Here is a 144179-nt window from a genome sequence, read left to right as displayed (position 1 = left end):
TATGTGTTCATTTTTTTAATTGTATCCTTTGGTATATATGGTTGTGACAATTTTCTTCCACTATTTGATCTGAGGAAGTGGGTCTGGCCCATGAAAGCTCGTCACCTAATAAACCATCTTGTTAGTCTTTAAAGTGCTACACAGTCCTGTTTTTTTAATTCAGCTACACCAGACTAACACAGCTACATTTCTATCCCTATTAACTAAGTGATTGTCTATGGCACAAAATGCTTTCTGTGGTTAGCACAGAAAATTAAGTACTTCACATTTCAGAGCTACTATCATTTACAAACTATAAGTAAAGATAAGACTTACCATATGTTCTCATCTTACAAGCAAGTATATATGGTAAGTCTTTTATCTTACCATAAAAGATAAAAATCCCACTGTGAAGGGGTGGGAGTGGGGGTGTCTGTTTATGAACAGGTTCTTCCGAAGCAGCATAGAGCTATGAGTACTGAAGCTGCTAAGAAAAGTCTCTCATCTGAGACTCTTAACTGATAACACGTAGCACCAGACTAACACGGCTACATTTCTATCACTATCCTTCCTGGAGTTCTGTGAGTGGCTCGCCCCTGCTATGCAGCGATGAGACACGCATGTGAGACCTGCCATTCCCCTCCAGAAGCATGTGGCCATTGCCCTAAGGAAGCTCTCCACACCGGATAGCTACTGATCTGTGGCAAACCAGTTCGGTGTGGGAAGATCAGTGCAGTGATCATGCATGTATGGCAGTCTCCGGCCACTGTGCCAGGAGGAGGGGTGCAAGGAGGGAATGGACTGCCCTAGGGAAAAGGGGGGGAGGTGGTGAAAGTCCCCTCCCCGGGGGGGTTTGTTCTGTCCCGCCCGCACTAAGGACTGCCCGCGGTGGCCAGGATTACAGGGGGGGTTGCTCCTGGGGAATGGGGGCGTGGCGTGGCAGTGGCGGGGAGGGAGCACTCTCAGCCATCTTGGCACCCCAGTGACTCTTGGTTTTGTGTGTCCCTCTGCAGGTGGTCAAAGCCATCAACAGAGTGCTGCTCTACAGAGTCATCTGCCTCACTGATGTCGACACGGTCATTGAAGGATTTGGCGCCCTGGGCTTCCCCAACTGCGGGGGAGGAGGTGGGAGGGCACTATCGACGGGACGCACGTTCCCATCTGAGCCCCGGACCACCAGGCCTCCCTGTACATCAACCGCAAGGGATACTTTTCCGTAATCCTGCAGACTGTGCCTAACTGCTGGGGCCACTTTGTGGACATCAATGTGGGCTGGTCCGGCAGAGCACATGACACGCGTGTGTACCGCAACTCCTTCATGTGCCAGAGGCTGTACGCTGGGACTTCCTTCCCCGACCGCACATCAGGGTAAGAGATATGGACATGCCTGTCTGCCTGGTGGGGGATGCGGCCTATCCCCTACAACCCTGGCTCATGAAGCCCTACACGAGACACCTCAACCCTTCCCGACTGGCATTTAATGCCAGGCTGAGCAGGGCCCACATAGTAGTGAAGGGTGCTTTTGGCTGGCTGAAGGACCAGATGCCTCCTCACCTGCCTGGATCTCTGAGTGGAATATTCCGCACGTGGTGGTGGCGTGCTGTGTGCTGCACAACATGTGTGAGCAGAAGGGGGAGGCTTTCCTGCCAGGCTGAATGGCAGAGGCCGACCATTTGGCTGGCCTGTACACGCAGCACCTCATAGCTGCCATCCAGGAGGTCCATCGGGGGGCTGTCCATATCAGGGAGACCCTGTGGGAGAGCTTCCACCCAGAGGAGCAGTAAGAGCCTCCCTGGTGTGCCCTACTGGGGGCTTGTGCCTCATTCCTCCCTCACGTCCTTCCACTTACCCCTCCCTAACGTAAAATAAAAGACACATGTTCATGAAAACAAAGTCTCTTTATTGAACAAAACTGGGGTGGGGGGAAGGAATGAAACTCAAGTGGGGAAAGAAGGCGGGAGAGGGGAAGAGGAAGGGGAGGGAAAACCTGGGAGAAGGGAGCTAGGAGGTGGGAGGAGAAGCTCAGGGTTGGAAGTCTCACCGGCCCACCTGTCTCCCAGCACCATGGCTGTGGGTGCCTTGGCGTCCCCAGGGGTGTGGAGGGAGAAGCAGGAGGGGGTGAAGGAGCAGTAGCTGGGGAGGCAGCAGGGACTGGAGCAGCAGCAGGCAGCAATCTCTGCACCAGGGTCTGCAGGTGCTTCCACCAGCTCTCCCGCTGGACCTGCAGGTCTTCTTGCACCCAGTGGTTGAGGGTGCGGTGCAGGACTCGCAGTGCCCCCAAGTGCTGCCGCTGGTAGTATTCTTGTGCATGAGTCACCCTGCAGCGGGCTCTGGTGTGGGAGACTGTCCTGGGTGGGAGATGTCTCCTACCTCTATGTAGAGAGAGCTTGTGGAGGGAGGGTGTCCTGCTGTGTCTCACCCCAGCTTCAGGAGAATGTCATGTCTCTTCACACATGCGTGTGGCTAACAGGCTAAGGCCCCTGTGTGGCAGCCAGTTGGGGCCACATGCCTGGGAGTGGGACGGCACATGCTCGCACATACACAGGTTGCTGCATGATCTGTGGTCAGCAAGGCCCACGCGCACAGTCCCTGGTTCCCTCCCCCCCCCATAAGGGGACAGTGATGGCACTCACATGTTGTTGCCTCACCGGCCTCGGACGACACCAGCTGTTGGGACGGCTCGAGGGTCCTTGCTGTGCGGCGCTCTCCTGAGGCTCCTCCCCCTCCTCCTCCTCCTCCTCGATGCCCTAGTCAGGGCCCTCTGCCCCAGGGTCGATGACCACCTGGGGGGACACAAACCATCCTGCCCCCTAGGGTGTCCAAATAGGGGCAGCTCTCTGGGTCTGCCCCCGGTTGGGAGCTGCCCCCTGTGGCCCTGGCATACGCCTGCCACAGCTCCTTTATTTTCATGCAAACCTGCTCCTGGGTTCGCATGTGGCCTTTGGTGGCAGCCATCCACCTGTAGACGGTTGTGTTCCTCCGTTTCGTGCTGAGATCGTGGACATTGAAGGCCTCCACCCAAACCTCAATCAGGTCCCTGATCTCCACACTGGACCAGGAAGGTGCCTGCCTCCTCTGGCCCCTGGCAGGCTCCTGGGAGCTGGCAGACTGGTCCTGGGGAGCGTTGGAGGGCTGGCTGCCAGTGGTTGGCTGGCTCATGCTGCGGCCTGGGTCAGGGGCAGCAGCAGAGTGGCTCTGGGCTGACAGGCCTGGTGCTAGCCACAAAAGACTGTGGCCAGACTCTGCCCCTTTAAGGGCTCCGGGAGCAGGAGGGAGGAGAGGAGTTTTCCTGTTTGTGCCCAGAGTGGCCAACAGGGCACCCTGGGAAGGGCTGGAGGCCCCCTATTTCGAAATAGCCCCTATTCCTTGTCTCCACAGTGCCTAGTGCTCATAGAATGAAGTTTATCAATTTTGAAATAAGCCCTCCGCTGTTTCGAAATAATAAGTAGATGCTAGGAAAGTTATTTCGAAATAACGGCTGTTATTTTGAAATAACTTTGCTGTGTAGACATACTGAGAGTTATGAAAGAGAAAAAGAAATTAGTAAACTCAGACATTATTTCCAAACTCCCAAAAAAGGCAAACAATAAACCCTGATGGACTATCTAAACTTTTCCCTATTTACACATTTTAAGAAGTCTGATTTTGGAGAGAGAAGCATTTCTTATCTTTCTTAATAACTCAGAGAAACTGCTCTAAATCTCAAACAAAGAAAGAGAGAGAGAAAAACCCCTCTTTTCCAGTTTGAATTTCCTACCTGCATTATTATTGGCTGACCGCCCAACACCTTGGCTAGGTACAGGAGTTAATCCCTTAGTCACCGGGTGCTGGTCAGCACTCCTGATTATGACAGTCACCCTCGAGATATTTTGTAGCAAATGCTACGTGTTTTGTAATGAAATTTGGTGTGTGTGTTTGATTGTTTGTTTGAGAACAGTCTCTCACTACAAATGACAGTGTAGAGATCCAGACCTATCCACAAATGCATACAAGTCTGTCCACTCCTTTTGAAAACTTTGATGCTCATCATCTCTCTTTCTCTCCACCATTTTTACTGTGAGGGGGTTACAGAGTTCACCTTCATGTATGATGATGGAAAAATTCCTCGACCAAGCAAATAAAAAGAGAATATACATGACACCCTTAATGAGTGGAGAAGATAGATGGTTGTTAAAATGAAGTTAAAGGTGAAATAGACAAAAAAAAATCGTCTTGACACGAGTAACTATGAGTTTGTAAAATGTTTAATTTTTTATTTTAATGTAAAAAGTTGGGTGTATTTTGGGAATGATAAAAGAGCCATATTTGGTTCCATACTGAACCATAGGTTGCAGATCCCTGCACTATATTGATCCTACTGTCCCTAGAAGTATCTTACCTCTACATTAGTCCTGGGTCCCAGAATACATTCTTTGCCAGCAGTGCTCTGTTCTCTCAAGCTTTTCCAACAGTAAATGTGCAAATGGGTCTGTCGTGTGAATCTTGGGGCCACTATGTGAAATTATGAACTCTTTCCAAAAAATTTTAAACAAAAGTCATTACCTATTAACACAACAGGGTAGTATTAGTCCCAGAGTAAGCCAGATATAATTGGTGTGGGGACATGATTCTTGGAAGCAATCCTTGTTTTCTTCTCTTGGAAGAAAACACTTTGTAGGAGAACTTAATTTCTTGCTGACCACAACACTGCACTGGGCTGAGAAGTCCCAGGAGATAGAATGAGGACATGGTCCTCTCTGCAGGGCCCAGTGGATCTGTTTGCCCTGCAGATCCTGCATAGCATCCTTGTACAGGATCAACAGCAAATTTGTAAGTCTACTGAACCTGTATCAGCAGCCTGAGCCTTTCACTCACCTACCCCAAGGCAAATTGGGTTAGTATTCCACTTTCTGAGGAAGGACTTAAGATGAGATTGTTGTGCAGTGGTTGTATGGAGCTTGGGTAAGCCTTGTAATTACATAGGCCTGCAAAACCTTGGATGTAAACAGGATAGTTAGACTTGGGGGCTACATCTAGATTGCATCCCTTTTTCATAAAAGGGATGCAAATTAGATGTATCGCAATTGCTAAGGAAGTGGGGATTTAAATCTCCACCGCTTCATTAGCATAAAAATGGCTGCCGCTTTTTTTCCGCACGGAGCTTTGCTGGAAAAAAGCGCTAGTCTAGACGCGTATCTTTCGGAAAATAAAGCCTTTTCTGAAAGATCCCTTATCCTTTATTTTAAGAGGGATAATGGATCTTTTGGAAAAGGCTTTATTTTCCGAAAGATACGCGTCTAGACTGGCGCTTTTTTCCGGCAAAGCTCTATGCCGAATAAAAGCGGCAGCCATTTTTATGCTAATGAAGCGGGGGAGATTTAAATCCCTGCTTCGTTAGCAATTGAGATACATCTAATTTGCATCCCTTTTACGAAAAAGGGATGTAGTCTAGACGTCGCAGGGAAGTATGAAAGATAGGCTGCTTGTGTCTTAAGCTTAAAAAGGAGGTGGGGTAACTGTTGATACTTCCCTATTTTTACTATTACCAAGCCATGTTGCTTTATCTGTGGATTAAAATTTTTGAGGTGCAGTAAATTGGGATGGTCCTCCCGTAAATAGAGTGTTTTGGACTTCTGTGCAAACTGCTGGCTATTAATATTGATTGTGCATTGAGGATACCAGATGTTCAGCCATATTCATGTTTTAGAAATTAAACTTGAACACTGTGTTTTTCTAAATGGCTCTCTGTTTTCCAATCTCCTTATATCTGAGTGTATTTTTGTCCTTCAGTATCCTCACTATGACATGCTCTTCACTTAATATATCTTCTCTAAATAGCTTGCTTCCTGCAGTTCAGCAGGAATAGACAGAGAATAATTTATTAAGGAAGTAATTGGGATTAGAAATTTTTTTAAACTCTCTTCACTGAAAAATATATGAAAGAGATCAAATCTATACTCTAGAATTAGGAAGCTGGTCACAGAGAGTCCTACTTTTAAGATAAGGAAACTCATGCCAAGATGTTTCAGTTAAAGGATCTGCCTCATTCAATTCTGAAGTTTTTTACTTGCTTTCCATTCTGTTTATTGTAGGCAGTGTTCTCTGTAGGATGGGCACTTGTGTGGCTACTCGCGAGAAATTAAAATGCCATGCAGCTGATTAGCAGAATGCTTACAACTAGGTTTTTTGTTTCTATTGGTGGTGCATATGCACTTGCCTTGGTGCACATAACATTTATTCTGCAATGAACAAAAATAATCTGTATGTGGATAGAAACGAGGGAACATCAATTGTAGGATTAAATAGGTATATAAAGGATTAAATTATTTTGGCTAACGAAAATATATAGTTTGCAGTCAGAAGGCCTTTGAAAGATGATATGCTTGCTTAAAATACTGGGTTGGGAATATGGCTTACTTGGAGAAACTGGACCAGAAATATAACTGATAAGGTAGGAGGAAAAGTTTTTGGCCAGGGGGAGGGGAGAAGAGGGAAGGTTCCAATTATCAGGGACTATTCTAACTTGTTTAAACAATAAGAAGGATAATGCATGTTGTGCCAACAGTGACCCTCCCAAACCTGTTTTTTAGCTAAAATAATAACAGTCAATCTTGCCTCTAACAAGCTTGGTTCTTTTTACACAATGCAACAAGCATTTCTCAGACCCTAACATATCATGTCTGGTTGAGGCTTATCCCTCAGACTGAACATTTTGATTAAATTTTCATCTCTTCTTCTAGACATTTTCCATCTGTATGTCCCCACTGTCCAACAGACTAGGGTTGTGTCTACATTGCACGGTTCTTGCGCGAGAACAGCCGTTCTTGTGCAAAAACTTGCCGCCTGTCTACACTGCACACGTGTTCTTGTGCAAGTAAATCTACAGTACAGCGTCGGAAAACAGGGCTTCTTGCGCAAGAGCTCTGATGCTCCCTCTCAGGAAGAAGCCCACTTGTGCAAGTGCTCTTGCGCAAGAGGTCAATGTAGACATGCAGCCAAGAGTTTTTGCGCAAGAACTGGCCTCCCAGGAAAAAAGTCAAGTGGCCATTTGGACGCTCCGTACTCACCAAGAGGTCAGGACACAGACCTTCCTTCAGAGACTGGCAACCCCAGAGCCCCCTCTCCCCCAACTAAATCCCCTTCCTGCGGAGACTGGCAACCCTAGAGTCCCCCCAACCAAATCCCCTTCCTTCAGAGACACGCAACCCCTGAGCCCTCCACCAAATCTTCCTCCTTCAGTGCTAAGCAACCCAGCGCCTCCCCCTTCCCCTCCCACAGAGGCAGACAAGTTAATTTTACTTTTAAAAGAGGGTGCTCCTGCCGGCTGCCTCTGCTCAGTGCGTTCCCGGATGTGGCCCAGCTGCCGGCTCACTGATCTAAGTGTCAGGTGAGCCTGCGCAGCATGTGATTGCTCCCACGCTGGCCCGGCGTCCCCCTAGCGTAGCACATGGGGACAATTGCCCCCCGCCCCCGCTTCACTACACCTCTGCAGATGTGACACAGAAATTGGCACCAATAGGGCAGCACAGTACACACAAGTAATCGTGATTCCTGATTTAAACAATAACATTAACACATTTATGCACATTCACATTATGAGTGACCGTGTCACAATGTGACACAATATTTTTCACGTCATGCTCCTATTGCTCTACTGGAGATTTTTTTGATCTTCATGTTTTGTTTTGTTTTTTGGTACATTGGTGGATTTTTTTGAAAAAAAAAAAAAAAGATGGCCGGAATGCCGCCCCTGGCACTGTGCCGCCCCAAGCACATGCTTGCTTTGCTGGTGCCTAGAGCTGGCCTTGGGTGTACTAGCAAATTACTGAACTCTACGTCACTGTTGCAACTTTCAGTGAATTTCTTCAGATTGTTGAACTGATCAAAACACTTCACATCATCATTTGGCACCCCCTTATCTATGCTGTATTTGTCACAAGATTGTACATCATTCCACTTCATTGTCTCACTCAGAGTAATCCACATGAAACGAGAATTCTTTCAGGGGTTTCATCCACTTCTCCAAATATTCTAAGCATGTGCTGTACAGGCAATTTACTTCAGCACAGAATTTGTCACACTTCTTGCTCTTTTGTGCCAGTAGTCCCTTAACTTTCAGGGACATGAAGTTGTGAGTCTTACGTTCAAGAAGGATGGTGTGAACTTGGGTTCACGCTTTTCAGCACTTTCACAACAGAGTTGTTTTCCCTTTCAGTTTCTTGAATGTGTGATTGGAATACATTCATGAGTGAATGCATATGCCAGAGGTAAATCTCACTGAACTCATGTTTGAAAAATGTCTTAATCACAATGGGTGGTTTGTCCTGTGACAGAGAGAACGACTTGAAGGCTGGAAACATCTGTATCAGCCTTGTATCTCCTGGAAATAACAACAGCCATCATGCCTTGCTGTGAGAGAGCAGCTTTCTGAATTCAGTATCAACAAACTCACAGTTCTCCTTCAGTTCACACAGTGTAGATATGAAAGTATGGGTACATTTTAAAAATAATGTTCTCTATCAATATCCATTGTTTCCATTGCATGATGAACACAGTTCAAAACAGGGCCGGCCTGAGGCATTCTGGCCGGCCTGAGGCATTCTGGCGCCCTGGGCACGGGCGTGCGGCGCCACCCCCAGGCACACGCCACCCCCAGCTACGGCCACTGACACGCAGCCTGGGGCTCGCCCCCGGGGCACACAGCGCAAGCACGACCCAGTCCGGCCCGGCTGTCGCTGCTGGTGCGCGTGCCGGGCCATGTAGTGTGCCGTGGCTGTGGGGGGAAGGGCATTGCTGGCCAGCGCCGCAGGAATGTGGGTGGGCCGGGCTCTGCGGGAGTTGGGCGTGCAGCGTCCCTTACAGCTGCCATCAGGTGCCCCCCATCGCCCTGGGCAGCTGCTCGGCTCACCCATCCCTCTGTCCGGCCCTGGTTCAAAATGAATGCTGGGCAACCCACACCGATTAAAGTCCTCTTCTGCAACAACTTCTTTAAGTTTGCAAACACATCCTTTCCTTCTTCATCATGCCAGACTCCTCCAAACACTGCATTGCAGTTGTCACTCGTAAACACGATGCACTTCTCAAGCAAACCATTCTTTTCGAGAGTTTTCTTTATGTATTGAGCAATTGTATCGGCAGTCTCATTAGGTGTGTTCTAGACCTTGATTAATTTTGTTTGCAAATTGCTGTTCTTCCAGTTGAAATACTGAATTATTACTGGAAATGCTTTCACTGCACCGTGATTGCTTCCATCTGTAGCAACTGCACAGTAAGCTATGTAATTTTCTTCAAACTTTTTCAGAGCAGCGTCAACAGAATGTGGTGCAAGTACAGACTTAACAATCGCTTGTCTTGGTGTGAGCACTTTAAAATTTTTGGGCTACCTCAGAATCAGGGACTGTCTTTTTCAACAAGGCAGATATGCAATCCATTAACTTTCAACTATTGTGATGCTTACCAGTATGAAATGCAAAAGCACCTTCTGTTGCAGTAACAGCATCTGAGTCTAATTTGCTGCCTGGTTTTACAAAATAATCTGTCAATTTTGTTGATGAGGTCTCTCCTCGAACTGCTTTCGTGTGCTGATCCGAGTCTACATGAGATTGTAAATCAATACACCTTTGTTTGCCACAGAGACCTACGTAGAAGGTTTACATACCAAGCACTCAGCTTCCCATTCTTCCCCACCATTTCAAAAACACAAGCATTTTGTCTTTAGTTCTTCAGTGAATTTACATTTTCATTTTGGCATTGTGTTTGGGCGTAGTACAATAAAATATCAAACAAAGAGCTCTGGAAGAAAATCAAAAAAGTGTATGGCACACACTCAGAAAAGACACTGAATCACAGACTTGCTGACTGACTGTATTAACCCTTCTGTTCTTACCCTGTTGCCACATTGTACTGGCCCACAGTATTGCCATATGTAGCCAGACATGAACCCCCTGTAACATCCATCTTTGCTTGCCTGGAAGCATACAGGGCACACAGAGCAGTAAAATCAGCAAAGTCTTTGAAAGCCTTGACAGGAGGCCCAGATATGCCAGCTCACCCAGTGACCCTGGACAACTGTAAGCAGAGATAAGAAGGTGGTTGAACTAATTGCTGACCAAGAGGCTGCCGAGGCATGCCCTTGACTGAAACCCATATTGATACGAACACACACTCGTCCGGGGAGGAGGAATCTCCCTCCCAATAAAGAATGTCCAGTACTCACAATTTAGTTATCTCTCTTGCAAGTGTAAATTAAGTTGAAACTCCCTTGAAAGAACTGGCGTCACAAAGACGGACCAACACAATTTGGCATCTTAGATAAGAAAGAGGATACGGCCCCCTATGGGTATAAAGATGGGTCCAGCAGCACACTTACTCTGAGTGTCAATCTACCATCTATCTGCTGGTCGGGTTAGGTGAATGGGCCTCCTGAGGTTACACGGGGACGCCCACCTCATATTCGTCTTTCCTAGGAATTGAGGGACCGGCCCTGGCCTGATAAGCTGGAGTCGAGAGGCACAGAAGGGGGTAAAAATTGTACCTGTATGTGTCCTTTGTCTTAAGTGTACACATAGACTTAGAGCTCTTTAAAGATTAAGCTGACACTTGGTACCATTATTTCTATTTTCTATCTTTATTTTCTTTGTAACCATTTTTAAGATCTATATTTGCTAGTAGTTAAGAAATAGAGCAATAGCCATTGTAACCATATGGTTTATAAGCTTCTTTAATAAACCTGTAACTGTTTAAGCTTTAACCTGACTCCTTCAGTTGCTGTAACAGAACCAAGCACTATTTAAAAGAACTTCAGCCGGTCATAAGGGACAGATACAGGCAGAGCTGGGCATTTGGATCGTGTAGCTTCCAGGGGACAGATCCGTAGGGGCATCTCTCAGCCTCCCTAGGCTGCCCGCTGCGAAGGGATCATGTGTCCTAGCAGTCAAAATCTGAGGTGTAATAAGCGCTCCCTGTAAACTCTGGGGCGTCTGTCAGCCTGTTGGCTGCCCACCGCGAAGGGACCTGGTTCTAGCGGTCAAAGACACGGACGTTAAACTTCTCAGGGCGCCCGTCGGTCTTCCCTAAGGCCTCCCGCTGTGATGGGACCTTGTGTCCCAGCAGTTGAAGACTCGGGTGTAACACACACACTGCCCTGACCATTGGCTGATACCATATTCACATTGAAAACCTTTGAAAATGCAAAACCAAAAAAAAATGTATATAACTGCTCCAAGGTTCTATATAAACATATCTACATTTGTTTGAAAAAGAATGAGCAGGGCAAAATCCTGGACATTTTTAAATATTTAAAAAACCCAGCTGGACAGAGATTTAAAGATTGAAAAAGTATGGGGGGAAAAACATATATAACAGGTCTGTCCCCCAGTGTATTATGAATGCATCCCCTAGGGATTGTGCTCCAATGCCTGCATGTGAACAGTAGCGTGGACACTTCTTGTTGGTACTGATGACAAATAAGTCGATCTGAGGGAAGACCCATTGTGTGAAGATCTGGTGCAAGACAGTGGGGTCCAATTCCCATTCGTGGCCCGCAGGGAAGTTCCTGCTGAGACTGTCTGCGGTTGTGTTGTCTTTTCCAGGGAGATGTGAAGCAATTAATGTTATGTTGTGCTCAATGCACCACGTCCATAACTGGACTGCCTCTCTGCAAAAGGGGTAGGATTTCGCCCCTCCTGCTGGTTTATGTAAAACCAGCTTGGTTGTCCATAAAGATCTGCACTGTGGAGTTGGAGATACAGTCTACAAAATGTTGGCAGGCGTAGCATACTGCTCAGAGTCTGAGCACATTGATGTGCCTTGTGCTCTCTGTGTGGTTCCACCATGCTTGTGTGGTAAGTGTGACCAGGTGGGCTCCCCAGCCCTGACGTGATGCGCCTGTGGTGATAATGAACGACGGGGCTTGTCTGTGGAAGGGGACCCCAATGCATTTGTTTTGTTCCTGAGACCACCGCTGAAGTGCACTCCTTACTGCATTTGTTGGTGAGACCAGTTTGTGCAGACTATGTATGCAAGGTCTGCACACCGATCTTAGCCAGTGTTGAAGAGGTCTCAAGTGTAGTCTGGCATGCAGGATGACTATAGTTGCTGCTGCCATGTGGCCTAGTAGTTGGAGACATGCCCTGGCTGGTAGTTGTGGTGCAGTGGTGTAAAATTGTACGAGTTGTGTGATAGCAAGGAACTTCTGGTGAGGCAAAGATGCAGGGGCGGCCTGTACATATAGGCAAACTAGGCGGTTGCCTAGGGCGCCAAGTTAAATGGGGCGCCAAATGGTGGCGCAATATAGTTTGAAGGAGTTTGAAGGTGGGGGTACTGATTGCATGGTTCACCTAGGGCGCCAGTTGCTGGCAGCTAGTCTAGGGCCGCTCCTGCAAAGATGCAATCACACATCTGCAATCGAGGTGAGCTCCTATGAACTCTAGTACTTGGGTTGGATGGAGCTGACATTTGGAAAGGTTGATTTGAAGGCCAAGTGACTTGAACAGTGGGAAGGAGAGGGTGTGGAGGGAGAAGCGGGAGGTAGAGAAGGAGTGGGAGGAGGAGTGGTAGCTGGGGAGGCAGAAGGTGCTGGAGCGGCAGGAGGCAGCACGCTTTGCACCAGGGCCTGCAGGTCCTGGCAGATGGCACGACCCTGGGCAAGCTGCTCCCATCAGAGCTGCAGGTCTTCTTGCACCCACTGCTGGAGGGTGCAGTGCAGGGCTTGCAGTGCTCCCACGTGCTGCAGTTGGTACCCCTCCACTGCACGGGTGGGTCTGCAGAGCCCTCGGGTGTGGGAGCATGTCCCAGGCAGGGTGGTGCGCCCTGCATGCGCAGCTGGTGCAGCTGTGGAGAAACAAGAGAAGTGGTCAGTTATCCCTGGGGACACCGTGGGTGAAGCCCAGCAGTCCTCTGGAAGGTGAGGATGACCATTCCCTGCACCATCAGAGCCGATGTGCTTGCACAGAGGCCATGTTTGGAATGTCCTGCTATCCCCAGGAGTGGAAGCTGCCCTGAGACCACACCCATGCCCTTGTGCCATGGGCCATCGATAGGTTGGTGACAAATAGGTTTACTATGGGAGTTGTGCTTCAGGTTATTCTGTGCACATCTTAGACAGTTTTGAATGAAGTGCTCCACGTCAGAGTTGATTTGGGGCCACCATGCTACTGCAGAGAGTCTGTCCAAGGTCTTTTCAATTCTGTAGTGCCCTTGTGCATGTGATAAGGATATAAACTCTTGTCTGAGTACTGTTGGCATTATTAAGACTGGAGTGTCTTCTTCATTCTGTGAATCAATTTGTTTTTGTGCCATGATTATACCCGTTTGATGTTTAAAAATCTGATGATTTTTGAAGTTTCCCTGTTTCAATAACTTCGATATTTCTTGATCCAAGCCTTGTAATTTTACAATGTCTATTATTCCTTTATCATCCGTTGATTCTATTGAGTTAATCATTTCTGGGATTATTTGCCGTGATAGATCAGGATTCAATGAGGCTGCCTTTTTAGTCGGTTGATCTACTTGATGATTTAAAATAGAAATTTCAGTTTGGTTCTTTCGATGTGCCCTGACCTTAAACAGGTAGGTCTTCCCCTTGAGGGATGATGCCAGATTCCAGGCATGGTTTAGTAGATTGGCATGTGCCATGGGTTTGTTGTCGGTCGTGCACATGCCTCTCCCTCTCCAAACCAGCATCCAATCTATTAGTGCTCGAAGAACCCAGTCCGAGTCTGTACAGATTGTGATGTTATCATCTGGTGGGCTGTTTTCTAGGGTCAGGATCACAGCAACAATTTCAGCAGCTTGGGCAGAGGCAACATTGATGGGTCTTAGTACTTCTGTTTTTGAAGCAACATGCAAGGCTGTCGCTGCCAATGGGCCGTTATATCTGTGGCAGCTCCCGTCTACTGCCCATATACCATCTGGTGTACATTCTTTGACTAACTCATAGTTGGTTATTAGTTCTAACGGTGATGATTCTTCAGGGGTTTTAATTTCAGGACACTCATGATTATCGGTGTTATTAGAGGTAACAGGTTGACAAAATAGAGCTGAAGCAATATTATAGCATTTGGAGGGCTCGACCTTAATTTGGTGGTTCATTAGGGCTAACGTCCACTGGGCTATCTTGGGGTGGCTTACCCGCCCATTATTTGCTCTGCCAGATATAATGTCTTACTGGTGTATGGCAAGTCTTCAGTATTATGGGAGCCATTCCTAAGTACTCCCAGTGTTGTAACGCCCAGACGAGTGCTAGTACCTCCTTTTCACAGCTGCTATATTGCTGTTCTACCTCAGATGAGGTCCTGGATCCATATGCTACTGGTTTAATTGTACTCCCTCGCATCTACATCAGCACTGCTCCGTTGTCCTCCTTCCCCGTTGACAACTGCAGATTGAATTCTTTAGTGGGGTCCGGATATGCCAAAGCTGTTGCTTGCATCAAGGCGGTCTTCAGCTGTACAAAGGCTTCCTGTTCTACATCACCCCACTGCCACGGTTGTGATTTCTTAAGCAGCTTACACAGAGGCTTTGCCTTTAAACCATTTTTTTTATAAAGTCTCTGCTAAAACCTAGTAGTCCAAGAAACATTCTCAATGTGTGGATGTCAATAGGAACAGGTAGGCTAGATATCATTTTTTACCCTTTCCTAATCAGGCTTCCTACCTTCCTGCCCCAATTCTACCCCTAAGTACTGTATGTGACCTTTTTTTGGACAGGCTGGGCCTTCAGTAAATTAATTACAAATCCTGCCTTCTTTAATGTCTCCAGTACTTCATTGAGAGCTTTTAAATGGGTGCTTCGGTCTTCTGTGGCAATTAAAATATCATCTACATAGCTCACCACGTGTTTTACGTATTTCAGATTTTTCCAAAGGTTGGAAACTATCCGATGACATATTGTGGGTGCATTATGGAACCCCTGTGGCACACAGGTACAGGTAAACCATTGGTTTAAATAAGTAAAAGCAAATTTGTACCATGATTCTTGCTGGAGGGGAATGGAGAATCTTCAAATGCATGTTCGTAAACATCTAAGATTTGAAGTATAGTCTTTCTTGAGGGGTGAAATTCTGTAGAGCCACAGGAAAGAATTTGCAGTTTCCTTTGTTAGATGAATCAGTGGCAACCGAAAACAGTGTGCAATTCTTTAAATCATTTAAAAGCAGCTCTATTGGGAGAGGATATAAAAAGTTATTAACAACAGCAGAACCTTTTGTGCATCCAGCTGACTTTTTTTTTTGACAGTTTCAGAATCTTGAAGTACTTGTTTCATAACTTTGACGCTTCAGTCTTGAGCAAGAAAAGAATCATGATGCTTCACTCCACAGTACATGTGAGTCAGCTCAGCAACAGTTACTTGTTCACTTTGTGAACTGTGTTTAATGATGAAAGAGCTCATTCTTTGGGAAGCAGCAGCAGCTTGCACAGTTTTCACATGTGTACAAGAGTCAGCGTGTTGTGTTAATGCCTTAATGTCATCATGTGATACAATAAAGGATGAATTGCACATTTTACATCTGGCTTTAGCTTTGTTGTTATGATCCATGACAACCCAGGAAAATTGGTTTTCCCAGTTTGAATTGTACTGGCCTATTCTTCTTTTCTTAGGAAGTGTTGCACTTGAGGTTAAAGGTGTCGGTGTCTCTTGTTTATTTTCCTGTTGGTAAGTTTTATTTTCATCTTCTTTAACCCTCATTATGGATATCAAGATCCTAAATTAAATTTAAAAATTCTTGATCTAAGGCGGCCAGCCTTTTTTGATAAAGCTGCCAAATATTCCTTACCTTAAAAGAGCATTGCAATATACGAGAAAGATGAAAGCTAGACAAAGGACAACATTGTCATGAATCGTGTGTTTATAAAAGGAAAATATTCAGCACTACTGTGTAATTTCGTACTGCCTGGCTGGTAGACACACTCACACAGTGTTAGAGTGTCTACCAGCCAGGCAGCACGCAACTACGTACTAATACTCATATCTAAGCGGCGAATCGGCATAGTAGCACATATGGCCAAGAAAGTGAGCGAGAATACTCATGTACAAGTCATGTCATAACATGATAATAATAAAACTTATTTAATTAGAAAATACCAGACATTTATATGTCCGGTATTTTCTCAATTTGTTTCCTGGACAGAAAGTTCAAATACTGGACTGTCTGGTTCAACACCTGACACCTGATAACCCTCGTTGGGAGAGGAAGATGAGGAAACCTTTGGTCCCATCTCTACAAGGGCCTCGACCTGCAAGAGGACCTGCGAGGCCACTGGTGAGGGCCCTGTGGGTGGCCGGACCACCTGGTCCTCGGGCTCTGAGGGAAGTGGGGAGATTTGTCCCGGGAGAAGCGATTGTCCTGATGTGGGCAAACAGTTCAGAGAGGGCGCTGAAGGGGGCGCCCGGGACCTAGAGCAGACTGACTCTGGTCTAGAGGGACCCATGCCCTGGCTCTGATGATAGGCCCATGGGGTCCAAAAGGACCATTGAAATGGGCCTGGAGCCTGTGGGGGCCAGGACTGCTGCAACTCCAGTACTGGGACTGGCTGCACCCACTGGTGCTGCTGATGAGAAGAGATGCTGTGGTGCTGCAACCGGTGTGAGAGGGAACGGTGCCGGGATCTGGACCTGGAGCCCCTGGATGACCATGTGGACTCCGCCTCTGAGTTGGTGGAGTACTCCAACGCTGACCATGGCAGGGCAGAGGAGAGGCAGTTGATGCGGCATGCTGAGCCATCGACTCTGGTTTACCCCCGTGCCGGCAGGGAGGAGGAGAAGGCACGGGCAGGCCTAGGCCTGGAAGGTCTTGAACTGACAGTCACAGTAGGTGGTGCCGCGCTCGGTGGCAGTCAAGACCCTTGTCCTCATGCCGGGTTTGGTTCTGGAGTGTAGGCAGGGGTTGCGGTCACCGTTGGTGCTGGCCCTGCAGGTGGCGCCACACTCGGGTCCGGAGCAGCATGGGAGGCCGGAGCAGAGTGGTGTTTCTTAGGCTCCGGTGCCCTAGGCTCCAACCAGTGCCAGCCAGGGTCTCGATCCTTTTCCACAGATGGTGCCAGGGTAAGAAATGGAGGCAACTTGATCAAATCCCTGGCTACCTCGAAAGCCTCTGTGGTCGATGGATCCGGGAAGTCCCCCATCAGGCTAGTATCCCAGTGCGGACTTGATCGCTTGTCCGACGGGGAAGGCCCGGGCTCGGCACCTGATGGTGCTGTGTGCCATGCTTGAGGGTGCACAGAGGGCACGCGTTGTGGGAATGACCTGCTCCGCTAGACCTCCCATCTTCTGAGGCACCGGGGACTGGCAGTGGTGCTGAGATCTGCGTGGTGCCGGGGAGGCGCGCGAAGGGGCTGACACCTGGGGCCAGTGCACTCTGTGTTACCAGTGCCGGTTCTGACCCCAGTGCCAGTTGTAAATGAGGCGTGACTCTCTCCCCCACTTTGTCCACGGTTTAAACGCCTACAAATTTTGTAGGCCTCAGATAAATGAGCCTGTCCTAGGCACTTAAGGCAAACAGAGCCTGTGGCAGCTTTCACAGGGTTTGAAGCCCTGAGGGCCGAGCATGCCCTGCATGCAGACCAAGGACCCCGGGAGGTCCTTAGCACTAGAAAACAGTACTTAGCAACTACGTAGAAAACAGATAAGAAACGTTACTGTTGAAAGTGTCGTATAAAGTAAAATGTTTGAGAATGTGGCTAGTCCCAGGGGGGTGCAGAAATAGAAAAGCTTTCACTAGATATTGTTTAAACTTTTATTGAAAGGCTTCCACGTGTAACTTATTATTTTATCAATTTCTTACATACGTGGGCACCAAATAACTACTAGCATGAGCAATAAGCAAAATGCAATACAGTACAGAAAAATTCCCTGAGGTTTTTCTAAATCCCAATAGTTGTTAACAAGGGACCAGGGATTATTAATGGTTAAATTTACATCAATATTACTGTCACAAGTTCACCCCCACTTTCCGTGGGGTTTGGGGCCCGGTGGTGCCGGGACTCCAAGCGTCCTTACGCACCTCGGCTTAGCCCCGCCGGGCTAAGCCCCGATCAATGGGTGATCTGTCGTTTTCTCTTCTGCCTGTACGCAAGTGAAAGAGGAAGGGGGTCTGGGGTCTGGGCCCACCCTCGCTCCGGACCCCGACCCAGGGCCCTAAGGTGAGGTCAGCGTCCTCACTCAACGGAGGGGGTAACTAACCCCAAACCCTCTGTTCTCGGGTTCCGCGGCCCCGCCCTGGGCCACTTCTCACCCCGCCCTTGGACAGCACATGCTCTCTCCAGGTCCCTGTCCAGCGGGGTACCTTACCCTCCTAGGTCCCCCTGTCCGTCGCTGGCCGCCTCCGTCCTTCCTCCTCGAGGGCCTCCCTTGCCCCCTTTTGAATTCTCCGCTGTCTGCCGCTGGCCCCGCCCCTGCGCAACGTTCCCGCCGTCGGGTAGCCCCGCCCCCGGCGCGGGGACGTCAGTGACGTCATCCGCCGGCGCCGGGGGTTGGTCCTCCAGCCTCCCGCCGGCTGTGCCGGCCGCGCCTGCGTCGTCCCTGCCCGGGGCCGCCTCCCGGCCCGCCCGATGGGTTCCGGGGTCGGCCGGAGTGCGGGGCGCGGGCGTGCCGGACGCCGCCCCATCACAATTACTCATAAAGCTAATAATCTATTTAAGACTATTAACACTACTACTTATCAATACCTCTAAATAACTTCAGATAACAATACTTACATTTAACAGACACACAAAGCATAACAGCAACAGCAACATGTTCGTTATATGTTACGCTCTACGGGGAATTCGCTTGGTTTGGTGAGCGGGAGGGGGTCTTCGGGTGATCAGTCCTCAGACCTGGCTTGTATTCTGCCTTCCAATTTTTGTTCGAGAACCCTCAATCTGGTATGGGTGGGGGAGCTGATTTATAGAGAGAGCTTCTGCGCACTTTTTTGTGATAGGCGAGCAAACCCTGTCCGATACATGACAGGGTGTGGGGGAAGGGGAGGGGGTGAGATGGTTTCCTGTTTTTCTCTTTTTGCCTTGTACAATATGGCACATCCAAAGTGAACTTTCATAGTACTGGCAGGGGGGAGGAGATTTTAGCTAGGGAGGCTATGCACACGAGGCCTGGCCAGCAAAGAGCCTGCTGTTACAGAAAGTAGAACAGAGAACTTTAGAACTAGTGACTGCTAAAGGGCGCTTGCTAGTGAGAGCAAGAGCACATGCCAATGACCGTCATGAGTGGTAAGAAGGAACTGAGGCGGGTGGAGGGTCGGCAGGGGTATCTAATGGCCGGTACATTGGAGTCACTCCAGGCGGCTCCCCTGCTGGCCCAACGGGTACTGCTAAAGGAAACATTTCCGACAACGCATGCACGCTGCGCGCACACACCTAGGTGGAATCGACATGAGCAAGCACTCGAAGAAGAACTGTTTCTTCTGAGTAATTTTTTCAATTATTTGTTTTATTATGTCTTCTGCCATCTCATCAATTCTTCTTACTGTATCGTTCGAATGTGGGATAGTTTTAGTTTTGATGACTTATTTTCACTAAACATAATTTCAGTGATTCCCATAGAAGCTGGAATAACAGGCTTCTCAGCAATGGTATGTGGTTTCTTTGTTTTTGCTATCATTTGTGTGATTTCATAAGAAGCTTGTAAAGCTTAGTGAGAGCTTTCATAGCAGCACTAGATATATTGATACCTTCACGTTTTCTTGTAAAATATTCAATTGATCTATCTTTTAACGTAGGATGCTTTGATTAAAGTGTCATTTCAACAGAGACGGTTTCATATAGTGGTTAGATAAAGTCTCACAGCAAATCATGCAAAGTGGCAAAGGGGGTACACTTCTGTTTGTAGTAAACCCAAATTTAAGATGTTTGGAATTGTAATTGCGTGTTTTTCTTATATCAGAAGAATTTCCACTTCTACCACTTGTACATGTTTTTTTCACTACAGGTTTTTCCACCTCAAATGATTCTGACACAGTTTCCTGTGTACTACCTTCTTCCAAATCTGCAGTTTTATTCTTTGTTTTCACAAGAAATTGGTCCATTTTAAACCCTTCAGTTTATAATCAGTTGTAATTATAAAAAACTAAACTAAAATTGCACTAATAGCAATTTTATCATTTACTTCTGATAGCAACAAGTGTAATATTCGACTGATCACATCTGTCTGCTACTGATGCTGCCAAGTAGCAAGGCATGCCAAAGATGAATGAAGTTTGCTGATAACATACCACTCGTCACCACTCGGCCAATTCTGTACCTCCATCTAATGTAATACAGCCAAAGGATTGAAGGAGTTCACGGATTCGACCGAGGTTTGCCAACTGATATCATGCAAGTAGCCAGGTGGGCGATTAAATTTTTGGAGGTAAAAAGGACAAAAATAATAAAGTTCTGTAAAACTTAAAACAAAAATACAGTTTTTTTTCCAAATGTCAGTTGTATTGACATACACCCTCCCCTCCCCCCAGACTTCTCTCATGTACCCCTAAGGGTATGCGTACCACCGGTTGAGAAACACTGGGCTAGATGGACTGTTCTGAGCTCCAGTATGTTTATATACAATCTGGCTTCCTGTAGTGTCCATGAACCTTGGGCTATGTGATGATCCACGTGGGCACCTCATCCTGCAAGGGAGGAGTTGCATAAAGCCTCTGCCCAAGCTGTTACTTGATTTACACACCAGGGCTGTGTCTACACTGGCATGAATTTCCGGAACTGCTTAAAACGGAATACTATTCCGTTTTCAGTTTTTCAGAAAAGGAGCGTCTACATTGGCAGGCTGCTTTTCCGGAAAAGCCCTTTTTCCAGAAAAGCGTCTGTGGCCAATGTAGACGCGCTTTTCCGGAAAAGAGCCCCGATTGCCATTTTCGCGATCGGGGCTTTTTTCCGGAAAAGACTACTGGGCTGTCTACACTGGCCCTTTTCCGGAACAGTGTTCCGGAATAAGGACTTATGCCCGAGCGGGAGCAGAATAGTTTTTCCAAAATAGCGGCTGATTTTGTACAGTAGAGCGTCGTTGCTTTTCCGGAAATTCAAGGGCCAGTGTAGACAGCTCGCAGCTTATTCCGGAAAAGCGGCTGATTTTCCGGAATAAGTGGCCCAGTGTAGACACAGCCAATGTGTCTAGAAATGCATTAAACTGTAAGGTCCTGCCAACACATGACTTAGAGAATGACAAAAACTGCTGCTGACTGCATTGCTGTGGACACTGCTTAAGCCTTCTCAGACTCAGTCAGATGCTGTGCTCTGGAAGGTATCTTTGTAATTATTGAACTTTGAAACTTTGTACTTGTTTCTTTGTAACTTTCAGCTACCCTGCCTAGAGGAGGTGGCGCGGCTGGACCAGGGTCCCCACGTACCAGAGGCAGTCCTGTGGGGGGAGGAAAGGGGCCACACAGCACAAGGTGATGGGGCAGTGGGTGGTGGAGTGGCCAGAAACCACGCGCCACTGGAAACCGGCCTGGCTGCCTGCTGGCAAAGGTCCAATAGAGCTGCTGATGCACTTTGCATGGTGGGGGCAGGTACAGGAGGCTGTTATTGCAGTGTCGTGCCAGGAGAAAATGGCAGGGCATGGAGCCATTTCTTGGTCACTTCTTCCCCAACAGCCAGTGTGCCCATCAAGTAGTGAAATGTCCAGTGGGGCTTTCCAAGACATTTCACTACTTGATGGGGACAGAGTATTTAAAATTGGGACACTCATTGGTATATATGTTAGCTTGACTTAATCTTGAAAATAATTCTCATTCCTTTTTTCCCAGTTAATAAACCATATTGGTGCACATAAGTCACGTTAGGGGATAGGTTTGGAAGGTGGGAGGGGGCTCAAAGCAGGGTTGGAGTGTAGGGGTGTGAAGGCTCCATCTGGGAGTGCAAACTCTGAGGTGGAGCTGGGATGAGGAGTCTGGGCTACAGGATGCCCCAGCACGCAGAGGCGTAGCGAGGGTGTTATGTGCCCAGGGACAAAAACAAAATTTGCACTCCCCCACGTCCTGCCACCACGTGACAGGGCCTCGAATCTGGTGCACAGCTGAGCCCGACAGGGGTAAGGGAGCTTATACTGCATCTTCCCCCACCCCTTCCAGTTTGGGGTGGGCACTATCCCACTGTTGAAGAGGAAGGAAGATGAGGCTGGTGTGCAGAGGTAGGGAGAAGGCTTCAGTAGGCGGAGGTTGATGGAGGAGGAGCAGGCGAGCAGAGGCATGATAGGGAGAGCAGAAGGGCAATTACTTCCCCACACCGTCTTTCCTACATCAGTGATTGTAAGAGATTAACTTACCTGTTAAAATAACACTCAGAAAAAACTTTTAAATAAAACTAACACACAACACGAGAATCGCCCTCGCTTTCTTGAAGCAATAAGTAGCCTAAGGCTGAGGATACATTGCAAGCGAGGATTTCAGTCTGCCACGAGGACTGTTTCCTTCAGACTGCTGTGAGAGTCTATCCTTAAGTAAAGGAGAGAGGTCTCTCTGAGCTGCTCTTCCAAATTTCACACAAGCCATTCAACTGAAGTCATAAATATCAAGATGCTAGGCCAGCCTTGCCTTTGGCAGACTGCATGGCCAAGTATTCACAATCACAACGTCCAAACATGTATAAGACATTTAGATGAGAGAGCCACATTAATCCCAAGTCTCTGCTATGACTGGGAGATGTGGGTGACCTATAGAAAACACCAGCATTTTCTTTGGAAAATCCACAACAAAACCTGGGGGGGATCTATGACCTCAGTAATGCCAACTTCTTTAGAAGTGAGGCTTTGATTATCCAGCACCAGCTGAGGTAGAGCGGGCACTGTGTGCATGTCTGATATATTTTTTACCAAAACTGATACTTGCCCAACTTGTCAAAGGAGAAATGAAACAGGGAGGCCAAAAGGAATAGTTTAGAGCAGTGTTTCTTAACCTTTTTTTAAATAAAGTATCCCTTTTAAAATATTTATAAGTACCCCCAGTACCTACAGTTTTCAGGCTCACAACATTTTTTCTACAATTGCAACACATTTGTTTAAACAACTTCATCGTATCCCCATCACTCCTTACAAGGTACATTGCCCATGGAGGTCAATGGGACTGGGCTATTTTATATGTAAAGGTACTGAAAAATGTATATGTCAATACCAAGATGGCAAGGTGTATATTATGTAAATAATACCGAATAATAATTGCCAAATGAGACCACTTCCCAACCTGCTTACAAAGGGCCTAATTAAAATTTAAATTTTAATCTAGGATTGAGCCCAAAACAATCTGTTGATATGACCAAAAGGTCCAGGTAACATTTAGTCACCCTTCAAACATATAAGGGAGCAATCAGTAAAAGCCCCACTGCCAGGTAGAGGTGATCTTTGAAGAAAATTGGAGAGACTTTGAATTTTACTTTTTCTGACAGCAGCGCTTTCTCTCACTGAACGTGGGTCTTCAGCACAGGTTTCACTTTATGTGTCAGAATAACAGAAATGCATTGTCACAGCTAACTTCATTCAGGTCAAAGCAACGTGCACCCCAAAGACAGAAGAAAAAATCCCTTGAAACTGGAAATCAAAACATCTCACCTCTTCACAGAGCTCACAAAGGGTCTTGTTCACCCAGAGACACAAGTCATGACAACTCTCTCTGGAAGGAGACAAAACGTCCTACCTCTCGGTGGACGTACCAAATGTTTTCATGTGGCATCTTACCATGCTGTTTAAATCGACTGCTTGGATGAGGAAGACTCACAAAGAGTCTGTCCATCATCCACACTGGAGCAACATGGTGATTTACCACCGTGGTAACAGACCTGATCTCTTTTTGGAGCAGCAGTCTCTTGGGGGGAGAGGCCAAGGGTGTCTCTATTCCAGTGGTTCTCAGGCTTTTTGGCCCGTGGACCACATGACTCAATGTAAACCTTTCCGCAGATGGCCAGTTGCTAATAGAAACCCACCTTTAATTACACAATTATGCCCAAGCCATTTTGCTAGTGCTGCAGCCGGGGAGAATGGTTTAATTGCAATTATTAAACAGATTAAATGTTAACTCTCTCATGTTAGTTTATCAAACTTCATTTTAAATAACGTAAAATATTAATTTATGTCCAATACAAAAGGTTTCAATGTTTTCTTTACTTATGGCAGGGGTAGGCAACCTTTTTTGGATCAGGGGCCACTGATCCACAGAAAAATCAGATGGGAACCACACAAGTGAGAAACAAAAACACTCCTCCCAAAACCCCAACCCTCACTGAGACCCCTCACTCCTCTGGCAGTCCAGCCCCAAGGGGCGAGGGGAAGGGACAGGGAGGACTGAGGTTCAGGGCTTTCCATAGGCTAGATTTGCTTTTCTGATTAATTTTATGGACCCCTTAGGTTCTAAAGTGGGGACAACAATAAGGGGTTCAGTGTGTGTGAAAGGGCTGCCAATGAGTGGGATAGGGATGGGGTGCTGGATCTGGGAGGGAGGTGGGGGCAGAAGGGGGCAAGATTTGGGTGGTAGGTAGGGTGCAGAAGCAGGCTGGATGTAGGGTGTCTGGCGAGGGGGAGGGAGCAGGAGCAGGAGCAGATTGGGGGTAGGGTATATGGCTAGGAGGGAGGGTGCAAGGAGGGGACTTGGGTAGGAGTTGGACCTCCCTGGTCTGGCATCTTCTGGACCTGACTGGTCCCAGATGAGGGATTTTTTGGACCAAGGGAGGTTATTTCAGGGCTCCTAGTTCCCCTCCCCACTAGGCTTCTCTGCACCTCTGTTCCCTGCAACCCAACTGAGCTGCCCACCCCTGCTGGTTCCCTGCACCTCCCCCAAAACTATCCCCCACAATCCAAGGGAGTGCAGCACCAGTTCCCTGCAGCCCCTCACAGCCCAGCTGAGCTGCCCTTCTATTCCCTATGCCTTCCCACATCCACCTTAGCCCAGTTGAGCCCCACATAGGTTCCCTGCATGCCTCCCCCACAGCACAGCTGAGCCCTGTTTCCCTGCACCTCCCCCAAGCCCTGCAGAACTGCTGATCCCAGCCCTGATTCCCTCCCCCTTCCTACCTCCCCTTGAGTCCAGCACCAGGTTCCCAGCACCTCCCTCCTCCTGCAGCCCAGATGAGCCCAGCGCCCCGCACCTTCCCCCCCCCCCCCGCATCCCTCAGCAGAAAGGGCAGGGCTAGAGGTGAGGTTGGGGGCTTGCCTCCCCCAGCACTGCCTTCACTAGCCACCCATGCTTCTTTGGCTTTTTTCAGGATATCTTTCCTTTCACACTGTCCTGCCATGCTATTTTCTCCACGTCCTCATCATTCATACTTTCTATGTGCCCAAATCAGCAAACATGTGGTCCTGGATTTTCTCAGCTATCTTACAGATTTTGAATCCATCCTATTGCTTTCATTTAAAAATCTGATCCATTGTATAACTCTTTATACCTCAAGACATCTCATCTTAAACCGGATTCTGCACTATACAGAACTGTGGGTGTGTGTTGTTTTATTCAGTTGGTCTTTCAGTTTGTGGCATATGCTTTCTGTACACAACAGAGATGTTATTCCATATTTTTCCAGCACTTCCCAGCCTGGACTGCTTCCCATATTCAAGCTTGCTGTCTTCTGTTTATACCAAGTTGCCGAGGTGTTTGTACTGGTTTGTCTCAAAGTACCTTGGCAGCTATCCAACAAAAATACTGCAGCTCTTAAGCCTCCCCTAATGCTGTTAGGCAAGGACTTGATTTGATCAATGCTGGGCTAATTTATCTGGATCAGAAGGGCACAAGCTCAGGCTCTCCGTCTGTATCATGTCTCTATCATTGGTTATCAATCAAGTATGAAGGATACAACTGGGTGGCTGTCCAACCAACAGTTTTATTTAACACAATATCAAACTTAACTAATAGGACACCTTAGATTCAAAACCAAAACCAAATCTGGTTGTCAAAACCAAAATAGTGACATGAAGCCAGAACCCAAAATACATACAACAAAACTGAGCCAATACAATAAAGAGGGGATCATACCACCGTGCTCTCTATGGCCAGAGGTGAGATACGAAGATGTCATGGAAGCAGAAGACACCGCAGGCAGTGAACTCAGGATAGCAGGTCATTGTCGTAGGCCCTCAGGAAGGCAGGAGGTCTTCTCACTTCTTCAGTTCTTCCCTTTTTGACCTGTTGTTGTGTGTCTAGTATGCAAACGAGGAGGCAAGTGATGGGTATGCCTAAAGAATCTGACTGCCTTAAGCCCTACTAGTGTTACCCTGACCTAGATCAAAATATGCTCTGTGCTAGCAATTGCTACTTGGTGTTGGGAAATAGGGTTACTCCACCACTGTGGACTGTACCAGACTCTCTCTGGTTGGAGATTCCCAGTCTCTCAGTGGTAGGCAAGCAGCCAGGCTCCTGCGTCTGGTGGCCTATTGAGCTGACAGCCTGCCTCAGCTGCCTGAAGGGGTTAGAGTTGAGCTGCTGCTCCAGTACCACAGAGTTGCAGAAAGTGCACAGAGAGCTCTGAAGGGTGGGTGGATGTCCCTTATGTGCCCTCCTGTTGCTGAGTAGATTAGGGTCAGGTGACCCTTCTTTTCCCACCTTTCCCTTTCCTGCCTTTTTTGGCCATAGGATAATGACAGGGAGGCTGACAGCAGCCTCGGGGAAAAACAACAAAATGGTGGACATAAAAACAGTGGTGGACCCCACCCCCAACAATGCCACCCGTCTTTCAACAAGGAAACAAGTCACATTAAGCTAATGTAAATAAATCCCCTCTCCTGCCGCAACAAAAATCCCATTCATAACTCACTGTGTTGGAATGCACTCCTATAGTCACACCATACATACTATTGTCATAGTCTTTGTACAAAATATAACTTGCGGTATATCATTTGGAAACTAAGAACTCAATGGTCAAATGCCATGATGAAATGTGTGTAGGAACATTATATATAAAGTTATGAATTCTCTTTGAATGATGTTGATGGCACACCTTCAAACCCATGTAGACCTAATAGGCAGGCCTGATGAAGCAGGTTTTAAACAAAGGAATATGTTTACCTCAGTTTACATATAAGTTTCAAACAGCAGGCTCCTTGGAGAACAAGAAGGGGAAGACAGGAATAAATTAAAATCTGCTTTTCAGAAAACAGGTGAGAAGAAACAACATGAAGCCTCTTTCATGACAAGACTCCGAGTCTCTGTCCTCACAGCAGGGATTACTAGGGGTACGCCTAAATTTCAAACGGTGACTGAACTATAAAAGTGAAGGGCAAAACCTAGTTCTCTCCCTGTCCATCTTTTTATTTTCACCTAATAAGACAAAAGAAACAGCCTTTAGACTTTGGCAGCAGAGTTTGGCCTGGGAGTTTGTTGGAAATATGTGGTACGGTAATTCACCTTGAACCAAGTCTAGTTTGTTAAATTGAAAAAGCATTTTTCTTTATTTTTCTTGTTACTCACTCAATCTCTCTCTTTGTAAGAAAATAAATATGGTTTATTCTTTAACTAGAAGATTTACTTGGCATTGCTCAGGTCATAAACTCCAATCAATTTTGCTTTTCCTTCATTTAAAGAAGTTACTCACCTTCGTGCAGTAACCATGGGGTTTTTTTGCGCAAGAAAGCCTGATGGCTAAAATGGCCATCGGAGCATTCTTGCGCAAAAGCGCGTCTAGATTGGCATGGATGCTTTTGCGCAAAAGCACTTTTTGTGCAAAAGCATCCTTGCCAATCTAGACGCTCTTTTGCAGAAATACTTAACGGAAAAACTTTTCCGTTTAAAGTATTTCCGCAAAATCATGCCAGTCTAGACGTAGCCCTAGTGTTATATTCATTCCAATGTACAACTGAGCATCACCACCAGGATTGCTGATGGGGAGGAGATGCCCTTGGGCCCAGTGACTTAAAAGGGCCCAGGGCTCCCAGCCACAACTGCCTTTACCTCAGCCAGAAGCACCATTTAAATCAGCATCCAAGTCCCCAGCAGCACGTGCCCTGTAGTCCGAGTGGCGCTGAAGGCTAACCCACAGCTCCACCTCTTCTGCCTGAGGTGCCCCCCTTCTGGAGGACCCAGAGCTGGTGCCCTGCAGGGCCTGATGCAGTCTCTCAGTTCCAGTCACCACACTGCCCAGCATATTGCCAACAAGTTAAAAATATAACGTGCCATGGAAAGTTAATTTGGTTGTGATAGACAAAATAGCTAATATGAAAGCTGCTTGAGGCCTGCTGATAAATGAATACCCCTATCTTCTGTGATGCAGATGCGCTGCCCTTACAATGCAGCTTTTCATTGGTGATGTTGAGATCTGACAACTTTCTCATTGCATATGTCAAAAGTGAAAGGCATTGTCAAGTTTTCCCAAAACAAATAAATACCAGCAGCTGTTTCCCAGTGTTTTTTCAATAGTACTACGTTTCATCCATGCTGAGGAAGCCTTATTGCACTTGATGGGCATCTTCTAATAAACGTCTCAAAGTTTTTCAAATATGCAAGAAAGCTCTTCCCTCAACTGCCGATGAAGAAGGGGTTGCCATATATTGCCCCTACGTCAACTGCAATGACATTCTTGATGGCAATGTCTTTTGAATGTGAAACTCAAAATTAATTTCATTGCCTAAACCCATAGCTCAGTCCATTGAGAATATATAAAATGACAATTTGACAATGTCTGATGCCAAGAACAAGCTCCTGAATATTAAGGGTGCGTCTAGATAGCATTCTTTTCTCAGAATAAGTTATGCAACTTGCACTACACAGATTGCGTAGCTTATTTCAAATATATTTTGAAATAACGTGCTATTTCAAGACATCCCTTAACCCTTATGCCAGAATAGCACACCCGTTATTTCAAAATCTATTTCAAAATAACGGGTGCATGTAAAAGACATGGAATAGCTATTGTCTAGACATACCCTAAGAGTTGTCTGTAGAAATACTGAAAACTGTCTCTCAAAAGCTGAAGAGAAAAAGATAATAAATGAAACAATACCACAGAAAATTTGAGTGATTGCTTCCTGTCCCGGGGCGGGACTCATTGCTGCAGCTTCTTCTACTGGTAGCACCAGGGAATTAGTTTTGTGATCATCAGGGCACCTCGTAGCTGGTGCCTCACCCATCCACACTCACTTTCTGGACCCATGTTGCTCCCAGACCACGGTGTCCTCTTCAGGACATTGCCCTCCAGCAGCACCCACTACAGTGGTCTGTCATCCCCCTTCTGGTGGATTAGCAGCAGTCTTCAGTTTCTTCTTCTGCTCTGGTGGCCACCTGTGGACTCAAAGTCTAGCCCCTCTGCCTCAAGGGAAAACCCCTTCCTGGGAGTATCAGTGGTCCTCTGTCTCACTTGCCACTGCAGCCCCAAAACCTAGCCCCTCTGTCTCAGGGGCAAGCCACAGGCTGTATAGGCCTGGTTCTTGGTGGCAAGATGTGGTGTAAAGGGGTGGGGGGGGAAACCTAGGCTCACCCACTACACTGTTTCCCAGCCCAGATACCCTCTGTCAGCAGCCTTGTCCTTCCCTCCTTTACTGTCTCTTTCCCTGGGCCACTTCTTTAGTGACCTCTTGTCCTCTTGGCCCTTACATCAAGGCCACGGCCTGTCAAGTATCAAGCTGCTCCTGCCAGGAAGCAAGGTCAGCTCCCAGGCAGATGCAGTAGGCAACGCAGTATGGGAAGGAGGTGAATAGCCCCCGGTGGAGAAAGAACAAGTTAGGAACTATTTAGAAAAGCTAATCATACACAAATACATGGGCCCAGATTTAATTCATCCGAAGGTACTGAGGGATTTGGCAAGTGTCATTGCGGAGCCTTTGGCCAATATTTTTGAAAACTCATGGAGATCGGGAGAGATCCCACATGATTGGGAAAAGGCAAATGTAGTGCCCATCTTTAAAAAAGGGAAGAAGGACAATCCAGGGAACTATAGACCAGTCAGCCTTACCTCAGTCCCTGGAAAAATCATGGAGAGGATCTTCAAGGAATCAATTTCGAAGCACTTGGAAGAGGGGAAAGTGATCAGGAATAGTTAACATAAATTCATGAAGGGCAAGTCGTGCCTGACCAATCTGATTAGCTTCTATGCTGAGGTAACTGGCTCTGTGGACATGGGAAAGTCAGTGGGATTTGAGTTTGGTTAGTCTGCAGAAGAAAAGAGTGAGGGGGATTTGACAGCAGCTTTCAACTTTGTATGAAGACCTTTTAGTTTTGTAATAAGTCTTTAGTTTATTGTATTATGTCTTTTTATATAAACTTTGTATACTTTTACAGAACATAGAAACTGTGTATTAAGCCTTTTTACATAGAAACCTTGTATCTTGTAGGTAGATTTTTAGCCCCCTCTCCCCTTTGCTAAACTGATTATCCTGTTGAGTGAATGAGGTGTGAATGGATAAGACATGAAAGAAAAGCATCTCTTGCAATGGTTGGAGAAAGGTGAAAGCCAGATTCAAGAACAATGGGACCTGTGAAGTGGGCTCATTGAAAGAAGGCTGGACCTATGGATGCCTTGGGAGTAAGCAGCAAGCACCTGCTTTTGGAAGGTCCCTCTTTGAAGGTGAATGGGGGAGCATTAAAAAAAAACACCCAGAAGAAGGTGCCATAGATGAATAACTACATATGCATATGATGACTCTCTGCTTGAGAGGGAAGACACTTTACATCTCTAAGGCATCTTGCAGTCAACATGGGAGCATTGATCTGGCTCCAACCCTCCCCCACCTAACTAATCTGGCCTGCAGTTAGGTGGAACAGATATTGGTAATAACAAGACATGGTGTGTGTTTGTGTGCTGTATTATATGCATATAAGTATTGACTGCTATATGTGTGTATTACCAATAAATGTGGCATTTTGCCTTTTCCCCCCAAAAGATCCCATGCAGTACTTTTAAGTACAAAACAACCATTCCTGCCCCAGAGACAGCCCCTCCAGTACCCCCATCTCAAAGGCACTCACCCCCTTCCCCTGAGCCAGCCCCCCATAGTGCTCCCCATCCCAATACACTCACCTCACCCCTGCCCCAAAGCCAGCCCCCCCATGCACTCCCCCTTCCTTCCCCCAGAGCAAGGCACCCCCAGTGCAATCAACCCCCTCCCCCCCAGCCAGGCACGAAGGAACCCACCTTTCTTCAGAGCACTGCTCCTCCCGCCCAGCTGGCTGCTTTGGCTTGCACTTTGGAGAGAGCCGGCAGCAGCATTTAACCGGCAGCTCACAAGAGCAGAGTGGCTTGGTCCCACCCCGCCCAGCCCGGCGCCCCCTTGGGGGGGAAGGGGAGCACTCCCCCAATCAAATCCAATCCCGCCCCCCAGCCAGGCAGGGAGGAACTGTACCCTTCTTCAGAGCACTGCTCCTCCCATCCAGCTGGCTGCTTTGGCTTGCACTTTGGAGAGAGTCGGCGCCGGCGCCGGCAGCCGCAGCAGCACTTAGCTGGCAGCTCGCAAGAGCAGCGTGCACGCCGCTTGATCCCACACCAATCCGGCCCCCCTAGCGTGGTGCCTTGGGGCAGTTGCCCCCCCCCGCCTGCCCTTCGCTACGCCTCTGTCTGGACCCAGGAGCAGGTCCAGATGAAAGTTGAAGAGCTACGCCAGGGCAAGGGAGTTCATCTCCTGCTCAGGGGCAGTACCACACTCCTGTCCCTATTACCAATACCTGCACAACATCCTGGGGAGCAGTGCAGCCTTTTCCCCACTCCTGGTGTCAACTCAGGGCTGGAGACACCTGTCATTACTTGCCCACGGGGCCAGAGCCAGTGATGCGGAAGAGGGGGAGGAGGACCCTGACGCAGCCAGCACTGTGACCTCGGTAACCCTGGATCTGGTACCCCATGGCCTGGATGTGTCCCAGGCATCTTCTGAGGCCGAAGAAGGATCATCAGGTGAGGGATCTCAGGCTCATGACACAGATAGGGTGGAGGTGGCGGGCAGCGAGGGGCTGGGGTGTGCTCCTTGCTCGGCGTTCTTGGCTTGGGGAATCACGCTTCAGTCCATGCACATGGATTCACGTGCAACGGCAGTCTGGGCCACTCAGCCCCAGGAAGCTGCATCAGAGCACCCCTGGGCTCCTGCTCACTGGATCTGGGGAGGCTGGCCACACTTCAGACTAGGGATGTAAAGGACTAGTCAACTATCCAATAAGCAAATGCTTATCGGATAGTCGACAGGATAGTCGACTAGTCGCTCCCCCCGCCCCCTTGCTGCCTCTATCAGATAGAGGCAGCAAGAGGGGCACTTAAAAGCAGTAATGCTGCGTGGAGCCGTGGGGTCCATGTGTCACTGCCATTCTGAAATGCTGAGTGGAGCCCGGGATCAGCTGGGGACTCTCCAGCTGACCTCAGGCTCTGTGTGGCATTTCAAAGTGGCAGCACCCCTTGGAGCCCGGGATCAGCAATTGACCAAGTGTTTTGGACAGGTCAAATGCCCGAACTTACTTTATGAAAATAAAGAAAACATTTAAAATTGCCAAAGCAACGAGGAGTCCTGTGGCACCTTATAGACTAACTGAAGTGTAGGAGCATAAGCTTTCGTGGGCAAAGACCCACTTCGTCAGATGCAATTTAAAATTGCCGGCTCCCTCTTTTGACTCAGTATAGAACTTTTGCTTAGGATCTTTCGCAGGCCTGTTTTCTGGCTTCCTAGTTAATAGATTCAAAGAACCGGCGCATATACCCTCACAGGTGTCTTTTTGATTTATATCCTGTGCTTAGGTGCTCAGATTAGCATTTGTGTGCATATGAATGGTGTTATATAGGTCCATGTGGATATATTGACATACTTCCGTGGCGATCCGATGTATGTATCCAAATGCTGGATTTGGACATTCAGTTTAGCTATCACAGTACTGAAAATTAAGCCAGTGAGATTGGGGTTTGCCCCGGGTGCATATGGGTAAAGGGAAGCCATGGGTAACCACACTGTTTGCATGTCTTTGGAACCAGCTGGGAAAATTATTGAAAATATAAGCATATGCATGATTATACAGTATGGACTTGTCTGTTTATGTGCACATATTTAAGCAAAAACCCTGCAATAACTAGTAAGGGTTCTAAATACTGAAGCCATAAAAAGGATTTTTCTCCAATTATTATTATACACGTAATAATTATGTGCAAAATAGGCTAATTATTCTCAATTTGCTGAGCTTACAGCTGTTCTTCTGCGATTCTTCTTGAACTATTGCACCTTATTCTATTTGGCTAACATTCCTTTAGTTCTCTTCCTTTATTGTATTCCATTTCAGAAACTATAAAGTGAACATTACCTTCTTTACTGTACAGATGATTTTAAGCAGAGCATAAATTGGAACAGTGTCCTTTTTTGAAACAACTGAATCTTAACACACTGCAACAAATTCTCTTGAATAGCAAGAAAACTGCCTAATAGGAAAATACCTGTTTTTGTGAGTCAGTTCCCTGTCAATGTGAAACAGCATTGTTGTTCATGATGAAACTTTGGCTATCTAAGCAATTTTCCATCATTTTGAAGTACATTGTCCCCTTTGTGTTTGTAGCTTTTCCCAAGCTAAATTGACATCTGGTTGCTTCCCTGTTTTGTCTTTTCTATTCCATATGTTCATCTGTTTGCCTATAGTGGAGGGATGGCCTTGGAGTTCAGGCACAATAAGGGGAATTTGGAACAGGTCTGATACTAGAGATTGTTGTTTGGAGTGAACTCTCCTTTGGCAGCTTCTAGTGTATACTTTCATGTTATTAATTGTTTGATGGAGATTTAGCAAGCATCTGCTTCTCCCAGATACACTTCTAAAACCTATGCTACAGGCAATTAAATCAGTGGAATAGTGCCTTGGATAACAAGCTGAGACTGTAGCTCCACAAAATGCTGAAATGGAGGTTAAAAGTTTTGGATGAAAGCATAAAAACTGAGTAAACAGTGACGTGCTTCCAGGACTGAGCTCAATAACTGGCTGAATAGAATAGAATTAATTGGGGATCTTTCCTGGTGTCTCAACAGACATTCATAAAGCAGCTAGAAAAGTCGATGCTGGCCACTGCCACCATGGCATGAACTCTAGTAAATTCTATCCTCTGAGGCCCAAGAATAAGAAATTGTGACTATCAGATGAACCCAAAAACAACAAGCAGACCTGTGGCACCTTTGGGTATGTCAAAGTTGCTGCTGTGGATCTTCCAGTGTTTGAATTAGTGGGTCTAGTGAAGACCTGCTCATTCGAACTGAGAGGGGCACTCTGTTTGATGCCGGTAGTCCTGCTTCCATGAGGAGTAAGGGAAGTTAAAGGGAGAGTGTGCTGCCTTCGACTTCCTTCAGTATGGACAGCGCCAAAATTCAAGTTAAGGTATTTTGACTTCAGCTACACAACTAGGCTGTGTCTACACTGGCATGAATTTCCGGAAATGGTTAAAACGGAATACTATTCCGTTTTCAGTTTTTCCAGAAAAGGAGCGTCTACATTGGCAGGCTGCTTTTCCGGAAAAGCCCTTTTTCCGGAAAAGTGTCTGTGGCCAATGTAGACGCGCTTTTCCGGAAAAGACTACTGGGCTGTCTACACTGGCCCTTTTCCGGAACAGTGTTCCGGAATAAGGACTTATGCCCGAGCGGGAGCAGAATAGTTTTTCCAGAATAGCGGCTGATTTTGTACAGTAGAGCGTCGTTGCTTTTCCGGAAATTCAAGGGCCAGTGTAGACAGCTCGCAGCTTATTCCAGAAAAGCGGCTGATTTTCCAGAATAAGTGGCCCAGTGTAGACACAGCCCTAATGTAGCTGAAGTTGCGTATCTTAATGCTATCTCATCCTGTAGTGTACACATACCCTTAGGGTACGTCTACACTACATGCCTCTGTCGGCAGAGGCATGTAGATTTGTTGCTCAGCAAAGGTAAATGAAGCCGCGATTTAAATGATCGCAGCTTCATTTACATTTACATGGCTGCCGCGCTGAGCCGACAAACAGCTGATCAGCTGTTTGTCGGCTTGCCGCTAGTCTGGACGTTCCCCCTGTCGACATCAAAGCCCTTTGTCGGCAGCCCCGGTAAACCTCGTCCCACGAGGAATAACGGGGCTGCCGACAAAGGGCTTTGATGTCGGCAGGGGAGCGTCCAGACTAGCGCACTGAGTGGACAAACAGCTGATCAGCTGTTTGTCGGCTCAGCGCGGCAGCCATGTAAATGTAAATGAAGCCGCGATCATTTAAATCGTGGCTTCATTTACCTTTGCCTATGTGTCTAATCTACATGCCTCTGACGACAGAGGCATGTAGTCTAGACACAGCCCTAGAGGCTACCTTCAAATATATGTTTCTTTCTAAAATGGTGTTAAGGGCTTCTGGAGGCAATCCAGACCAGTGTGGGGTTGTGTCCCTCTTAACCTGAATGCCTTGATTTCTCTCAAAGCTTTGCTACTATAATTCCCTGCTTGGGACATTCAGTCAGCAAACCTGCAGGTCACCCACTGAGTATCTGTGTGTAACTGCAGCTCTGGTCCAGCAACTCTGCCCAGCAGCCTCCCAGCAACACACAAGTCACACTCCCTGATCTCTATCAGTCTTGTTTATAGCCAGCAAAGTGACTCCACTCCTCCCCACACAAAAAACCACCCACCCCCTGCCCTATATTTTCCTCAAACCATGTACTCAGCAATGTTCAGCCCTCCTCTGGACAGTTCAGAAGAATGATAAAGTTTGTTTGTTCCTGTAAAGAGACATCACAGTTTATTAACTGGTGTAAGCACATCCTTTGCTGCAAAGACAGTACTGAGTTGGCTCATAAAAATAAAAATGAATTTATTAATAAGACAGCATAACTTAACCTAAGTAAAAGCTAGAAAGGGTTACAAGCAAATAAATGTGAAAATACACATCTAAATGTCTACAACTGAGGGCTGGTCTACACTGGGAATTTACACTGTCAGCTATAAACGTAAGAAACAACAAATGGTCTGATAGCACTTTATAGATTAACAAATATGAGCTTTCGAGAGCACAACCCACGTCTTCAGATGACTGGAGTTTTGAGTTTAGGGTGTGCAGACCCAAAATAAATAGGGGAGAAGAGAAAAGGGGGAAGGAAAAAAAGAAGGGGGTGGGAAACAAGGAGCGGAGAGTATGAAAATATCACAGGGAAAAATAAGTAGGAAGAGCTGGTAGTCTATAAGCACCTAAAGATTGGATAGTTAAAAGAAGCAGATAAGGATCATAGGATAGCAATTAGATGGAAGGGTACCAACGCAAGAATCTACACAGACAAAGAGCTGTTGGCACCTTCATTGAATGTTAGGGTGATAATGTTCCAACCATCCGTTATCTCGATTGAGGCCATCCATGTGAGAATTGAATTTGTGGATGAATTGTAATTCTAAAGCCTTTCTGTGTATTTGGCTTGTTGAATTGGTTTGTGACAAGACAGCCACCTGAAGATCTTTTAAAGAGTGATTAGATAGATTGAAGTGTTCTCTAACAGGTTTCTGCATGTTCCCTTTCCATGTTTCTGATTTGTGTCCATTGATTCTTTCCCATAGGGACTGTCCACTTTGTCCAATATATATTGCAGCGGGGCATTGCTGGCATTTGATGGCATAGATCAAATTACTGGATGTGCAATTAAATGAGTCTTTGATTTGGTAGCTTATGTTGTTGGCTCCAGTGATGAATGCGCTTGTATAGAATGTGGGCAGAGCTGGCATTGTGGCTGATTTCAGGGCTGGGTTCCTGGATACTTATGATGTGGTTGTGTAGTATGGTTACTGGAAAGAATTTGTTTCAGGTTGGGGGGTTGTCTATAAGCGAGAACAATGTGAAAAACTTATGCTGACTTAACTCCTTTTGTATGCAGTACTAGCTTGATGAAAGACTTCTTTCATTGACATAGCTACTGCCTCTTGAGGAGATGGATTATCCACAAAGGGGGGAGAACTCCTCCATCAATGTAGTGCCTACACTGAAGCACTACAGCAGCACAGTTTCAGTGATCCAAATCTAGCAAGGTACAGACTTTGTTCCAGCTGGTTTCTCTCCCCAGTCATTCTTCTTCCTAACCACAGCTGATTTTACCTCAGTCAGGACCTCCCACAGAAGTACAAGGTGCTGGCTTCCCTTCTTTTCCTAGGTAAAATATATTTGCCTAAGCAGTGTTTCACTTGCATTCAGTTTCCAGAGACTTGAGACCTGTTTCCATCCCGTTAGGTGAAGAACCTATCTTTCTTGGCTCTCAAGAATTCCGTTTCCTTATGTCTAGTAGTGATGGATGCCAAAGAAGGCCTCTGTCATTGTTTGAATCTTCCAAATTTCAGTGCTTTTGTTTTAAGAGGCAAGATAACCTCATGCTGTTCTTCCTTTCCTGTGAACTTTCCAGCCCACTGCTGATTTCTGTGGAAATGAGCCTTCCACTGGTTTTGGTCATGCCTTGCTTAATCTCATTAGAGACAGGTAGATAGTCAGAGGTGACTGCCAGAGAGGGACCAAGGGGGATTCTGACCATTTGATTGCCTTGCCATGTGACTCCTCCTCAAGCTATCCCCTACTCCAGAGGAAGGCCCCACCTCTTCTTGCTCCTGACCCCCCCCCCCTCCACTCAATCCCAGGCCTGGCTTCTTCCCACTCCTGCCCCACCCTCACCCCATCCCTTCCCTCAAGCCTCAGCTCCTCCATGCCTCTTTTCACCCCTGCTCTGCCTCCGTTCCATCCCCACTCCACCCCTTCCTCCAAGCACCCTCCCCTGAGTTATGCAGCCCACGGGATTAGCAGGGGGTCTAGCATCAGAAGTAGGGGTTGCCCCCTTTATGGTGACATGGAGAAGTGGGAATGTCCTGGTCCCACTCTGCTCCCCTGGCTCCCAGCTATGTCACTCTGTTTCGTGCTGCTAGTGAGAGTGGGGGCAATTCCACCCCTTAAAATTAAATTAAATTAAATAAATAAAATTAATGGAGATTGCCTGTCTCCTAGAACTGGAAGGGACCTTGAAAGGTCATTGAGTCCAGTCCCCTGCCTTCACAGCAGGACCAAGTACCATCCCTGACAAATTTTTGCCCCAAATGGCCTCCATAAGGATTAAACTCACAACCCTGGGTTTAGCAGGCCAATGCTCAAACCTCTGAGCTATCCCTTCCCCTCAAGCCTCCTCCCTCGAGTAACATGGCTGGGAGCCGGGGGAGCAAACTGTGCTGGGACCGTGTCACTCTGCTTCCCACCTCTGCCAGTGGGTACCTAGCCCCCTGCTAATCTGCAAGGTTACCCTGGGCTCCACAGGGCCCTCCAAAGTGAGGGGCCCATGGCGGGTGGATGAACCATCTATGGATGGGACAGCTCTGCCCACTGGCTGGCCCCCTTCCCCTCTCTTCCATGGCTTTTGGGGGCATGGTACCCTTCATCCCCCTCCCCCACTTGTCACCCTTGTAGATAGCTGCCTTCTCTCCTGTTTGGGAGGGAACCAGTTTCTCCTATTTGGCCTCAGATTTCAAAGGATAACATCAATAAGAATCCATATTTCCTCATATAGAGATAATATATATATATATATTACACAATGATATTAATCCTCAGTGTCTCATGAGCTTTCAGAAAATATTTCACTCACTACATTTATAAAATACAGTAATATAATATTGTATACAATCAGTTCTTTCGTTTGCTTATCATTTGAGTTTCAGGCCTATCCCCTGCCTTTATAGACTAGTGAACCTTTGCAATGGATTCTTCTGAAGATTACTCCCTCAAAGTAAGGTTTATTACCAGACACACCCAGTGTTGTGAGGAAGGTGACATAGAGTCTGGTAGTGAAGGAAGCTCCATGCTGAGGTTTTTTCCTCTGTTAGTGTTTGCTAAGATGCAGATTATTCTGCTTTCTTCAGTCTCCTCAGCTGCTGTCTTGATGGTCCTGTCACTGCTTATATGTAAAACTGAGGCAAAACTACATTACTTTGTTTAGGACAGACCTGTTTTAAGATTTTATCTAGGCAAGGCCACCTGGTCTTTATATTCTTTTAAAATCATACAGTGGTAGTTCATAACTTTATATATAATGCTTCTACATACATTTTACCATGGTATTATTGACCAGTGAGCTCTTAGTTTTTAAATATCTCATAAGGCATATTTTGTAAAAAAATATGATCACAATACTGTGTAAAGTGTGAATACATAAGTGCTTTGGATCACAGATGGATTATCATTAAAAGGCTTCTTTGTAGTGTTGTAGGAATATTGCACCAAGATATGTGAAAGACAAGTTTGGTAATGTAATACCTTTTTACTGGACCAACTTCTTGTTTCTCTCATTAAAATGCTTCACAGTAGGAGTGTATTTCACGGAGAGGCTTAAATAAACAAGAGGTGGTGGTTATTTGACCTATACATTTGGGACTGTAATTCTGAGGTTGAGGAGCAGCATGGGTGCAGATGCAAAGACAAGAGCAAGATAAGGGTACAAACTGGCATTTGGGAGAAGGGAAGGGGAGTAAGAGTATTTAAACATGTGGTGACTATCAAGTAGCTATGCATAGATTCTAATACTGGTTCAGTTTCTTGGTGTGTCTTTTTAGAAACCAAATACTTCACTGTAGCAAAGGGTATGGCCTTCCACGGAGTGTCACAGCACAGAAAGGCCCAGCACCCTCTGGTGGCAGAAACCGGAAAAGCCTCTGTCGCCGTACTGGAAGCAGGACAGGGCTCTACAGGAACGGAAAGTGTAAGAGGCAGTCCCTTGCACCAGGCAGCAACGAGGAAGCAGCTGAAAAGTCCCAGGTTTTTTAATCTCTCTTCATATGGCACATGTTCCAAACCCTTAGTCATTTTTGTTGCCCTTTTCTGAATCTTTTCCAATGCCGATGTATCTTTTTTTGAGATGAGGTGACCACATCTGTATGCTATTCAAAATGTGGGCATACCATGGTTGTAAGCCAAAGAGGAGTAGCGGAACATCTTAATAATAAGAAATGTCCTGGTACAAAAGACTCCCCAAAAACTAATGTATGTACCGACCTAGGACCGGGTCAAAGTTGACAGCATGAAGGATAGTAAGTTGTTTGTACATGTCTATAAAAGGGCACCGCAAATGGTGAGCACCGACTGACCTTGGCGAGGGGTGCATTAGGCACCTAAAGCAGCAGGTATCATTGCTGAAACTTGTAGAATGCACAGTGGCTTAACATTGGCTAACCACTGTTAATATCTGTCATTTGGCAATAAGCCTGCTACGTGTTGGTACATTGTGAACGCTTGCAGAATGCACAGTGGCTTGGCGTTGAGACTTTCTGCTGACAACTGTTAATGCATAGCATTTGGCAATAAACCTGCTCGACTGATTTCATCCTTGCCTGAATCTGTCATTTCTGGGGGCTCTCAGATCTCCTATGTTGACCCAAGTGCACAGGGTCTAACGCTTTAGATAAAGGGAGCACACATATGCACGCAGCCAAAAGTATATCATCACCAACGGAGTAGAGGATCTGTCAGGAACACACCGGGGAAACCCTGAAAACCCTGATGGATGACACTGATGACACCCCTTCCGGTTAATATGCTCTGATGCCCGGTGGTTGGGGGTCCAGATGGGAATATGGGAGCTGTCAACAGCCCCCTCCCCTCGCAGTTTGGGAAGCCCATGGCGGCAAAGCCGGCGATGAGGGTCCATGTCGCCCAGGTAGATGACCTTGTGCAGCAGGATGGTGTTGATAGCCCTCACCACCTCTAGAAGGAGACAAACAGAGAATCATAGGGATGCCGAGGCCCTCGAGCCTTTCCCCTCTGCCCCTCACCAGGAGCAACCCTGACTTGCCCCATCTGCCCTCAGGGTTTTGGGAAGGTGGGACTGAAAAACCTCCCAGGAAGAGGGCTTCCATCCTCCCATTCCCCCGTTCCCTAGGGAACCCCACTCCAATGTTATACCTTCATGACCACAGCCCCAACTGTCTATCTCCCCAAGCCAAACTGGTTCCCAACGGATGGTTAGCTGTCCAGAGTGGCAAGCTTCCAGATGGTTATGCCTACTTGGAGGGGAATGATGGGTCTCATATGGGTGTCCTGTCACTGGAGGGCAGGGGTGAGCCACTCATACAACTCCAGAAAGGTGTCCTTCCGCATATGGAAATTCTGGGGCCACTGCTGGTCATCCCACTGCTCCAGTACAGTCTGGTCCCACCAGTCAGAGCTGGCGTCCAGTTGCCAGAAGCAGCAATGCATGATGTGCAGGGGAGAGTGGGTGGGGTCGAGCTACATGAGCAGCACTCGGAGAGAGGAGAAGAATTGCCCCACACGAAGCTGGGGGTTCTGTTCCTCCGGGGCCTGGAAGGCAGCCCACAGATACTGTAGCAGAAGGTGCACTAAGACATATAAGCGCCGTCGACTGCTTAGAGGCAGGTCTGACTCCATGGCAGGAGTGCTGAGGTGTCCACAAGGGCAAACATATTGGGTGCGTCTAGACTGGCAAGATTTTGCGCAAAAGCAGCCGCTTTTGTGCAAAAACTTGCCGCCTGTCTACACTGGCCACGAGAATTTGCGCAAGAACACTGACGTTCTACTGTCTGAAATCAGTGCTTCTTGCAAAAATACTCTGACACTCCCGGTCAGGAAAAAGCCCTCTTGCGCAAATGTTTTTGCGCAAGAGGGCGAGTGTAAAAAGCCCTAGTGGCTGCTTGGAGGCTCCATAGCTGCAAGCAGCTCCCAGACTTCCTGGTAACCCGAGACCCCTTAAAGGCAGACCCAGCCTGCTAAGGCCACGAGGCAGAAGCCCTTCTGGAACCTCTGGCCAGAGCTGTGCCAGCCCCTGCTATCCCCAACGACACCCAGAGCAGGATGGCAGCTCCAGGGGAGGAGCAACCACCCGCATCCCCAGCACAGGAGGCCCCAAGGGGCCGAAAAAGAAGGGCCCCATCCTGGTCCTCGGGGGAGCTGGAGGCACTGCTGGACCTGTGGCAGGAGGAGGAGACCCTGCACGACACCCACTCCCGTCGCCACAATGTGGACATTTTTGCCCGCATGGCTCAGGTGCTCGCCCACCAGGGTCATCCAGTCCAGACCCTGGAGCAAGTCTGGGCAAAAGTAAAAGAGCTGTGCCTGGGCTATGTGCGGGCCAGCGAGGGCCAAGGGGCGGGAGCCGACACCTGCCCCCACTACCAGCGGCTCCACTGCATCCTGAGCCAGTCAGCACCGCAGGGACCGGACGTCCCTGTGGACACCAGCGTGTGCCCCCCCCCCCATCACCAGGACCACCGAGGCGGGGGAAGGAGACACCAGCAGTGGGTCCGAGGACGAGGCCAGCACTGCTACCCTGCAGGCCCTCTCCAGCAGCCCTGATGTCTCCCATGCATCCTCGGAGGCCGGGGAAGGATCCACCGGTGAGTGTTGCACTTTGCACTCATAAGGGTGTGGGGGGTGGGGGAGCCAGGCGCCAGGAGGGGGGAGTGGGAGAGCATGTCACTCGGGCCACGTGAGCTGCACAGGCTGTGTAGCATTAGGCAGTATGCAGCACATGCAACCATGTGGCCGTGGCAGGCAGCTCCAGGGCACGCCTGGGACCGTGCTGCTCACACACATCCGGCGGGACGGGTGGATGCCAGCTGGAACCAGCCAGGGCCCCAGGGACTCAGGCCAGAGCCCACAGCTCTGCAAGGGTGCAGCACACAGAATGGCACACTGTCCCATGCCTGGCTGTGAGGCACAGCCAGCTGCTCCTGGTAAAAGTGCAGCGTCACAGCCTGTGAGCGTGGCCCCCACTGAGCCCCTCGCTTGCTCCCAGTGCCTTGGCTGGCCCCCCGAGGGAAGTCCCCACACATGTCCCTGGGCTACGTGTGTGAAGGCTAGCGGGAGGGGGAGAGGAGAAACGCTCGGGCCAGCCCTAGGGCCGCCTGAGTTTTGCTGCAAGGATGGGACACTCCCCAGTCATTCTCCTGGTTCCATCCAGGAGGCATCCCACGTGATGGGGATCTGAGAGCCCAGACCACGTCTGCCAGATGTGCTCCCAGGCACTGTGTGGGGATTCATCTCGCTCTCTGTCAAACACCATTTATTAGCCCAAAGCCTCACAGCCTCCACCGGCAGGGAGTTCCACAGGTTAACACAACACCAGCGCCCTCCCACCCTCTAAGGGGCCAGGACACAGACTAATGGTTACAATACATAGAAGAGGGCCCTACTCCAGGGGCGGTCCTGTGTGCAAACATACAACACGGAGGGGAGGGGGGTAACCGAGTGGGCCCAAGCCACACTACTGTGGTGTCACCTAGGCTCAAGGGTGGAGGTCATGAGGTGTGGGGACAGTGGCCAGGCTGCCTGATTGACTCATCTTTTCTTCTGTTCCCTGCAGTGGGACCAAGCACAAGCCGGGGACCCTCCAGCCCTATGGCAGCGGCAGCAGCAGCACCCCCAGCCGCCCAACCACCAAGGCGGCGGGTCCGCCACCGGGACCAGCTCCTGCGGTGCCACATGCAGGCCGTCGAGCGCGTCGAGGCTGCCATCACTCGGCGTGTGGAGGCGGACCTGCAGTGGTGCCAGGAGGCCTGGGGCTGTTTCCAGGCCAGTGCGTCTGCACGGCAGATTCATTAGCCACCCTCACTGCACACATTGGCCATGCCATCCACTATGGCATGGCCTGGCCCCATGCCCCCGCCATCCCTCCCCTAGCACCGCACCTGCCCCCTCCTGCAATGGCCCCTCCTGCAATGGCCCCTCCTGCCCACCTTCCCTTGCTGCAAGTCCGCCCCTGCAGAAGCAGTCGCAGGGGCCACCCCTCCCAGGAGTAGCTCCTCTCTCCCCAATGTAAATAAAAACTTACAAGTTTGTGTTAAAAAAAAAAACTTGTGTTTGTTGTTTATTGGGAGGTAAGGGGAGGGGAGAGGGAAGGGTCGGGGATGGGAGGGAGTTGTAAAGGGAGACCGAGGCGGCCCTACTATGGGGCCTGGGAGAACATGTCCATCAGGGCCTCCCGGATGCACACCCCATCCTGGTGCGCCTGGCGGATGGCAGCTGTGCGGGGCTGTTTGTAAGCCTGGCCCTTGCCTGCCATCCATGCAGGGAGGAAGGCCTCCCCCCTCCGCTCTTTAAGATTGTGGAGTATGCAGCACGCAGCCACTACCTCCGGGACATTCTGCTCACCCATCTCCAGACGGGTGAGCAAACAACGGAAGCGGGCTTTCAAGTGGCCAAAGGCGCACTCCACTTGGTTGCAGGCCCGGTTGAGGCGGTCGTTGAACCGGGCCCAGTTCTGGTCCGGCTGCCCCGTGTAGGGCCTCATTAGCCAGGGCAGCAGGGAGTAGGCTGCGTCCCCCACGACACAGATGGGCATAGGGACATCCCTGACAGTAAACTCCCGCTGGGGGAAGTAAGTGCCCGCCTCCAGCCTGCGAAACAGTCCAGAGTTCCGTAGGATGTGGGAGTCGTGTGCCCTGCCGGACCAGCCCGCAAAAATGTCCAGGAAGTAGCCACGGTGGTCCACGAGGGCGTGGAGTACAATAGAGAAGTACCCCTTTCTGTTCATAAAATGGGCTGCTTGATGCTCCGGGGCACAGACGGGGATGTGGGTTGCATCCAGGGCTCCCCCGCAGTTGGGGAACTCGAGGGCAGCGAAGCCGGCCACCGTAGCCTCCACGTCGTGCAGGCGGATGACTCTCGGGAGCAGGATGTCATTGATGGCATGGACGACCTGCAGAAGGGTACAGAGAAATACAGGGGAACACATCACATAAGGCAGGGTGAGTATGCGCTCCCTTGGCCCCCCCCATGGTGCCTTCTGTGCTCACGCGCACACACACACACACACACACACACACACACACCAGGCCCCCCACCCCAACCAGCAGGCCTGTGCAAGGGAGAGACGGCCCAAACCCCTGGGTGACCCAGCCTGGAGTCTTGGCTGCCCCTGGGCATGGAGTGCAGCACCCTCCCTCCACCCCACTCCCCCTGGGACTTACCTCCAGTATGACGACACCAACAGTGGATCTGCCCACCCCGAACTGGTGTGCCACCGATCGGTAACTGTCCGGGGTGGCCAGCTTCCATAGTGCGATGGTGACCCTCTTGTCAACTGGGATGGGTGCCTGCAGCCGGGTGGTGGTTCTCTGGAGCGCAGGGGCGAGCCAGGCACACAGCTGCAGAAACGTCTGCTTTCGCATGCAAAAGTTCCGGAGCCGTTGCTGGTCGTCCCATTGCCCCAGGACCAGCCGGTCCCACCAGTCGGTACTGGTGTCCAGTCTCCACAGTGGCCTATCCACGGTGGGATGGGGACGCCACAGGGATGCCATGGCCTCTGTGGTGAGGGAGTCCAGAGCGATCTGCGCCTCCAGGTCCTGGTAGAGGAGGGCAGCAGCCTGGAGCACCAGCTGCAGGCACTCCAAAATGACCAGCAGGGGCCAGAGCAGGCACATGGCCACTCCTGGCTCCATGGCACAAAAAACAAGGCAGATGAAAAAAAAAACAGGCAAAGGCCCTAAAAGGCACAAGGCAGTGGTGTGCAAAAAAGCAGAGGGCAACCATAAGAACCGCTACGGCTGTCAGTCCCTGCAAGAGGTCCCAAAGCTCGCAGCAGGAGCGAAACAGCTGTCCAGGGAGATCCCTTTAAGCACGTGTCTCAAAGGAGCTCCGGCCCCCACCCCCGGAAGGGCTGGTGCCCTTTTGCCCTCTTCAAAATGGTTCCGGGCTTCTGCTTTTGCGCAAAAGCGTCTCACCAATGTAGACATGCTTTTGTGCAAAAGCGCATCGTTGTAACGATAACTCCAGGACCAATCTAGACGCGCTTTTGTGCAAATACTTTTAACGGAAAAACTTTTCCGTTAAAAGTTTTTGCGCAAAATCATGCCAGTCTAGACGCAGCCCTCAGGTGGTGAAAAGGCTTTGCTGTCCCTCAGTGAGGTAGGCAAAAAAGAGCCTGAGACATGACTGTACAGGGCGGTCCCTTTACACTTGAGCCTCACATAGCCTCAAGCAGCAGCTCCAGGAAGTGACTGCTGTCCTGATGCCCTGCCAGAAGTGCTGCTGGGTGGCCTTAAATGAGATTCAGCGTTCAATTAGTGTGGATGCTCTGTTTCAAAATAGCTCAGTGCTATTTCGATGGGCATTTGCTGTGTAGATGCACTATTTCAAAATAAGCTATTTCGGAGTATTTCCTCCAAAATAGCTTATTCCAAAATAAGTGTGCAGTGGAAGATGCTCTAAGAGAGTAATACCAGCCATGGTTTTATATTTATTTCGACATTTGTACTAAAATCTTTTGAAAATATTGCACTGAAATATTTTATAAAGAGATAAAGAGGATGACTACATTCTAGAAGGAACAAAGCAAGGGAATGTGTACGAGGTTTCCTCCTCCCACCCCCCCCACCCCTCAGTCTTAAGCGGGACTCAGAAGAGGGTAATACAGTTGGAAGTGTGAGAGGAGAGTTTAAATTTAAAGTGTTTGTCACCTAAGGATTCCTTGCTAGCCACTCCGCTCTGAGCCTCTGAGTCATATCTGTGTAGACTGGTCACAGAGACAACAAACCAGAAAGGGTGACTGGGTGCCTTACTTTAGGAAATTGCATCCTTATCGTCCACTCCGTTAAATACGTATTCTTCCTTCACACACACCACTTTTTCTGACCACAGGAAAGCATAAAATACATAATGAATTCCTTGCAAAAATAAAATAACACCTCTTGATACACTGTGGTCAAGCTGGGAGCTGTAAAAAAGAAAGATAATCTTCATCTCTTTTTCCACTAAGTCATCCATTTAAATCTGAGATAATAAAAATTTGCAATTAACATTGATATGTCCACCATTTTGTGAGAGCTTTTAACAAGCAATTTTGGTGTGATCTTTGAGTTATTTCCTCTAATAGAAGACTTTCTGTTGTCAGGGCTGCTTCTGTCTCAAAGAGTATTAGTCTAACCCGTATGTGCACTTTAGTTAATTGTGTTTTGGCAGACATTCACAACCGAAATCAAATGCTGAACACAGCAGAGTATTTTTCTAATTGGAGATAAAATTCATAGAGATTTTTTAATCATATGATTACTTGCTATACAGTATTTCCAGTGAGATTTAATGAGCTCATTTTAGGGCACATTGGTCAAACCAATGGTATTGCTAATTTCTAAAGCCTATAAACAAGTCACTTGATGCATCTCTTTGATAAATTATATCTTTGAAAATAAATTATTTTCTTCCTTAACGTATTCATACACAGAAGTGCCAATTTGGGAACAAAAGTGTGCATTATTTTGCAGTAATTGTTTTGCTTCAGCTCATCTACACAGTGTAGTGTTCCTTGCTAGCCACTCTGCACTGAGTAGCTCAGTCATATTATTTTACCAACCCCAAGTCTTTGTAACTGGAAAAAAACTCTCTTGAGCTTTGGATAGAGTAATGAGGCTTTAGTTTAAGACATCAGGCATAAAGGGGTTGTAGCAAACCAGTCTGAAGGAATAGCAGGAGGAAAGTGTCAGGGAGTGTGGAGAACCATCAGGCCCGGCACCCCCATCCGCAGCCAGACATGACTCTCAGCCAGCAGGTAGAACAGCAGGTTTCTTGGTTCACAGGGATACAGCATAGAACAGACTTCTTGTTAACACAGGCACCAGACGTAATCACTGCAATCCATCTTGGGGATGGGGTCCCCAGAACCAGGGCTCTGGGCCCCCTCCCTACTCCCCAAGCAAGCTAGACTCCCTGCATCCTAAGACAGCTGAGACTAACTCACAGAGTCAGCATCCAGCCCCGGCCCTGCAGGCAGCTCTGCCTCCTCCTTTGTCCAGCTTCCGGGGCAAAAGGTGTCACCTGATTGCATCTCCCACCTAGGCTCAGTTTACAAGAGAGTCTGAGCCATTAGGTATATGCTGGGCTGGGCAGCCTGGAGCAGCCTCTCCTCAGGGAAAGTCACACCCAAAACTCCCATCCCCAGCCAGGCACCAGTGCAGTGTCCAGGGAAACTGAGGCAGTACACACACACACAGTTACAACAGAGCAGCATAGGTCAACAAACAGAGTGAACACAATCCCCACTACGTCACATTGAAAAGGGAAATAGCATTAATAAGAGCCAAATGGCATCACTTTCAGTGGCATAGTAGCTTCCTGATACCATGCTGGCACATTGATTTGGAGGAAAGAATGTCGTCTAGCAAATTTTCAAGGTTGTTTTCCTGTGGCACCTGTGCGTTCCTTGGAAGGCTCCCATCTAGTGCAGCGGATCTATCACTGGAGTGAAAGTTGGAAGAGAGGGGTTCTATTTCCTGGGTTTTTTTACTGACTTGAAAAGGCTAGCCACTTAATCTGTATTCCTCACTTTCGCCATCTGCAAAGTGAGGATAATTTGATGCACGTTTTTGTAAAGTGTTTTGAGATCTATGGATATAGAGCTGCACATAAGCATGCAAAGTATTATTATTGAATTATCCAGGGCTCGCCAAGCGGCAGCGAGCCCTGCTCGCCAGCCGCATGATTCTGCGTTCTGCGCATGCGCAGATCATTCTGCGCATGCGCAGATTGCTCGGCACCGGCTCTTCCGGGTTGTAATCTACTCACCACAGGTGAGTAGATTACATTATTTGTCAAGCCCTGGAATTATCACATTCCTACTTAGCTTTGTGAGATCTGACAAGCTCACAGTCCAAGGATGGTTTACCTCTGGTCAATAGCATTTCATAGGTGGCAGATTTTGGGACATGTAGAGATAAATAAAAAGTTATGTTTTTGCTTCTTCGCATAGTTCAGATCTATTAAGGTTTTCAAGCTTGGTATCAGTATTATTCTTGCTTTTTCCTACTAAAAAGTTTCTCATTTATATGCAGAAATAACAAGGCAAATAAGTGTTAAAGATTGACTGACATCTTTAAACCATTTCTAGCAGTAATGATTTACCTGTCTGCCTTTCTGTGTGTATGTGTAGATTTTCTTCTCTCTCCCAATATATAACAGCAAATTATTTAGCTGCCTCAGACTTTTTATTTGCAGCTTGTGGCACCTCTCCTTTGACCTGTGCACAAACCAGCATAGTTGAGGGCATATAAGATTTACACCTTGTAAATTGTAGTGGTAACTTATTATATATGCACTGAGAGGCTCTCCTACTATAGAACACTCTGTTCTCCCTAAATGAAAACGATCATGGGAAAATTTGCCATAGGTGCTATAGTGAAAGCCAATATATAGTAATATGTCTTCAACAAAATGGTTTAAGCATGATTGCCCGCTGTTAACTATTTTTTTCATCCCACACAAGGGCTATGTCTATACTGCTGGTTTTGCTGGTGCTGAGTATGCAAATGAGGCACAGATTAGCATATCGCACACCTCATTTGCATACTTTATGCAAGCCGTTTTTGCGTAAAGGGTCTTTGCAGAAAAAAAATAGTGTGGACGTTTTCTTCTTGCGCAAAAACCCCTTTTCCTGCCAGACTGGTAAAGTTTTTTTGGGGCATAAGGATCTGGTGGGAAAAGGGGGTTTTGCACAAAAAGAAAACGTCCACACTACTTTTTTTTCCACAAAAACCCTTTGCGCAAAAACGGCTTGCATAAAGTATGCAAATTAGGTGCGGCAATATGCTAATCTGCACCTCATCTGCATACTCAAACATAGCCAAGATGTATTTGTTACTAACACATTCCAATTTTAAGTATCTGACAGTACAGAGCCAACGTTAAGTACATTGGAGTCGCAATACTTCCATGAGCTACAAAAGTAAGGCGTAAGCCCTCCCTCAACTCTGGGAGCACTAGGACTCAGATGGTGCATTCTCCAACCCCCACCATGCAGTCTTGGGAGAAAATGTCAGAGAGGAGCCAGTCAGTGACTCTAGCCAGGAAGGGCAGAGTCTAGCCAAAGCAGAGACCTCAGGGTATTCAGAAAATCTTTCACAGTATTGACTTGACTTTCTCTGTCCTGTGCTGATTGGCCGTTTGCTCCATCCTCCTCCCTCACAGCCTCGTCACCTCAGTTTCATTCCATACTTGCCCCTTTTCTTTGAATCCTTGCCCTGTCCTGGCTCCCTCACTCTATTCCCCTTAACAGATCCCCTCCTACCTAAAACCACTGCGAAAAGTATCATAGAACTACCATGCAGTCTTGGTTTGCCCTTTGGCACTACTATAATAAATGTAATTATTAATAATATTAACCTAATTTACAGATGAGTGACAAAGATGAGTCTGACTCTCTTCTTTCTACCAGACATAAATTGTTTTTTAGAGGTGTGATTCTATCGACTTTGGTGTTCTGGATTTACACCGGTGTAAGCAGCATCATTTTCAGAGCAGTTCAATAACTTGTTCAAGGTCATATGATGAATGAGTGGCGGAGCCAGGACTAGAACACAGATTGTAGAATCATAGAACTAGAAGGAACCTTGAGAACTCATCTAGTAAGTCTCTTGCAGTCATGGCTGGACTAAGTATTAGCTAGATCCTGGTTCCCTATTATATAACTATGTAACATACACACACACACACACCCCTCTTTTCTCCCTGGCTTACTCGGGAGCAGGCCACACTCACCTGTGTGTCTGGGCACCTGATGTTTTTAACATAAAAGAAAACCCTGAGTACCCCAGTGGTGATATTATATATAGTTGGGGATTCCCTATTCACCTCCTTTCTGCAGTCCCTTGCTCTTAAAAGAATATACAATGGCAGTACCTCCACCTGGCTGGCCCTGTACACTCTTAATGGCGTGCCTTGGGAACCTCCAGAAATAAAATTATTCCAGTAATAATCTGGATCCAACTCTGAAACAACAATTATAAATAATATACATCTAATTGAGTACATCAGAATTAACCCATCTTTACTTAACAATTTAAAGAAACAGGGTTTAACAGATTAAAAGTGAATAAAATCAGTTAAAGTACACAGAAATAAAGGAAACTTGTCTGGCATTTACACTGCCACCATTTATCCCACCCCAGCGTGTGCACTCTTTTGGATTTACTTGCTTGCATGGGCACGCTTGAAAGTCTGCAGCTGGAGTGGAGACAGCACTGTGCAGGTTTTGTGTGTATCAATCCAAGCTGCATAATCCCTCTGCCACTGGAGCAGGCCCCACCAAATTCCAGCAGCTCTGTTCACTGGGCAGATGGCTCTGCTTCTCTTTGGACCCAGAATCAGTTTGTTTTCTGTGCTCTGTCTCAGGCATTATTTTCCCAAAAGCCATAGTTACATAGAGTACCTTCTATGCAGTATTATGCAAGCCCTTCTCAGACTCAGGCACAGCCAGGAATCACCAACACTCTGAAGCAACCTGCTAGATCCAAGCCCCAGCAGGCTCTCAGTAACAGGCTCTAGCTTCAACCCAATAGCTCCTGGCCTGGAATGGCTCCACACCAGCAATCTGGCTCCTTTCCCCAAAATGGAGCCTCCCCACACTCTCTTCCTCTTCGAAGAGCCACTGTTCCCTCCTTTTTCCCAAGGACTCATGGGAGTTGTAGTCTCTAGGGCTAGACTGCTGCACAAAGGAGCCTTCCATTAAAAGTTGGAGGCTCCTGTAGTACAAGGGAGCCTACAACAATATTTGTATTTAAATAGATCTTCACAACACTAGCTCAGAAAATTTTAACAAAAGGAACAACAGAATCTTGAATTCTCTTCTCAGTTACATCTTGAGATAATTGTCCTCTGTCTAGAAAGGCCAAAGCCCTACGGAAATAAAGAATAAATAAATAAATTACTTTTGGATGAACTTCTACTTGACCAGAAACGTGACTTTTTCTGGGTAAATCTAACAGCAGCAAAGAGATGGGTTTACAAAGACTGCTAATGAGCAAAGAATGGAAATTAAGAGCCTCTTTATATGCAAATGCATTATTTGTTGTTAAATTCTGAAGCGCAGTGGGACATTGGGTAGGTTCATGCACAGGGCTTAATTTGTAATGAAAGAAATGCAGAGGCTCAGCCCTGCAAGCTGCAGCACAAATTAAGTGGGTCAGGGTGCAGGGGTTGCCCTGCTCCACCGACCTACTGTTCCTGCTGGAGAGTGGGGGAAGCCCCCGTGCCCTGACCTTGCTTCTGCACTCTAACCCTGCTCTCTGGCAGGAGCACCAAGCCCCAACTCCATTTCCCTAGCAGTAATACAGGGAGGGGGACAGCTGCAGACAGAAGGGGTGGGGAGAAGCCCTCACTCACTCTGGCCCAGGTCCCACCAAACCGTAACCCCCCTCTGGGTGCAGAGCAGGGCTTGCTAGTGAGGGCACTAGGTTCTCTAGACTGACTGCTTTACAGAAATAGTTTTAAAGATATTTCTGGAAAAATACAAACTGTGCAACATGTATGAAAATTTCTTAGCAGTTGGAGGGATAGCCCTGATGTAAACTAATGTCCCCTGACAGCCCTTCCAGATATCTGCACCTACCATGCACCTATCTAAACTATTAGTAATGTAGCCATTATCAAAGTACCAAGATGTCACTCACAGAGCACCAATTCACTACAAGCCTGGGAACTAGGGCCAAAATTCACCCCGGCTATGTCTACACTGACCCCATTTTGCGCAAAAAATATGCAAATGCGGTGAAGCATGGAATATCGCTATGCCTCATTTGCATAATTAACGAGGCTCCGTTTTTGCGCAAGAGGCTTTTGCACAAAAAGGAGCCGTCTACACAGCTCCTTTTTGCACAAAACCCCCCTCTTGAACAAGAGCTGTTCTTCCACATTTTTTTCAGGAAGCATGGCTCTTGCACAAAAGCCTCTTTCGCAAAAACAGAGCCTCATTAATTATGCAAATGAGGCACAGTGATAGTCCATGCTTTGCCTCATTTGCATATTTCTTGCGCAAAATGGGGGAAGTGTAGACATAGCCCCCTTCGCAGAAGACCAGCAGAAGATATGGGTGGTGTCCAGAACAGGTCCAAGCCATGTCATAGCACAGAACAGGGCAACCACCCTGAGCCATGCACTTTGGGGGTCCCGCACCTCAGAGATACATGGGGTCTAGAGGATTAGGGGGCTTGGTGTTGGCAGCAGTGAGCAACCCAGCCCCAGCCTGCCCCACCAGTGTCACTGGGGGAGGAGTTGTAAGCTGCAAAGAGGGTGGGTTTAGGGACAAGGGTTGAATGGGGGCGAGAAGGGGCCAAAGAAGATGTGGGAAGAGGTAGGGCAGGGTGGATGCTCGGGGAAAGGGGTGGAGGGAGAGGCAGGCTGGGGCTAAGTCACTGGTTAGGGCAGGCTGGGGCTAAGTCACTGACTGCTGCTGTTGCTAGGTCCCTGCTAACATCTGAGACTCCCCTTTCACCCCATGTCTCCCTGAAGTGCAGGGAACAGGGTGATTGTCCCGGTCTGTCCAATGGATGGGATGGCTCTGAAAATATAAACCCAAACTTCAGTGCAGCTGGGCCCATGTTTCTGAATATTGGAGGAGCATGGGCACCATGGGCCCATAACTATGGCACAAGACACTTAAATTCCACTTGAAATAATACTAATTCCTGCTTATTATGGGATATTTGCTTTCTTTTTGAGTCATGCTTTCTATTGCACAGTCACATGCTTGTTTTCTATAGAGGGACACATTTTACTCTAGGGCTATGTCTACACTGCCGGCTTTTGCCGGCAGAGAGTATGTTAATGAAGCACAAGATCCTTATGCCTCAAAAAAGGAGGTATACAGATCTTGCACAAAAGGGAGTTTTTGCACAGAATGGATCCATCTACATTGCTTGTTTTTGTGCAAAAAGCCTTGGGCAGAGAATATGCTAATGACAGTGCAACAAATGCTAATGAGTGCTTCATTAGCATAGTCTCTGCTGGCAAAAGCCAGCAGTGTAGACATAGCTTAGGAGTTTTAATTCATTTTGGAATTCAGGCATCAAGACAACTGCAGCCAAATTCTCAAAATGTAGCAAGTAGTAACATTATAACATATACATTCCCCAAACTCCCTCTTGGTAAGAAATAAATAGAGGGTGAAATTCAGTGAACAAACTCATTAAAATCATTGGGATTGCATTGGTATAAATCAGCATAGAAGTTGGCCTGCATTACTGAGATGTAACTGATATGTCACTGGGTTTGATATTCTTGATATGTTGGAAACACTTGAAAAATTACTAACCCTCTTCCAAAACTTTTGCAATACAATAAACACAACAGAACATCTTAAATGTTGAAGTTACATTTTTAAAAACCCAAATATGAAAATAGTTAAGAAAAATTAAGAACTTTAAAAAATGGAAATTGCCTGTCAGACTTAAGCTCCCTCAAAAGGTAAGATCTACAAGAAAACCAATTATGTAAAATTGATTGCAAGGCATTCTTTGAGTTAGAAAATTAAATCCATTTGGAGTTTAGTAGTACTCTAGAGATTACTCGCCATTTCCAGACACTTCTTTGGATGGAGATAAGAATCAAAAGGCTGGGAACACCTCGATAATCACAAAATCAAAGCGAGCATTTCTTAAAGGTAAACTGCCTTGCTTATAGTATCTTGTCTAACTCAATATTACAGTATAGAAGCCAAACAAATATTAATAATCCATATTCAAAACTCAATTTGGAAAAGGGCTCAGAGGAACATCCGTTCCCGTTTCATTATCTCCAAATCTGTGGTGCTGTTGATGTTTCTCAATGAGAGATGCCTTTTTCCTGATATAGTTCATTATCAGGTGGGATTTTTATGTGTCTCAGATGGCGGCATTTGAATTCATGAGACAGGCAGGCTATTTTCATAGATATTGTGAGATGAATTCTAATTTTAATTTTTTTTATTACTTTAACAACAACCTTGCTGTACAACAAAATAGGAAGTCTCCTACCAAATGCTGAATCGTATTTCCTGGTCTTGGACTGTGTCAGAATGATTAGCTCCTATTTCACTGTTATTTTCTTAAATATAGTAAGAGCCCTGTGTGAGGTAATATGCTTTATGAAAATATGTTTATGATATGAATGTCATAACTCAGATATGCTTGAATCAAGATAACATGTGTAACATATCATTGAAAAGGTTATAATTTACTGAATATGATTATCCCATTTGTATGCATGTGTCATTTTTGTAGATTAAGTTAGGAACATTGACCTGTGTATCTGTTAATTTCATATTTGCTGCTTTGGGGGGAGGGGTCCAGGAGTCTGTGCTTATCTATCTTTGCACTGAAAAAGAGGGTAAATTTTCATGATCTTTCACTGTATGGTATTGGTAGTCCATGCAGTGTAACCCTGGTTCAGCTTCCAGAAGGGCTGCACATCAGTATGATAAAGATTTCTCCTTCACTATATTGTCTGCTGTCTGTATTACAAGCAGAAGTGCATGGCCTTTTCCTGTGTTTGTGCTGGGGAAGTCTGGAGAGCCATTCTCAGTGAGAGAGGATTGCAAGATGCCCTAGCTATTACAGGGTGAGCAAGCTCAGTGGTGTCTCAGCCCATTAGGTAGCAAATCCAAGGGAGAAGGCGACCCATCACGGCCTGAAATACTTTTGTTTAGTCATTTTTAATACTGTGCAATGAAGTGTAGTGACAACAATAGTTGCCCTTTAAAGGCTGAGCTCTATAACAAGCCTCCTATGGGAAACCCAAGAGCAAGCTGGACTGATGTCAGAATATGAGTTTGTACTCTGAGTTGATTATGCAACGTGTGCAAAGATTGAGATTTGCACACCTGTGGAATGTCTCAAGAATCAGTAGTGCATGAAGGTAAGCAAGCAGGTCATGCAGATCTCAAAGGGAGAGGTGAGCCATTAACATAGGGCTTCTCCTTACTACTTCTGAAGCTGCATTCAAGCTGGGCAATTTGGTTCTCTTTTGGGCCGTACTCTCTTGCCTTCTGTTGGGATTTTTGAAAGCATGGAGCAGGAACCAAGGCAAATGTATGCTTCTAGGGTGATTGGTCCCTATGGGTATGTCTACACAGCAACATTATTTCAAAATAACTAATGTTATTTCGAAATAACTTAGTCCTCGTCTACACAGCAGGCAAGTATTTTGAAAATTCCTACTCCAACTCCTGTAACCCTCATTATACGAGTAGTAAGGTAAGTCAGAAGAAGAGTGCTCCTTTTCAAAATAAGTGCTGTGTAGACACTCCCAATTTTGAAATAAGCTATTTCAAAATAAGCTACGCAATTGACATAGCTCAATTTGCATAGCTTATTCCGAGTTAAGCCCTGCTGTGTAGACGCACCCTATGAGTATTTCCTAGGTGAGGAAGCAGAGTGGTCCCTTACCAAATCATGGCTTCCCCAGGAATGCAGATTTCTAAAGACGGGACTGCCACAGATTTGAAATGGGGGAGGGACTGTTGCACAATTACTGCACTCGTGTGCAAACAATTTTACCACATGTGAGCGGGTGTTTATCCTGCACTGGCCCAGAAAGGATTAATACAGAGTGATTAGGAGACTAATTAACCCAATGGGAAACAGTTGAGGGGAATGAGGTGGTCCAGTAATCCGCTGACTAAGTGAGGGAGCCCAGCTAAAGAGGAACAAGCTAGGCTGAGCCTATAAAAACAGGAAATTGGAAGAGGAGACTGCTAAGAAAGTGTTCAGTCATTTCCTGGGATGAGGGAGGTGTGCTTGGGCTAGCAAACCAAGAGAGTAGGGATGTGAGAAAGATGGAATGGGGTGAGTGAAAGGCAGTAAGATCTGGAAAGGAACAGACCATGACTGCTGGCTAGAGGGTCCCTGAGCGGAAACTGGAGTATGGGGGCCCAGGTCCCCTGGCCAGCCACTGAGGCTGTGTCTAGACTACACCTCTGTTGACAGAGAGATATAGATCAGGCACGTCGAAATTGCTAATGAAGCAGGGATTTAAATATCCTGTGCTTCATTAGCATAAACATGGCCGCTGCTTTTTTTCGAAACGGAGCTTGTTCGAAAAAAATGGCAGTCTAGACACGGAACTGTCGAAAATAAACCTTTTCAACAGATCCCGTAAACCTCGTTTTTTGAGGAATACAGGATCCGTCGAAAAAAGGTTTATTTTCAACAGATCTGCATGTAGACTGCTGGGTTTTTTTAAAAAAGCTCCGTTTCGAAAAAAAGCAGTGGCCATGTTTATGCTAATGAAGCACAGGATATTTAAATCCCTGCTTCATTAGCAATTTCGACGTGTTTGATTTGCATCCCTCTGTCGACAGATGGATGTAGTCTAGACGGAGCCTGAGGGGGTGGTACTATGAGGCAGTGAATAGGATGACTGCCTAGGACTATTAGCAAGGACTGACTTTCCAGTCGCAGAAAGGGAAGCCATTTGGTGGCCTCCAGAGGGCTAAGTCATGAAGAGGCAGCAGCAGCTTGTGGAGCAAAAGAGGGGTCACAGTCCCAGAATGAGAGGTGAAGAACAGAAGGTTTGTTGATCTGGCTAGCTATTCTCCAGAGAGTCCAGGAAGAGGGCCCATCCTAGTAGTGAGTAGACCACCTTGTTGCACCACAGATTAGAAAATCTGTTCCTAACTGCCTTAATCTTGCCATTTATAAAGAAACCTTGTGGACAAAGTTTAAGAGAGATGAACCAAAATATCAGACCCATCTTCCAAATTTACAGTTGTTTATAGTCTCATCCTGGATATAGACAGCATTCTCAAAAGGTGTCTATATTATGAAGGTCTTATGACTCAAATAGAGGTGCCAGAACTGAACCTGTATAGAACAGAATAGAATTTATAGGTTCTATTTCTAGCTCTTCCTAACAGGTGTTTTGCTTGAGCTTGGACAAGTTAATCAAGGCCTGATCCTACTCCCACTGCAGTCAGTGGGAAAGACTGCAATTGGCTTCAGTGGGAGTTGGGTCAGGCCATAATCTCTCTGAACACATTTTCATTTTAACAAGCAGTAGACATTGATGTTGGCAGAGAAAAGGAAAATGAGACAATCTCTTTCCAAACAAAAGAGATTCACAGGCAAATTGGAATTCACCATGTTTATTTTCCTTACAGTTAATGAGCTGCACGATCCAATAACTAATTGTATCTTGTGCCTTTCATAAAGCTCTTAAGGCATTTCATTATCAATTAATGGCTCAAGCACGTCATCATTACAGAACATTTTGCAGTAATATATTAGGAATTAATGTTGGGTGAGTGTTCTATAACTGCTGAACAAACCATTACATATCTGGGATTTAAGTCAAACAGATATGTGTTGAACATTATAAGGAAGATTTTAAATTCCTTGCAAACTTACAATCATCGCTTTTTTCATCCAACCCCCCACGCCCAACATTTTTCATAGTTAGCCTTTTCTTGTTCCTTAGATAAGTTCAAGTAAATTAAGTGTTGCCATGCTGGTATATATAGTTCATTCAAATGTTCAGGGCAAGAATGGATTACAGTAATCAGAGTGGATCAAATTCATACCTAGAAAGAAGAAGGTGCATTCTGCACCCATTGTCCCTCTAATAGCTCTGTGCAAAGGACTCTCAAATTTATTTTTTCTGTCTCTGATATTTCTCACCTTAATGCAAGGCATTCTGCTTTTCCTTTTCTCTCCAGTATGTTCTCCTGGATACCTTGTTCATTCCTCAGATTAAATTTGGCACAAAGTGACTCTGTAAGCTTCCTCCCAACCAAACTGTTTTCCCTTTCGATTACAATGGACAACTTTACTATTCTCCTTTCATTCTAAGTCTACACTCAAGGTCCTTCCCTTTCATCTGTTTCAGAGGGGTAGCCAAGTTAGTCTGTAATAGAAAAAAACTTTAAAATCAATGAATAGTTCTGCAGCACTTTAGAGACTAACAAAAATGTAGATGGTATCATGAGCACATTTTTTGTTAGTCTCTAAGGTGCTACAGGACTATTGATTGTTGTTTAAGCCTTTTCATCTGAGATTTCATCAGATACTGTCTATTCTTCCTCAATACTATTTATAAAATTGCCCCTTTCTCTCATCCCCATACTAATACCTTAGCTCATGTCACAATCTTTTGCAACCCAGACTACTGCAACATCAGCATAATCTTCATTGTGCATCTAAAAGCAGAATATGGCCCCCAAAGTTGATAATTAAAAGTTATTTGTGAACTCCCTGCTAAGTGGTCACCATCTTGATGAAGAGGGATACCATTTATAACATCTGTAGACTTAGCATCTGACTTCAGCAGAACTTTTATGTTTAAGCAAAAGGCTTCACATTTAAAGATTAAAATTCTTCTCTTGAATGTCTCATGTTGGGCTCCTATAGTGACAATATCACACAGCATGCAACATTTCAGCATGACATATTTTGTGTTATACAGATAGGAAAGAGTCTATTATTAATCTTCTGCATAAGAAACATGGCAATTCCTCCACTGCTATGCCAGACAATGTGATTTGATTGCCTTTGCCTCCTGTCAAGCCCCCGACTGTAAATGCATTCCATAAAATGAAAGTGTTATTCTAGTGCAGAACACCAGACAGGAATGTGTTGAGGGAGTTTAATACACTATGAGGGTAATTAAAGACCAGTATCTATGCTGGAAGTAAAATAAGCCCACCACGTAAAAGCTTTCTTAGAATGGTCTGATAGTAAGTTGTTGAAAATAATTATTAAATGTACAGGAGCTGTGCAAAGGAAAAACAAGACAAAAGCAATTTTATATATAAAAGAGACTGAAACTAAATGATGCACAATGGGGGTGCTTAATTTATTTAAAGGTTTTGGCTAAATATTTTTCACTCAGCAGAAAGCGGAATGGAAAATGTTTCTGTTGTAGCTCTGGCCAACTAGTGGAAAAATAAAGCACAATAGCCTAATCTTTTGCTAACATGCACAGGAGTTGTTATGTGTTCTGACTGCCAGGAAGGAGAATGAATGTCAGTGGCAGAAAACACTAGCAGCCACTGACAGCCTAAAGCAGGGATGGGCAATAAAAGGATGATAGTTTGCCAGGGTTAGCCCCTGGTGGGCTGCCCCCAGTATATTTACCTGTACCTCCGCAGCTATGGGCGATCACAGCTCCTGTTGGCCACAGATCACCATTCTTGGCCAATGGGAACTGTGGAAAATGGCATGGACTGGGGCACCACTTCCTGCAGCTCCCATTGGCTGGGTGATCTGCAGTCACCCATAGCTGCAGAGGCTCAGATAAATATAGTGGCAGCAGCCTGCCAGGGACTAACCAGATCTGGGTTGGTATTTGTGTACTCCTTACCTGAAGCATAAGGAATTCCTCCTGTCTTAAAAGACAATGGTACAAAATACCAAGCGTTTCTACTTTTCTTACACCAGAACAGCCAGGAAATCATGTTCAGCAGAACTATATTGAACCATAAGCTGCCATGTTAATATTGCCAGTAAACTCCAGGGAAACCCAGCACTGCTAATTGAGAAGAATTTCTAGCCTGCTTTGCAGATCACCTGAATCCAAGACAGGCTATGGGAACTGATTGCCGTGCACAGGAGTCATAAATCCATTCTACTCTTAGTACCTGAGGAGGATATTCATGCAGGACTTTCCTCGCCAATAAATAAAGAGAGAATATCCTTCCTTCATTTCCCTGTGTGAATGTATCAATTTACCCAACACTTCAACTGGAAATAGCTGTATATGAGCCTACTCAAGTTTCACGTGTTGTCAAGTGAATGATATACATTGCTGACAAGCTCGAGAAAACAGGCCATTTCACAGTTGTGAGCTGCAGACAGATTGAACTAATGTAGATCTTCCATAACATGCTTTTCTGAACAGCTATTCCTTCACATTTTTCTAACTGTACGGCTACGTCTAGACTGGCATGAATTTCCAGAAATGCTTTTAACGGAAAAGTTTTCCGTTAAAAGCATTTGCGGAAAAGAGCGTCTAGATTGACACGGAAGCTTTTCCGCAAAAGCACTTTTGTGGAAAAGCGTTCATGGCCAATCTAGATGCGCTTTGGCGCAAAAAAGCCCCCATCGCCATTTTCGCGATCGGGGCTTTTTTGCGCAAAACAAATCTCAGCTGTCTACTCTGGCCCTTTTGCGCAAAAGGGACTTTTGCCCGAACGGGAGCAGCATAGTATTTCCGCAAAAAGCACTGATTTCTTACAGTAGGAAGTCAGTGCTTTTGCAGAAATTCAAGCGGCCAGTGCAGACAGCTGGCAAGTTTTTCTGGAAAAGCGGCTGATTTTCCGGAAAAACTGGCCAGTCTAGACACAGCCATGTTTAAAAGCCTCAGAGGGTAGCCGTGTTAGTCTGCAACGTTAAAAAAACAAGTAGTCCTGTAGCACCTTAGAGACTCATGAGCTTTAGTGGGAAAAACCCACTTCCTCAGATGTGTGGAGAAAAAAGGGGAGACTTTCCAATTTATGAAAGAAAAAGAAGGGAGAGGATGAGAAAAAAACCTGTCAATTGTAATACTGGTGCTAATGGGACACTGTGTCTACACTGCACCCCTTTTCCAGAAAAGGGATGCAGATTAGACACTTCGGAATAGCAAAATACGCGGGGGATTTAAATATCCCCTGCGGAATTTGCATTAACATGGCTGCCGCTTTTTTCCGGCTTGGGATAAGCCGGAGAAAAGCATCAGTCTAGACGTGATTCTCCGGAAAATAAGCCCTTTTCCGGAGGATCTTTTATTCCTACTTGAAAGCGGCAGCCATGTTAATGCAAATTCCGCGGGGGATATTTAAATCCCCCGCGGATTTTGCAATTCCGAAGTGTCTAATCTGCATCCCTTTTCCGGAAAATAAGCCCTTTTCTGGAGGATCTTTTATTCCTACTTGAAAGTAAGAATTAAAGATCCTCCGGAAAAGGGCTTATTTTCTGGAGAATCACGTCTAGACTGGCGCTTTTCTCCGGCTTATCCCCAAGCCAGAAAAAAGCGGCAGCCATGTTAATGTAAATTCCGCGGGGGATATTTAAATCCCCTACGGATTTTGCTATTCCGAAGTGTCTAATCTGCATCCCTTTTCCGGAAAAGGGGTACAGTGTAGACACAGCCTTAGGGTATGTCTAGAGGCATAAGGGATTGATCGGCAAAGGCTTCCCCAGCCGACAGATCCGCATCTAGACTACTGCACTGTGCCTGATCAGCTGATCATCAGCACAGCGCAGAGGCCATGTTTAATGATCCCTGCTTCTTTGCCTATGCCAGGTAAACTAGTTTACATGGCTCCGTCGATGGAGCCATGTAGTCTAGACATATCCTTACAGTCCATTCAGTTAGCCTCCTTAGCACTGGCACTACAATTGACAGGTGGTTTTTTTTACTCACCCTCTCCCTTCTTTTTCTTTAGCAGCCTCTGGAAGGGAAAAAGAACTCTGTTCATGTACACAGCAACACTTCATGACAGCATAAGGAAGGGAGTGAAGAACATTGCACATAAGAATGGCCTTAACGGGTCAAACCAATGGTTATCTAGTTCAGTATCCCATGTCCTGACAGTGGCCAATGGCAGCTGCTGCAAAAGGAATAAACATAACATGCAATCACTGACTGTTGTCCACTCCCAGCTCTTGGTAATCAAAGACTAGGGATACCCAGAGCAGGGGGCTGTATATCTGACCATCTCAGCTAATAGCCATTGATGGACAAATCCTTCATGAATTTATCTATTTCTTCATTGAACAAAGATTCAGTTTTTGCTTTCATAACATCCCCTAGCAATGAGTTCCATGGGTCAACTGTGTGTTGTGTGAAGAAGTACTTCCTTTTGTTTGTTTTAAACCTACTCTCTTTGGGTGACCCTGGGTTCTTGTGTTATATGAAGGGAAAAATAACACTTTAGTCCCTTTCTCCACACCATTCACAATTTTATAGACCTTTATCATATCCCCCTTTAGCGGTTTCTATTCCAAATTGAAAAGTCCCAGTCTTTTAAATTTCTTCTCCTGTGGAAACTGTTCCATACGCTTCATCACTTATGTCACTCTTCAATTCCTTTTCCAATTCTATTATATCTTTTTTGAGAGGGGTGACTAGAACATCAAGGTGTGGGTATACCATGGATTCATATAGTAATATTTTCTGTCTTCTTATCACTTTAACACTTCCTAACCCATTTGCAGGACCAAATTCTACTACTAATTGTGCAGTGGGACTGAGGGGCAGGTGCCCAATGTCTTCAAATAAAGAAGGGGAATAACGTAGTAACAATTATGCCTGGACATGCAGAATAATGAAAATCTATTATATCACTGCATTACAAAATGACACAGTCAGGATGTGTCCAATTTTAGAACCCAAGAAGGTAGGATAAGATGAAGCAATACCTATTTGCCATTGCATTTAGGTCGTAGTGTACCTTTGATATGACCAGACTGGGTCATAGTTCTCAGCAGAGGTGGCCAAGACATAAAAAGGTTAAGTTCTCTAAGTTCCTGCAAACAGCATACCTGAGCCCTTGCTGAAGTTACTTAGGGCCTCATAGGAGCATAGCTACATGCCACTGCTCATAAGATTTTTTTAAAAAATAGGGAAATGCTACTTAGATTAAATGGTTTTTGAATGATATCATATTGATTTCAATGCAGTTTTGTTTAAAGTTTAAAATAAAAAGTTTTGATTGTTTTTCATTTGGAATTTTTTTAACAATATACTTTATTTTTATGTAAAATAATGGAAGAGAATCAAAATCAAAACACAACATTTTGAATGACCTAAAATGAATTTTTAAAAATATAATATAGAGGAAAAAAATCAAAATTTTGGCTTTTTGTTGTTGTTCTGAATTAGAACAATTTTCATTTCAAAATCTCAATTTTTCATGGGACTGAAAACCCCTTTATCTGACAAGCTCAGATATATAAGTGCAGTTTGCCATTCTTCTACCCAGTTTTGTTAGCCATGACAGACAGATTTTATATATAGAGAGAGGTAATTCAGATTTTTCCATGACAACAGCTTCTACTACTATATTTGTAGCTAGTGGTGGTCCAGGCAGACAAAAGTATAAGCGAATGCACAAAAGAAACCGACACCAACAGCAAAACAGTAAAAACCTAAAGGGGCAAAATTACGTAATGCATACCATAGCATTACGTAAACACTTCTTATAGAAGAAAAACATTACAAAGACCAAAAAAACACACCCACCTAATCTATATATCTACTATTTATTTGAGAGTGCGTGGTCTAGCTCTCTGTCTGTTTGTTCAAGAACTCCTCCTGAATGATAACAGCTAGGACCACCAAAGTTAAGCTTCTTTCATAACTTAAAGCAAGGAAAACGGGATGTGCATGGAATGCGACAGTTTCTCAGCAAACGGAAAGGGAGAGGTCTGATCGCAGAGACAGTTATACTCCAGAATGACCCCAGGAGGCAGCAAGCAAGCGTGCTCCTGCTGCCCCGACAGCCCCAGTGAGCTATGGAGCAGCCACCAGCCAGCTAGTGCGACCCCTGCCACCCTGTGCTGCCCCAGGGAGCAGCTGGCAGCTGGGCTATGTGGCTCCCACCACTCCAGGCCAGTCCCGAGGAGCAGCCACCAGCGCCCCCACCTCCTGCTCAAAGCCCCTCCTGACCCTCCAACTCTGACTCCTGCACCCACCACACCTCCAACCCTTTGCTCAGAGACCTCCACATTCCTGAGCTCCTTCCCTGACTGCTGGACCCCCAACACCTGCAGTCCCTCTGCCCTGAAGGGCCTGAGCTACTAATATTTGTAGGAAGGGAAATACAAAATGTCAAGATATGAAGAGACATTGATACAATATTGTGTGGTTCTTAATGATGCTTGTCACTAGGAGGAATGGTTCCAAACCAGAAAAGCAGATCTGAAACACAAACACACACATACACACACACACAACCCCCCCTCCCCCCCAACTTTGGGGAAATTTGGATTTGGATCCAGTTTCAGAGGTGAACTTTGTGTCCATGTCTAACCACTATTAGTCTAATTCTGCAACCATAGTTGCACAACTCCGTCTCAATCATTTATTGGCACAGCAACCTGTGGTGAGACAAACACTGTGATGTAATATAACGTGTCTCCATAGTAAATGTGAATCCTTAGGAGACATTATCAAAAGAGGTTACGGACTTACCTCGGAATCCAAGGAACTGAGCTGTTATGAACTTCTGCAAATAAAATGTGAAGCGAGATCTTGGAATTGAGCCCAGAGATAGCTATTGATGTAGGCACAATTTCTTGTATTTTTAGCACAAGCCTTGCCATTAATAAATGAAAGGGTTCTAGGTTGAAATTAAACTTGCATAGACATGAGAGGGATATGCCTTCCAGGGTTAGGTCAGTTTGCATATGACTCCCGTCCTGGGACTGCAAGACCAATGCCAACAAGGATTTCAGTTAGTGACAACTGTGAATGTGTTTCTGGCCACTTAAGACTTCTCCTAACTATTAGGAGCTAAGCAGAGATCACTAGCTCATTTTACCTTTGTTTACCTACTAATTTATTTTTGGTTATAACAACACAGAGAAAAAAGTCAGATTGGATAGACATCTATTAGGGATGATAGACAGTGGTTGGCTTTGCTATGAGGGTAGAGGACTGGACTTGATGATCTCTTGAGGTCCTTTCCAGTTCTAGTATTCTGTGATTCTATGATTCTGTGAACGTCTATCCTAGCACCTTTGGAAAAATCGCTCATTGCAGCCAACCAAAGTAAAGCCACTATCCAAGCAGCAGTAGCCTACTTGAATAAAAATAAAGCTTGATCGTAATCTCCTCCCTAACATAGACAAGTCTTCTATCATGCTCCTCCCACCCCAAGAGCCAGTGCTTTATGGTGTAGTTTAAATGTCATCAGTTCAGGCTGTTTTGAACCAAACAAGCAGCCATAGGTTCCACATTTGAATACCCATCACAGAGAAATGTAGCAATGTCCACACCCTTAAAGAAGGGTCCTCATTTCTGAGCCAGATCCGAACAGATAAAAAAAGGTTTTAAGGGCATTCTGCAAAAGCCACACCTATACCCTGAAGTGACGTTGAGTCTTTTGACAGGTCACTGAACAGTCAACAAGTATGGGCTGGAATTAAGGTAGTGGATAAGGGGAAAAATCCTAAATATCTGAGCCGTCTGGACACCTATTTGCTATGATTTAGGAAAATTAGAAGTGGATGTAGAGTAGCAGTATATTGATACAGAGGGGAATCAAATTGTCTCCAGAAAGTCCTTGAACAACACAGGATCTTTTAAAAAGAAAAGGATTTTGTTTCTAAATTTTTCCAAAAAATCTTGGCATGTGCCTGACACTCAACATAATCTTAAAAAAAAAGTTGTCTATTGGTCCAAAAAACCTATGGGAAGCAAAGCTCAGTGTTTGCCACTTGAATACGTCTGTGATATAAAAAGGAAGGTGTGATGGAAATGTCAAACTACAACCAACACTAACTAACATTGCATAATATAATTTAGCTTACTTGGGCTTAATTCTATAAAGAACTGAGTTCTTCCCATGAGTTACTAAGTCCCCTCAATTCTTACAGAGGTCAACGAGCATTGGGGGGTGGGGGAGACAATGTTCTCTCTAATCTTCTCCATCCATGTGTGGATTTTTTCCATCCAGGTACAGAGTAAATTTGTATGTGCACCAAGGCGTGTGCGAATGTGCACCACCAGTAGAAACAGAAAACCTAGCTGTAGGTGCTTTGCTAATCAGTTGGGCGGCATTTGAATCTCTCTTTTATTGAGTGAGTGAACTGAAGGTTGTGTGGCGAAGGTGCTATTACAACAAAGATGTTGCTCAATCCCCCGGCAAAATCTTCAAAACTGTTGCCTGGAGGTAGAAGGGTGGTTTTTTGAGGACAGGTGTTGATGCTGTGGTCTGTGTCCCTGTTGCCATTGTCTCTGTCTGTAGTCAAAGGATCTTTGTGTTTGCCTATAAGGGTACGTCTAAACTACATGCCTCTGTCGGCAGAGGCATGTAGATTTGTTTGTTCAGCAAAGGTAAATGAAGCTGCGATTTAAATGATCGCGGCTTCATTTACATTTACATGGCTGCCGCGCTGAGCCGACAAACAGCTGATCAGCTGTTTGTCGGCTCGCCGCTAGTCTGGACGTTCCCCCTGTCGACATCAATGCCCTTTGTCGGCAGCCCCAGTAAACCTCATTCCACGAGGAATAATGGGGCTGTCGACAAAGAGCTTTGATGTCGACAGGGGGAACGTCCAGACTAGCGGCGAGCTGACAAACAGCTGATCAGCTGTTTGTCGGCTCAGCTCGGCAGCCATGTAAATGTAAATGAAGCTGCAATCATTTAAATTGCGGCTTCATTTGCCTTTGCTGAACAAACAAATCTACATGCCTCTGCCGACAGAGGCATGTAGTCTAGACACAGCCTAAGTGTCTCTAGGTCTAGGGTAAGGGTTGTACATCTGCCGTTTGTTAGGTGAAGTGTACATGGCTAGAGTCCTGAGAGATGTATGTGAGTCCTTCATCATATGTAGGACCTCATTGGTTTTGCTGGCAAAGAGATGGGACCTGTCAAAGGGTAGGTCCTTCACCTTTAGCTGTAGTTCTTTCAGTATGCCCAAAGCTTGAAGCCAGCAGGCCCTGCGCATTACTATGGTTGTTGCCATGCTGCAGGCTGTGGAAACTGCTACGTCCAGGGCTGCTTTAAAAATCTTTTGAGTTATGTTAGCATATACAATCATTTACAAATTATAAGCAATTTTAAGTAGAGTTTTTTACATATTCACAACTCCAACTTAGCAGACTTTTTCCAGAGGTGTTATCTATAAAGCCAAGAGATGTTTACTGTAAACTTGTGTATGTTCTTAAAGAGTATTACAACACAAATGTCAGTATCTTAATATTTCAGCCAAATCTTTTGACTTACTTTACTGAATTGTTAACTACAGTTGATACCCCAAACTGCCCTATTTCTCTTGAACAAAATAAATCAATAACAGAACAAAAATGTACTTAATCATGTTTATCCTGGACAGGAGCAGATGAGAAAATCCCCTATGCTTTCATATAGTGATTGCTATGAATGGTTAGACATCAGTCTGTTTATTACTGACAATGTCCTGGTGATACATCATTTTATTGACATAAAATCTGTAAATTACATCCAAATGGTAAAATGAAAAAGGTTAAAATAACACTTAATTGTATATCAGCCAGTATTGGATAGATTTATATATGTAAAGTTTTGAGATAGCCTATTGTGATATTCCAGCACAGATACACAATAAAACTTAATCAAGTATTTATGTATTTAAGTTCAAAAATATTACAGGAGCATATTCTCAGACCTCTTAAGCAATTTTGATCTTTGACCTACATTGAATTTTCATTGGGAAGAGTGTGCAGTAGTTAGAGCAGAAGAAATGGAGCTAGTATTTCTGCATCCTTTTCCCGATTCTACTATTGACTTACTATGTAATGTTGGTCAAGTCACTTAAGCTTTCTGTTCTTCATGTTACCCATCTACAAAATAGGTATGATAATATTTACAGAAATGTTATGAGAATTAATTAATAACACATGTAAAGCACTTTGAGATCCTTCCGTTAAAGACTATAGCTAATATACAATGCTTATTTGATTCAAGAAACCTACAAAACTTTTGAAATTTTGTAGCAGTTTTAAACTATGGTTTTATAATGAACATTCAGCCAGATCACCCTAGCAATTAAATAACAAAAAGCTTCATTAAGTTAAGTTTGCAAAATGCAATTTTAGTAAAGATGTTTCATTAATCATGTCCTTTAAAAACATAAATATGAAAAAGAATGAAAAATCATATACCTAGAGTCTATGAATAGTTCTGACATAAACACAGATTCTCAGGTCACGGTCTGAGACAATTAAATAGAAAATTCTCAGTGACTCTCATAATACAACCTTTATGCTGTGGCTTTGTATTGTATCCACATAACTTTCTCTCACAACTGTACATATATATATGAAAACCTTAATTCCATTCATACAAAGGTTGTTCAAAATCCGACCTTTAATACATAATTCACAGAATCAAAAACAGAAAGAAAGATTTACCCGTTCAATTTAATATTAAACATATTGGGTCACATTCATCCCTGAGGCAACTCCACTGATGCTATACCGGGAATGAATTTGGAACACTGTAGTTATAATCTGTTCTTCTGTGCCTGGTTTAAATTGTGGTTCCCTTCTGTCCATCTCTCATGGCTGTGTAGGTGAAAGTTAAATATGTAATAGTTCTTTTCAAAGATTTTGGGTAACCTGGTGTTAAGCCCCACAGAGCCCCATGTCCCAAATATGTGATGGGGAAGTAGAATGGGTACTACATTTGTACACACAACCACTGCACTACCCAATTCATAAAATCCCTTGAAATTGCCACAGTGTGAAAGGCATGGTATGAAAAATCCACATCCCTGTGAGACCTAGTTAATATGCAGACAGTGCTAGGTTGATGGAAGCATTCTTCTGTTGACTTAGCTACTGCCTCTTGGGGCAATGGATTACATAAAACAGTGGGAATATCCCTCCTGTTGGTGTAGATGGAGTCTACACTGAAGCACTACAGTAGTGCATCCGTGTCACTGTAGAAAGTTCAAGTCTAGATAAGCCCTTAGAAAATACTGTACTATTTTATTTTTTCTCTGCTCTAGCTCCAAGCAGCTCAGTGTAACTTGAATATCAGCCATAGAATATCTTTGCATTCTGAAATCAAAGGGTAGATTAGAAATTTGCTCACAACTGAAGAACTGAGGTTCTTAACAGAAATTAAAAATGTGGAGAATTAGTTAATACTGTCACCTCTAATAGTAAGAGGGCTCTGTCACCACATGCCTTATAACTTTGGGTGCACGAGTGGTGGTATAATAATACTTTTCTAATACCAGTTATCTATTGACTCTGAACTATTCCCAGGATCTCCCTAGCCCGACGGGTGGAATCCAACATTCTCAGGCTGCCTTCCACCTCCAATACTGTCCCTCATTTCTGGGTAGCTTTCACTTCAACCCCATCCATTTTAAAGGGTTTGCAGGTTTTATTTTTTCTTTCTCTCAGATTGTGATGATTCATAGATATTAATAGCTTGGGGAGTAGAGCGGCAATTCACTCTTGTCTTGATAGCTGGTGTATTCAATGTATTCCCATTAATTATTATAGTCCATCATTTCTTTTTCTGGATTGTACCATGGATTGTAACCTGCAACTGGTTTTGTGTAAACATATAGCTTGGGATGAACCACTCCTATTCTTGCTGTGAGATATATTTGAATTGGCAATTGAGGTCACAAGCATAGTATTTTATACACATAAATACATAGATCCAGAATCACAGTTTTTATACATCTTACTATATATTTTAATGAGCATCTGTCTGTATGTCTGACTATCTGTGAGTCCACTTGTTCACAAACTGCTCCTATAAAGTAAAAGCTAGGACCACCAATTTGGTATACAGCTTCCTCTTATAACTTAAAATAGGGTAGAGATTTGGTTGTGCCAGGACAATGGGATGTGCCTGGAATTAAATTGTTTTTCAAAAATGGAAAGAGAGGGTTCTAGCAGGAGGAATAGTTATATTCCAGAATGACCACAGGGAGCAGCAAGGGACCAGAGATGGGGACTGGGACAGTTATAACCTCATTAGGCCAGCAGGGGGCAGAGGTAGAGAAAGGGAAAGTTATCTACTTTATATTTCAGAGAGTTTGCCTGTTTGTGTGTCTGTCTGTCCCTCAGCCAGAGGACATGAAGAAAAACAAAACTTATTTGAGTTAAGGACCTGAGTAGTGCTGGGCAAATCTTCTAGTCTGCTATACATTTGAGAGGATTTGTCTGTCTGTCTGCTCAAGAACTTGTCCTAAATTGTAAGCGTTAGGACCACCAAATTCAGCATACAGCTTCCTCTTATTGTAACTCAAAGCAAGTTAAGGGTTTGGTTGTGCCAGGAAAATAAAATGTACTGGAATGGGATTGCTTCTCATAAAACCACTACAAAAAAGAGACAGAATCACCAACCAGGTGAAAAGGGCTGGCTGGGAGCATACCCCACTGTCCAGGACTGCCATAGCCCAAAGCCTGCTGCCCCAGGCACACTTTGAGAGGGTGAGGGTATGTGTGAAGCTTACAGGAATGCTGCTGACAACTCCTCTTTGTCAGGGAGCAAGGGGAAAATGCACAGTTTGCTTCATTCCTCACTCTGACTGGTGAAAAGTAACAGAGAGGTAGCTGTGTTAGTCTGATCTTGGTAAAACAAAAAAAGCAGTCATGTAGCTCTTTAAAGACTAACAAGATAGTTTTTAGGTGATGAGCTTTCGTGGGCAGACCACTTCTTCAGATCATATTCTGAAAGTGAATTGGCATGACCTTTATATAACAGAGAGATACAATGAAAAAAGTAAACAAATTACAAACTAACAAATCAGCTACATAGAACAGAAAGTAGGGACAAGGGGACAAGGAAGAGACAAAGAAGGACTGGCTGGTGAGTGCACAGGGCAGATGAACCTAGCTGGGGAATTTGCACCCCCTTCCCTGGCTGTGGCCTCTGAAGGCACTTCTCACATGGCCCCAAGCTGCTGTGGAGAGAGAGGGCTGGGGTAGTCTTCTCTCCCTAAGGCAGCCTTCATAGTGAACTTCTCATCCCCAGCCCTACCCCAGAGCAATGATTTAAATGAAGCGTGGACATTTTCATTTTATTTTCCAAAAAAATGAAAATTGAGTTAAGGATCTGAACAATGCCAGTTTAATCTTCTAGTATCTCACAATGACCATCAGGTTCAGAACACTACACATTTGCATACAAGGCTTCACTTGACATATTTTTGTACACAACCACATTGTACGTTAGCAGCTAACTCAATTGTTTACCCTATGGTTCAGACCCACTGTGTGTGCTGGTCCTGATTGTCACTGCTCATGATGCTCTAATAGCACTCAGTTAGGAAACAGATGTTAAGGTACCTGTCAGAAACATTCACCTAGCAAACAATTCTCAAACTGTGAGATGGAGCTGGAGGAGATTTTCAGCTACTATTCTTCTGGAAGAAGAGGGTGTGGAAATACTTGTCATTCAGGATTTCAGCATAAATCTCTAGACCAGAGGTCAGCAACCTTTCAGAGGTGGAGTGCCAAGATTTGAGTTATTCGCCTGGATGTACAGGTCTGAGTGCCGGTGATGCTTTTTAAAGTCAATAATAGTCCTACTTACAGCAGCTTCGTTAAGAAATTAAGATGCAGATCTTACTATTTAGTGCAGGGGTCGGCAACCTTTCAGAAGTGGCATACCGAGATTTAATTTATTCACAGATCTGTGTGTCAAGGGGAGGATGGAGAAGGGGAGGCAAGAGCAGGCTGGGTACGATGTCCTTATTTTCTGAACCAGCTGTAGCTAGGAAGAAGGGTTTAATGTAAATTATGAAACAGATTAAGTGTTTTAACTTTCTCATGTTAGTTGATCAAACTTCATTTAAAATAAAATAAAATGTTACGTCCAACACAAAAGGTTTCAATGTTTTCTTTATAGTAGCGGTGGGGAAGCTTTTTTGGGTCGGGTGTCACTGACCCACAGAAAAATCAGTTGGGGACCACACAAGTGAGAAGCAAAACAACCTCCTAAAAAACTCTCCAGCCCTCACTGATGTGGTCCTAACTGACACCTCACTCCTCTGGTGCCCCAGCCTCAAGGGGTGAGGAGAAGGGAAGGGGGGACTGAGGTTCAGGGCTTCCCATAAACCAGATTTACTTTTCTGGGATTCCGGTGTTAGTGGATTTTATGGACCTCCTTAGGTTCTGGGGAGGGGTACAGTTCTGCCAGCAAGTAGGATAGGGATGGGGTGCAGGATCTGGGAGGGAGGTGGGGTGCAGAAGGGGGAGAAGTTGCGAGGTCTGGGTTGGGGGTAGGGTGCAGAAGCAGGCTGGGACTAGGGTGTCTGGCCAGGTGGAGGGAGCAGGAGCAAGGGAGGGTGCAGTGTGTGGTCAGGAGGCAGGGTGCAGGAGCAACGTGGATGAAGGAACAGAGTGGGGTGTCTGGCCAAGAGAGAGGGTGCAGAAACAAGGGAGGGTGTCAGAGGTGCTGGGCCTTGGGGGGGAGGGAAGCAAAAGGATTGGGGGGAGGGGTCTGGGCATGAGGGCGGACCTTACCTGACTTCGTGCCTCCTTGCAGCAACGGCCGCAAACATGCTGTCCCGGCTGCCTCAGAGGGATGACCTGCTGCTGAGGCCCACGTGGCCCAGCGGCCTTGCTGATACAGTTCAGGGCCACCCTAGAGGCCCAACTGCTACTGTGGTCTGGGACCACCCCCAAAGGCCCTGCTGCTGTGGCTCATGTGGTCCGAGGCCAGCCCCGGAGGCCGGAAGTGCTGCTGCCGCTGCCATGTGGATCCGGGTCAGCCCCGAACCACGTGGCTGAGGCAGTGGCACTTCTGAGGCCAATCCCAAACCATGTGGCCACGGCAGTGGAGTCTCCAGCCTCCGAGGCCAGCCACAGACCACGTGGCCATGGCAGCGGCACCTCTGGTCCTGGCCGAGGTGCTGCTGAAAAGCCTCAGCCCCAGCTCTGCCTCCTCCCACCGCAGCTTAACCTTCTGCAGGGAGGAGGGAGCGCTCTCCAGAGGCTGTGCAGGGGAGGAGGGGTGGGGCTGAACTCCCTCCTGCGTGCCACTGAAAATCGGCTTGCGTACTTTAAGTGGCATGCATGCCATAGGTTGCTGACCTTTGCTCTAGGCCAAGCTTTCTCAGTCATTGGAGCTTGGCCCTACGGATGAGATCCCTAATCATTGATTAGGTAGGCAACCCTCTTGCTTTGCATTGTTTATTTATTATTCTGAAAAGTAGCTTTCTGGAATTTTCTGTTTTCTTCCAGCCACAACCCTTAAGTACCTCGCTGGGCTGCTGGAACTAAGTTGAGGGTTAGGGTCGATACTTAAAATGCCACAACCGCACAGTTACTGGGTTCTGCCAACACTGTAGTTAATCCACTTTCCAGGAAGGTGATAGTCAGGTCAACAGAAGAATTATTCCTCCAGTACATTGACCTTGTACTGCACCATGGGCAGCAAGACTGTCCATCCTTCCTCCTTGTTCTCTGTTGGTGCATAGCCAATTCTGAGCCATTGAAGTGGTGGCAGTAGCAGCCAGGTGTTCTTAGCCTTTGCTCTCCTGGGGAGTTTTGCAGGTTCCTTTCTAGTTTCACTGGGCCAGTCATTCCACAAGCGGATCAATTCTGTGCTCTGGATCAAGCTCCTCTATCCCACTGGCACATGTCAAGGTAAAGACTATTATAGCTGAATATACTCTTAACAGACTCCTATTTCATTAAATTGCATGCAAAAATCCAGTAATATAATGTTTTAGGTTGTATGTCAAGCACCGAAAGGAAATATCAACTTTAGGGTTGCCTATGCAACTTAAATTCTGTCCTCTTGTGTATCTATCCTATAACACTGTATGTGGCAGGAGGCCTGTAGGTAGGGTTGAGAGCTCTCCTGCCCAGAAATGTCCTGAAAGCCATTTGCAGCAATGGAGTCTGGTCCAGGAGAGCTGGCAATCCTGCCTGTGGAAAAAATCCAGGAGGTGATCACCTAATTAAAAACGACATCATATTACACAAAGGGAATGAATTGAGGTTAAACTTGCAACCTTAAATCTGCCATTTCTTAACTTTCAGGTGCTTGACTTTACAACCTAAACCAGGGGTCTCCAGCCTTTTCAAGCATGAGATCACTGTTTGAATGTAAGTGCAATCCAGGATCTACCTCCAACCCTAATACCCTTGCCTCGCCCATTTTCCGAGGTCCCATCCCTGCTCACTCCATCCTCCCTTCCTCCCCCATCTTTCCTCTCTTTCCCCAGGGTGGGGCAGGGGATTGGGGCACAGGCTCTGGTCATGGGGATTTGGAGTGTGAGGGGGCTCTTTGCTGAGCCTGGGGCGGGGGGTTGGGGTGCAGGAGGAGGCTCAGGATACAGGCTCTGTAAGAGAGTTTGGGTCCAGGAGACTCAGGGCTGAGGCAGAGGCTTGGGGGGGTAGGACGGGGTTTATGACTGGGCAGGTGATCAGAGCTGGCTCCATCTGGACACTGCTTATCACAGGTGGCTCCTAGGTGGTGGGGCAGGGAGGCTAAGGCAGGCTCACCCTTGCCCTGGCCCTGCACCACTCTCCAAAGCAGCCAGCAAACTCCATCCTTCCCAAGCTCTGTTGTTCCCCCCTCCATTCTGTGGAGATAGAATACAGCAGCCGTGGCCAACCCAAGGCTCACGAGCCACATACAAGCCTCTTCCATCCCCAGGTGCAGATCACGAAGCATCCTCTTCCCCTCCCCCGGCTCGTAAGCTGACCCGCACCCCCCAAAAACAGCCCTCTCCTCCCAGCTCCCTGCATTGACCAGGGCAGGGGAGCTGTCTGGTGCGACCATGAAAGATGCATAATTAAAGATAGCAGTGGCCCCAAAGCCTCAAAACGCATTTAAAAGCATTTTCGTAAAGGGGAGGAGCTTTTTTTTTCTTGACCAAATGTGACCAGGGTTTCCTTTTAAAGGAGCAAAAAGGGGCTGTCTTTTTTTATTATTATTATTTTTTTTGCTCGGCAACTTTGCCCTGGCTCTTCGCGCTGGATCCACTGCTATCTTGGCTCTTTGCCCAGAATGTATTCCAGGGATGGCCAACCCAAGGTGGGAGAGGGGTCACCCTGACATCAGCACCTAGAGTTGCCAGGTGTCTGGTATTCTACCGGACAGTCCGGTATTTGCACTCTTTGTCTGGTAAAAAAAATCAGAGCATACCGGACATGTGCAATGTCCAGTATTCTCTGATTTTTCCAGGGACATGGGCTGCGCACCGGATGGAAGCCTGGTGTGGGCAGGGGGAGCGGCTGGAAGGCAGGGCCGTGATCGGTGCTGGGAGCCTGTGATTGCGCAGAAGCCTGGCGGGGGCAGAGGGAGTGGCTGGGACTCTCAGCCACGCCCTCTACCCCCGCCAGGTGCACAATCACAGGCTCCCAAGGCTGATTGTGGCCCCGCCTACCAGCCTGGGAGTCCCAGCTGAGAGGTGGGGTTGCAATCGCGGTTCTGGGCTCCCCAGAACAGAGGGGTTATTATCCCACGTTCCTTTTTTTTTTTTGCTCCACCAAAAAATACCGTGTATCCGGTATTTTTTGGGAGACCATCTGGTAAGCCTATCAGCACCTCTCCTGTATCTCCCTTGCCCTGCACAGCAAGCAGGAGGCTCCCAGGGAGGGACAGCTCCAAAGCAAAGGGCAGGAGTTGCATAGCAGTGGGAAGGGCGGCACCTGAAGCGCTGTGCTTGATAGCCTCTTGGCCAAACCTGTCCGAGGCTCCAAGATCTACTGATTGGTGACCACTGACCTAAAGTTTTCTCTCCTGAGGGCCGATGTCCCTGGCTATGGACGGGGCTGGCCTTACCATGAGGCAAACTGAGGCAGCTGCCTCAGGTGCCAGACTGGGGGAGTGGCGCCACTAGGACCCAGCATGTAGAAAACTGTCTGTCTGCTGGTGCAGCGAGGGAGCATGGGGGCTCATTTGAGCTCCCTGCCTCAGGTGCCAAAATGTTATGAGCCGGCCCTGCTACAGAATTTAAGTTCAGATTCCCTTTGGAGCACACGACCTAGACAATCTATAGCTTGGGAAATGGCTTCTCCCAAGCCTTACTACCACTGTGCAATTCCCTCCACCCAGGAGGGAGGTGTAGTCGGGGCATTTTCTATGAAACTCCCACCTTCAACTGTGGAAAATCCCCTCTCCTAGGGCCTGCTCAGCAACGCCTGGCTTTGTTAATCAACTTTCTAGGTATGTTGCAAAACTGCTCTTGCATCTCATGCGTTGGGGCGGGGCAGCGGCTGAATGTCTTGGTAGGCTCTGAGCTGGGAGGCGCGTGTGTTCCCACGAGCTGAACTGGACCGTCGCCCTGCCCTGAGAGCAGCCCCCAGCGTGTACCGCGGCCGCGGTCTGCGCAAAGGTTACCCGCGGCCGTCTGCAGCTCCGAGCTCCTGCACTGAAGCGGGGGGGAGCTGGGGAGGGGAGGCCGGGAAGGAGCGGGGAGGACAGGCTGGAGGCCGGGGCAGCGGGTCTAGCCTGTGTGCAGCAGAGGGCGCCCCGCGAGCCGCTGGAACCTCCAGTGCCGCTCGGCGCGGCCGGGTCCCAGCTGGTGTTGCCACGTCTCCTGGGCTGAGCTGGGGAGAGGTGCGGCCGCCGGAGCTCCACGTGCGCCGGGAGCCGGGCGGGGAGGGGGAAGCGGCTGGGGCCCGGCGCTGGGAAGTTGCAGGCGGCAGAGGCCGGACCCCTCGCGCCGAGGACAACTCCAAGTAAGGACCCACGGCAGGCGCCCGGCCAGCCACGGCTGCACGGGGCATGGGAGCGGGTGGAGGGGGGATGCGGACAAAGGGGCCGGCGAGGAAGGGAGCACGGGGGAGTTTGGGGTGCAGGGGAGGGAGCGGGGCTCGGAGAGGCACGGGGGGGGGATGCTGGGCTTTGGCAGGCACCGGGGAGTTCTCGGGGGGAGGGGAGACAAGTCGCTGTGCAGAGAGAGGGGCACATGGGGGGTGCCCAGGTCAGGGCTGGGTGCGAGCTGTAGGGAGCAGGTGCCTTGGCGCTCCTGGGGAGGGAGACTCCCGAGGTGGGGCTGCCAGACAGCTGCCGTTCTCATGCTTACACCCTTTGAAGATCAGTTTAGTTCATCCCCCAGCCGCGCTCCCGAAGTGGATTGAACTCCCGGCGTGGAGTCGGACAGGCCAACTTCCTGTGGACTTTGCCTCTGCTCCCTCCCGACAGCGGGGGCCTTGGATTTACAACCAAACTGAAACCAAAAGGAAACCGGTTCCAAAAGCCCAGCGCTGGGGGAACCTGTCTTCACCTTAGAGAGGGAACCTTGCAGCGGTTTACTGGTGCCTAGGACAGACCTGGAGACTCTGAGCGTGCCTACAAGTTAGGGAAGGACAGTTGTGGTTCGAAGGGCTAATTTTTTAATAAAACATCAGGACATGTAACGATCTTAGCAGAGAGCTAGTCTGGAGGGCGTTGGTAGTTGTAAAAGTAAATTTAGCTCGGCTGTAGGAAATCTGAGTAAGATGGGGAAGCCCTGAGTGACAGCCCAGAACTGTTGGCTAACATTTCAGTCCTGTCTGAATAGTGAAGAGTAGAGGCTGCTTTATTATTAATTAAGAGTAATTAGCTGAATCCTGTTAATTCTTTCAGTCTTGATATATCCAGTGGAAATATAGTTGAGATTGGCCCTGCTTTTAGCAGGGGTTTGGACTGCATGACTTTCTGAGGTCTTTTCTATGATTTATGACCAGGCGTCCAGGCTGGTAGCAATAATCATTAAAACAAAATTTCTGCAGACAGTATTTCACTAGAAAGCATTATTTTTGTTGCTTCTTGTTTCTGTGCTCACTGATTTTTTTTGTTTTGTTGGTTAGGGTTTTTTTTAAGTACTGTCAGTAGTTTAAACCAGTATCAGTTATACATTTCTGTCCATTATTCTAAGGAAAATTACCGCATTTGTTGCTGGTTACAAATTTACTTAATCACAGACTTCCTGTAGATAATTTTCTGAAGATTGTCAATCCCTTTGAAAACAGTTCTGAGTACTTTGAACATTAATAGGAAATGATTAAAAGGAAATGCATTCATTTTTAAATTTTTGGATTTAAGTTCTCCAGTTCTCTTACAAAACAATTTTAATTGAACAATGATTGAGACTTGTATTGAAATGACATATCAAAAATCTTAGGAGAGCATTAAAGAGAGACCCAGTAAACTTCAGGATAATCCATTTTAAATTTAAATAATAGAGTTTTGTCTATTTTCCAGGCCTAGTGCATCAGTTTATAGTGGCAAGACAGGAATAGGATTCTGAGACAAGTTTAACGTATAGCTTTTTTAATTGTCCACTACCTACAAAAACTGGTCGTTTTTATAAACCAGCTCTTAATTTTTCAGATGTTTTATGGAAGAAAAAGAAAAAAAATACATGTTTGTCAATGGAGATTTCCCCATATGTCGTCCCAATCCATCTGTGAAATCTCAAACTCCTTTCAGATAGATTACATTGTAACAGCAGTGCCTTAGCATGTTTCCTGGACTTTTTCTTATAAAACTCGCAAATACCAGAAGTGTATTGCCAATCATTGTATTGTTGGCTTCCGTTACAAATCTTGAGCTATTAAAAAAAGAAAAAGTTGAAATGTGCTCAGGTCCCTTGTTGAACTAGATCCTAACTGCACTGTAGCAGCTATTTTAGAGGCCTATTTACAGCACATATCCATCTGGCAGCATAGTTAAGAACAAAATGTGTTTCTGCAGTGTGATAGAACTTTGGAGTTTCAGGTGATATCTGCACTAGAGAACTGAATTACAGGTAACTGAATCAGTGATATTGCACCAGTGTAAGTACTAATGGTACACAGGGAGGTTTGAAGGGCTTCTGAGAGATTTAAAAGGGCCTTCTGCAAAAGGAAATTTGGGAACAGAGGGTAAATATCCTTACTTCCCTGGGAAACTTGAGGAATTACCTGGAGAAATTCCATCAGTACTGCCCATGTCCTAGGCATTTCCTCAACATGGAAGACATGGGGTTTACGGACAGCTTAGGAGGGAGGTTTTCGCGGTGAGTGCAAAATGGTTGCAGTGCGGTAGAAGAGGGGATTCTGCCGGTTGAAGTGGAGATGCAAGGATTAGGAATGTCAATATGTAATCGAGCACACGATTAACTGATAAGCCAGGGCTTATTCATTAGTCTTATTGACTATCTGCATTCCCTCACCCCTTTGTTGCCTCTGTATCAGAGGCAGCAAATGGGGGATGGAGCAGGAGGCATGAACACGGGCTCCACTGAGCTGCTGATCCCCTCTCCCCACCAGCACTGCCACCTCTGATAGGCAGTAACACAGAGGGTAAGGGGGGCAGGTGGGAGCCAGTATCCGCAGGAAGCTGTCTTTCAAGCCAGCTCCCCGCGTGTATCAGCTCATGCAACCCGCTTGCCCCTCCTCACCATGCTGCTGGCTTTCTATCAGAGGCAGCAGCATAGGGAGTGAGGGGGGGGGGAGAGGCAGGAGCCAATGCATGTGAGGAACCAGCTTTTAAGACAGCTCTCCTCATGTACTGGCTCTGCAGAGCCATCTGCTCCCCCTCTCCACCCCATGCTGCTGCTTCTATCAGAGGCAGCAACAAGGGGCGGCAGGCGGGAGCCAGTCTCCTTGGAGAGCTGGTTTGTAAACCAGCTCCCATCGTGAACTGGCTCCCACCTGCCACCCTGCACTGCTGCCTCTGCTACAGATGCAATAGCATAGGGTGGCAGGGGGCTCTCTGGGAATGGGGCTGGGAGCACACAGACTGCTGGCCCTACCCCTGGGGACTATCGAATAGTCATGTGACCAATAACATTTAGTGCGGGTTCATGACTATTCGGTCAATCGCTATCTAACACTGTCCAAATTGAACAGGTGAACAGCATCACTAGCAAGGACAAGGTTGAGGAGCTTTCCAACTATGTCATGTGGTTGTTGTGCATTTGCCACCAGTGTCTGAGTAGGTGTCTGTCTGTGTGCTTTATCTGAGGGTGATCTTTAGCAGGTGGAATTCTGGTTTGAGGCCTTGTCTATAAAAGGGTTGTTAACTATTGTGTGTTCATATAAATATGTAACTGCTTTAATTTTCAGCACTTACATGTGGGGAGGATGGGCAGGCAGGAGCCTATGGTCCTGGGGAGCCGGCTCTTTATGAGCACCTGCCTGCTCCTCTTCCCCAGCTGCCTTTGATAAAGAGGCAGCAATATGGGAAGCAGGCAGCTCTGCCGGAGCTGACTCATGCAGAGAGCTGGCTTGAAAGCCTGCTTCCCACGTGTATTGGATCCTGCTTGCCCCTCTCCACCCTCTGTGCTGCTTCCTCTCTCTCAGAGGTAGCAGCATGGGGGGAAGGGGAGACGGCACCATGGGATCCGGTATCTGTGGGGAGCTGGCTTTTAGGACAGCTCCCCACCAAGTAGTGGCCTCCGCCTGCACTTCTGCCTCTGTGGGAGGCAGCAGGGGAAGGGAGGCTGGTGGTTCTGTGGGAACCAGCATGCATGGGGAGTCATGGGCACTGGCTCCTGCCTCCATCCTCCTCCCCCTTGCTGCCTTTGATACAGAGGCCACAAGGTGGGGATGGTGGTGTCTGTGTGATCAGTAGGATTAATTAATAAGCCCAGGCTTATCGGTTAATCATTTAAGCAACAATATGCTAACATCCCTAGTCTCTGATCACAGACAGGTGGGAGTGAGTTGTTCTTGAGATCTGGCTACATAACTGCAGTACCATTGTGTCTCTTGGGGGCTATAGTGCTGTGTTGAGGTAGCCCGAGCAGCAGCAGGGGTGGAGATTACCCTGCAAGTCCTGGCTACCCTGCAGAGTAACTAGCTAGTTGGGCACCAGTTTGTGGTGTGACCACAGCAACAGGTGAGAGAGGTAGTGTAGCTGTTTCCCTACTTGTGGCCTATGTCAGTGTGCTGGCATAATGTGCCTGGGAATATTTTTCACACACTAAATAAGAAGACAGTTGAATGTGATATGTGCAGATAAGAGCAGAGTACTAGTGAGGTACCATGATCTGTCAGCACATGGGATGATAGATATGATGTACTATAGATCCTGTGCCTATGGTACCTGATACTTACCTTATTGTAATAACATTGCTGTACAGATTAGACCTTCCTGGTCTGGAACTGTCAGGACCTGGCTGATCCCAAATGACGTTCTGGATGTTTAGTCTCCTGCCTCTGCCCCTCTCTACTCCCTCCCCAGCTGGGCTGCCCGTCATGCTGCCACTGCCCCCCAACCTCAGGCTGCCATGGCCCGCTGGGGTTCTCCAGCCCAGCACTGGCCTCACACTGTCGTGGCTATCCAGATGTCCCTGATTCTATGCCGCTGTGGGCAGCTGGGGCTCTCCAGCCCCTGGCTCCACGCTGCTGCAGATGGTCAGGCTTCTTTGGCCCCGCACTGTACGGGCAGCTAAGGTTCCCTGGCCCTGCACTGCCATGTGCTGCCAGGCTTCTTCAGCCCCCAACCCTGCGCTGCTGATGCTACTTGCTGCTGGGCTTCTCCAACTCCCAGGCAGATGCTGTTCTCCAGCTCCTGGCTCTGTGCTGCTTTAATCAGCCAAGTTTCCCTGGCTCTGCACTGTCACAGTCCGCTGCGCTTCTATGACCCTAGCTCCAGCACTGCTGCGGGGCTCCTCCAGCCCTGCTGCACTGACCCCCTGGCCAGACTGCTGGCCGTCCTGCCATTAGTCTCCCAGATCTCCGGTCCAGAAGCATCCATTGTCCTGCCAGACTATGGATGTTGCTGGATCAGTGAAAGCCGGATTTCAGAGTCTGCAACCTATAGTATCCAAATTGCAATTTGTGTTACGTTTAATCCGCTCCTTCTTGCCATCTCACTGCTGGTCAAATGACATTTCTTGACACCATATCAAGCACTGAGAGTGGGAATAGTGGCCACGGCTGCTGAAAGCAAGGGTGCTGCTAAGAAGGGAGTCTGGTTTCCCACTCTAGGGAGGTACAGAGGAACTGAACTGGCTGGGCTCAGGAGGCACTTAGTATCTGCCACCTGTATTGTGGAGGTGTGCGTGTAGGAGGGAGAATGGGAACTGGCAGAACAAAGGGAGAGGTGGATGTTCTTGTTCTCAGAGGAGGCTGCGTCTGCCCTTCTACAGTAAAGGCTTTCCTCTAAGATCCTGGACGATTCTGCCAGGTCCAAGTCTGCAAAATCAGCCCTTCCTGGTACATTTGATAATAAAAAGATACTTACCTGACAAAGGGCTCCTCATTTCCCGATTTCCCCTCTTGGAGTGATTTGGGCTCTTCTCTCCACTGCCATGGCTAGACTCCTGCTCCCACCACAGAGCTCCTGGCAATGTCTCTGGCATCTCCTCTTCTAGTTTGTGTGGTTCATGGAACCAGTGGTCTCCTTGTCCCTCAGCCTGCACTGCAAGATGGATCCAGTAGCATCTTGAGTTGCAAGGAAGAGTGAAGTTCAGGTGCCTCCAAGAGACTCCCTAGTTGTCCGGGCAAAGTTCTTGGGCTTGCGTAGGATCCCAAGTCGGAATCCTGGTGCCTGGCATTTATAGTGCTGTCTGCAGCAATCGGTGCAGGGGCAGGAGGGAGGCATTCCACTTGGCTCAAGTTGAACTTACTTTTCAAACGATTTGCTCTTTAAAGCATCTTACTCCTGCCTCCTCTTCTTACTCTCATGAGGTGAAGGTGGGAGTTCCATTGTAACATCAATAGAAATGGCAGGTGGTCAAATCCCTGGTAGGATCTCGCAATGACACTGGGGACTGTCTCAGGTTTGACACATGCATTTGGAGGAGGGAATGAACTGTCCATTGCAGAAGTAACTGCATTGCCCTTTTGACTCCCTGCTGTGCCTGCACAGGCCTCCACCAGTACCACAGGGTTAGCTATTCTCATGGTAGCGGCTCTGAAAATATAGATAGCCATGGGCTTTTCATTCATTTGTGGTGTTTTTTTCCAGCATGTGAGAGACCCCAGGACTCTCCTGAATGCATTGTTTGATGCTGCTGTTCTCTGGCCTGGCAGCTGTGTTGTCTTTTTGCCTGATAAAGTTCTGGATAAAGGTGTACAATTCTCTTGCTTTCTGCACATAGAGGCTGAGTCTAGACTGGCAAGTTTTTCCGCAAAAGCAGCTGCGCAAGAACACGGACTTGAATTTGCACAAGAACACTGATGATCTAATGTAAGATTGTCAGTGTTCTTCCGCAAATACTATGCTGCCCCCGCTCGGGAAAAAGCCCTCTTGCGCAAATGTATTTGCGCAAGAGGGCCAGTGTAGACAGCTAAAAACTGTTTTGCGCAAAAAAGCCCCAATGGCGATCGGGGCTTTCTTACGCAAAACCGCGTCTAGATTGGCACGGTCGCTTTTCCGCAAAAAGTGCTTCTGCGCAAAAGCATTCGTGCCAAAAGCATTTGCGGAAAAGATCATCTAGATTAACGGAAAAACTTTTCCGTTAAAAGCATTTGCGGAAAATCATGCCAGTCTAGACTTTTCCATGCTGAAGAGCTAAGGCAGCAGGATGTCTCCTTGTGATGATCCATGAAGCTCACTGTAACTCTTTGTGCGTAACAGACATGCTAACTTGGAAGGGCTTGTCCATGGATATGAAAGTCTTGTCTAGGTTGGGGAAAGCTCTCCTGGTGTAACTGCTTCAGTGTGTTTGCATTGTTACAAGCCCGTGTGTGGGCCCTCTACACCACTGCAAGCTCCTTTTTGTGCTGATGCAGAACATCTACTTTATGGGTTTGCGTTGGCATAATTGCACCACTGTAACTGCACTGATATAAATGTCCCTAATCTCGATAAACCCTAAACCTACTTCTGAGAATGGGGGTGGGAGGAAGGAGGCTTAGTACATTGGTGCTGACAAACTGCAAATCAGCTGATGTAGGGTTGCTTTATATTCAGTCACAGGAAGATGAATTCAGTTGTTCCTTGGGCTGTGGGTTTTTAGGCAGACCTGAGGCTTGAGGGGTTACAAATGTTGTGTGTACTATCTGTTGGTCTCCATATTTTTTCCTCCTGAGTTGTTTAGATCTTTTTTCCAATCCTGCTCCATTTTGTATCTTACTCTTTTGTGACTATGTGTGTGTGTTTTTTCTGTGTGACTTTTATTATCTCTTCTTTTCTACAAAGACCCTCTCCAAGACCCACTGTTACTAGTAAAAATTCCAGTCTGAATAAAGAATTGCATTGTATTGATTGGACTTCTGCCTATGATTTCAAGTGGATGTAGTAAATATTTCCTGTTTTGAATAGTAGTTGTATGCTGTTAAACAGTTGCCTGTTAAGAAAGAGCTAGCAGCATTTTAGTGGTGGACAAGGTAATCCTGTATTGATTGTTGGTAAACTGTTTGGGATAATTTGGAGTGACAGGCAGTGGAGTGACATAACCCTTTGTCCCCACCTCCCAGTAATGTGCAATGTTGTGGAATCTGGGTTAACCAACCTTAACAGAAGGTTAACCATGCTTTTAGTGTCAGATATTGATAAAAACAACACCCAGAGCCAGGTATAGGCTGTGGGGGAAGGCAAACAATGTATAAATAAGTTTCGACTTGCAGCATGCTAAGTGCACTTCAGTCCTGACTTACAAATGACCTGTACTCTTCTGAGTCTGGATGTTAAAATGCCGGGGGGGAGGGGGGGAACAGGGACGGGAAAGGTTTGTGTACATGTAACCTCTGGAATTTTATGTTATGATCAGAGGAAACTGTGTACCAAATTTGGCGGTCCTAGACTTTACTGTTTACAGGGACTTGGTTAGAAACATGTGATGAATAGAAGGGTTCAGCTTGCTCAAGAAGGACAGGCAGGGGAAAAACGGGAGGAGGTGTTTCCTTAATATTAAAAACTGGAAGATTTACCAGGTGTTGCAATTTTTGTTTTTCTTCATTTAAATCATTGTTCTGTGGTGGGGTTGGGGATGAGGGGCTCAGTGTGCAGAGCTACCCCTGGGAGAGAGAGGATTACCCCAGCCCTCTCTCAGGACAGCATCTTGGGGCCAGCTGAGAAGTAGGGATGGCAACATGTAGATGACTACACAATTAAGTGATACTTCTGGGCTTATCGGTTAATCTTGTTGACTACATACATTCCCCTCCTCCTTGCTGCCTCAGTATCAGAGGCAGCAGCGGGGGAGGAGGGAGTGAGGCTGGTGCCTATGAGGTGTTGGCTTAAAAGCCAGTTTCCCACAAGCACTGGATTTGCTTATCAGAGGCAGCAGCGCTTGACGAGGGGGGGGGGGGGGCAGAGGAGGCTGCTGCAAAGTAGCCTCTGTCTGCGGTGACCTGGGCTCACCATGGATAGAGGCTACTCCACAGCAGCAGACCCTGTTGGCGGAGGGTCTGATCTCCCCGCGGACAGAGGCTGTTCCGGCATCCCTGAAGCAGCCTCTGTCTGGGGAGAGCCCGGTCACTACAGACAGAGGCTACTTTGCAGCAGCCTCCTCTGCCCCTCGCCCCCCCTCGTCTGGCACTGCTGCCTCTCATAGGCGAATCCAGTGCTTGTGGAGAAACTGGCTTCTGTATCACAGGCAGCAACACAGGGCAGCAGTTGGGACCTGGTCTGCGCAGGAAGCTGGTTTTTAAACTATCCACCTGTGTGGTGGGTTAACTACTAGAGGTTCTCAGACTGAGTCTTGTGAGGCTTTTATATGCGAGAGATGAGCTGTCAGCTTCAACCTCCAAAATATGCTTAGTCTTCAGCATTTATTATGGCGTTAGATATAAAAATGTTTTTAATTTGTAAAAGGATGTCCCAGTCATAGGCTTGTGGTGTGAAAGGGGTCTCTAATACAGAAGTTTGAGAACCACGAACTAGTGTCAGGAGATCCCCACTTATTACTGCAGTGAGTGTCTATATTGATGGGCTACAGTGGGGTGGGGGACCTTTTTGGAGACGGGGGCCCTGACCCACAGAAAAATCGGTCTAGAGCCACACACAAGTGAGACACAAACCCTCTCCCTCCTCCTCCTCCCCCACCCCAAAAACTTTAAAAAATCCCTCCAAACCCTCCCTCACGTGGTCCCTGACTGAGAAGGAGAAAGACACTCTCCATATTCCCCTCACACACTAGTGCCTAGGGGGGCCAGATTAGTAGATTTTGTGTGCTCCAGCCCTGTGGTGAGACCGTGGCAGGGCTGGAGCCCTGAACCTCAGGGGACATATCCGAGCAAGCCAGTGGCCTGATGCAGCCCCCGGGGCTGTGGTTCCCCTCCACTGGGCTACAGCAACACTCCTCCAGCCCTGCATATGTGCACTCGTAGCATTTTAAGTATCAACATACCCTCTGTTTATTTCCAGCAGCCCAGCTGGGTGCTTGACAGAATCAGTGGTTGTGGTGTAGTTGTGTCTACACAGAAGCTTTACAAAAGAGAAGCTCTGAGATTCATTATCAAACTCCATAATGATTCTAATCCAGGCCAGCGTTTAAACTTGTGCCTAGTGTATTTAGCCATTGTCCTAGCTAGCCTCTGATCCAATTCCCTTTCATGGTTTCTATTTTATCTTCTGTACAGCTTGCAGATCTTTCCCATTAGATTTTTTTCTAATGATCCTTTCCTCTGTACACTAATTGTTGTGTGTGTTTTCTTCCCCTTTAACTTTTCCTCACATGTGTTCTTTATTTGTCACTCTTCTGTTATTTTTAGTTACATCCCTTGGTTTTACTCCTATTTTTCCTTTTAAATTTTGTTTTTGCTTGCTCATTCTTTGCTTTCATTGCCTTATATGTTACTCATTTCAACTTTTATCCTCAAAGGAGCTGGTTTCACTCTTGGAGACCAGCCTTCTCGTATTGATTGCCAGCTGCTTTTATTGAAACTAATTTGCATTCTCCACTCTCATTGTGCTAGACAGAGCACTAGTGATTTTGAGCAAAGCTCTTTCCCCAAAGGCTTTGCTTAGAATTGTCTCTGCATTGCACAAAAGGATTGGAGAATAAAGAGAAGCATCAGTTGTAAAAGCTGCTTCTGCTTAAACCAATGTGCTTGTGTCTTTGTCGCAAGGAAAGTAAGAATGTGGCAGCCTTTGCCCAGGGCACAAATGACTCCTTCAGATGGAAGAGTGCTGTTGCCCAGGGTAATGAGTTATATTGTGCACCCTTTTACAGTGTATATGCCACAGAACCAAAGCAGTTTAAGTCTATTTCTTGCCTCAACCCTGTTGTTTATAAGCACTTACCTAGCTGTGATTTTTGCCCACGAGCAGCACTGAAAGATTGGATTAGAGAGCAAATATACCCAGGTTAAACAGCCATGATTGAATTTCAGAAAACTTGGAAAAAACCTTGAACTAATATTACTTTTAAAAATGTTATACTTACTTTCAATACTCCAGGAAATCTTTATTTATTTTTACTTTTTCCATGAGCCTTCTCGTGATGGGGACATATGCGTGCCTCCAACCTGTCTTCATTTTGGGGTTCCTGCTATCCTGTGTGTGTGTGTGTGTGATCGTGATCGTGATCGTGATCGTGATCGTGATCGTGATCATGATCATGCCTCAGATGTGCTGGGCCCTTCGGTTTGGAATTCAGCTCTACCGCCTCCTAATTGTAGCAAAGTCTTTTCCCTGTATTAATAAGTTATCCCCAGTCACTTTTCCCTTTTGTCAGTTTGTTTTTGTTTGATACTTTTGAGGGTGCTTTTATGTAGCGATGTTAAAATATGTTTATTTTTGTAAACGTGTAACTGCTGAAATTTTCTTCTGGGGGAGACAGTGCTCATGGGAAGCGAGCACCAGCTCCCATCTGCACACCCCCCTCCCGCTGCTGCCTGTGATACAGTGTACCAGTGTGGAGGCAGGTGGCTCTGCTGGAGCGAGTATGCACAGGGAGTCAGCTTGAAAGCTGTCTTTCCCCCTGTACTAGCTCCCATCTGCCCCTTTCCCCTCCCGCACAGCAACACGGGGAAGGGGGCAGGCAGCTCCATGAGAGCTGGTGTAGCGGGGGAGGAGGGTGCATGTAACTCTGGGTTATCGGTAACTGATTAACCAAGTCTTATCAGTTAACCATGTATGCACGTTAACATCCCTACATTTATGCATATCATACAATGCCCTAAGAACCAGGACTTACTAGACACAAAACTATTATTAAAACTAGATGTCTTTCGATTTTGTACTTCATTTCCTAGCATGGCACATTTATATACAGGCAGTCCCTGAGTTACGCGGATCCGACTTACATCGGATCCGCAGTTACGAACGGGGCCCTTCCTCTCCCTGGTCTCCAGCAGACCAGGGAGAGGAAGCAAAGCGGCGGAACACGCGGCTTTGCTCTGCTTTGCTTCCCGTCCCCCTGGTCTGCAGACTGCTGAAACTGACGCGTCTGGGCTGTCCGCTGCCCCCGTGCTCCGGGGTTTTGCAGCAGCGGCTGACTTGGGGATGCCTGGGGCAGAGCAACTCGGGTGCTGCTGGGTTGGTCCAGAAGCGTGGCCGCTCCTCGGCGCTACTGGACCAACCCAGCAGCATCCAAGCTGCTCTGCCCCAGGCGTCCTGATTCAGCCGCTGCTGAAACTGATCAGCAGCGGCTTAATCAGGACGCCTGGGGCAGAGCAGCTGGGGTGCTGCCGGGTTGGTCCAGTAGCGCCAAGGAGCGGTGGTGCGGGACCAACCGGCAGCGCCCCACCTGCTCTACCACAGGCCCCGTGCTTTGCTCCACGTTTCCCTGGTCTGCTGGGGGGGGGGGCACTAGCTGCGTCCCCCCCCAGCAGACCAGGGAGACGCGGAGCAAAGCGGCGGAGGACCCGGGCCGGACCGCGGCGCTTCCAGATCAGCACCGCGGTCTGGCCCGGGTCCTCCGCGGCTTTGCTCAGCGTCTCCCTGATCTGCAGACCAGGGAGACGCTGAGCAAAGTGGCGGAAGACCCGGGCCCGGACCCGCGGTGCTTCCAGATCAGCGCCGCTGGTCTGGCCCGGGTCCTCCGCCGCTTTGCTCCCCGTCTCCCTGGTCTGCTGGTTCCTCCAGCAGACCAGGGAGACGGTGAGCAGCTTTTCTCACCCCGGAGGAGACGGGCGGCGGGACCAGGTGTCCCGCCACTCCAGTCCTCCGGGGCGAGAAAATCCCCATTCGTAACTATGGATCCGACATATGTCGGATCCGCATAACTCGGGGACTGCCTGTATAGCACTTTTTCATTCTATCAGGTCTTAATGTGCTTTACAAATATTGCCTTAATCCTACAGTCATTTACACACAAAGTAGTTCCATTTTAGTTCATGTATAATGTGGTTACCTGCTTGTTTGCAGGATCAGGGTCTATAGAAAAATTGGAAACCATTAATTACCACCACAGTTCAGTGATCTCTGTAGTAAAAGCAGCAGCAATATGACAGTTTAGGACAGAAACCTAAGGATACCATATTCACTTTGAAACTGGTTGGGGAATTCAGATTGGCAGAATGTAGTTACCTGTATTGAATTGTACACAATTCAACAGATAGTTCCTTTATATTCAGTTTGCTTCTCTTGTTTGACTTAGAGCAAAGTCCATTTCTGTTAGTCAAATTGTGATCTTACAGTTCAGTGTTTGTAACCTCACCTTTTGCTGCTGTCTGGTTTTGTTGGATATAGTGTTATCTTTAATACCTTAAGGTCAAATTCAGCCCCAGGGAGCACAGCATGTGGCTCCTGTTGAGTTTGGTGTACCCACATGAGGTGATCCAAGGACACAGTTCATCGTTTCATGTGCATGCATACACAAAGTGTGATTGAGCTGTAACCACAGTGTGAACCATGTTAAGTTTCCTAATTTTTGTGTTGAATATCTGTCATAACACATTATTAATTTTTTGCGTTTAGGAAACTGCCAGTTTGTCAGACTAGACTGCATTTTTTTTACCTTCCATTGGTGCAAGGAAGTCCTAAGATCTGCTAGAACTGAGGCTCAAGAGCAAAATATTTCCTGTTTTATTCCAGTTGGTTTATAGGAGACCCTCGCAGTTTGTGGAATTGCTGATTGCGATTTTGCGATTCTCTCTCATCCCCCGCCACCATTGCACCCATCCCCCACACTGGGGATGCAGCCTCAGGGGGAGGGGGATCTGGCAGCAGTGGTCAGGACTTCCCCCCCACACTCCCAGCTGTTCCTGGCCCCTGTGGCCTGAAGCCGTGGTGAGCTCATTGCGGAGGCTGGGAGCCGCTGTGCCTATTATTTGCAGATCCGCCATTCGTGGTGGTGCCAGGAATGCATCCATCGCAAATGGTGAGTGTTTACTGTACTGCATTTGATAGCAGCTTCTCTGTTTTCTCCTACTCAGTGTTGACAAGGCTTCTGTGATTTTAGGAATAGCTGCACTTCAGCAATTCGTGTAGCTGCACTCTTGCTAACCCACTCGAAGAAGACATGCAGGGATTGGTAGTGATTGACTTAGAACGGGGGTCGACAACCTTTTCAAACCAAAGAACCAAACTACATCACCATTCAGAACAAGTGGTCAATAAAGAGCCGTATAAGAATGCAGGAGTCAGGGCAAGGTTTTGGATGTGTGAGTGGCTCAGGCAGAGAGTTGGGGGTGCAGGAGTTGCGGCAGCAGGTGGAAGGCTTAGGGCAAGGAGTTGGATGTGTGGGTGGGCTCAGAGCAGGGGGTGAGGACTGCAGAAGTCAGGACAGAACTTGGGAGGCTGGGGTAGGGGATGGAGGTTCAGGAGATAGAGCAGTGGCTGGGGGCTCATGGCAGAGAGTGGGGGTGCAGGAGGCTGGGAGGTGGGGGGTGCAAGGTAGGGGGTTGGGTATGTGGTGGGGCTTAGTGCAGAGGGGGTGTAGGAATCGGCAGGGGGCTGGGGGATCTGAGGGAGCTTACCAGGGCTTTCCGCATGGTGCAAATGGTGTTGCTCTGGGGGGGGAGAGGCACAGTTTCTGGACCCTCCCCGCCATCTTCTACGGGGGATGGGGGGGTGGACAGAGGTGTCCAGCATGCCCCCCTCCCGTGTCTCCTTTGGAGGGTAGTGGTTTCCGGCCTGCCCTCTGTGTGTCCTGGGACAGGGGGATGCTGGGCTGTGGTTCCTGATCGACACTCCCCCTCCCCCATGTTTCCTGGGGTTGGGATGTGGCCCCAGCATCTCTTGGAGATGGGAAGGCTGTCAGGCTATGGGTCACAGCCCCCCAGTTTGTCCTGGTGGGGGGGAGCTGCCAGATCATGACTTGCAGCCCCTGGCATGGCATGTCATGGGATGGGTGAGGGCCATGGTTCGCAGTCCCCGGCATGTGCTGGGGGGGTAGGGGTTTGTGGCCCCCCTTGTGTGTTCTGGGGAAGGGCTGAAGCTGGAGCCATGACCGTGTGGTGGTTGCATGGCTGCTCCCAGGCCAGAGCTGTGTGACGGGCAGCTGCCTTGTGTGCTGGGCTTGGAGCCAGGGCTGCAGTGTAGCTGCTCTTGGGGCTGCACCATGGCCCTGACCCCAGGAGCAGCTGTACCACAGCTTGGCTTCAGCTCCGGCAGCCGCCTGCCATTCAGACTATGCTTGGAGCAGCCGAGCAGTCACTGGCCCTGCAGCGGCTGCTGCCGGAGTTGGAGCGTCGGCTGTGGTGCGGCTGCTCCAAGGGCTGCACTGTGGCCCTGGCGCCAGGAACCGCTGCCCCATGGCTCCAGCTCCAGCACATGGGGCAGCAGCATGCCACATGGCTCCACCGGGCTACATGTGGCTACTGGAGCTGGAGCCCGGGCTGTGGTACAGCTGCCCCTGGGGCATGCACCATAGGCAACTCCCAGCGGCTCCCAAAAGAGCCATATTTGATTCTCTTGCAAGCCAAGTGCCGACCCCTTACTTAGAAGGGGAAATGGCACTTCCAAAAACCGTTTGAGAAAATCCACTCCTACCCACTGCTCAGCATGTTCAGATCTGTAGGGGCTGGTGGATACACACTCTGAGTAATGGAACAAGTATGCAAGAATGAAAAGGTGGTTCTAATTGGAGATGAAAATAACAGTGATCAAGAGAGAAGTGAGACAAGGTTGTATGTCACCACCTTTGGTCAAGGTTTGAGTGGTGAAATTAATGAAAGAAACAAGCGGTATTCAGATGAATGGAAAATCAATAAATAACATTTTCTGTGCAGATGGCCTTTTGCTTGTTGGCTGATAGAGAAAGGCGGTCTGATGAAGTTAATGGAGACTAGGGGGCAGTGCCCACTGCTCACTGCACTCGTCACTCTCCCTGTCTTGGGGAGTAGGCAAGCCTGGCTCTCCCCATGGAGGCTGGGGGCCATACCAGCCCCAGCCTCTCGGGCCCCCCAATCCCTTTTGCAACCTCTTCCCAGGCTCTTGGGACCCCCAGCCACAGCCAGACCTGGCCTCCCCTTTACCCTCCCCTTCCCGGCCTTTAGGCCCCCCCATGTTCCCCTACCTCTTCTCTCCCACTCCACCCCTCTCCGCCAGCTCTGGCCTCTTCCCCGGACCCCCCACCTTCCTGCATGGCCTCTCCCTGGTCTGTCGGCCCCTCTTCTCTCACCCCCTTTCCTGGTTGCAGCCAGCCCTGGCACCCTCCCCATCCGCCTCCCCAGCCTCTCGGCCTTCCTGTTCCCTCCGGCTGCCAGAGGAGGGCTGGGGCTGAGCCAGGGGGTGGCAGCAGCAGCTCTTTACAACGCTGGGACCCCCCCACACTCTGGGCCCCAGCAGGGAGCCACCGTCACTAGCTGCTTAGGCCAGGCCCACTGAGGCCGCTGCATGCCTGGAGCTCCAGTGTAGAAACCCTCTCCCCTCCCCACAGCAGCACCTGCGCTTCTCTGCAAGCTTCCTCCGGTGCGGAGCCTGGGGGTCTTCTCCTCTCCCCGTTCCCCCGCAGGAAGCTGGTGCTGGTGCACTAGTCTTGTGGGGGGGAGGGGGGGAGCTCCAGGCACAGGGCAGCCCCAACACTCCTTGCCTTAGCAGCTGGAGGTGGCAGTTGCCCATTGGGTCCCAGAGCATTGGAGTGCCCAGTGCAGCGAGGAGGTGCTGCGGCCGCCCCCTAGCCCTCCTTCAGGGGAGCTTGGGGCCAGCAGGAAGCCCAAGGCGCCCCGCGAGGGAGCGGAAGGAGAACCCTGAGCCAGGGCTGCCTCTACCCCTTCTGGGGACTCTGAGTCTGGGGGGTGGGTAATGTGGAGTGATGTGATGAGGTCGCTCTGTCATTCCTCAGGAAACACTTTCTTTAATATAGAGAGAGATTATATGTGAGTGTGGCAAAGAACATGGTCTAGAGGTGAATGTGGATAAGGTAACAAGTATGCAAGGAGACTGGGAATAGTTAACTAGTTAAAACTTTAAATTTAACCAATTAAACAGGGTGTGCAGCGGGCCCTCTGGGCTGGAGTGGCCCTCTGCCTGCCACAGCTAGCTGCAGGGGCTGCTCCAACCTGGCTGTTTCTGGCCCCAAGTGGGGCTGCCACCTCCCAGCCTGTGGGGCCAGAATTGGCAGCCAGCGGGAGAATGGAGGGTGCTGCTTATTGCCCACTCCCATCCTTCAAACCTACAGGGGTTGTGAGCCAGCAGCCTTCTGCCTGCAGTGGGACACTCCTAGATGACTATTAACTGTTACCCAATAAGCATCACCTGCTAAGGATGATGTTTATTGGGTAACCAGTTACCCATTCACATCCCTTCCTGGGAAAACATACAAGACTCCAGAGAACAACACAGACCTATAGTAAGTGAGAAAATATTACTCAGGAAGCTTCATTGCAGAAGATGGAAGACCCATCTGTCAGCACCAGAAGAGAGAGAGCAAAAGAGACATTCTCTAAGAATAAATATGTGAGGAGAAGGGACAGAAATCTAAAGGCTAATTTTCCAGCCTTTTTAAAACTCACATTTGGTCCATGTTAAATTACAACTGTGAAACATGGATGTTCCAACAATTGATTATAAAGAAATTACAATTCTGAAAATAGCCTGGATAGAGCAGTTAACCAGACCTGGAGATGACTGGAACACCACAAATGCTCATCATAAATCCTATGAAAGGAAATATTTGATTTGTAAAGCACATTTTAAGTGGTTCAGTAGGTGATGCAGGTTTATGGGCACTGAAAGGGAAAGTTAATGGCAGAAGACCACAAGGCAGAAGGAGATGATCTTGCACAAAAAGATTAGCAGATTATATGCAGTTGAGCTACCATAGTTTGCAAACCTCCAGAAATGAAGAGGGTATACAAGAGGGCTAAGTTGTTGCAGGATCACAGCCAGTGTTCCTGCTAAGCTGTGCACCAGCACAGTTTCACAGGTGATTAATCAGCCCTGCCCAGCCAGTCAGCTTCTGGCACTGAGCCTGCAGTCTCTGATTGGTTGGGACTGATTAATCACTTGTGAAGCTTGTGCTGTGTAGACAAAACTCTAGCTGGATTCCAGCATTGTGAGGGAGACTCTCAAATAGCGATGAGGGAGAGAGAAACATTTAACAAAATAGAAAATGGTGACTGTAAAATCAAAAAATGTGCCATAAAGCTGGTGTGGGGTAGGTCTGTTGCTTGAAATGACTTTTAACTCAGTTTTAAATTAACTAGATTTTGAGGTAGTCCACTTGCAAGTGTTCTTTACCTTTACAATTTGTCTTGTGTATTTAGTTTTTTCAAGTACAGGTTGGACCTCTCTAGTCCAGCACCTTCGGGACCTGACCGGTCCCGAATGAGGGAATTTACTGGACCAGGGGAGGTCCCCTGCTATCGGCCCTCCACCCTTCTTTCCCTCCTGCTGCATTCCCGACTTCGCTACTGGGGCTGCTGCAGTCCCAGTCCCACTTCCAGTGCCACTGGCCTCCGAGTCACCAGCTCTCTTGCCACTGGGGCTGTCAGCCAGGACTTCCTGGTCCAGGAACATTTGTGGTCCTGTTGGACCACAAATGTTGCCTGACGTGGGAGTCCTGGTTTTTGGAGGTCCAACCTGTATTTGATTTTAATAAACTCTTGCAGGATGTTTTTTAAAATGTCACTGTTATCAGTCTGATGTTTACTTACCAACGTTTTGCTGCAGAGCTTGCCACTCAGACATTGCAATGCTTTGTTGGTCAGAGAGCCAGATAGAGAAGCTTGTGTGTTATCACTGTCCAAGCTGAGTGCAATGAAAAAATTAAATGTCACAGTGGGGGAAAATAAAACTCTACTTTTAAAATCCTTCTCCTGTTAGTAATCAAGTGTATTGTTACTACTAATAGAAATGAGGACCTGGTTATTTTTCAGGGGCTTTAATCTTCCTATTCTTATAGGAAGCGATTTCAAAGGCACGATGCAATAGCTAGTTGTCCAACAAACTATGGGTAGCTTGGTATCTAGTAGTTCTTTTGTACCTCTGAAAATCTCTCCCTCAGAGAGAAGTAAAAGGATGAGTGTATTTAACTCTTGGATTGAATATCAAGGTCAGTATGGTCTGCAGTCATTAGCTACTAAGGCCCTTTTCCCCAGTCTTTACAGTGGACAGTTGAAAGAGCCTAGAGCTCTTGAGGCTTTTCTGCTAGATGCATTTTCACTAACTTAAGTAGCATTCTGGGTTGCCTGAAGAATGCAAAATCAGGCCCTGGTGGTTATGCACCTTGGCCTGCATGTAATAATACTTAGTATTTAAATGATCTGAAGAATTCATTTTAAAGTGTGTGTGTGTGAATGTGCAGAGGGAAGCCCCATCTTCTCTTTACTATCTGTTCCCCCTTTGTTTTGCCCCAGTGCTTTTAGGGCTGTTTGAGGCTGCGGTGGTGTTTTTGTTTTTCTGTTATGGTCCTGTTATCAGTGCCTGAGTTCTGAGAAGGGCTTCACTGGAACAAAGTTGGCTTCTTTCCATACTTTTGCTGAAAGAGCTAATGGTCTGTTTCGAATCTAGTATCATTTAAATAGGAGCTTAGAGTTGTTGTTTTTTTTTTTTTAATGCCTGATGTAGCCAGTGTGCAGCAAAGGAGACTCCATTCAAAGACTCCCTGTGCAGACCCGTAGCTGTAACACTTTGAAAGTGAAAACGTTTGAAGTAAGACAGGTATGCAGGCAGTTCAGGCTCTGACAACCCTACAAGCACTGGTGAGCAGCATAGGAGGAATCGAGGCGAAAAGCTCGATTGTAATTAGCCTGTGGAATTAATGTTGCCATTTTCAGCCCCTCTCTCCTCTTTTTGTTTAAGAGTAGCACTATGTGGAGCATTAAACATTTTCCACATGATTTAGCTTTTTGCAACCCTGACAGGATTCAGGAGCTAAACAGCCACAGAAGGCCAACACTAAACTTGAGCTCTCTGACACGTCAGTTTTCCCAGCTGTACAATGGAGATGATGCTGCTGACCTTCCTTGCAAAGCACTTGGAGATTTACTGATGACAAGCACTATATAATAGGTTGGTAGTATTGAACATTTCAAAATACAGTTTAGAGAAACAGTCAACAAAAAATATTCTGTCAAACCAGGAATGGTTAAAAACATTTCCATATCAACCTTTAAACTTTTAGTTTTAATAATAATGCATGTGTTCCACATAGTGCTTTTGCTAGACAATATGTACTCGTTGAACACGTGGCAGAAACTTGGTTGTATGTCCTGATTTTGTTACTGTCTTGTGTGTCAGAAACCACTTTATTTATGCAGTACATGGGGTAGTTAGTTACATGTGAATATTGCTATTCACTAAATGCACAAAATGTAACAAGGATGTACAGGCAGTCCCCGGGTTACGTACAAGATAGGGACTGTAGGTTTGTTCTTAAGTTGAATCTGTATGTAAGTCGGAACTGGCGTCCAGATTCAGCCGCTGCTGAAACTGACCAGCGGCTGACTACAGGAAGCCGGAGGCAGAGTTGCTCTGCCCCGGGCTTCCTGGAATCAGCCTCTGATCAGTTTCAACAGGCTGAATCTGGACGCCAGTTCCGACTTACATACAGATTCAACTTAAGAACCCCAGGCATCCCCAAGTCAGCTGCTGCCGAAACTGATCAACGGCTGATTCCAGGAAGCCCGAGCAGAGCAACTCTGCCTCTGGCTTCCTGTAGTCAGCGCTGGTCAGTTTCAGCAGCGGCTGACTTGGGGACGCCTGGGGCAGAGCAGCTGGGGTGCTGCTGGGTTGCTCCAGTAGCGCCGCTCCTCGGCGCTACTGGACCAATCCACCAGCACCCCAGCTGCTCTGCCCCAGGTGTCCTGATTCAGCCGCTGCTGAAAGTGACCAGCAGCGGCTGAATCAGGATGCCTGGGGCAGAGCAGCTGGGGTGCTGCCGGGTTGGTCCAGTAGCGCCCAGAGCGGCGCTGCGGGACCAACTGGCAGCGCCCCAGCTGCTCTACAACAGGCGTCCGGATAAAAGCCTGGACTGCTGGGTGGGGGCGTACTAGCTGCGCCCCCCTCCCCCCAGCAGACCAGGGAGACGCGGGCGGGGGACCGAGACGCACCGCGGTCCCGCCGCCCGGGTCCTCCGCGGCTTTGCTCCGCGTCTCCCTGGTCTGCTGGTTTCCAGCAGACCAGGGAGACGGGGAGCAAAGCTGCAGAGCACGCCGGCAGCGGGACAGCCGTGGCGCATCTGGGCTGTCCGCTGCCCGCGTGCTCCCCGGCTTTGCTCCCCATCTCCCTGGTCTGGTGATGCCACCCCAGACCCCTCATAAGCCCCCCCCTTACGATAGTCCAGCTCTGCCCCATGCGTCCCTGATTCAGCTGCTGCTGGTGAGTTTCAGCAGCAGCTGAATCGGGGATGCCTGCAATAGAGCAGCTCGGGTGCTGCTGGGTTGGTCCTGCAGCACCGAGGAGCGGCGCTACGGCACCAACCCAGCAGCACTCCAGCTGCTCTTGGGGACACCTGGGGCAGAGCAGCTGGGGTGCTGCCGGGTTGGTCCCGCAGTGCCGAGGAGCGGTGCTACGAGACCAACCCGGCAGCACCCCAGCTGCTCTGCCCCAGGCATCTGGATTCAGCCTGCTGGTGAAACTGACGCTGCTTGTCAGTTTCAGCAGTGGCTGAATCCCCACGCCTGGGGCAAAGCAGCTGGGGTGCTGCGGGGTTGGTCCTGTAGCACCGCCCCTCGGCACTGCGGGACCAACCCGGCAGCACCCCAGCTGCTCTGCCCCAGGGGTCCCCAAGTCAGCCGCTGCTGAAACAGATCAGCGGCTGATTCCAGGAAGCCCGGGGCAGAGCAGCTCTGCCCCGGGCTTCCTGGAATTAGCCGCTGATCTGTTTCAGCAGCGGCTGAATCGGGGACCCCTGGGGCAGAGCAGGTGGGGTCCTGCTGGGTTGGTCCCGCAGCGCCGTCCTTTGGCGCTGCGGGACCAACCCGGCAGCACTCCAGCTGCTCTGCCCCAGGTGTCCCCAAGAGCAGCTGGGGTGCTGCTGGGTTGGTCCCACAGCCCCGAGGGGCAGTGCTACGAGACCAACCCGGCAGCACCCCAGCTGCTCTGCTCCCGGCTTCCCTGATTCAGCAGCTGGTCAGTTTCAGCAGCAGCTGAATGGGGGAAGCCTGTCTGGCTGCCCCAGCACTTCCGGGTTCCTGATGGTGCCGGACCATCAGGAGTCCCGGAGCATTGGATGCCGGACTAATGGAGTTTTACTGTATATCTTTTTTGAGATGAGGCGACAACATCTCTATGCAGCATTCAAGATGTGGGAGTACCAGTACTGTGATTTGTATAGAGGCAATAAGATATTTTTTGTCTTATTCTCTGTTCCTTTTTTAATGACTCCTAACATTCTATTTGCTTTTTTCACTGCCACTGCACACGGAGTGGATGTTTTCAGAGAACTGTCCACAATGACTCTCAAGTAGTTGTAGCCAAATTAGTCCCCATCATATTGTATATATGTCAGCCAGTGGCCTGGGCTCTCAAGGATTCTCTCTCCCAAGGATGTCAGGGGGTGGGGGGGGGAGGGGTGTCTGTCTGGCTACAATGTATAGTTGGGATTATTTTTTCCAGTGTGCATTACTTCACATTTATCAACATTACATTTCATTTGCCATTTTGTTGCCCAATCACTTAGCTTGGTGAGATCTTTTTGAAGCTTTTCAAAGTCTGCTTTGGTCTTAACTATCTTGAGCAGTTTGGTATCATCTGCAAATTTTGTCACTTCACTGTTTACCCCTTTCTCTAGATTATTTATAAATAAGTTGAATAAGATTGGTCCCAGGACAGACCCTTGGGGGACTCCACTAGTTACCTCTCTCCACTCGGAAAACTTGCCATTTATTCCTGCCCTTTGTTTCCTGTCTTTTAACCAGTTATCAATCCACAAAAGGACCTTCTCCCTTATCCCATGACAATATACTTTACTTAAGAGCCTTTGGTGAGGGACCTTGTCAAAGGCTTTCTGGAAATCTAAGTGTACTATATCCACTGGATCCCCCTTGTCCACGTGTTTGTTGACCTCCTCAGAGAACTCTATCAGATTAGTTAGACTTGATTTCCCTTTACAGAAGCCATGTTGACTTTCCCCCAACAAATTATATTCATCCATTTGTCTGACAATTTTATTCTTTACTTTAGTTTCAAAACAGACTAGTCAACTAATCGCTTCCTCCCCACTTTGCTGCCTCTATCAGAAAGAGGCAGCAAGGGGGAGTGAGGAGGAAGGGGTACTTCAAAGCAACAGACTCGGGGTTCCATGTGGTGCTGCCGCTTTGAAATGCCATGTGCAGCTTGGGACAGCTGGAGTGTCCCTAGGCTGCATGCGGCGTTTCAAAGCGGCAGCCCTGCATGGAGCCCTGGGTCAGCAAAATGCATTGACTTTTCAATTAGTCAATTACTCTCAATTTAACATCCCTATTTCCAACCCCTCCATAAGAATTGGAGGACTTGTTGAACTGAAGGGCCTGCCTGCTTGCTGGATCAAGAAGAAGTTCTGTCCTCCTCCCCTCTCCCTTTAATTTAAACTTAGGCTGTTTATCCAAAAGTCCTTCCTTTGTTGGTCTCTGGAGGATCCAGTATTAGCATATGCAAGTTGGCCCTCTCTGTGGGGGTTACAGCCTGACTGAAACCACCTGACTTAGAAACCACCCACTGTTTTCGGTTCCTGGAGGAGCTGTGATAGCCCTTCCCCATGGGGTAGAGCAGAGTCCTACATAAACTATTCATTTAATGCATTGAATCCCAAAGATACTGCCAGGAGGTGCAGTGTCTGTCGCATCTCCCCCCTTAGAGTGGTTATATACAGTTCTGGGTCCCAGGGATGCATACACCTAATGTAGTATGGTATATCAAGAATATTGCAGGAGAATGCTATATCTATTACAATATATAATCCCTAAATTATTTAAATTGTCATAAAAAAATCCTCTACAGGGCAGGTGCATGTTTCCTGTGGAATTGTGCTCCAGAGCTGAGAAGAAGAGGGGCCTCTCTAGATACTACCCCATGAAACTTCTGACTCTTGCAAAAAAGAGGTTTGGATTCTTTGTGCAGCTGTGATGATTCAGTTTTCAGTGCTTTAGCATTTAGAAAGCACATAGAGAATATCAGGGAGTGGCAGTCTTGTTTTGTGGCTTGGGCACTGACCTGGGATTCAGGAGAACTGCATTGTATTCCTGGCTATACCACAGACTTGCTTTGTGATGTTGGGCAGGACACCTCGCCACTTTGTGCATTTGTTTTCCCTGCTCTCTTTGTCTTGTCTGTTGAGATGGTAAGTTCTTGGGGCCAGAACTGTGTCTCATTGTGTGTTTGTACGGCACCTGGCATGCTGGGGCTCTGGTTTCATTCTAGGTGCTGCTGTAGTGTAGGTATAACTGCTTCGTTAAAATTAAGGATGTCAAGGACGAGTCGACTATTTGATAAGCATTTGTATTTGCTTATCGGATAGTCTGTTGACTAGACGACTAATCAATTCTCCCCTCTCCCCCCCCCCCCCCGCTGCCTCTATCAGATAGAGGCAGCAAAGAGGGGGAAGGGGTACTTCAAAGCGGCAGCGCTGCACAGCTGAGCTGGGTATCAGCTGTGTGGCACTGCCACTTTGAAAGCCCAAGGTGGTGTTTCAAAGGGGCAGCCATGGCTCAGCTGTGCAGTGCTACCCCTTTAAAATGCCGAAGTGCCATGGAACCCAGGATCAGCTGGGGACTCTCCAGCTAACCCTGGGTTCCACGCAGCACTTCCTCAGAACTTCCCCGGCAGTTCTGGGGAAATGCCCCTCCGAGCCTGGGATCAGCTGGGGAGTCCTTAGCTGACCCTGGGCTTCAAGGCGCTGCCCCTTTGAAACGCGGAGGCAGTGTTTCAAACTGGCAGCCATCACACTGCTCAGCTGTGCGGCACTGCCCCTTTAAAACGCTGCCTCCATGTTTCATAAGGGTACCCGTGGAGCCTGGGGTCAGCAGGGGACTCCCCAGCTGATTCTGGGCTCCCCGCAGCATTTCCCCAGAATTCGGGGTCAGCTTGGGAATCCCCAGCTGACACCAGGCTATACGTGGCATGCAGCGCAGCATGGAGCTCAGAGGCAGCGGGGGACCCGGGCTCCATGGCTTTGAAATGCACAAGGGCCCCCTACATTTCAAAGTAGGCACCCACGTGCAGCCCCAAGTCAGTGGGACTTCCTGTTGGTCCCAGGCTGTAGGCGGGAGTTCCGCATTCCTCCTTTGAAATGTATAAGGAGGAATGCAGAAGTGCCTATCGACTAGTCGAGTAGTTGATGGAAATTCCATTGACTACTTGACTAGTCAGTGAACTGCAATTTAACATCCCTAGTTAAAATAATACTAAGGTTGCAAAGTCAAGCACTCAAATTAAACTTCCCTGTATGGTCTTATTTCAGGCCCCTTGGGTGTGTCTATTATGATAGTCTTTAACTGCATAACCACGTACTATTCGTGGTCCTCCACCACCTCAACTGAAGTTTCTCAGTGAAATGGTTCTAAGTTTTTGTGGTGTTCTTTTTTTAAGCAGGGGCAAAACAACATATTTTCCCCATTCTCATTCTTGCAAATCATTGAATTGAAATTTCTAAAAAAAAAATCAGCCTGGGGCAGACACCTGGGATGGAAAAATTCAGTCTAAATGGTTAAAGTATTGCAGAGTTATAAGCAGCTGAAAGCATACAAGGAACAGTAATGGGCAACTTTAACTCTAGAGGGTGCCATCAGCTCCACCTATGATGTTAAAGTCAGAGTGTCCAAGTCACTATCCTTAGCTCTGCTGAAGTGCAGTGCTTTAATTTTCAGAGCCATGTCCATGGCCATTAATTCTTTTGAAAGGTTGAGAATCCTTTTTGAAACCTATGAAGCTGAGACAATACAGGGAAGGGGGGATTAGGTGAGTCTGAGTTATTTCAGTGCTACAGTATTTGAGATTTACCATAACAATAGTTTCCTTTTTGTTGCTTTTTAAGCAAACTAGATTCTAGCTGAGGCAGTTAACTTTTACCATCACAGTATTTTAAGGCACTAGACTCAGAATCTACCCTTACTTCCCATTGCCCCGAGGAGCTGCTAAAGTTGCCAGTGTTCCTGGCCAGCATTGGAGCTTCCCCTTAATTAATTCTGCCTTGAGGAATTCACAGGATTGGAGGCGCTGGGACATGCTTTCATAATTTGGGATGTTTTCAATTCTCTGGAATGCTGCAGTGAATGATAAGTCTTACAAATATAGCATTGCTGCTGCAAAATGTAATGTAAATATATCATTTCTGTGTGTCGGTGCAGAAGTGTTTACTGTCAAAATTTGGCATCATTTATTTGGTTGAAGGCCAATGGAAAAAAATCCAGCAGAGTCACTGGCTCAGGGACCATCTGTGAAGACTAGAGTTGCCAGATAGTTTCAACAGAAATACTAGACACACTTGACATTACGTCACAATCTACATTACATCTTATTTAGAAAATACCGGACATTTATATTTTCTCAATTTGCTTCCCGAACAGAAAGCTCAAATACCGGACTGTCCGGTTCAAAACCGGACACCTGGCAACCCTAGTGAAGACCATCCCTGACTAACTGTAACATCACATCTTAATAGCCAGATCCTTTAAACATTAAGGAGTTAAGAAACAGCACAACGTTTTAAGACTCAGTATTCTTCCCTGGTTTTACTTGATTCTTGTCCAATTATTTTCTGATCGTGTTGTCCAGAATATCTTAGGCATCTCTCTGGAACATGTTTGCCCTTTGTTTTAATATCCCTTTCTGCCATGAATTTCATATACTTGAGCTCAATTGCTGCTCATTCTATAATTCTCTGACAGCCTTGTTCTCTGCATTTTCTTCACAATTAAAAAAAGCTTCTCTCGATCTGACATCATCGCTCTTTATTCATTTTGAATGACACCGCACTCTCCAATTTGTTTTCTGCTAACACTGAGCAGTTGAGCTTTGTTCCTCTGCATTTCTTGTTGCTGAGGTTTGTCAGTGGCCTCTTGCTTTGATTAGTGTTAGGCCCTCTGTAAGCAGGTATTACATTCATGGAGACTTAAGTCCAATAACTGGGTCAAAATAATAGCTACAGAAGTTGAGAAATTCATAGGCCCTCAGGCCTTCACATTTGTCACTGGGCTATACACCATGGCTGTTCAGAACTTCACAGCAGCAGAGGGGAATAGAAAACTCAGATCTTCCTGGTCTGAAAGCACAGACACTATCACTTGAGTTAAAGGGTAGTGTAGCTGGTGATTTTGAACAGTATAGGACCTATGTCACATGATAGTTCTGAGTAAAAAATTTAAACACCAAGAAAATGTCCTTGGAAAAGCAGGAAGGTTTTGTCAGGGAGATTTTGGAAGCAGGTGTCAGACCTCAGACTACATTTCTTGAAACCGACTAGGTTTCAAGTTGACTTTCTCTTTATGAAACAATAGTAATAATATTGCGTTTGCATACTAATAAAACTCCCTTCTAGGAAAGGGTTGAGAGCAACACAAAGAGCAAAGGTAGTTGAGAGAATTATGTGTTGAGTTTTGAGTGTTAAAGAAAGGCATGTAGAATAAAAATGCACTTTTATTTCAAGCTTTAAAATCCTGTGTAGTTCAGTTAACTTTGTGGGAAGAGAACAATGGCAGGAAGGGAGGTCTCCTATCACATAGTCTGCATGTAACCAATCTATTTTGTGTAGAGAGTAAAATATGATTATCTTTTACCATCAAACTTTCAAAAACAATGCTCCCAAAGCTCACAGCACACACCCCTACCCCATAAAACCAAACCTAAGTTACGATCAGTGTTCCCTATAAGCAGTAGCCTTGTGCAGACACTCAGGAGAGATTTCAGTGTCTCCCAGATGGTTAGCAGCATTCCCACAGCTAGGGTTTGGTTTCTACTGGTGGTGCACATTTGCATATGCTTTGGTGAACATATCAAAATATATTCTGCACATGGATGGGGACGATTAGAGAGAACATTGGTTATGATACCTGTTGAAGAAAACATTTTTTTTTCCCTCTGGGTTCTGATTTTTTTCCACAGGTCAGTTTTGTTTCCATCTTGATAAAGTCTGGATGTCCTAAGTGTTCATAGAACATGTGGTTTCCCATCTCTGTTATCCTAGATTAGTGTTTCCCAAACTGTAGGTTGTGAACCTAAAGTGGATCACGACTCCCTTTTCATGAGGTTGCTAGTGCTGATGTTAGATTTGCTGGGGTCCGAGTCTGAAGCCCAAGCCCCACTGCCTGGAGTCAAAGCCACTTCATCCCTGGGTGTCAGGGTTCAGGTTACAGCATCCTCCTACTCCCCTGTCTTGGGCTGAGGCCCTTGGGCTTTGATTTTGGATCTCCCTGCCAAACATGGAGAGATTTGGGCTTTGACCCTCCTCACCCTGGGTGGCAGAGATCATGCTTCAGTCTCCCCCACTCTTGGAGTCGTGTAGTAATTTTTGTTGCCAGAAGAGTGTGTGTGTGTGGGGGGGGGGGGGGGGGGGGAGAGGGTCATGGTCCTAGATAAGATGAGCATTAAGCCTCCGTAGCCAAAATGACAATGGGAAATGGCAGTGGAATAGTGTGTTGCAGGAAAAGTCTATTTCCAAATCAAATATGCAAAACTAGCACATTTACCCAGTGTTATTGGAGTCTTTAAGGAGGGGCTCAGGGCTGAGGAGGGGGTCAGGGCAGGGGACTGTGTGTGTACAGGAGGCAAAGCCCCTTCCCCTAGACTTCATACCAGGGCTGCTTGCTCTTCCCCTTCCTGTCCCTGTCAAGGAGCAGGCGCAGAGTGCACAGCTCATCTGTACCCTGTGCTCCCGCACCACAGTGAGGAATTGGGAGGATGCCCCCAGCCAGCCCCTTTCACCTGCCTGGTGATTCTTCCTCTTCTGTATGGTTTTCTGAGAAGCAATCCCATTCCAGGCACATCCCATTTTCCTAGCACAACCAAACCTTTACCTTGTTTTAAGTATATAAGAGGAAGCTGTATACCGAATGTGGTGGTCCTAGTTCTTACTGTTTAGGGGGAGTTCTTGAACAAGCAGCCAATCTTTCAAACACAGTACATGTCTTGACTATCACCAGAACCAAACAAAAACTATTAAGAATTTTGATTGGCTATCACCTCACAAGCACAGTTAAAATCTGTTAGGTGGATGATCAGTGCTCTCTCACTGGCAGCTTATTTAGTGATAGTGCCCTCTTGCTTTGGCTGAGAGGTATGTTCTTCAGCAGGTTAGTCAACTTTTGTTTTTATTGCACATTCAAAGTTGAGCTCTCAAGTGGTATCTGCAGTAAACTTTAAAATCTTTTCCTCTCTGTCTGACCGTGGCTCATTCTGCTATGTCACACTTCCATTCCTCAGATTCCGTGTGTGGTCAGCAATACGTACTGGTTCAGCAGCCAAGCACAAAAGGGAAAGCGATGTATTTTATATAAAGACTAGGGATGTTAGCATATAGTCATTTAAAGGATTAATTGATAAACCTAAATTTCTTGGTTAATCCAAATGACTACACCCCCCTTCCCCCGCTTTGCTGCCTCTGAGGTGGGAGCTGGTGCCTGTGGGGAGGTGGCTGCTGGCTCCTGGTGTGTGCTGGTTCCTGTGGAGCCCCCTCCATTCCCCTCACCCCTGCTGCCTCCCAAGGAGGCAGTAGCATGGGATGCAGTGGCAGGCAGGAGCTAATATGTGTAGGTAGCCAGCTTTGAAGCTGGCTCTCTGAGCATGCTGGCTCCGCAAAGCCACCTGCCATCCCCCGCACTGCTGCCTTTGATACAGAGGCAGCAGCACAGGGAAGGGGGGCAGGATGCTGGACCAGCCTCTGTCCATGGGGAGCTCAGACCCTACACAGAGAGGGGCTACTGTCACTTCTGTATCAGAAGCAGCAGCGCAGGGCGGCAGGTAGAAGCCAGTCTGCACAGGGAACCAATTTTTAAACCGGCTTCCTTCGCGGACCAAATCTGCCTGCCACCCTATGCTGCTGCCTCTGTATCATTGGCTGCTGGCCCACCCCAGGGAGTATTTTAGTAACCATGGAGCTGATAAAATGTTTTTGTGGCTACATGATTACTAAAATAAGCATGATCTGACATCCCTAATAAAGACAGGACTGCAAAACACCCTGTTAGAAACAAGGTCCAAAGCTGTATACCAGCTGTGGCCAACCAGCGGCTTGCGAGCTGCATGTAAGATTGCCAGGTGTCCAGTATTGACCTGGACAGTCCGATATTTTCATCTCCTGTCCGATTTAAAAAAAAAAAATTTAGAAAATTACTGGACACCTAAAATGTCGGGTATTTTCTGGGGTTTTTTTCCTGTCGGAAGGCGAAAATACCGGACACCTGGCAACCCTATGACACACTCAGCAACAGCCCCCAGCCTATTCCCCCTCCCTCCCCCCGCAGGGCTGCCCGCCTCTTACCTGGACCCCCCCCCCCCCACTTACCTGGTTCTGCAGGGAAACTCCCTTCTGGCTCGACCAAGAAAACAAGATGACCGCTGGCAAAAAAGCCTAAAGACCTGAGCAAGGGGAAGCAATGCTTTCCCTGGGTCTCAGTGCTCAACCTCTCCTCTTCCTATCCCTATTCTGACTCTGCATGCACTTAAAGGGGCCATGCTATTTTAATGCTGTTTTATTTTATTGAATTTTTCCCCGGTGTTTTTTTGGGGGGGGGGGGGGTGTTTGGTGTTTTTGGTTAAGCCATGTGGCAACCCTAGCCGCATGCAGCTCTTGCCCCCCAAAAGTGTGGTTCGTGAAGCTGTTCCTGCATGTGTCCCCCAAACAACTACCCCCGGCTTCTTGCACTTATACAGGATTTTAAAAATGGTGCCCAAGATGATGGCCATCTTAAAGGGGCAGTCTCCTTTTTTTACAAAAAAGTAATTAATTTTTTTTGCTTTTGCTCAACACATCTGTTCTGGGGGGCTTTTTTTTTTTGGTTGACAATTCTGGTGCGGCTCTTCACATTTTTTCTGCCACTGCTTTGGCTCTCTTTGTTAAATGGGTTGGCCACACCTGCTGTATGCCATCAACCTTTGAGTCGTTTGATTATTCAGGAAGAATGAATCCTAGATTATCTTGTGGATCAGATATATATTAAAAAAAATCCACATTATTTCCAAAAGGAATATAATAAGTATTTTCAATGTGATTTTAATGTATTTAATAGTTCGTACAATGTTTATATATCCAGACAGGAAATTATAGTGCCTTTTCCTGAGAGACTTGAATAGGAATCCTTTCTAACATTTCCCATTTTCAGTTTAACCTAGTTAAATTGCCTTGACTAGGATAAAGGCACATCCTGTTCCGAGGGAGTGAACCTTCATCCTCCTGCGGAGGCTTTGCTGAAATGAATAGCATGTGGGTCTATCCATGTAGAACAGTTTGGGACTTAAGTAATACTTTTCCCTCTTTACACCATCTGTATATGTGAAGCTCCGTAAGTCCAGGGCTTGTTCGGTTTCTTTCTCTCTTTAAATGTATCCTGTCTATAGCTGTTTTGTTTCCCATTTGTTTTCATTCAGCTTGTGTCCTTTTTGCACCTGATGGAGATGAATGTTGATTGCCGCTGCCCCAGTTGTTTCTGAAATGCTTTCTGCTTCCTACTGCTGATTTCCAATAAGTTATCTGGATCACAGCCAGCTTTCTCTAGCTCATTTTTTGCATTCCTTCTAAGTCCACGTCTTCTGAGGTGTGTAAATATTTTTGGTGTTTCTGCTGTATAGAAATTCATGAGCATTCAAGACCCAATATTGGGATCCCTTGATGCTAAGTGCTCTTTGACCTTGCCCCACACTCCCAGGGGTCTCTATGCTGGAGTACTTCCCAGTGCTAGTGGGGAAACACTGACCCCACTTGTAAGGTTGATTTATGACTGCTGTTGGTGCCTTCGTGCTGCAGTAAGTCCCATAGCAAATGCACCTTTATTGTAAGGGGACAGACACCAACTGTTGGTGAACCCATGTAGTGGTAGATCCCTCTCCCTGCCTTCACCGCCAGTCCTATCTGCTTGACAGAGAAGAGGGCTCCACTGGAACTGCAAAGAGTGTACACCTGGGAATGGGCTTTCCAAATGAGCTTTTTGCGCAGAACAATCTTGCCCATTTTGTTGGATTGGACAGGATGTGCCTCTGACAAGGTTGGGCAAAGCAATACCATTTATTGGATTAATTTCAGTTGGTAAGAGAGACAAGCTTTCGAGTTTGATGTGTCTTATGTGAGTGATGGACGTAATAAAAGCACCTAGATCAGTGGTCTCCAACCTTTTTACACACACGATCACTTTTTGAATTTAAGTGCATTCCAAGATCTACCTCAAACTCAAATATCCTTGCTCCGCCTCCTTTGTGCTCCTTTGCCCCGCTTCTCTCTGTGGCTCCTCCCCTGCTCACTCCATTTACCTCCCTCCCAACACTCACTTTCACCAGACTTGGGCAGCGGGTTGGGGCGCAGGCTCTGGTCTTGGATTAAGGGATTTGGAGTGTGAGAGGGGCTCTGATCTGATCTTGGGGCAGGCAGCTGGGGTATTGGAGGGGGTTCTAGATGCAGGCTCTGGGAGGGTGTTTAGATGCTTGGGATGCACGAGGGGGTTCATGACTGGGGTAGGAGTTCAGGATGTGGACTACAGCTGGGTGCTGCTTAGCTCAGGTGGCTCCTGGGTGATGATGTAGTGAGACTAAGGCAGGCTCACCCCTGCCCTGACCCTGCACCAGTCCTAAAAGCAGCTAACAAATTTGCTTTATCCCTAGTCCTGTTGTGCCCCCTCTCTGCTCTGTGGAGATAGGATACAAGGTGGGCGAAGGGAGCACCTTGACATCAGCACCCATCCTCTCCTGAACATAAGAATGGCTGTACTGAGATGGATCTTTGGTCTGACCAGCCCAGTAGCCTGTCTGCCGACAGTGGCCAGCACCAGGTGTCCCAGAGGGGGTGGACCGAAGACAATGATCAAGCGATTTATCTCCTGCCATCCCTCTCCAGCCTCCGACAGACAGAGGCCAGGGACATAATTCCTACCCCCTTCCCTACCCTGCACAGCAAACAGGAGGCTTCTGGGGAAACAGCTCCAAGGCAAAGGGCCAGAGATACGCAGCAGTGGGAGGAGGAGCAGCTGAAGTGCTGGATCACCTGTCAGAGGCTACAAGATCTACCAGTAGATCCCAATCTACTGGATTGTGACCACTGACCTAGATAGATCATGTCTAAACAAATTCGTTTTCTCCCTTCTCTGTGGTTTGGTGCTTCAGTTTATTTACCTGTTCTTTTAGAACATTTTGTGGTTTCTGTGGCATTCCTCCCCTCATTCCCCATTAGTAATAATTTACTAAGAAAAGAACATACTCCTTTTGCTCAGCCCTGAATTTTGGAAGCTGACCTGGCAGGATGGCCGCCTTCTGTCTCTTAGGAATTGTGAAAGAGATTTAAAGAAACACTTCCATGATATAAATGGAGGTTTCTGGATCTATTTCTGGGGTTGATAATTGTACTGGAAAACATCCCAATTTGGAACAGTGTTTACGATACTTCCTCAACACAAGTCAGTACAGGAGCCTTATGTAAACTAGCCTCCATCCCACTGTAACTCCAGAAAAACTTCAATGATTAATATTTATACAAAATACTTTCATGTTTCCACAGTGAAATTGTCTCACTATCAAATGAAATAGTTGCTTTTCCCTGTTGACTCAGTGTGAAAAAGATTGCAAAGGCTTTCAGCAAGGCTATGATGAGACACACATTGGCAGGAAAACTAGGCTTGTCCTTAATTCTGTGTTACGTTTTGTGAAATTGCCTACTCGGAGAGAAATAATACATTTACATGTATATTAACCAGTGTTTGCCAGCTCTTGGAACAAAGCCAGTTCTCTCAAGGCCAAACAAATACTTGGCGCGAATGAGTAATAATCTGCGGTTGTCACTCCTAATTTATGGATGGGTAGACAGAACAACGCTTGCCATTTTAAGTTGTCCTCGTTGTTTCAAAGCCCAAAATACAGTGTGTTAGCTGTAGATTCAGAAATATAGATTATAGACAGCATGGCTTCTCATTGCAGATTTATTGGATATTGCTGTAACACCAGAAGAAAATCTTCCCTGGAGAATAGAAAAGGAGCAACAGAAGAATGAAATATATGCAAGCTGGAGATGGTTTGGGGATGGGAACTTCTAAGTGTCAGCCAGAAGCTAGAAAGAGATGTGGAAGGTGCTCTCTTTAAAGGTGACCTGCAAAAAAGGAGGAGAAGGGTTATGCCCTTTTTGATGTCCAATGAGATCCTGAAGATTTAGTTCTCTTTCTCTCTCACATTAAAAAATAAAATGCTGCTGATTTCTAAGATAGGAATATCAAAATTGTTTTTGTTTGTGGCAAGCAGAGTGAGTTGCAGCTATCTCATTTCTCAGTCAGTGGGGTAGCGGTGTTGAGTCTTTCTACAAATATCTGTAGAAGCATTTTTGGTTGCAAGGCTTATGAACAAAGCCAATCCTGCAAAGTCTTGTTTGTGGATATACATTTCCTGTAACGGTAAGCAATGTGAGTAAATGTGTGTAGGACTGGGGTCTTACAAACAATCCTTTCTCCTTTCGTGCTACTTGTGAGGTCATAATTCTGTTCTTGGGTTGTCCATAGTATCTTTCAAGAATATATGTGGTAAGCAAAACCTGAATTTCTAATGTAGAAAACAACCAGAACAAATAAAATAAAACTACATGCCTTTTCAGGCTTTCCTTATACATCATGGAAAAGCAAAAAAGTTCACAACCCCCCCAGGGGCACTCCATAAATCACATAGCACATTAGTGGGTAGGAGGATACTTAATTTTGTGTATTTGTTTCTCTGTTATGTGACTAGGTCTTGAAAATGACTAGAAAAGTGTTATGTAATTTATGAACAGCTCATTAAGGTAGAGGAATTTATGGCCTTGAAGAGTTGATCTTAAGCCAAAGTGCCTCAGTTCTTGTCAATCTCTAAGAGCAAACATAAATGAACATTGAAAATGTTTACTGATCTTGATTTTCTTCATTGTGTTCCCTTTCTCAGCCATTTTCATCCCTCTCATTTTAATTTTTATTTCATCTCTTTACATCATCCTACAGCCTAGGAGTCTGATTCTATGAGATCTCCTCTGTGTTTGCTCCCCCTTTCAGTTTCTTTCTTCCCAGCTTATCTTTCCCATTCTCTCTTCCTCTGTCCATCTCACCCCTATGCTCTTCGTCTTTTCCTTCTCTGGGCCACACATTTTTCTCCTTTTATCTCATTTTTTTCCCTCTTCCCCTGTCCCTTCCCTCCTGGCACTATTTATGATTTCTGCCAATCTTGAATGGGACTTAATATTCTGGATGTATGTGTGGCCTGAGCCTAGGTCTTCAGAAATTCTCTGCATGGCAAATTTTTGGTGACAGACTAAAGGTAACTAAAAGAGCTCTGGTCTTCCGAACCTCTAAAAATGACATAGTAAGGTCAAAACAACAGGACGTCTGGTTGCCCCTTAAAGAGAGATTTATTTGGGCATAAGCTTTTGTGGGCAAAAACCCACTTTGTCAGATGCATGGAGTGGAAATTACAGAGGCAGGCATAAATATACTAGCACATCAAAAGAATGGAGTTACCTTATCACATGGGAGGACCAGTACTAACTAGGCCATTCAGTCAGGGTGGATGTGGCCCACTCTTAACAGTAGATGCGGAGGTATGAATACCAAGAAGTGAAAGTTGCTTTTGTAGAGAGCCATCAATTTCCAGTCTCTATTCATACCCAGATGAATAGTGCCAAGTTTGCAAATGATTTGTAGCTCTTGCAGTTTCTCTTTGAAGTCTATTTTTGAAGTGTTTTTGTTAAAGTAAGACCACTTTTAAATCTGTCCCTAAGTGTCCATTGAGTGTTTTATATCCTATATACAATGTTGTGTAAGGAAAAGGGGAGTGTGGGCTAGTAAGAGCAGGAGGCTGGGACACCTGGATTCCATTTCCCAATGATGGATTGGATTCATTGTGTGGTCTAAAGCCAGTCAGATGAGTGTTTCAAATAGTGTCATGTGTGTGTATTTGTACATGCATGTAGTCCTGAGCAGTTTTCTTTATTAGTTAGATGCACAAATGTTGATGCACTTGAAAATCTTGGAACTTTAACCTTCCCTATATGCAAAATGGGAATGACAATAGTGTCTGCTTCACAGAGTTGTGAGGCTAATTAATGGGTAAAAAACACTTTGAGATCCTTGTTGTCTGCCCCACAGGTTTATAAAATAATAAGTACTGTTTATAAATATACTGCGAGAAGAGGGTTATGTATTGTGCTTTGTTCTTCCTTCCTTCCTTCCTTCCTTCCTTCCTTAATTCAACTCCCCTCATGTAACAAAAGTCCTGGTCTTGATGAGTGGGTTTTTTTTAAAACTCACTTTTATGTTTTCTGGATTGTGATGTGAATCTGTCATTGTTTCCTGAGCTTTCCAGAAGAACTTCAACAAGATGCTCTCCCATAGCCACCTGCATTTCTCATGCATGTTTGTAATGGACTGATACATTATCTATCTGGCTCAGTGCCAATGGGTTTTGTGCTGCTGGAAAATCCTATCTTAAATGTTACTTCTCAGTAAATACACTTGTTGGGAGAACCATTGTTGCAGAACCGATTGGATTTACCTTCATGCGACAAAATGAGGCTACGGTTTTTTTGTTCCTGAGTCCCATGGGCTCTCATTAGAGGACACTTACACTGGGAAAATGGTCCTTGGTTAGACAAGCTAAAGCTTTTCCTTTTGTCTCTCTAATTGTATTAGGTCTTAATTTAAATGCAGAAAATTTAAATTAGTTTACGTTAATGTCGCCCTGTCTTCTTATGTGTAAACTGAGGAAAACTAACAGGGATTTGTTCAGCCTGATCCAATTCTATGTAAAGATGTTTCTCCTTGTAGGTGGGCTCAATCAAGGCAGAGGAGCCCAGGAGCTTTGTTACTGTATGGCAGGGGTGGGCAATAATTTTTGACTGGGGGGCCTCTTCAGAAATTTTTGAAGTGGCCCTGGACTGCCCCAGAAGGGGTGGGGCCTCAGGTGGAAGAGGCAGAGCCAGGACACTTCCATGCTGCCCTGCCCACAGATCCCGATTGGTCTGCGGGTGGGGCAGTGTGTGACGTCTTTGCCCTCATGTCTCCCTGCCCGAGAGAACTGCCGGCTGTTCTGAACAGCTGGTGGTTCCCTCTAGGCACCCATGCCCCTGGAGGTGGGAGGAGACTTCGCATGCTCTCCTCCTGCCCCAGGTCAATCAGAGCCTAGTGGTGGGGGGAGCACACGAAGTCTGCCCCTGCCCTGCAAGCAGCAGCTGGCGGTTAACTCTAAGTGTGGAGCCCCTTGCTGGGTGGGAGGAGACTTGGCACTCTCTCCCTGCCCCCAGGCCAATCAGGGCTTCTAAGTACCACCCACTCCTTGCAGGGCAGGGGCAGTGTGGGAAGAGACTTCATGAGCTGCCCCAGGCCTTGTTTGGCCTGGGGATGGGGGGAGCATGAAGTCTCTTACTCCCTGCCCTCCAGCGCGCGGTGCTTAGAGTCAACCACCAGTGTTGACTCTAAGCACTGCACACTCCCCCATCCCTAGGCCATTATTGGCCTTGGGGCAGTGGAGCATCAGGACCTCTGTGGGCCAGATCAACCCGCTTGCTAGGCTGAATCCAGCCTACAGAGGCCCTTTTGCTCACCCCTCTGCTGTACGGGGTAGTTCAGTAAAATGTTACAAGATGTTAGGTGTCAGCCTGAGTGAAGATGGAGGGGGAAACCCTACAATGCTCGTGAAGACTGATTCTTATGACTGAGTACACAACAAGCACTATCTTGAAAGATTATCAAGCATGTAAGAGAAACAAGGGGACAGATACAGAATGAGAGTCATTTCAGCAGGCCTGGGTTCCCCAGGACTGCAGGAATCCTGCTTTGAATTTCTGTGGCGTGGGGAATTCTTTTCTGAAATCGTAGTGGTGTGTTAACGTGGGGTTGGCAGCGTTGGGGTACGCAGATATACGAACGGGGAGAATATGTCCTTATCCCTCAGTAATGCCCTGACTGAGTGTGTGCTTTGGGAAGCAGGGCACAGATGAATAGTGGGGCTTTGTTTATACTACAGAGTTTTACTAATTTTTTTTAAATGTTATTCAAATCTTGCCTTTTGGAGACATAACAGTGAGAGTATACACGTGGCAATGGGACTTGTGTTGGGAAAATCCTGCTTTGTTAGGCGACAAAAAATAATTCCACTCCTGTGAGGGATTTTTCTTCCTCCCCCTTTATTGTCCACAGAGCCAGTGTAGAGGCTGCTGTTTGTTTTATTGAAAGAGCTGGCTTCCACCAGTATCCCACAATGCCTGCCCTGATGTGTCTGCTCACCCTTGAACACTGATGCCCTGCAGGCATCTACCCCTCCCCTTTCAAAATTCCGGGAAGTGTCTGACAGCTGAGGGAGGTGCTCCTTTTAGAGAACAAAGAGCTCGTTGGACCATGCCCGTTCTGCTCTACAGCAAGGGGAGGTGGACGGATTGCTGTGCTGCTTTGGCATTCCTCAGCATGGAGAGCTCAGGGTACGTCTACACTACAACGTTAATTCGAACTAACTTAGTTCGAATTAGTTAATTCGAACTAAGCTAATTCGAACTAACGGATCTAGACTAAAAAACTAGTTCGAATTAGCATTTTGCTCATTCGAACTAGCATGTCCACACAGAGTGGACCCTGAACCAGGCTTAAGGATGGCCGGAAGCAGTGCCGGCAGGGCATCAGAGGAGGACTTAGAGCGTGGAGATGCTGTCTCAGGCTAGCCTAGGGCTGCACTTAAAGGGTCCCGACTCCCACCCCGGACAGACAGTTCTCAGGGGTGCCCCGCTTGCAAAGCAGTCCTGGCTTGGAGTGCCCGGACTACCCACACTGGGCACATCACAGCACTCGGCCATCAGACTGGCTGCACTTGCCGCAGGCTGCCATCTGGAGAGAGGGGGCGATTGGGGGGCTGCAGGAGAGGTTCCACCCCCAGAAGCCCGCAGAGCCAGCCCAGTCCTCCCCATCGGGGGCTCGTACCCCATTCCTCCCTCACCTCCTTCTACTTACCCTTCCCTAGCCCCCCTTCCTGATGTACAAAATAAAGGACAATTGTGTTCAAAAATGGAATCTGTCTTTATTGAACAAAACTGGGGAGAGACTGGGAAAAGGAGGTGGGAGAGGGGAAGAGAGAGGCTGGGAGAGGGGAGGGCAACTAAAATGATCAGGGGTTGGGAACAGGTCCCATATGAAGAGAGGCTAAAGAGACTGGGACTTCTCAGCTTAGAAAAGAGGAGACGGAGGGGGGACAGGATAGAGGTCTCTAAAAGCAGGAGTTGGGTGGAGAGGGTGCATACAGAAAAGTTCTTCATGAGTTCCCATAAAGAAGGACTAGAGGACACCAAAGGAAAGGAATGGGTAGCAGGCTTCAAACTAATAACAGAAAGTTGCTCTTCACAAAGCAAAGAGTGAACCTGTGGAACTCCTTCCTGCAGGAGGCTGTGAAGGCTAGAACTAGAACAGAGTTTAAAGAGAAGTGAGATCAAGTCATGGAGGTTGGGTCCATGGAGTGGTATTAGCCAGGGGGTAAGAGTGGTGTCCCTACCCAAGGTTTGTGGAAGGCTGGAGAGGGATGGCACGAGACAAATGGCTTGGTCATTGTCTTCGGTCCATCCCCTCCAGGGTACCAAGGGTTGGCCGCTGTCGGCAGACAGGCTACTGGGCTAGATGGACCTTTTGTCTGACCCAGGACGGCCATTGTAAGCTCAGGGCTCAGGGTCAGGGGGTCTCAGTGGACCCCCTTGATTTTCATGCACACCTGCTCCTGGGTGGCCAGGCTGGCAGCTCTCCTGCCCTAGCCGGCCACCTTCCTGTGCCTAGTGCGGAGGTCGTGGACGAGGTCCACGATGTCTGCACTAGCCCAGGCGGGTGCCCACCTCTTGCGGTCCTGGGCAAGCTCCCGGGAGCCGCCAGCCTGGTCCCGGGAAGAGGGGAAGGGCTGGGGGGCATCGGGTGGGTGGCTCGATCTGTGCCAGGTGCAGGGTCTGCTAGCTGGGTGCTGGCAGGCTTGCACCTGGCACGGGCACCGTAGCCAGCCCGTGCCTCTTTAAGGGGTCCGGGGCCAGGAGGGGGGCAGACAAGTTTCCCTGGTGTTGGCCAGAGTGGCCACCAGGGAAACCTGGGGAGGGCTAGCCTCCCACTAGTTCGAATTAAGGGTCTACACAGCCCTTAATTCGAACTAGTAAGTTCGAACTAGGCTTAATCCTCGTGGAATGAGGATTACCTAGTTCGAACTAAGCGCTCCGTTAGTTCGAATTAATTCAAACTAACGGAACGCTAGTGTAGCACCTATGAAAGTTAGTTCAAACTAACGTCCGTTAGTTCGAACTAACTTTGTAGTGTAGACATACCCTCACAGAGCTACTCATGATGTTGCTCCTGGCAGCTGAGGAGGCTGTGGGAGAACAGGGGAAATCCCAAGACGAGCAAGGATCAGCTCTTCCCACAACACAGCACTGGGGGATACATCCCCACAGTGCATTGCTCACACTGTCAATGGCGATGCTTCCAGGGTGGACATGATCTGTAGACGGAGGGAGCAAGTGTGAACATCCTGGAGAGATTTTTGTTTTGTTTGACTTTTGGGTGTCAACATAAATTTTGTTGACAAAACTTGGTAGCGTGGACATCCCAGACCAGCAAAACCATCGCACCGCTTCCATTCTGAAACATCCGTCCAACCTAGGAACATGGTGATTGGAAGGGAGTCCCTGTCCCTGGGGGAATTAGGAGGGAGAGTCTTCTGCCTCGGAACTTGCCCTCATCAGTAATTGTCTGAAGTAAGGGCTTCACTTTACATTCACTTATAACAGAGATGGGCGAGATATGGCCCATGGGCCAGATTCAACCCAACAAGCCATTTGATTGGCCCACAACCCACCCTACCATGCCCCCTACCCCTAGGCCAATCAGGACGTGCAGGTGGGAGTGTGTGAGAAGTCTCCTTCTACCAGAGGTGTGCAGCTCCTAGAGGGAACCGCCTTGCAGGGTGGGGGGTGAGAGACTTCACATGCTCCCTTGCCCCCAGGTCCCAATTGGCCTGGGGGGCGCACAAAGTGTTGTCCTCCCCCTCTCTCCCCCGCCAGAGGTGCGCAGCACCTAGAGGGAACTGCCATCAAAACAGCTGGTTCCCACTAGGTGCCACATGCCCCTGGAGTCTCCACCCCAGAGTGGCACACGGTGCCTAGAAGGAACCACCCCTTCTTCCCAAGGCCCCGCCCCTTCTCCCTAAGGCTTTGCCCCTTCTAGGAGTGGACCTGGCCCATGGCCACCATCAAAATGGGTGAAGTGGCCCACTTACAAAAATTACTGCCCTCCCCGATTTATAAATTATGCAGTACTAATGTACTGGGCTAATCCGTCATCTCTGGGTGCCTGTGGAAGCAGGAGGAGACAGCCCAGCAAAGGCTTGCTGCAGCTATCTGAGGAGCCTTGAAAAACAGGGCATCTGGTATGCCCTGAAGGAATGAGCTTGAGACCAAGACTCCTCACTCCGAATGCTCTGACAGCAGCCTGGTTTCACTTTCAATCTGTAAGTATCTCCGAGATGCACCAGGACACAAGGATCTATGATATGATGTATGATATCATTGGTATTACAGAAACCTGGTGGGATGGGACGCATGATTGGAATGTTGGTATGGAAGGGTACGGCTTGCTCAGGAAGGACAGACAGGGAAAAAAGGGAGGAGGGGTTGCCTTGTATATTAAAAATGTACACACTTGGACTGAAGTGGAGATGAATGTAGGAGATAGCTGTGTAGAGAGTCTATGGGTTAAGCTAAAAGGGGTAAAAAACGAGGGTGATATCATGCTAGGAGTCTACTACAGGCCACCTAGCCAGGTGGAAGAGGTGGATGAGGCCTTTTTTAAACAATTAACAAAACTATCCAAAGCCCAAGATTTGGTGGTGATGGGGGACTTCAACTATCCAGACATATGTTGGGAAACTAACACAGCGAGGCACAGGCTATCCAATAAGTTTCTGGACTGCATTGGAGACAACTTTCTGTTTCAGAAGGTTGAAAAAGCTACCAGAGGAGAAGCTGTTCTGGATTTGGTTTTAACAAATAGGGAGGAACTAGTTGACAACTTGAAAGTGGAAGACAGTATAGGGGACAGTGATCACGAAATAATAGAGTTCATGATCTTAAGGAAAGGTAGAAGGGAGACCAGCACAATTGAGGTAATGGATTTCAGGAAGGCAGATTTTGATAAGCTCAGAGAACTTGTAGGTAAGGTCCCATGGGAAGCAAGACTGAAGGGAAAAACAACTGAGGAGAGTTGGAAGTATTTCAAAGGGACGTTGTTAAGGGCCCAAAAGCAAACAATTCCGCTGTGTAGGAAAGATAGAAAATATGGCAAAAGATCAGCTTGGCTTAACAAGGAGATCTTGCACGATCTCAAAATAAAAAAGGAGTCATATAAAAAATGGAAACTAGGACAACTAACAAAGGAGGAATATAGGCAAGCAACACGGGAATGCAGGGGCAAGATTAGAAAGGCAAAGGCACAAAATGAGATCAAACTAGCTACAGGCATAAAGGGAAACAAGAAGACCTTTTATAAATACATTAAAAGCAAGAGGAAGACCAAGGACAGGGTAGGCCCACTGCTTAGTGAGGAGGGAGAAGCAGTAACAGGAAACTTGGAAATGGCGGAGATGCTCAATGACTTCTTTGTTTCGGTCTTCACCGAGAAGTCTGGAGGTGTGCCTAACGTAGTGAATACAGGCAGAGAGAGGGTAAGTTTAGAAGATAGGATACACAAAGAACAAGTTAAAAATCACTTAGGAAAGTTAGATGTCAGCAAGTCACCAGGTCCTGATGAAATGCATCCCAGGATACTCAAGGAGCTGATAGAGGAGGTATCTGAGCCTTTAGCTATGATCTTTGAAAAATCATGGCAGACAGGGGAGATTCCAGAAGACTGGAAAAGGGCAAATATTGTGCCCATCTATAAAAAGGGGAATAAGAACAACCCAGGAAACTACAGACCGGTCAGTTTAACGTCTGTCCCAGGGAAGATAATGGAGCAGGTAATTAAGGAAATCATATGCAAACACTTGGAAGGTAATAAAGTGATGGGGAATAGCCAGCATGGGTTTGTGAAGAACAAGTCATGCCAAACTAATCTGATAGCTTTCTTTGATAGGATACGAGCCTTGTGGATAAGGGAGAAGCGGTGGATGTCATATACCTAGACTTTAGTAAGGCATTTGATACGGTCTCGCATGATATTCTTATTGATAAATTAGGCAAATATAACTTAGATAGGGCCACGATAAGGTGGGTGCATAATTGGCTGGATAACCGTAGTCAGAGAGTTGTTGTTAACGGTTCTAAATCCTGCTGGAAAGGGATAACAAGTGGAGTTCCTCAAGGGTCTGTTTTGGGACCCGTACTGTTCAATATCTTCATCAATGATGTAGATATTGGGATAGAGAGTACGCTTATTAAGTTTGCAGATGATACCAAACTGGGTGGGGTTGCAACTTCTTTGGAGGATAGGGACATAATTCAAAATGACCTTAGCAAGTTAGAGAAATGGTCAGAGGTAAACAGGATGAGGTTTAATAAAGAGAAATGCAAAGTGCTCCACTTAGGAAGGAACAATCAGTTCCATACATACAAGATGGGAAGCAACTGTCTAGGAAGGAGCATGGCGGAAAGAGATCTAGGGGTCATAGTGGACCACAAGTTGAATATGAGTCAACAGTGTGATGCTGTTGCAAAAAAAGCAAATATGATTCTAGGTTGTATCAACAGGTGTGTTGTAAGCAAAACTCGTGAAGTCATTCTCCCGCTCTACTCTGCACTAGTTAGGCCTCAGCTGGAGTACTGTGTCCAGTTCTGGGCGTCACATTTCAAGAAAGATGTGGAGAAATTGGAAAGGGTACAGAGAAGAGCGACAAGAATGATTAAAGGTCTAGAGAACATGACCTATGAAGCCAGGCTTCATGAACTGGGCTTGTTTAGTTTGGAAAAAAGAAGATTAAGGGGGGACATGATAGCGGTTTTCAAATATCTAAAAGGGTGTCACAAGGAGGAAGGAGAAAATTTGTTCCTCTTGGTTTCTGAGGACAGGACAAGGAGTAATGGGCTTAAAGTGCAGCAGGGGAGGTTTAGATTGGACATTAGGAAAAAATTCCTAACTGTCAGGGTGGTCAAATATTGGAATAAATTGCCAAGGGAGGTGGTGGAATCTCCCTCTCTGGAGATATTTAAGAACAGGTTAGATAGACATCTGTCAGGGATGGTGTAGGTGGAGCTTGGTCCTGCCTTGTGGGCGGGGGGCTGGACTCGATGACCTCTTGAGGTCCCTTCCAGTCCTATGATTCTATCTCTCTCACATGAGCACTTCTTCAGCTTCCCCGCCCCGACACTGCTCCTTATCTTCCATTCACCAGAGGGTTTCCTTCCTTTTATATCCTGACTGGAGCAATTAACCTTCCCCCAGCTAATTTGGATCCAACATAGTCCCAGCCACTTTGCAATCAGAAAGCTGTTGATCTACTGTTGCTGGATCTTGCTGTTCCCTCCCCCCCCCATCTAGGAGATGGTGTCTTCTGTTTTTCCCTGCCAAACAAAATCTAATTTTTGTTTTTTAAAATTAATAGTCCTCTTCTGCTATGGGCAAAGACTTTGCCTGCCAAGTCTGAGCCTGAATGACATTTTCAGGGCCAAAATGTGATGACAATAAAGGGGTTTATAATTAAAAGCATGAACAGTCCTTTCATATTGCAAAACTGCAACATTGGGCTTCAGGTTTCCTGAAGTTTTGCTGTGCTTGTACTTTACAAATTTGTTTCATACATAGACTTATGGTTAGACAGTGTCAACAGAGTGGATTTTTAGAGAATCTAATCGCTTGAATGAGAGAAGTAAAGTAACAGATTATATATACGGTGGAGTCTGGATTAACCGACACCCGGTAATCCGACACTCCGCTTTATCCGACCCTGCAGCTCCCGGGAACTTTGTCCCCGGGAGCTTCAGGGTCAGATACAGCGCGGGCTGGGAGAATGGTCCCGCTTGCTGCCCCGTCACTCTCTAGGAGCAGCTGCCGCTGCTCCTGACAGGAGCAAAGTGGCCCCAGCAGGAGCGGGAGCAGCTTCTCCTAGAGAGCAGCTTCTCCTAGAGATGTCCCCCACAGGAGCAGCATCAGCTGTTCCATTGCTCTCTTGGAGCAGCTGCTGCTGCTTCTGCCTGGAAGCGTCCCAGCAGAAGTGGCATCAGCTGCTCCTAGAGACCAACGGAACAGCTGATGCTGCTCTGCTGGGGATGTTTTGTCCCAGCAGGAGCGGCATCAGCTGTGCTGTTGCTCTCTACATTAGAGTCCGTATCATCCGACATATTCGGTAATCGACCATGTGATGTTCCCATTTAGGTCGGATGATAGGAACTCTACTGTACTGGATAATAAGTAACTAAGTATTCCCCATTTTATTTCATCACCAGTTCAGAGGATGCATTATGACTTTGTGATAGGAGTTGGTAATGAAAGTCAAATTCCCAGTGGGCAGGTGACTCTAACATAGGATATGATTAGACTGCAGAGTTTTAGAGTTTTTCTGGGATAGAGCTTTTCTCTGGAAATGAGTGACAGGGGAGGGTTCACATGAGGATTACCTGTTGTGATCCCTCCCTCTGGGGCACCTGGTATTGACCACTGTCGACAGACAGGATTCTGCACTAGATAGACCTTTGGAGGTATCCCAGAAAAACTCTGCCGCATCCAAGGAATGCATCCGCTTTTCCGGGAAAAAAAATAAGAAAAGCGGATGCGTTTTTTCAGCATCCCTGCAAACCTCATTTTATGAAGAAGAACCAATGTTCCAAAAGAGGTTTTTTTTCCAAAATTTGGCCCCATGTAGACAGGCCAAATTTCAGGAAAGCCTCTTTCGGAAGTAAATCGGAAAAAAATATTCAGTTTGCGGTAACCAAATTGCATTTCTTTTTCCGATTTATCTTTGTAGTGTAGACCTAGCCATAGTTATATTAGAAAAGCCATGTTGTTTTCACATTTGATTTCCTTTGCTGTTCATTCTCACAAAGATTGAATGCTTGGTATTTGAAAATCATTGCTGGCTGCTATCAGTGACTGGTTTAAATCTTCCAGTTTGGTGCTGTTTGTTCTTCTTCGTGTTGTTGTTTAAAAACTGACTGAACAAATGCCACCAGTCGGAGAAATATCTTGTTTTCCAAGGGTTCTTGTCAGTAACAGCAGAAGAAAATTGCTGTTTAAAAGAAAACAGCTGAGCAAACATATTATCAAGTCATTTGCTGGGTCTTGTAGCATATTGCATTTAAGTTTAATAAGATCTCTGGTTGTGTAAATAGGAAATGGCAAGATTTTCTTTTCTTCCTTTGGCAGTCTTACCCAAATTGAATACATTCTATGACAAATTCGTGTTTATTTTTAACTTGTGTGCTCTCTCTCTTGTTCTCTCTTTACTGAAAAGTGCTTCATGCTAGAACTGGACCCAAGAGCCTTTTTGATAACTGATCTTTACCTACAAAAAAATATCTGTTGCCATTAATTGACTGAGCCAAAAATGCTTGTCTCTTTCCCCTTCTTTCATGGAGTTTTGCTCTGTTGCTGGCATGCAGCCACAAAATAGCACTGTGTTATGTACCACAAATGTTAGCACCTGGTCTATGTTTAAGAACATCATCTTCCAAGATATATAAATCACCTGCTCCTCCCTTTCTCAGTATGGCTTATTTTTGTACCTCCGATCCTCAGAACTGTTACAGTCAAATAGAAATAGCTCTTTTTACTTTGACTTCCTTTTTTCCCCCTCTCACACTCTGGTAGAATACAATGATGGTTTTCATTTTCTGAATGCAATGAATAGTTTAGAGACTCTCAAAGCAGCACTTACTGTAAATGTGATATTCTAATAATGGTGGGTCAATTTTGCAAGAAAAAAAGTTGAAGGATAAAATTAGACTGCTTTTGTGCACTACCTTAATTCTCATATTGTTATGCATGCAACTAAAAGCTTTTACCCTTCTAAATGAAGGGTTGTAGGAGCAAATCATAATACTTTGACACAGCGAAATGGACAGAGGTAAATTGTATAGTATCACAAACATTTGTCTTTACACTCTAGAGGAGAGAACTGATCTTTTTCACCAAGTCCAATATTTTCTTCTAATCAGTGTCTGTCTTTTAGCCCTTCTTGAAACCTATAATAAAAATGTCACAAACGTGGTAATTTCAAAATCCTGCAGGTTGTTAACATTAACTTCTAAACTCTTGGTTGTACAAGATTTTAGTTATGTCCCACCTACCTGAACTGGATGAGTCATATGGCTGTCACCCAGAGCACTAATTTGTAAATGCAGGGATAAGACTTAGTCATGTTGCTTTCAGTCATTTATGGCTACATTGCATAACTCTTACTGGGCAGTATGTACAGGAGTAGTTCTAGACACCCTCCCCAATGGGACTACTCCTGTGAGTAAAGGTTGCATAATCAGGCTTGTAATTATCATTTCCCTCTGTAAACAGAGACTGTCTGTCAATAACACTTACCTGTTTCAATGGCAGAGTTCAATTATGTAATTAGAACCATAGCTTAAGCTGTCTTGCTGAGGAATGAGCTGGTTGAGGAGGGAGCAGGGGGATGAGTCAGTGGCTCTTTCTGTGTTAATCACCTGAGCAGTCCAGCTCTGCATGGCTCTCTAACCCTAGTCAGACTGGCCCATGTTGGTGGGTATCCGGCTTCCAGGCACTCCTGGCTCAGGCCATTGTCGGTACCCAGTGGGGCGGTTGAGGAAGGAGTTGTGAGCCACATCAGGCTCTGTACGAGAGCCCTTGATGCTATCTGGTCCAACTCCTTGTAGCAGAACCATGTACGATGAACCCTCCCAGAGCAATGCTTGGGGTCATTTGACCTGCACAGGAGTCTCAAGTGCTCAGTTTGTTCCTGGCATAGGGCTGGAGTCTGCTGAATGTCCATCTGTTGTAGAGGATGGTGCACACCAACCATATTGATTAACATCTGTGTGTGGTTGACGGGCCAAATGGCTACCCATGTGCACCTGCATTAATCTGTAAAGAGTGCAACAGAAAGCTGATATGACAACAGTGGGGGACAGGGTAAGGTGAGGCAGAAAAGGGTTCAGTGTGCTGTAGAGGTAAAGGACTATTGAAATGTGAGACCTGGTAAGTGCTCCTTTCCCTTGTGTACACTGCAAACTGGCATGGATACAGAGTTATGCCAAAGCCTGCAGTGTGTGCTTCCCAACATCCCTCATGCATGAACCCTCAGACATGTGCCCTTGAGGTTTAGATGTGGACAAAGGGGAGGGGGACAAAACCATGTTCGTGGACACATAGAGGCATGTCCTGCCATGAGGGCAGGGGATTGGACTTGACCTCTTGAGGTCCCTTCCAGTTCTTGTGTTCTGTGATTCTGTGTTCTCCCTCAGAAACTGAACTACTTTTACTGACCCAATATAGTCATATCTCTGCCAGCCATAACAGAGGTTAAGCCATGCTAGCTAAGCCCTGGGCCAAGGAGATCAAATTGCTAATCCATGTGGCTCCCCCCTCTGGCTGCAAGGTAGAGTCACTCCCGTCCTTGTATGCAAGCAGACCCAATAAAGCTCCAAAATATTCCCACAGAATCTCTTGTCAATATGGCTTGAATCTTGCTCCAGGAATGTTGCAAACAAAGGCACATTTTCATACTTCGTAGTGGAAAATGTAGTCCTATTAAGAAGGCTAGAGTGTATTCCCAACTTAATCTCTTCTCTGTGTTCCACGGAGGGGTATCCCAAGTGCTACTACAATCATCTGCGGAGTATTATCTGTTCAAGTGCCTAGCATCCCTTTTTCCCACTGCTGCTGGTTGGCTTCAGTGAAGCAAAACCTGTCTTGCTGCTAATTTGTTGATGTGTGATTTATTAATATGCAGGTGCCTGGAGGGTTTACCTTGAATTATAAATAGTTCCTGCTTGAATTTCAAGTGGTGCAGCTCTTCAGGGAGTGTGAACACAGGACAGCAAGACCTGGTCAATCCAGTTTGATTTGCAAACTCTTTTTGATTAGGAGATAGAAAAAATGATTCAGATCCATGTGGCTAATCTATTCATAGTGTAAGATTGGATGTAATAAAGTCTGCAGATGTCTAGACATGTGATGATACTAAGCGCAGGTAAACATGTTTTTGTGCATGTGTTTTGTGTGTAGCGAGAGCTGCAGAGATTGTAGTGTTGAGCTAGCATTGGTTAGAATAACTGGAATCAGTCTTGCCTATCCTGTCTCATTGGTCATAGTTCATATAGTGTGTGGTTTTTAATATTTAGATTACTAAAAATATCTTTCATTTTATATTGGGGTGGGCAATAATTTTAGATGGGGGGCCACTTCACTAATTTTTGAAGTGCCCAGGCCACCCGGAAGGGGTGGAGCCTCGGGTGGAAGGGTCGGGGCCAGAACACTTCCATACTTCCATGCTCCCCTGCCCACAGACCTGATTGGCCTGGCTGTGGGGGAATACATGAGGTCTCTGCTCCCTTTTCCCCCTACCTAAAGAGATCTGCCAGCTGTTCTGAACATCTGGCGGTTCCCTCTAGGCATTCAATTCCCGCCCTTCCCCCCCCAGTGGCAGAAGACTTGACACGCTCCCCCGCCCTCAGGTCAATCAGGGCCTGGGGGCGGGAGGAGCACAGGAAGTCTCTTGCTGCCTGCTCCTGCCCTGCACCTAGAGTGAAAGCGCCATGCGCCACTTGCAGGACAGGGGCAGGAGCAAGACACTTTGTGTGCTCCTCCCATCCCCAGACCCTGATTGGCCTGAGAGTGGGGGAGTGGCAAGGCATCTGTAGGCCGGATCCACTGCTTGACGGTCTGAATCCAGCCCAAAGAGACCCCTTTGTCCACCCCTGTTTTATATAGTCCTGGAGTACTATACTACGGTGCAACTAGAAATGCTTTCTCTGCGCGCTGATTTTCTTTAAAAAGGATTTCCATGTTCAATGGCAATGTAGCCGCTTCCAGACAATGGTACAAAACCCTACACAACAATTTAGGATGGGAAGTGAAAAATGCCAATTGAGGGAGATTTTTGGGGAGGGAGATTTGGAGGGTAGAACAGCAGGATGATAATATCTTAACTGGACTTGGGCCAGGCACTGCATATTCTACATATACCTTTATACTTGTGAAGATACAGTGATCTCTTCAGTTAATCTCAAGTAGTTAGAACTCTTGTAAGTCTTGTTTAAAAGATGGTCCTTCCAGGAGCAAGGGATGCTGGGATATTGTTATCTTAGAGGAAAGAGTTCCCCCTATAGAATAACCAGTAACACTTCCTGCAGCACCTTGTTTTATTTCAGATTACTGGTAAAGATTTCTTGCTGTCTAATAATTTAGTCATTAATCCTGACAAACAAGAAAGGCAACTGTTTTCAGTGCTGTTCCCACAGGAGTATCTGTCTTGATGTTTACACCCATTTGATCTGTCTTCCTAAACTGGTTACTTGAACTAGTCTGGTGTTTTTGTTCCAGCCCTGGTGAAAGCTTGGACGAAGATGAGCGACTGCTAACAGTCAGAGCAAGGGTTTGGGACATGCTCAGCCTGCAGCTGCAAGCTCTCCCTGGTTTGAAGAACTAGAAATGTGAAGGAGATTCTTAGCTTTCAGTTGAATAGAAAAGGTAAGTTTCCAGTTCTTTGCCTTATAAAAGAGAGTCAGTCGATCACACTAGGATTGAAAGACAAATGATTTGACTAAAAGCTCAGATGGTTCCTCTCTTGTCCCTCACTGCCTTACAGTCACCTTGGGTAGGGATGAGCCCTAATGGTCTGTGGAAATGGGGAGAGGAAGGGCACAGATCCATCGAATTTTGGGAAGGATCCCAAATAATTTTGGACTTGTGGGGATCACCAGTACCCGTGCTGCCATTGATAGCATATAGTGCTGCAAGCTCTTTTCTGCCTTCTCCTATGAGAAACCTATGTAAGCGAGGACACTTGTCTGCCAAAAGACGTTGTTGTAATAAAAGAAACTCACCTCACCCAGCTTGTGTCTCTCATGTCCTGGGACCAGCATAGCTGTAGTGCATTTGCCTGAATTAAGCTTTGTATTGAGTGGCTTGCGAGACCCTTGGTCATAAGAAGAGGTAGTTCAGTAATGTTCGGTGTTGAGTTTGTAGTGGGCTATGAATAGAATTGAGAACAATAGATTTCTCTGTTCTAATCCCAACTCTGGCATTGAGTTGCTCTGTGGTTTTGGTCAAAGACACTTAAACTTTCTGTCTTAGTTTCCCTGACTACATACAAATTGAGGACACTTACCCGCTTTACAGTGAGGCATAGAGGAGTGAATGAGTGTGTAAGCATAGATTTCAAAGACAGAAGGAACGTCTTGACCATCTAGTTTCACTCACATAGTCATGGAACTTTCTCTCAATAAACATTGCAGTCTGGAGATGTCTTTTTCTGTTATGCAGGTGAACACCATCTAACCCAAGCTGTTGCTTCTTTATTGTTTGTAAACTCTGTGCTAAATTGCACCAGAATATGCACAACTCTCTTATGGCTGGGCCCTGACTGAATTGGACAATTTTTTTCTTGCAATGTTTGTTTCAGAATTGGAAGCTATGCATGGATTCCTGGTAAAAGGTGCAGCAAGGGTCCTGCCATGACCAGAGGAGAACCATTTCCCTTCTTTTTATAGTAAACTAGAAGGTTTACCCAGTGTTGCTCGAGTCCTTGACTCCAATAAGTTGTATCTTTCTTCATTTAAACAGAAAATGAAGGTGGGGCTGGGCATGAGAGCTTCAGTATGTAGGTTGCCTCAGGGAGAAAGGACTTGCCCAGCCTTCTCTCACTTCAGCAGCTTGGAGCCAGATGAGAAACATCTCTCCACTGCAGCTTCAGTGGGCACAGCTGGGGGAGCGGTGCATGTCCCCCGACTGGGGGACAAACAGACACACAAACGGACAAACTCTTTGAAGTATATAGTAGATTGCTGGCCAAATGGAGTTATAGCTGTCCTGATCCCCATCTCTGACCCCTTACTGCCCTCCCTATGGTCACTCTACATTTATAACTGTTCTTGCTACCAAACCCCTCGCTTTCCATTTTATGAGAAACAGTCGGATTCCAGGCACATCCCATTGTCTTGGGACACGCAACCCCTGACCTTGCTTTAAGTTATGGTAAGAGGAAGCTGCATACCAAATTTGATGGTCCTAGCTCTAACACTTTAGGAAGAGTACTTGAACAAACAGATGGACAGACACACATTTCTAACATGTATTTAGTAAGATTATTTAGTTTAGTGTGAGTGAAACCCTAAGAATTGCCTCACTAGCCTTCTCTGAAATCCTTAGGCCGGATCTCTACATAAGCCCAACTTCTGCTAGCCGTGAAGCCAAATGACTCAAACCTATTGGAAACATATTTCTTTGTTGATGCCAGGTTCCCAATACTCGGGCACAGTAGTCTGTAATTCTAATGGAACTGACATTTATGCAAAACCTTCTGTTCCAATACTTCAGGATTTAATTAATTTAGTTTCTGGATGAAATATTCATTTTAAAGAGGTTATAAACAATTGATGTTTTCAGTCTGTGGGTAGCTAATGATGGCTTTCGCTGTACAGAACGAGGTGCACATTTATTGTTTGAGAGAGAAATTGATTTCATTTTAACTTGTTTGCTACTGTGGATCATAAGAAGTCCTAAAGGCTTTTCCTGTCGGTCATTTCCCTTGTTCCCTAAGTAACAAAAATATGAAACATGATGACATGACTTGTATTAATAATAAAACCAATATTTTCATGTTTCATGTGCTCTCTTGCCTCTCTCCAAGCTGTAATATATTCAGTGGCAAATGTAAAACTTTTTTCTTGTACAGCATCTGTTCTAGAGTGAAATAATAAAGCTAAATACTGGAGGAAGGGAGAAACTCATTAATGCAAGGGACAAAAGAGATTTCTTTTCAAGTGATTTAAAAGGAGAAAAGTTGAGGCAGACATAAAAAGACTGATTTGGGAGTGTAAAAGATCCTCACCCTAATCAATAGCTGTGGGAGCAGGTGGAGGGAGTGAGAGGCTAAGGGGAGCTGAACAAAGTATTTGTAGGGGTTTAAAAACAAGGCAGTCCCATTTGAAGTGGATGCAGAAACAAATTGGAAATCCAGGAAGTCCAAGAGATCTGAGTGTTATGACAAAGGATTTTCCACCCGTCCTGAAGTTCACTGAACATCTCTGAGTCTCATGAGCCTGTTACGCATCTGGGTCCCAATACTGCAGAACGCTGAAAGAACTGTATGTCTCCAAGAGTCAAGCTGAGGTATTTCCTCACTCTACATGATCATCATTGCCCAACTCTCTCTATTGAGCCAAATGTAAGAGGGGAAAAAGCCCAGCTTATCTCTGAATCCAGGTTGAGTTTGCAGGAGTGTCAGTTAGAAATAACAACGTCATTATGTTTGGAAACAGAGAATGTGAGATATGGCACCACTGAGATGTCTCACCGAACCACGGAATCAGTTCAATGCCCCCAGTTGTCTGTTGGAGAAACAGCAAAATGGCATACACACTTGTGTCTCAATGTCTGCCCTGAAAACAACCTGTCATTTCCCTCCCACTGGGAAAACATGCAACATACAGAGGAAACTGAGGCATGCACAGGCTTCATAAAAAATATTAGACAACATGACAAACAAACTCCCAACTATCCCATTTTTGCTCTATCTGTCCATGCAGAACCTGACCGAAACATATGCCTATTTACATTTAATTTCCGGGTCTTATGTGTTTGTTTCCTGTTCTATTCTGAATATTTCCACAAGCTATGGATAAGCAGGATGATGCTATACTGCCTTTATTCAATGAAATAGTATATCTGGGTGAGAATCTCAGTGGTCAGTGAATTACTACTTACATGAGAGGATGGGAAAATTCTTTTATCGTTCACTTCTCACATGGAAGAATTAAAATGACTCTGTAAATCAAAATGAGTTTAGCTTGTTTTTGCTTCTGCTGTCAAGCTATACACTTGGGTTGGATGGTGAAAATGGGAAAAAAAACACTTGCAGAAAATTAGACTTTTTTTGTAGTAATTTGCTGCATCCTCCAGTCAATGAGGAGGCTGTTTATGCAAATTTCTGTTCTATCAGCAGGAGTTTACTGGCATCTGGAGTGACATTGTGTTACCTTAATGTGTAGCAAGAATGCCAGATGGATAGAATTTACCAATATTCTGTTCTTTTTTGAAAGCTGCAATGAAGCAATCACAAAGCTATTAATTGCTAACAACCAGACACGCAAAATGAGAGAACTGGAGGAGGTATGCAGCTCTGCTCTGCAGGATTTATGCTGCTTCCTACATAGGATACCTTTTTGTGTGCATGTGTTCCTGTTTACTACAATGTGTTAACCCAGAAGGGTATCAGAGAGTGGTCCTATTGGATTCTGGGAGGTGTGGGCAGGCCTAAAGGACCTTCTCTCCAGCTTATGGGGAGGGTCCACAGAGCCCAGAAAGCCAAATAATTACTGGGGACAAATAAAGAGAAAACATAAATAGCTGTGGAGGTCATAGGGTCAAAACAAGGGAGCCAGATGGGGAAACTGAGCAGAGGACCCCAGACAGCTCCCACTGCCCCTCGAAGGTCTCAAGCAAGCCAGTAGATGCTGCCCAGTGGAACTTTGCCCAGATGCGTGAATAGATGTAGTGGAAATAGCCCCCCCCCCCCCACCAGTCATGGGCCCCTCCCTCAGCCAAGCTCTGCTTATGAGAGTGATAGAAGGAAAGCATATTAGCCCTAGATGGAGTAAGTTTCTGTACCCAGGGTGAACTAACAAGGGCTAACCGAGAACCAGAAGGAAACTTCTGGAATCAATCAGGCTAATTGAAGTACCTGGAGACAATTGGGAGGTTTCCAGAATCAAGTAGGTAGCACTAATCAGAGCACCTGGGCTCAATTAAGAACCAAATGAGACTGGTTAGAAAGGGCTCCTTTGCAGTTAGTAAGGCATGTGGAGTTTGGAGGAGGGAAGGAGCCAAAGATCTGAGAGGGGTGGGAGTGAGAGCTGGGGTCTGCAAGTAAGGCAGAGTGTCATGGAGGAGCAGGATAGGCTGCTCAGGTATCAGAGGAAAGATACTGAGAGGGGTTGTTTGGGGAAATGGCCCAGGGAAGTAGACGACAGCCTGGAAGTAAAGAAACCCTGTCTGTTGCCACTGCTTTAGGGTCCCTGGGCCAGAACCCAAAGTACTGGGCAGGCCCAGGTTCCCCTAATGCTGCCCATGCTAGTACAGAGTCTGTCCCTGGATAGCGAGACCAGGAATGTAGAGGGGTTACTCCCTGTACTATGGACAAGCCTGTGATGAGAAGGGCTCAGAAGGTTGTGACCTTTGCCTCTAGTAAAGGCCCAGGGGGCAGTGTGGAAGGTCATAGCGAGCCTCAGAGGTAAACACTGTCTGACAAAAGTGCAAGGCCTATGGGGCACGGTCAGAGCTTTGCCATAGTATATTTCATGATAAAAAGATAATTACGATTATTTAGCTTTCTGTGTAATCAGATTTTTTGAAACCCTCCCACCCATTCCTCCAAAAAGCCACAGCACTTGAGTTTCTTTAGTTGTTGGATTCCAAAAATGTTTAATTTATCGACAGATAACGTGTTGTGATGGGCATCTCTAGGTTGCTATCCAGGCAGAGCATACCACCGAGCATTGCTGAATTATTCTTAGTGAAGTCTGAGCTAGCGAATGGGAGTTCTTCAGGCAAAGGAAGAGTGACTGTGTGAGCCTTGGGGTTAGTTTGTAAGGTGGTGTGTGCTTGCCATGTGCCCTGCTTGATTGAAGTGTATAATGTGATCTGTGTGGGATTTGGGGGGGGATCTCTAAGCTGCGCCTAATAGTAGGCTACCAAAAAATGAGTTGCTCAACAAAGTTCTGATCTGCCATCCCTTCATCCCTAATCCCAAAAGAACTGGGATTTAAGACAGCTTCTATGAAACCCGAAGAGCTGGCGAGCAGAGGAGTTATGTGAGAGGGATTGAGAGAGGGAATGTGAGAGCCTAATAAACTTTCTCCGAACTTAACCCCTCTGCCCATTCCCCAAAGGACGGGCACACACACACATGCGCGCGCGCACACCCCGGAGAGGGAGACTATTCAGTTTACTGCACTGAATGCATCGAGCATGTTTATTTGCCTTTGTGCATTTGGTACAGCAGCCCATGGCCCACCAAGTATGGGCTCTTGAGATGAGAATGACTGAACTGAATGAGCTAAGGGAGGCCAAGAGGTACACAGAGAAGACTTTTTAGGATGCAGTATAGTGGTCCCATCCCAGTCAGACAGCCTGTGAGGAAGAACATTTCAGGAAAGAAAACAATCAAAGTGGAGTAGAAGGAAACAATCTTGTCATTCCGACCGTCTTTCCAGATGACATCATGGCATACTCTCACACTGAGGTGCTTTACTGGAGGAGGGTACCCTGGCTATTAGGAGGGTAATAGTAGCGGAGAATTTGATCATTAGAAATAGAGAGAGCAGACTTTGTGGTGATTGGGAAAACTGCATGGGGAATTGGTTGCCAGATGCGAAGGTTATGACTATCTCAAGATACTAGACACTTATGTGCAGTACTGGGGAAGAAGATGGTGATTGTTACATATATGTTGTAATGATATAAGGAAGGATGAGAGAGAGGTCCTAGAGGTCAAATTTAGGCTACTAGGTAAGAGATTAAAGACCAGAACCTTCATGATAACATTTTCAGAAATGCTTCCAATTAGGCAGAACTGCAGGGTCTCAATGTGGGGATGAGTCAAAGGTGTTGGGAGGATGGAGTTAGGTTCATTACGATCTGGGGAATATTTTGGGAAATGAGAAGCCTATACAGGAAGGAGGGACTCCTAAACAAAATTGGAATCTGATTGCTCGAGTATAAAATTAAAAATGTCATAGAGGAATTTTTAAACTGAGGTCTGAGAGAAAGCTGACAGGTGCAGAGAAGCATGTGGTTTGGATAAGCACATTCCTTAGGGAGGGAATTAGTAAAGGGGATACTATCTCCGTAAAGAGGAGAGGGATAGAAGTTGCTGAACTATAGGTAGGAACTGAAGAAAAGCAGACAAACAAAAGTGTGTCCCATTTAATAACATCACATGAAGGCAGAAAATTAAATACCATTTTTATAACTGCTTGACATACAAATGCAAGAAGTTTAAATGACAGTATGGGTGAATGTCGGTGTCTTGATATAACATAGATCATAGAAATTTTGTGGAATGATAATCAATTAGACATGGCAATACCACAAATACAAAATATATAGGCAAGGCAGAGTACAGGCAGTCCCCGGGTTACGTACAAGATAGGGACTGTAGGTTTGTTCTTAAGTTGAATCTGTATGTAAGCCGGAACTGGTATCCAAATTCAGCCGCTGCTGAAACATATCAGTTTCAACAGCGGCTGAATCTGGACACCAGTTCTGACTTACATACAGATTCAACTTAAGAACCCCAGGCGTCCCCAAGTCAGCTGCTGCTGAAACTGATCAGCAGCTGATTCCAGGAAGCCCGGGGCAGAGCAACTCTGCCTCGGGCTTCCTGTAGTCATCCGCTGGTCAGTTTCAGCAGCGGCTAACTTGGGGACGCCTGGGGCAGAGCAGCTGGGGTGCTGCCGGGTTGGTCCAGTAGCGCCAAGGAGCGGTGCTGCGGGACCAACCGGCAGCGTCCCACCTGCTCTACCACAGGCCCTGGGCTTTGCTCCACGTCTCCCTGGTCTGCTGGGGAGGGGAGGTCACTAGCTGCGTCCCCCCCCAGCAGACCAGGGAGACGCGGAGCAAAGCGGCGGAGGACCCGGCCGGACCCGCGGCGCTTCCAGCTGATCTGGAAGTGGCCACGGGTCCGGCCCCAGGTCCTCCGCCGCTTTGCTCCCCGTCTCCCTGGTCTGCTGGCTCCCCCAGCAAACCAGGGAGATGGGGAGCAGCTTTTCTCGCCCTGGAGGAGGCGGGCGGCGGGACCAGGTGTCCCGCCGCTCCAGTCCTCCGGGGCGAGAAAATCCCCGTTAGTAACTGCGGATCCGACATAAGTCGGATCCGCGTAACTAGGGGACTGCCTGTAGATTGCACTGACGCAGGAGTGGGATCATATGTGAAAGAAAGCATAGAGTCAAATATAGTTAAATGAGTCAAACAATAGCATGAAATCTTCATGGATAGAAATTTCATGTTTTAATAGTAAGTATAGCTGTGGGAATATACTACTGACCACCTCTCCAAGGTGGTGATGGTGACATGCTCAGGGAGATGAGAGAGGGCCACAAAAATGGAAAATCCAATAATAATGTGAGATTTCAGCTATCCCCAAAGTGACTATGTGCTTGTCATCTCAAGACAGGATGCAGAGATAACATTTCTAGACACCATTAATGACTGCTTCTCGGAGCAGCTAGTCTTGGAATCCACAAGGGAAGAGGCAATTCTTGATTTAATACAAAGTACCACACAGGATCTGGTCCGAGAAATGAAAAAAGCTGAACCCCTTGGTAACCGCAAACCGTAATGTAATTAAATTTTATCATCCTGTAGGGGAGGAAGTGCCAGAAAAACAACACCATGATAATGTTTAATCTCAAAAAGAGGAACTACACAAAAATGATAAGACTAGTTACATGGAAATTAAAAGGGACAGTCACAAGAGTGAAATGCCTGGAAGCTTCATGGAAACTTGCTAAAAACACCATAATGCAGGCTCAAGCGATATGAATATCTCCAAAAATGGAGACTAAGAGGATTTTTAAAAGCCACCATGGTATAACAACAGATTAAAAGAGGCTATTAGAGACAAAAAGATATCTTTTAAAAATTGAAAGTCAAATTATACTGAGGATAGGAGCATAGACTCTGGCAAGTTGAATGTAAAAGTAGAATTAGGCAAGCCAAAAAAGAATTAGAAGAGCAACTAGCAAAAGACAAAAATTAACAGGAAAAGTTTTAAGTACATCAGCAGCCTGCCAATTAATCAGTAGGGCCAATGGACAATCAGGGAGCTAAAGGGCATTCAAGGAAGACAAGGCCATGGCAGAAAAGCTAAATGAATTCTTTGCATTGGTTTTTACTGCAGGCAATGTGAGGGAAATTCCCACACTTAAGCCATTCTTTTTAGGTGACTAATCTGAGGAGCTGTCCCAGATTAAAGGTTTAGTAGAGGAGGTTTGGGAACAAATTGTTAAACAGTAATAAGGCACCCAAGGGTTCTGAAGGAACTTAAATATGAAATTGGACTGGGATATATAATGTATCACTCATATCAGCCTTTGTACTGGATTACTGAAGAATAGCTATGTGCTGACAGTTTTTTAAAAAAGGCTCCAGAGGTGATCCCTGTAATTACAGGCCGGTAAGCCTAAATTAGGTACCTGGCAAATTGATTGAAAGTATGGTAAAAACAGAATTATCAGACACTGAGATTAACATAATTTGTGGGGGAAGAGTCAACATGGATTTGGTAAATGGAAATCATGCCTTGCCAATCTACTAGAATTTTTTGAGGGGTTAACAAATGTGAACAAGGGGGATCCAGGCCATGTAGTATACTTGGACTCTCAGAAAGCCTTTGACAAGGTTCTTCACCGAAGGCTCTTAAGCAAAGTGAATAGTCATGGGAGAAGAGGGAAAGTATTGGTTAAGAGATGGGAGACAAAGGCTATGAATACATAGGCAGTTTTTCACAATGGAGAGAAGGGAGTAGCGGGAACCCAAAGGATCCATATTAGAGATGTTAAATATCGGTTAATTGAATAGTCGAGTAACCTCATTAATTCTTATTGGTTAGATGATTATTCTATAGTCCCCAGGGGCGGGGTTGGCAGCCAGTGTGCTCCGGCCTCAATCCTGAGGAGCCTTCTGCCACTCTGTTTGCTGCCTCTGCCTCAGGGTGCCAGGCAAGAGCTGGTCTGTGAGAGGAGTTAGTTGAAAAACCAGCTCCCCTTGCAGATCTCTGCCTGTCGCCTTATGCTGCTGCCTCTGATAAAGAGGCAGCAGCGTGGGATGGCAGCAGCCCTTGTGTGGGGTAGGGTTTGAGCCCCTGGACCAGGTGCAAGCCAGAACTGAGCCGGGCTGCCTGCCTACCTGTCCCCTAATACACTTTAAATGCAGAGCCTCAGCACAGGTAGGTCCTGGACCCATTGCAAGCCAGGACTGAGCCAGGCTGCTGGACAGTCTGCTACAAAATTTACTGGTGTGTGGGGGGGGGGGAAGGGAGGGGAATGCATGTAGTCTATAGCATTAACCAATAAGCTATTGCTAATTGGTTAATTGACTACACTGTTACATCCCTAATCCATACTGGGATCAGTGCTGTTCAACATAATCACAAATGATATGGGAAAAGGAGTAAATTGTATGGTAGCAGAGTATGCAGATGATACAATATTACTCAAGATGGTTAAGTCCAAAGCTGACTGTGAAGCATTGCAAAGGGAGCTCACAAAATATGTGTGACTGGGCATCAAAATGGCAGATGAAACGTAGTGTTGGAAAATGCAAAATAATGCACACTGGAACACTATACACACAAAACGATGGGGTCTAAATTAGCTTTTTACGTTTGAGAGAGAAATCTTGGGAGTCATTCTGAATAGTTCTGTGACATCTGCTCAGTGTGCAACTGCAGTCAAAGTAGTGGAAAGATATAGCAAAAGGCAACAACAATGATTTAAGGTTATGGAATAGCTTCCATATGAGTAGAAAACATTAGAACAGTCATAGAGGGTCAGACCAAAGGTCCATCTAACCTAGTCTCCTATCTTCCAGTAGTGGCTAATTCTAGGTGCCCCAGAGAGATTCAACGTTACAGATAATCAAGTGAGCCATTCCCTGTCACCCATTCTCAGCCCTGACAAACAGAGGCTAGGGACACCATTCCTACCTATCCTGGCTAATAGATTAAAAAGTACCAGTGCTGAGAGGGGATATGATAGAAGTCTATACAATCCTGATTAGTGTGAAGAAATGGAATAAGAAAATATTATTTACCCCTTCATATAATACAATAACCAGGGTCACCCAATAAAATTAATAGGTATCAGGTTTTAAACAAACTGAAGGAAGTACTTCTTCAGACACCACTCAGTTAACCTGTTGCCAGAGAATGCTGAGCAAATCAAAAAATTTAACTGGGTTAAAAAAAGAATTAGATAAGCTCATGGCAGATTAGTCCATCAGTGGCTAGTAGCCAAGATGGTTCATGGATGCAACCCCATTCTCCAGGGCTATGTCTACACTCGCGGCTTCTTCCACGAGTAATATGTAGATGAGGCTGAGCATGGAATATCACCGAGCCTCATTTGCATACCTAATGAGCCACCATTTTTTTTCAAAAGAGGCTCTTGCCCCTTCTTGCACAAGAAAAACCCTCTTGCTCAATGCCGTTCTTCCTGAAAAGTAGTAGGTGTTGTGTAAGAGGGTTTTTCTTGCGCAAGAAGGGGCAGTGTAGATGCTCCTTCTTGCCCAAGAGCCTCTTTTGGAAAAAAAATGGTGGCTCATTTGGTATGCAAATGAGGCTCATTTGCATATTACTCGCGCAAGAAGCCACGAGTGTAGACATAGCCCAGGTGTTCCTAAACCTCTGGCTGGCAGAAATTGGGACAGGATGACGGATGATAGCTCACTTGATAATTGCCTTGTTCTGTTCATTCCTCTGAAACATTTGGCACTGACCCCTGATGGAAGACAAGATATTGGGGAATTTTGAATCTAGACTATTGGTCCGATTTAGTACAGCCATTCTTCTGTTCAGATTCTTCCTATTTAATGAGGAGGCTTAAATGATATATTTAGGTAATTGTTAAATTCCTGGGACATTTCCAAGATGGCAGAGTGCTCTGTAACATCAATTCATTTACTAGGTTGGCTTGTGATTTGTTAACTTACTGTAAATATATGTATACATAAAAGTGCCAAGTGGTATTTCAGGCCTAATTTTCAGTCAGAGCAGACATGCATGTACAGAACGTTATATGTATGAACAAATAAGGGATCTGCATGTGAATTAGGGTTGTGAAAGGTTTAATGAGTAATGCTTACCGGTTCAGGTTAACCAGTAACTGGTGGGGGTTGGAGCAGCTCCTTACCTGCCGTGGACAGGGGCTGCTCTGTCAGGACCATACTCTTCTAATCTCAGAGAGATTTTCATGTTGTGCACTGTGCTTATTAACCTCACCTCGCAGGTACTTCTGCTTAGAAACTGGACTAGTAGCCTATTCCCAGCAACTTATTTTCAATGACCTTGTGTGTAGAACAGTCTAGATATTGCCTCAAGGATTATCGCTTGGAATGAATTCTTCCTTCTGAAAATGCCAAATTTAATAAAATCCCAGACAGAGCATTGTTTCCTGGCATGTTTTAATATGGTTCTCCCTGCCAGAGAACAGGATCCATGCTTTAAATGCATCTTTCCGATTCTCTTTTCCATCAGAAGGCCCTTTATTCCACTAAATGTCTTATGGGGATAATAGATGTATGATGTCTGTGAATATAATGGTAGGATATGTACTTACTCCCCATGCTATCTGTAATGCAAACCTGTGGGAAGCCATAGACCTCTGGTAGGGAACTCCTGCTGTTACAAGAAGAAGCAGCTGGTGCTATGTAGTGACACAAAACTAATTATTATTCTCATTGTCTTTAGCTCTGTTATCTTGTTTGTTTTGGTGCATTTAACATATGGTGCCCTGCATGGTGTCTGACTTGACACAGCACAAGTTCAGTGGCCTTTGGACAAACGTACACAGCATGAAGAACTGCTGTAATTTTTCACATGGACCGTGAAATTAATGAAGTGAGAGTTTTCAGAGATGGGCCTTCGTTAACAGCTGTGTAAATGTTCCTGTGCATTAGATAAAACTGATGTGAAAAGTGAGCCAAAAATGTGTGATCACTATTCAGAATATATATTGTTCCTGTCTGAAAAGTTTTGGGTTTTTATTTCCTTTTACAGACTGTCGCAGAGGCAGCCATCTGAAGTAGCAAGGACTGTTATTCACTCCTTTTCAAAGACCTTCCTTTGCTTGAGACCTGCAACTCAACTTTATTTTTTGGTTTGGTTGAGACACAAAAGAGCCTAAGAGAAGAATGAGGCAGCTGAAAGGGAAACCCAAAAAGGAGACCTCCAAAGATAAAAAGGAGAGAAAGCAGGCAATGCAAGAGGCTCGACAACAAATCACGACTGTAGTGCTTCCCACAATGGCTGTTGTGGTGCTTTTAATCGTTGTGTTTGTTTATGTGGCAACTCGCCCAAATACAACTGAATGATGCAGCTTTTAAAATTCTTTAACTTTGGGTGTTAATACTCATATTTTATGAAGAGCCAAAAATATCCCAAACCTTTCTTCCAATATACCACTTTTTAATAAGTACTTTACAAAAGAACCTACTGTCATCTCCAGTCTTCTACTTAGAGTGCTATTATTTCTGTTTTGGAATGTAACATGAAACGTACAAGTGAGTGTGCCAATACGTTTTATGATCCAGTTGATGTGCCTTTCAGACTTTTAAAATGGTGTTTTTTTCTTAAAGCTATTTGAAGTTCTATAGTGTGAAACGAAATTCTGTTGCTATAAATTTGTATAAATCAGCTTTCAGATCTTAGCTGTGTAATGTTTCTCCTGTGAGTTTTTGTACGTCTGTTTCACAACTTCCAAAGAAGTACATTACTTTAAGCTTAATGTCATTTGAAATGCTTTTATTTTAAAAAAAATATATTTTTGGAATAAAGAAGATATTAATTTGAATTAGAATCTTCTTTTTGTTTTGCCAAAAAGTGGTTTAGTGAAACATGACCTACATTATATAATAGTTTTCATTTAACACCATACAGAACACTTTGAAAGGATTTCTCTTTCCAGTGGGTCTTGAATATTCAAAGTGATACTATAATATAAGATCTATCAGAACAATCTGGCAGAAGCCAGAGAGAAATATTCCACAGTTTTATTGTGGCAAAATAACTAATAGTATAAATACAGTCAGAAGCCTTGCTTCTTCTGTTCTTTAAATTTAGAAAATACAGAAGAAAACATTCAAATAGACCATTCTTTGAGGATGGTAGTTTCTCTTTAGAACCTATCGTCAAACCACCACAGTTGCACTCCAGAAAATTAAAAAGTATATCAAATTTATTGGAATAATTCTATGCTCTTATAGTGCCCTTTTCTTCTTGATCCAAGGATCTCACCCAGTAACCAAAAAACTCTCAAAACATGTTGAGGGGGAAATTTAGGGATCACTCCATTCATTAATTCAGGGCAGATGCTGCTGAGGATGAATACAACACTGCAGAAATGTATCAGTATTTCACCTGGACAATCCCAGTGAAATTACTAGGACTACTCATGTGCGGGATTATTCTTATCCTCTTCCTCCACTGTTGTAACGTGTTACTGTATAGAATGCCATAACACATGGAAACTGCAAGAGAAATTGTGGGTCAGCACAATGGAAATGTCTATAGAGTTTTATTTAAAACAGTGGTCACTAGCCAGTAGATTGAGATCTACTGGTAGATCTTGGCGCCTCTGACAGGTGATCCTGACTGGTTTGGCCAAGAGGCTATCAAGTGCCAGCACTTCATCTGCTCCTCCCCCCACTGCTGTGCATCTCCTGCCCTTTGCTTTGGAGCTGTCTCCTCTGGAGCCTCCTGCTTTTTGGGCAGGGCAGGGAGGGAGAGGAAGGGTGCTCATGTCAAGGTGCTGCCTCTGCCCCCGGTATCCCATTTCCACAGAGCAGAGAGGGGGCACAACAGGACTTGAGAGGGAGTCTGCTGGCTGCTTTTGGGAGTGGTGCAAGACCAGGGCAGAGGTGAGCCTGCCTTAGCCCCACTGCACCACCACCCAGGAGCCAACTGAGGTAACCAGGGCCCAGCTGGAGCCCATATCCCAAAACCTTATCCCAGTCATGAACCTCCTCCTGCACCGCAAGTCCCTGCCCCAGCCTCGAGTACCCCTACATCCAAACGCCCTCTCACAGCCTGCACCTAGAAGTACTGCCTTCCAGTACCCCAACTGCCTATCTCAAGCTAAGATCAGAGCCCCTCTCACACTCCAAATCCCTTAATCCAAGACCAGAGCCTGCACCCCAACCCTCTGCCCCAGCCTGGTGAAAGGGAGGGAGAATGGGGATGGAGGGATGATGGAGTGAGCGGGGGCGGGGCCTCAGAGAAGGGGCACAGAGGAGGGGGAACAAGGGTATTTGGGTTTGAGAGAGATCTTGGATTGCACTTAAATTCAAGTGCTTAAAAAGGTTGGAGACCTCTGGTTTAAGACATGGCAATTAAAATTCTTATTCCCAGAAAAAGATCTGGGAACTTTAAGATCAAAAGTGGTCCTGATCTCTGTCCTGCTCCTCACTTGACATGTTTGCGCAGTGACCATTAGCTCCAGGCTTAGTCTTGAATCACAACTGTCTCAGGTGTGCTCTCTACTGAATGGGCAAGTGCAGCAGAATCTCAGTGTTGTGGATGCCTCTGGAATGGAGGTGAAATGTTCATAACTCTGAACAAAACATTTTGGGATGCTTCTCAGGGTGAACTGCTCAGAGTGGGGCACACAGCTGTGCCTGTGAACTTCATTGGCTTCACCTTCTGCCTATAATGTAAGTAGCTGTCTGGCAAGTAGGGATGGGGACAGGCAGCTGGTTCTAGCCCCTGGATGCAGGGGGTGATGAGCGATGCACCCTGGGGTACTGTGGTGTCAGTGGGTACACGGGGCAGGCTGTGGCCCTTTAAAACGGGGCTGCTTCTCCAGAGCACAGTGTGTAGGCAGGAGCCTAGGCTCCATCAGCAAACACTCCAGGCCAGATGCCAGCAGGAGCTGGGGAAGTTCTGTCCCCAACTATAAGCTTGTCCTCATTCCAGCCAGGCAGGGAGGGGGGCAACTTCACCTCTAGTTTACAGGAATGAGACACAGACCCCCCATTGCTGCTCCTACTCTGCCTGTGCAGGGGTTAATAGCTGTGCCAGTGGATTTCCCGTCCCATCTGTAAGTGGCTGCTATCTGTATGGTGTGTAGGGCTGGGGAGCGGAGGTGGGACAACCCTATCTTTAAGATGCATAAAGGCTCAGTACAGTAGTTGCTGGGTTTTGTTTTTGTTGTTTTTTGGAGGGGGTGGGGGGTGGGGTGAGGTCTCTACTGCTACCTGATTGTTTACTTGTGGTTTCACTAGCTGTTCATTTGACCATTTAAGATTAATTTAAGACCATTTAAGATTCATTTAAGATTCTATTGTACTACAACTTGTTGCTCAAAACGTGTCCTCTCTTGAAAAATCATTTGAACCTCTTACATGGAGAGATTGATCTAATGATACGTGTGCTGGAGTTGGTCAATCTCTGGTGCTCCTCTTCTCAACTCTTACTGTATTTTTCCTGGCTATTAGTGTAATGTTTGTCCTTTCCTGTGACTAAAAATGATTTCTCTATTTGGGATAGCTACTGCTATGTGTTGTTCATTGTCCATGCTGGATAAAAGTTGGTCACCTTAATTAAGAATGAATTAAAATTTGTGACTGAAGAAGCTAACAAAACACCACTCAACCTATATGTAAATTTTGCATTGTCATTGGTCTCGTCTACTTCAAGTGTAAGTAAAATTCCATCTAGTTAGAGACCAGACTTGAATCTGAATCCTTTCTGCCTTGTCAGATGTTTCTTAGGGCATGGACAAGCTTCTCCCATCCTTGTCTGTAATGGGCTGTTCTTTGCATGTCCTCTGTGTTAAATTCCATGATTTTTTTCTTCTCTTGAGTTCAACAAAGGAATTCTTCTAGTTAGTCTAATATGTGTTCCTTGCCATCCCAAGAAGCCCTATACACCTGGGCTACATCTACACTAGCATCCTTTTCCGGAAATGCTTAAAACGGAACAGTTTTCTGTTATAAGTATTTCCGGAAAAAGCGCGTCTACATTGGCAGGATGCTTTTCCGAAAAAGCACTTTTCCCAGAAAAGCGTCTGTGCCAATGTAGACGCGCTTTTCCGCAAAAAAGCCCCAATCGTCATTTTCGCAATCGGGGCTTTTTGCGGAAAAGAAATCTGTGCTGTCTACACTGGCCCTTTTCTGGAACAGTTTTCCGGAAAAGGACTTTTGCCCGAACGGGAGCAGCATAGTTTTTCCGGAAAAGCACTGATGATTTTACAGTAGATCGTCAGTGCTTTTCTGGAAATTCAAGGGGCCAGTGAAGACAACTGGCAAGTTATTCCGGAAAAGTGGCTGATTTTCCGGAATAAGTGGCCAGTGTAGACACAGCCCTGGAAGACCCCCTCTAAACTAGTTCACAAGGCTACTATGCTATTTCATTTGACACATCTCTGATTGTGAGAACAAATGCTGTATGTCACTCTGGGCAGCACCTTATGTATTCTGAGTGCTACTGTAATCAAAATAATCAACTGTGTATAGCAAAACACTTAACACTTTGTACTGGTATTCTGAAATCCAGTGAAGTATTTCCAGGACACTGGAATGTGCTCTTTTAAAGAGTGCTACATCCCTTTATTGAAATGTTCATTATGCGAAATAACATAGAATAAATTAATAACTGTAGTTTGAAACTTTACAAAATATTTTAAAAATAATTATAGTCCTGTCAATATTTTTTATGTTGAAGAGCACTTTGGCATCTTTTACTGAGATGTCTTTATAGCATATGGGAATATGCATTACAAAAATGTATTTTCTTTGATGTGTGAAATCACTGACGCTTAAATCTCAAGGAATAAGCTGTTGATA

At 46.5% G+C, this 144179-nt stretch overlaps 1 long non-coding RNA gene across 1 annotated transcript; it reads left to right on the top strand.

The window, feature by feature from the left end:
• The first annotated feature begins 76414 nt into the window (after positions 1 to 76414).
• On the top strand, positions 76415 to 139532 carry LOC142826543 (uncharacterized). Its single transcript, XR_012900743.1, has 3 exons — positions 76415 to 76856; positions 126942 to 127088; positions 139396 to 139532. It is a non-coding gene; the product is annotated as an uncharacterized LOC142826543 (long non-coding RNA).
• The last annotated feature ends 4647 nt before the right edge of the window (positions 139533 to 144179 follow it).

The sequence above is a fragment of the Pelodiscus sinensis genome, chromosome 1 (genome assembly GCF_049634645.1).
Source record: "Pelodiscus sinensis isolate JC-2024 chromosome 1, ASM4963464v1, whole genome shotgun sequence".
In the NCBI taxonomy this organism is placed as follows: Eukaryota; Metazoa; Chordata; order Testudines; family Trionychidae; genus Pelodiscus; species Pelodiscus sinensis.
The sequence above is the reverse complement of the archived record's forward strand: the minus strand, read 5'-3'. Positions and strand labels throughout refer to the sequence as shown.